Below are 144,179 nucleotides of genomic sequence, written 5' to 3'. Positions count from 1 at the left end.
CTAACAGAAACCTCGAGTAAGTAAAATAATAATAATAATGATAAACCTGCACTAAAATACACTTAACTTATTATAATGAGCGCTATGAAACTATAACTCAGCGGTTTCGCTTCGCTTCGAACTAATTGATAAAGAGCTCGCACTAACTAGAGATTTCGAACTGAGATTAATTTTCAAATAATGGGAATCGAGTTAAAACTTGCACTTTCCTAGCGCATATCTAAAATTAATACTGATTTTTCTAAAAATGTTGATGAAAACAATAGTATTAATAGGTGTAGGTTTATAAGCGACATAGTTCCTCCTACTGTTCAGTTCTGTTCTTAAAACGTCAGTTTCAATTACAAATTGATACTATTTTGCTCCTGTATACATATAGGGAATACAACCTATTACTACTAAGACCAGTTACTTTAGCTTAGTAGCTTGGAGATAAATAAGGCTACTGAAGCGAATTGGTTGACATTTGGAATGGAAATAGATTTCACTCTGGATTAACACATGGGCTACTTTTCATCCCGGAAAAATCCATTGTTCCTGTGGGATTTGTGAAAAACTGAATTCCACGTGGACGAAGTCGCGGGCGTGCGCTAGTATAAAATATAATACAAAACACTATTAAAAATTTATAAATAAAAAATCAACTATCCTGCTGTGCGACATTTAAGTGCTCAAGCAATACACGCCATCTTAAGAATCAGTGCCTTCTGTATCCGACCCTGGATCCAGCAGTTAAGCGAAAGCTTTTTAAGATGTTGGTCGAAGCTTTTCGCTATAAGACCATTGACTGAAACAATTATCGTAACAATAATAGTGTACTCAACATTCCACATGGCGGTAATCTCGTGTGCAAGGTAAAAGTATTTTGTTACTTTTGTTCATTATGAATACTTTTGGGAGAAGAATAAGAAGAACAGTGTTTAGGGTATCAAGAGGCATCCACATGTCGCCACAACTGCGATAATCAAGGCTGCCTTTCTAGTGGACAGATCCCATTGACACATCTCAGACGGAGAGAGGTCAGCGTGGAGTGCGTTGCCTCACAAGCTCACTCACCTCACACGTGCCTGAGGCAATGTGTAAGCGCTAACGAGACGCTACAGAAGCGAAAGGTGATTGTTTGTTAAGTAATTATTATTAGAAGCTGCGTAATGTTGTTACAAATTATTTTTCACAATTCCTTAATTGCATTAGAAAGCACCAACGTCAACGGGAATAAAATACTCGTATAACCTAAATACGAGTATTTTATTCCCGTATTCCCTCGTAAAGGAGAACTACGCGGGTGAAACCGTTGGACGTCTGCTACTTAAATATTAAAGTAATTTCCATCCGAGTGGAACACAAGATTATTATACGCCGACCCGGTGACCTATTGCCGGTGTATTTGTCCGCCGCGAGCAGACGCTTAGGGCGCGACCACACTGAGTTGAATTCAGTCGGCGGCTTTGAGATGAGTAGCGTTTAGGGTCAATTTTTAATAAGTCTGGGTAGATTCTTAGAAGTCAAATAAGGGTCTTAATCGTAAAGTTGGAAGGACAATACGGAGCTGTTCTCTATAGATAGACCTGTCTTAGAGAAACATTCTGGCGGAACCTATTGAGCATTTTATGTAAAATGTAAAATTTGCATGTTTTTCTACATATCTTTTAAAGTATATTATGCGTATCTTTAAAAAAAATTGTACCACCTGCCGGTAGGTGTTGAGTTCATCCACCTGAGGTGTATGTGGTTTTAATTACACTAGTATACATTCTTCACAATGCAATAGCGTATTAGGAGTTTTAACGTGAAGCTGCGTAACGTCGACTCACGCGGCCGAGTTACGTGTCGGTGCGTGTGGTCTAAGCCTTAATGTTACGAGTTATTTACGGGTTTGTAGCCATACGAGTCATTATGATAGAGAATAAATAGCCTCATAATCAATAGCCGTGGTTGGCTTATGCCAGTTTATATAATGAGATGAAAGATTCTAGAGCAGGTCAACAAAAAATATATGAAAGAAATTTAAAAAAAACAGTTGCAGCCTAAAAAAAGCAACTTTAAACTAAAACTAAACTAGTCGCCTAATTTATTTTATTTTATTTTATAGATTTATTTGTAATCAACAGCGTAACAGTAGGTACATAATTATTAGATTACATAGGCTTAAAACTAAGGCCAAGGCCACCGGCGTATTGCTCTGCCGTATAATCGGACCACGCGAGTGAGGGAATACAGATTGTACCTGTGTTTGTGCGTACACTTGTGCACTATAATATCTCTGTAACAAAATTCGGTCGCGAAATCATATATAATAGTCGCAAAGACATTTGCAATAGCATTTTATAATGAGTGTACGCGCTGTCAGAAACTGGAGCTGGTCCAAGCAGCCCCTGCTCACTCACCCCTATCGAAGGGGGAGCGCGACTTGATCACACCCACCCTTGATATCACTAACATACAAATTGTCAGAGATGTGACATATCTTAGATAAAAGTATCTGAAATACAGATACAAGATACAAAATACGTATTTACATCTTGTATTTGAAGTACTTTTTATTTTGTATGTTTGTTATTTAGATATGTTTCTATGGTATTTTGAAGATACTTTGTTCTCCAAGACACTTTTACTAAAATACTCGTAAGCTTCGCAGTTTTTCTTTCCGAACGCAACAAAACGCAGCGCGTCATATTAAAATTTAATCGATATTTAAAAAAAAATAGTCGGAAACCAAATTTTGACAACATCGACTTAAATTATTGGTTCATCAGACTTACGGCATCAACCCATATTCGGCTCACTGCTGAGCTCGAGTCTCCTCTCAGAATGAGAGGGGTTAGGCCAGTAGTCCACCACGCTGGCCCAATGCGGATTGGCAGACTTCACACACGCAGAGAGTTAAGATAATTCTCTGGTATGCAGGTTTCCTCACGATGTTTTCCTTCACCGATTGAGACACGTGATATTTAATTTCTTAAAATGCACACAACTGAAAAGTTGGAGGTGCATGCCCCGGACCGGATCATCAGACTTAAAAGGTGAATATTGTTTTCTTGAACAAATAAACTTAAGTTCTGTTGTTCTCACACCAAAGTATTTTATTTTTAAAAAGTATTTGAAAGATAGGTATTTTGTATCTAGTATTTCAGATACCTTTTTAGAAAGTTATTTGTATCTGGTATCTGAAATACTTTTTTTTTACTTTGTATAGGGTATCTTATACTTCACTGTAAATTGTAAGCAGAGAGGAAAACTTCAAATGCCCTACCCTACCCTAGCTGTATCACTGTATCGCCATCGATCTGCTAAGTGGCACACGGCCGCTATAAATGACTGCACATTAATATGTTTTATTATATTCGATACATTTGATATATTATTATCATCAACTCGGACACGCGTATAATCTGAGCACGTCTGTGATTATAATAAATGTGTATTTATCTCTCACGATACATCGATATTAATAATGATTAATTAATTAAGTTATTGAGAGCCTGTGATAGTTGACCTTCGTGTTTTTAAAAATTAAAGTATTGTAACTCATGCTATAGGTAAGTACGGTAGGTAATTACGGAGTTTGCACTGTGTTAGCTTTTAGACAGCCGTGATAGGCCAAAGGAATATGGCCTCTGCCTTCGATTTAGCGGGCGTAGGTTCGAATCCGGTCCGACTTTTTAATTACGTGCCATTTTAAGGAATTTAATATTATGTGTCTCAAACTGTGAAGGAAAAACATGGTGCGGGAACCTGCATACCTGAGATTTCTTTTATTTCTCTACATGTGTCAAATCTGCCAATCCGGAATCCAGATATTAGCCTAATCCCTCACATTATGAGAAGATTTTCGTGCTCAACAGTGAGCATTTATATGTTGTTAATGATGATGAATGATGTAACTTTGAAGATAGTAGGTACTCGTAACAAACGTGGCAAGAACTACAATATTTGATTGGACATTCATTGCAAACGATTTATCCCTATGCGAATTATAAAAGTGGTAGAATTGTACAAGAGCTTAGAATTGTTTTTTCTTTCAACAACAACATAAATATATGACAAGTTTGCCTTTGACTGCAATGACAACGCAGTTGATTCTACATCATCATATCGGAATGATAAACCGGTATCGCAGTACATTTTAGCCGGTCCCTACCGGCATACTTCTAACCGGGTTAGCCACGGCAAACCTACTATCAGACCGAACCTGACAATTTCGAAAGTTGTAACCAAAACAACAAAATGTTTTGTTGTTGTTGTAACCCAGGACCTCACTGTTATAAGCGAATTATCTTCAACTGTGACAAAGGTCACAGTAACTTCACATTTGAAAAATACCTGCATAGGTACTAAAGCAACTGGAAATAAACATTTTTTGATTTTTTATTTTGTGCCAGAGAAGTTGTCAAATATGATTTTATTCATAAAATGATGAGCACTTTTTCTGACATCAAAACTCTTTGCCAAGATTTAAAAAAGTATCGTTCGTTTTTAGGCGGATGATAAAGGTTTAATATATGATGGTTTTTGTCGAGAGATTACCAGAGCTAGAACTGCACACGGGTGTGTGGCGAGATAGATATAGAGAGAGAGAGAGCTCACCTGCGGAGAGACGCCGAGCATCTTGAGGCTGGGCGGCACGTTGGCGAGCGCGGCGCGCGGCAGCGGCACGTGCCCGAAGTTGACGGTGAACGCCTCGCACCACACCGCGAAGTGTCCGATGTCGAACACTGTCAGCTCCTGCACACAATCACAAACGAGTTCATTGACTTGACTCGGGTCCCGTGCCGCTGGACCTTTCCTCGGGCGGGCCTGCGGATGTGCGGCGACGGCTTGTCACAACTGTAGTGTGTGTGTGGCGACTCACCCCGGGCAGAGTGAGCACGACGGTCTTGCGGTCGTACTTGCGCAGCGGCGCCTCCTTGCCGTTCTCGTCGGGGATGCGGATTCCCTGCGGTGACGGTTTGTCCCCGCGTCCCACCCAGAACTTGGCGTCTGCGAACAGTTTACCGGTCATTCACACTTCTTACTATGTGTTAAAATATAAAAAAATATTAATTTGTAATTAGGTAAGATCCCAGGGGCAACACATGTCACTCATTCTTTATATAAGAGGTCACTCATCATGATACCGCTGGACAAAGTTGAAAATTGGCACGGATTTTGCGAGAGAACCGGATTAGGGACGTCTAATGGTGCATGAATGAACTCTGCTAGTTTTCTTATAAATATAATGTTTTAGATTATTTAGGCACTGTTAGCAGTGTTGACGGTACAGGCATAAATGACCTCGTATGTTTCAGGCTGACCTGAGTAGAGCATTGTATTGCAGCAGCCCAGCAAACTGTTACTTTGTTGTAGGCAATGGTTTTCTACTCAACTTTAATTGTACCATCTGCAAGTTACGTCAACTATTAGGAGCTACTACAACATACGCTATTACGGGTCATTAAAAGCTGTCGTTAAACAATAATAAGTACTTAGGTATCATTAACATTATGCAGCTTATATCATCGTTGCTCGTTAAAGATAAAAATCTCGTTCGCTCTTAGAAAGTAAGTCTTGAGAATGATGAAACGTTTCCTTTACGTCTTAAAACTAACTGCCAACTTTAAAAGATTTCACTTTGGGAAAAACTGGAGCGTGTTGTACGTCTGTGGGGCGCTGCTCGGAGCTACTCGGCGCCTGACAGGCGTATTGAAGATGATTTATGTACCCGCCGATGTTATGTTCCCTATTTCTGAGTTCACTGGCTCGGTGGTCGAAAGCCAGTTTGGAATGTGAACCTCAGATTTAATCTTTATCGTGCTACTTGGTACACCGCAGCAGGTATTTGCTTAAAAAAAATTTAATGAATATAGATTATTTGGGATTTGTATAAAACAGAATTCCACGATAACGGAGTCACGAGCGTCCGTTAGTAGATTGTATAACCAAGTAGTTCACAGAGTAAGAAGATCTGATAGGTTTACTTGACTTACACACAAGGCAGTACTTCCCCGGGCACACCTTTTAACAAAATACCCTTCTCAAATCAGCAGCAAATCTGGCATCGCACGCTGAATGACTTGGTGTTTATGCTCGAGCCCAGGTTTCACTGCTAATCCGTATGTCCATAACGGTCTCCGTATCTCATCAGATAAGCAGCGATCAGAGAGAGCGCTGACTGGGACGTGAATACAGATGTGTGTCTGTCTGTCCTACTGACCTGACGGTGCGGTGAGGGGCGCGCGCCGAATTACTAAGCCGAAAATATCACCGTGACATCTGTATTCTATACTAATATATCAAGCTCAAGAGTTTGTTTGATTGAACGCGCTAATCTCAGGAACTACTGGTCCGAATTGAAAAATTCTTTCAATGTTAGATAGCCCATTTATCGAGGAAAGCTATAGGCTATATATTATCTCCGTTTTCATACGGGTACGCTGGTAAAACCGCGCGGCGTCAGCTAGTTTTATATTCATACCTAAAGTGAAGGTGCTTGAAACTTTGTTTCTTACCTTACCATTCGTATAATTTGGCCCGAGTTTGTATGAGAGACTGGCTTTCTACTTTTAACCGTATAGGTACTGTCTACCCATGAAGTTGCGAAAAAGCAAACATATAAGTTTACGTTAAACTAAAAAGAAAACGTATTTTGTTGATTCATGGTATAACCTATCTTCGTTCGAAATTTCAGCTAAATCCATTGAGTAGTTTTTGCATGAAGGAGTAACAAACAGTCATACAAACCACATTTATAATGTTAGTAGAACTAAAGACCGCCACGACTGCGTTCGTAAAATTGTGTATTGGAGAAATTAATTTACCTAATTTCATTATTTTTAAGTAGGTTATTAAAAAATCTAGTAATATAACATAAGATATTGAAGGTCTAATGTGCTTGATTGTGATCGTAAAGCTCAGAGCTTAGTTATCGCGCCGGCGCCAAGGTTTTCTGCTTTTGCTAGATACATGGCACTGTGTATACAGGGTGATGCATTGTGAAACCAAAGTCGATTTTGTCTACCAGTAGTTTTGGAAAAACCACATCCAGACGTTTGTAATTAGAGAAATTTTCTGATTGTTTAAACATTATTGTATTTATTCATAGATCGTAGGTACTTCTTATCTAAATTATAAATGCTTAAGTGAGTTTGTTAGCTTTTTTAAGCAACACTTTCATACTTCAAGTAGGTACTCAATTATTATATTTTAAGGTATATTCTTATATTCTTGGAAAAAATCATACAGTTCCTTTCCCAGATAAAAGAACAACTGGCCTATTCACTATTTTTGTCTTTGTTATCAATTTATTAAAGTGGACAACAAAGTGTCTACATGTCTACATACTATATGATATCCACCGTAAGCACCGGATGACATATTTTGTAATTTTTATCATAGTATGTGGATGACATTTTGTCAATTGATTTGTTTTTTTTTTTTAATTTTGATAGGTTGGCGTATACAAGTTTCTAATATAAATAAACGCACAGCTTGCGTCTTTGCATTATGATTTTGTCAGAAAAGATGGCGCTGCTAAAACGGAGAATGTCTTGAGTTACGAAAAAAAAAAAATGAAATCTGTTCATCCAACACCCTGTACGTGTAAGTCGTGATATTATAAAATACCGCGACCCCGATACATAACACAAACACTGATAAGCATTTCTAATAGCTACGAATCTTTATATTACTATTATTTGTCTACCAGTTGCCAGTAACATTCAGCATCACGGACGTACCTCATAGACATGAGTGTCAATGCAACAGAATAATTTAAAAATATATATACACTTGTTTATTGGCCACTCGTAACTAAGGAACTCAGTCGCAACGCAAATTCCTATAGTTAGATGTAATCTATACTAATATTATAAAGAGGAAAACTTTGTTTGTATGTTTGTTTGTTTGTACCACCACCAGACGTTTAGTCGAATCTCTCGTGTAAATTAATTCAATAACTTGGAAAATCGCAACAAACACTGTTTTTGGGAAGCTACAATCACATCACCAACGTGAAACACAAGTACGAAACAAGAAAATACGCCTCAAAACGCACACTGTAACAAGATATCCAGCAGTGGGTGAAAACATTTTGGCGGATTTGAAGATATCAAAACTGAAAAGTCATCCAGCAACCGTACGTACATACATCCGAAACTGTAAACAAACACGAAGATAGCTGCGCAAGAGTTGTCACTCGAACGTGCTACCAACCTAACAAAGAAAGTTAAACGTTTCTTTTCACGTATTGGCGGCATGTAATAAACGTTTTGTTACTGCTTCAATAACATAAGATCAATCAATCAATTTAAGAAGAAATTTTTTTGGTTTTTATCAACATACATTTTCACGTTTTTATATTGGTTTGAAAATATGTCTACAAAAATGTCAGAAGAAATGTCGACTCTGTTTAATTTGATGAAACTCGAACTACAAAAACAAACAAGCATCATTACTGATGCAGTAAAAAGTAATATTATGGAAGCGTTAGACGACAGATTAAAAACAATAACGGAGGAAAATACTCAACTTAAAGCTAAAGTATCCTCGTTAGAACAGAAAATAAGTATAATAGAAAAAGAGAAAAGAAAATATAATCTCGTCTTTTTTGGGATAGAAGAAACGGGCAAGTCAGAAGCAGAGTTGGTGGACCATATTAAGGAAACGGTGATTGAAACAGGAACGCACCTCGAAAGCAACGAAATAAGTAACATATATAGAATTGGGAAGAACGACACCAATACAAATCGGCCTGTCGTAGTGACCATCACGTCCACATGGAAAAAACACTTCATACTAAAAAATAAAAGCAAATTCCCGGCAGGAATTTATGTTAAAGAAGACTTTCCCAAAGAAGTACTGGAAAAACGGAAGCAGTTACAGCTCCAAGTGGAAGAAGAAAGGAAGAAGGGGAATGTAGCTTTTTTGAAATATGATAGAATTATAATAAAGAAACCGACAAACACATCCAGAGATAAAAGGAAAAGGGAGGAATCAGATTCACCGAAATCTTCAACCCACAAGAAAGTAAACATAACAGCCAATACAAAACCTAATATACTAAACTATATGAATAAAAAAACACCAAACCCACTCTCTGAGAATCCAAAAAACTCTCAATGACCGCCGGCAACTGGAATCAAACCAACTCACAAACCACAACTTTATCAAACCCACTAAACTTGAAAAAATGCACCCCAAGCCGGTTGGTCACCGTGGGGGAAGAAGACCATTACCCTCTAGTAAAAAGAAACAATACCTTTAAGATTGCTACACTAAACGCACTAACCCTTAGAACAGAAGAAAGCCTGTATGAATTAGAAACAGCTCTAGAAGATATAAATTGGGATATCCTGGGTATAAGTGAGGTACGAAGACTCGGAGAAAAAATTCAGGAGCGCGAAAATTACATACTATTCCACAAAGGTGAAATTGCTGGCCAAAGAGGCGTAGGTTTCTTGATTAAACAAAAAATGAAACAACACATCAAAGAACTCTTGGGGATTTCAGATCGGTTAGCTGTGTTGAACATTAATATACCAGGATATCACAAACTATGGTCAATAATTCAAATATATGCCCCAACAGAACAAGATAAAAAAGGAGAAACCAAGTTCTTCTATGAAGAACTAACACAAACGTTAATAAAGTACTCACACAATCACATTATATTAATGGGTGACTTCAACGCTCAAGTTGGAGAAAGACAAAATAAGGAAGAATTTGTCCTGGGAAATTTTGGATATGGGAAAAGGAGCCCAAATGGTGTATTGCTTGTCGAACTACTTCTGGAGCATAACTTAATAGTTCTTAATAGTATCTTCAAGAAGAAAATAGCGAAAAAGTGGACTTGGGTATCGCCTGACGGCAGATATAAAAATGAGATCGACTTCATAACAACTAACTATCCGAAAGCCTTTACTGATACGTCAATACTATCCAAATTCAACTTCCATACAAACCATCGTATGGTAAGAAACTCCCTAAGATTAGAACCACTAAAAACATCTAGATCTAGAAAATACGTAGATATACATAAAATAGAACAGAACACCAACGAAATCTCAAACGAAATTATTAAGTCTCTAAGAGAAACAAAGATAGAACTAAAAAGGGAAGATAAAAACACTGATGTCCTTGCCAAATATGGAAAACTAGAAAAACAACTAACTCTCGTCAAAACTAGGAAGGTAAAGGATAACAAATACAAACTAACAGAAAAAACTATCCAACTTATAGAGAAAAGAAAGCACTTGCTTTCAAACTACCCGAAGAAAGAAAAGTTAGTACTCATCACCTCACTAAGTAAGGAAATCAGGAAAAATATTAGGAAGGAAAGGAAAAAAAAGAGGATGCAAACATTGGAAAAGCATATAGCAAGAACAGGAGGTGTAAAGAAGGCACTTAAGGAACTGAGAGAATTAAGTAAAGAATGGATACCAAAACTTAACAAAAAAGAGACTGTCTTTACTGTCAGAAAGAGTATAAACGAAATTGCCACGAAATTTTACCAGCACTTGTTCTCTAATCAAGACAACGATGTTGATAATATCCAAGAAAAACTCCAAACCTATACAAGTGAAGAACCTGAGCCAAAAGTACTCCCCAGCGAAATAGAAAAGGCTATTCAAAGCCAGAAGTTGGAGAAAGCTCCAGGCCCAGATAAAATTATGAATGAGCTCTTAAAAGGTACAATTGAAGAACTGCTACCCATACTGACTTCAATATTTAACGACATTATTGAATCCGGCAAAATTCCTGTTCAGTGGAAAACATCCCATATCATCCTTATTTACAAGAAAGGACTAAAAGAGGATATAGGAAACTATAGACCCATAAGCCTGCTCTCTAATATTTACAAGGTATTTTCAAAAGTCATTCTAGAAAGAATAAGCAAAAATCTTGATGATAACCAACCTCGAGAACAAGCTGGCTTTAGACAAAACTACTCGACCTTGGACCACATTTTTACTGTAAAACAAATAGTAGAGAAATACAATGAATACAACAAACACCTATATTTGGCATTCATTGATTACTCTAAAGCCTTTGACAGTGTCCTTCACACAGCTATATGGAAGAGCCTGGAACAACAGGGGGTACCCTCAAAATATATAAAAATCCTGAGAAACATTTACTCAAGTAGCGAAGCTAGGATTCGGCTAGAAACTCTAGGCAAAAAGTTCAAAATTTTGAGAGGACTAAGACAAGGAGACCCCTTATCACCGAAACTATTTTCAGCTGTTTTAGAGAGTATCTTCCGCAAGCTGAACTGGGATAGCTTCGGCATAAATATAAATGGTGTTAAATTAAATCATCTTAGATTTGCAGACGATATAATCTTGTTTGAAGAGGATCCCACACACCTTGAAAAAATGATAAAATCACTTAACAATGAAAGCACAAAAGTGGGCCTTTCAATGAACATGGATAAAACAAAATTGCTTACTAACTCGATTCAAATACCTATGCAAATAAATAACCACCCATTGGAATATGTGAAGGAATATATTTACCTAGGACAAGTTATCTCCCATGAAGAACAAACAACTAAAGAAGTTAACAGAAGAATAGCAAACGGCTGGAAGAAGTACTGGTCACTAAAAGAAATCATGAAATGTAACGAGCTAAGCATGACAATAAAAAGGAAAGCTTTTAACACCTGTATACTGCCGGTTATTACATACGGATGTGAAACATGGGCACTCACTAAACTCCACAGAGAAAAGCTAGAACGCTGCCAAAAAACCATGGAAAGAAGCATGTCAGGTATAAAAAAGCAGGATAAAATCAAAAGCAGTTATATCAGAGAGAAAACCCAAGTAGTCGATATCCTATCTCGAATCGACCAGTTAAAGTGGCGATGGACCGGTCACATGATTCGAGATAAGCAAGGCAAGTGGAGCACAACCGTGGCTGACTGGTACCCTAGAAACGGTAAACGGAGCAGGGGACGTCAGTCAACGAGATGGGTAGACGATATCAAATTAACTGCAGGTAACCACTGGAGGAGGGTAGCACAAAATAGAACGGAGTGGAAAAGACTGGAGGAGGCCTATGCCAACAGGCACTCCGAATTACTCGACATAATATAATTTAAATGTGTATTACTCAACTTGTATATTCGGAATAAAGGGCTTATTATTATTATTATTATATAATGAATAAACTCAAAAACTACTGGACCGAATTTAAAAATTCTTTCACCATTCGAAAGCTACATTATCCACAAGTAACATAGGCTAAATTTTATTTAGGAAAAAATAGGGTTCTGTAGGATATTTGGGTTTTTGGACACAAGGTGTAAAAAATTAACCAGAAAAGATGTATAAGATTAGGGTAGGGGTAGCGTAGGGGTAGGGTAGGATAGGGGTAGTTGAAAGTTTACATCGAGTTTCACGCGAACGAAGTCGCGGGCGTCTGCTAGTCTTCACTAAAGCTGAGCTGTCAGCGCCGACGGTCAGCGGCCGGTCAGCATGACTCTAAAACCAACCTTAGAAATAACAAAACTCACCGGGAGCCTCTCCATCATAGGAGAAGTTGGGCACCAGCAGTGTCTGCGCGTCCACCACCACGATGGGGTCCGAGGAGACCCCGTGCACCCCGCGCAGCGCCCCCACCTTGGCCGGCTTGGGGTACTCCAGATTGCGAGGGATCTCCACCGAGCCGAAGTTGATCTGTGGACAGACGCACGTTACAGTTTGGGTACTTTGATTTATTTAATCACTAATATGAGTATCCAATGAAAATCAAAATCTATTTATTTTGAACACAATATTTTTATAATTAATCGAGTGGTTCCCTAGTTTCCAAACTACCTATAACTGTATCTTGAAAGCCAGTGGATTCCCATTAATGTTACAAATGATTTAGTAACTAGAAGTTAATAATTAACTTTAATATATAAAGATACAGCATATAGAGCAGATGGCTCATTATCGTGATGTTTGGAAGTCCCTACAAAAGGCCTATGTCCTGCAGTGGACGTCCATCGGCTGATATGATGATGATCCTATAAAAATATATGGATTTTATTGTCTCGCCAATAACTGGCTTAATAATGTTTTTCTTTTGGTAACAATCACTATCAGATGTCAATGTCATAATATGACTCTCCGAGACACGAGGGTGTCACATAGTCAACTTCCAAACTCCGGGCTACGTATATTACTGAAAATTCCTTAGAAGAAAATAGCTGAGTATGTCAAAGCCCGACTCAGGATTCAAATTTTTTTGACGGCCACCGTGGCGCAGTGACATGACGTGTAGAAACTGAAAGGAGTGTGGATTTTAATCCTCCTTCTAACAAGTTAGCCCACTACCATCTTAGATTGCATCATCACTTACCATCAGGTGATTGTATTCAAAGGCTAACTCGTAAAGAATAACAAAAAAACTCAGGACATCCGAAATCACATTAGCTAACCACTGGATCAATGAGCTACTTAATGTCAAATATTTTAGACTGAGGCTGGCTGGCTGGCATACACTCGTTTTTCGAATCCATTTTCCGTGTTCGGACAACCGAATGCTTGAAATCAATATAACACTCACAAAACAATGTGAAGCAGCCCTTACACTAAGGGCTCGTCACACGGACGCTCCCGCGGTAGCGACAGGAAGCTATCTACGTCACAGCTTGAGGAACTTTTATTGAAGACATGAATATCTTTCGTAATAAAAGAGCTTGCAGTTAAATCGTAAAAGGACTGCAATGCTGTATGAAGCAGAAGTTATATTAGACTCATAAAAATCTTACCAGACTGCTACAGGGCTGACTGAATAGAGTATGATTTCCGAGATAAGTAATATGAAATACTAACATATTTATGACGTCACATATGTTACGTATAAATGTATATGAGACGTATGTATACCTCAACTAGCGGGTGCCCGCGACTTCGTCCGCGTGGAATTCAGTTTTCACAAATCCCACGGGAACCACGGATTTTTTTCGGAAAGAAAGTTATGTGTTAATTCAGGGAAAATCTAATTTCATTCCAAATTTCAGGCAAATCGTTTCAATAGTAGCGTCCCTAAAGAGTAACAAACATACAAATAAACATCTATACATACTTTGGCGTTTGTAACATTAGATAGAAGTAATATGTACAGAACTTTCTACTCGAGATCTTGACGGATTGATTTATCATTTAGATTCGTCTACTCTCGTCTGCTAGTTGTTAAATAACTGAACTGGTTTTACACCGAGAGTTCGCGGGTTCGACTCCAATCTGTTGAACATTAACACTTCTAACACGGTATTTACTACTTATTGGCAAAGAAAGTAATGTTTGCCAATTAGAAGTCAATTTATTTTCATTTAAATTAAAAAAACCTAGCGGATAATTGGTCATTTAAAAATAAATATTTAAGGGGATCCCATACCACAAGTATGGAAACTCCTTAAATATACATTATATTTTATTTACCTAATAGTTTATAATTATTATGGCGGCAACAGAAATAGATGATCTGTGGAAATGTCAACTGTCTGACTATCACGTTTCATGGGATACAGCTCAGTGGCAGACAGACGACCGGACGGACAGCGTAGAAAATGAAAATTGTTAATATTTCTAAAACTTTAAATCACATTGTCAATAGAATCTATCCACTGTTGTTCTACGTTATCTAACGGAGCAGCTCGCCAGCAGTGCACTCCCTCGGGGAACAAACACCGCGCACACTGTACACTGTCGACAACATCTCGCGGGACACGCTGTATAAGCCGCTTTAGCTAGTGTAAAGCCACACACAACACCCTACAAAATTATTTTACATATCATATTTAATTGTAATAATTTTCGATTTAAAATTCCTGAAAAATATGCATTCGAAACTAAATCCCTATCATAATTGTATCATTAGTAATATTAATTATTTGATATCATCATATGTTTTGAAAATCCTGTATATACAATCGTACTTTATTAAATACGGCCTACGGGAAGAATATATAATATATAACTTATACTTTTGAAGTATTCATATTCTACCTTGGTACTAAATACGTACCACTTAGCGATTTAGCGTTTAGCGGTCATTGAATATATTTTTCTTTAAACAATACCAATGACCACGTGCCTTCATACGGATTGTTTCGGCACACTCGTACGTTACTCAACACTTGACTGCATGTTGCACACTGGACCCTTGATACTACCGGTGGCGACCACGGCACAAGAAACTTATTGATAATGGATTTTAATGATATTTAAACCTTCATCATCATCACCGTATTTTCAGTTATAGGCTTTTCTTCTATAAAAGTGATCATGTAAAGTTTAAGTTGATAAGCACCGCAGCGCGCCCGTGCCGCCGCGCTCGTCGCGCAGTCGCAGCGCGCCTGTCGCGCTCGGAGTCTTGGACGTGCCCAGTAGAAGAAGTGGCTACTCACGGAGTACTCGTCGCACCAGACGGCGAACCACGCCACGTCGCGCAGCGTTTTGCCCTCTGGCAGCGACAGCGTCACCCCCTCGCCGCGGTACCGCCGCAGCGGGCCCGCGCCGCCGCGCTCGTCGCGCAGTCGCAGCGCGCCTGTCGCGCTCGGAGTCTTGGACGTGCCCACGTAGAAGTACGCCGCTGCAAACAAACACACACTTTAGAATACATTCGTCAATAACAACTTGTATAAATAGCCCACAGAGCTAGTAGGTACGCCTGACATGCGACCAATGACATCTCATGAAGAGAAATGGACAAATTTGAACCGCAATACGCCGCAACCGGTAATGCCGCTCTCTCTCTCTCGGGACGAATGAGATGGGTCTGGAACAACTCCGGCGCCATTGGTCAATATTTTAACTATTTCTCTCGACTTGGTCGCATGCCAAATATCGGTCCAGGTTTAAAATGTTTAGAGCAATAAGAAGGCATGAAAAAGTGTTGAAAGTTCTGTTGAAAAATATCTTAACATTGTAAATGTTGTATGTATTAATTGTATTAGTAAATTATTGTAATTTACTACTAAAGAAAATAAATAAATATAGTCGTAAACGGTGTTTTTCGAAGGCTTGTCGCGAAGCTGACTGAAAAATACCTACTTATACAACGAGACTGGACTTGAAACCTGCTATCTTCAAAAGCACAGTCCAAAGTACAACATAATAGGTAACCGTAGGCGCATGGACTGACAAACTCTCAGCTTTCAAAAGATATAGTCTAGAGATATATGTCTGTCTATCCTTTTCATTCCATAGATATTTCATCATTATCAACCCATATTCCGCTTACTGCTGAGCTCGAGTCTCTTCTCAGAATGAGAGGGGTTAGGCCAATAGTCCACCACGCTGGCCCGATGAGGGTTGGCAGACTTCCTCACGATGTTTTCCTTCACCGTTTGAGACACGTGATATTTAATTTCTTAAAAAAATAGATATTTATAACATGAATATTTTCTCATGATAGACTGTAATAAGCTCTACTTTAGTCACTCTACAGAATTTAATAAGTCGATTTGAATACCCAGTAACCTTCAGAGGTGCTCGTAGCCAAAATGAAACATTTCCAACGCAAACTCGGACAAAAGTATCGTCAGCTTTGAGATGAAAACGAGCCGAAACACGCGCACGGACGAACTGTACCTACCTACGGCGCCAAGCGATAAACATCTTACATTATAATGTTCTTTTAATATCAAAGGGATTCATAATATCACCTTCATCTCGCATCAAACGAATCTTTCTCGGAAACGAGTTTTTAAAATTATATATTTTTCATTACATCGTAGATTAAGAGTCTATCATGGTCAGACTTTTGTCATTTTCCGTAGCTCAAAAGGAAAAAACTTAAGATCACTTTTTTGTACATCTGTCCGTCCGTCAATACCCTTCATTTCGGAAATGCGTGGAGGTACTAAAATGAAACTTATACTTGGGTCTATGGTCCCACGTACGGAACCCTCGATGGGCGACTCCGACTCGCACTTGTCCAGTAGAGAACACGTATTGTACAGTACCTGGACAACTGAGGAACCCTTCTAGGAGTAAAATAGTACTCCTCAAAGACACTATGTACAAAACTCCAATGTTGCCTTCCTTACATATAAATTTTAAACAAGTCTTGGCCATTACATAGGATAAAGACAAACGAGCCTGATTTATGTTGCAACTTTGACAACCATTGAGTAAACCACAAAAAAAAACAGTATAAATTTTTAAAAAATATATCATATTAAATGTGAAATATATTAGGTGGCTTACAATATTTGACATCGACGAAATTACCTAATAGCCCTACTAATTCAATTAATTAGAAACGCATTGGAATAGTAATTTGTTACTGCAACGGCGACATAATATTATACGCCTACATGAATGTACTTCGGTGACTATTCCAGCTTCTTCTGCGATCAAATAACGTGACTCTAGCGTGTGAACGTATCAACAACAAAACATATCCTCCACATTCATTTATCACATTCTACGTTGAATGCGCGCCAGTAGCGATGTTATCACTAAAAGCTTTTATAAACGGTGAAAGTCTTCTCAATTAGGTAAGTAGTTCTTGCGTGATGCGTACAAACAAATAAACCAACAAAAATTAAACTAATAGATTATCACGGCACTTAAAATACAAATAGCGAGCGGTACAGCGTTCAGTACATAACCAATCTTATATAATCTTTGTCGGCGTTCACCTTAACTTCAAATGTCAAACGTTCGTTCACTTCAGCGAAATCCTACAATCGATGTTTATCTAAATATCAGTCACGACTATTACATATCTACAGATCAGTAATGTTTGTATTGACAATGTTGTAGTAGAAGGAGTATAGTAGGCCCTAATAGACTACCTCAGTGAACACCAGAAGTTTCCCTCTGCTCATTCCCTATAACTATTAGAACTTGTAAGCACAAACGTACTCACATCAACATTGTTATACTTATTAAACTTCATATTAGAACTTTATGAGAACACAAGAGCACAGTGAATCTCTGTAGCTTTCCTTTGTCGCGTCTTCTTAATTGAAATTAACTTGTGTTTCTAGAACACATTAACTTGAATAACAATCAGGTAGGTACTTTAGCAGTTTTTGTTTTACATAATTTGATTAAAATTAGTTAGTAAATGGAAAATATGACAATGATATGATACCTTATTTTTGGTTGTTTCATAGTATAATAATGAAACTTCTTAGAAAACACAATTACTTCATAGAAAAACTATAATTGACATCATTACTGTTTAGTGTTAAACTTAGTTTGATTCTTTGTTCAAAAGCTATCGGCTTCATTTGTATTTGGTTGTAAAATGTGTATTACATTTTTATATAATATGTACAACTACTTAATTATTCTCGAACCCTTTATATACTTTAAAATTTTCAATATAAATAAATTAAGGCTTACTTAAAAAAAAACAGACTATTACAAATTTACTCGACAAAACAAGAACTACTCGACCTATTTTCATAACTTTAGAACATTTACACTATTAGAAAGCTACATCATCACCGATTAACATACGTTATATTTATCTCCGTACTCCCACGGAAACGGAAACTACGCAAACGAAACCCTAATGATATATAATATTTGGAAAACTGATATAGATGTCACAACGGTTGTCGATTTATACTTTCTTTTTTAAAAGAATTTTTGCCATATATCTTTTTTTTAAATATTCCCATTTTCCTTCAACAAGTCGGGAAAGACTGTATTAGGAGTGGGTACGACAATAGACCAACGGGGCGGCGATCGAACCACCACCCCTCGGCGATGAGTCCGCCCGCTCAAACCGTTGAGCTATTGAGGTTTTCTCTCTTCAATCTAAAACTTCTATAAACATGTAACGTTTGTACCGACTTATATGCAATCGGTTCAAAAGTGAACCAGCTATCAATAAAATGAAAAAAGGAAAGCGTGGAGTGGAAAACGAATCAAAACAACACAGCGAGTTACATGCAACAACAAACATGCGCTTGTTGTTGTTGCATGCACTCGTACTGTGCAACTATCTGACTGTTGTTCACCGCTTTGTTGCAGTGCAACAACTGGCAACTATTTGCAATTAAGGCAGCGAGGGCAACGCGTTTCTGCGCACTTTTATTAAATAGCGTAACTTTTGTTTTATGATTTGAAATTCCTGCAGTATAATTGATAACGAATTGGTTTACTAGCTTCAATTTGGATAAATTCTTAATCAAAATAATAATAATAAGCCGTTTATTCCCAAATCACACGTACAAAATAGTATAATACAAATAATTAAAAGGATACACTAACTTAAATAATTTAAGTTATTAACAAAACTGAAATCTAAAATATTAAATAATTATTGTAGGTTGAAATAAATAACTAATTATTAGTTATTTTATTTGGGTGCCCATTTTCGGATAAAGGCCTCCTCCATCATACCCCAACGCGCTCTATCTACAGCGAGCATCGACCATGTATGCCCTGGGAACTCTTCGATATCGTCTCTCAAACGAGCTTAATAGTTATTCCAAAATGCTGGAATTGAACCCTAGATATCGCGGATTTAGAACTTCAACCGTGGAGCTATCGGCGCTTCAACCTTTCCTACCTAACGCATTAACAGATGTTAATTAACTTGTAAAATATGCAGATTTAATGTAAACAACGCATTAGTGATATGTACCTATTATATAACTAAATGCATCTTTTAAATATATATAACTCAAAGGTGACTGACTGACTGACATAGTGATCTATCAACGCACAGCTGAAACCACTGGACGAATCGGGCTGAAATTTGACATGTAGGTAGATGTTATAACGTAGACATCTGCTAAGAAAGGATTTTGATTAATTCTACCCCCAAAGGGATGAAATAGGGGATGAAAGTTTGTATGAAATTTTGTCAATTTGTAGCGATTTGGCTGAAATTCGGAAAAATCCATGGTCATTTGTGAAAAACTGAATTCCACGCGGACGAAGTCACTGGCGCTCGCTAGTGGTTCCATACGTCTTCGTGCAGTTTCGTACAAAAAAGTCCTGTGTTCGAGACCTGGGTCACACTGGGAAGTATCGAGCTTTTGTTTCTTACAGCAAATTCTCGGCAACAACCCGGAGTTGGAACGTCCCACCGACTGACACCGGCCCCCGTCCGGACAACTGCGGGTTGTTGCCGAAATGTTTACCCCCGTGCCTGAGCTAATTAGGTCGTCGGTCTCAGTCGTTATGTATCATTAATCTAATTATTTACTGTTTATTATTTACGGTTCGAATGGTGGTTGCGTCACCTATCTATTGGATACCTTTAATTTAGTATTGCGATGTTTGGCAAAACTTATAAAGAAAGATTTTTTCTTTCTTTATTAACATCTTAAGGTGTCATTAACCCATATTCAACTCACTGCTGAGCACGAGTCTCGCTGTCATGGCACACAACATGTTACGATTAAACCTATGTATGTTGTTCGAGGGTCGTTCTTGTAAGAGTCAAATTAGAGTGCGTGAGAGCGGTGACCAATCGCCGGAGAAAGTGCCGGAAGTCACATAACGTTGGTCCGGTACGAGAGGAAACGAGAACATTGACTAATTAGCGGTTATAAAGAGCAGCTCTTAAATATCACATCGATGATGGTGATTAGTACTATCGTACCTATCACCTACGTCTTTCCCGTTAACTCGCATTGGACGAAACCGCAGGTGCCATGAATTTTTTGAGATAAAAAGTAGCCCATGATAGTGACCTCCGCTCACTTCCAGTGAAAGTCCCATTAAAATCGGTGCAGCCGTTTCAGTGCCCGGTAAGTAGACAAACCGACAAAGTTTTAAAAAAGCTTTTTAGGCTTTTAGTGTGGTTTAACGAAGATTTTATTGTAAACACTTGAGAAAACACGGCTATTTTGAAATTACAGGCTCTCAATTTTATTTATTGATGATTATTACAATGATGTACTAGGCTCTGGCTGAACCTGGTGACTATTGTACAGTCATCAGCATCATCATCATCATCAAGTCAATAGACGTTCACTGCTGGACATAAGTCTCTTGCATGGACTTCCGAGCACTACGGTCTCGAGCCGCCACGTGGCTCCCTGCAACTCGCTTGATATCCACGATCTACCTAATGGGTAAGTATTTTATTTCACCGCAACTATTTGCCTCAACGGTGACAGGAGGGTTGGCCTTTAGCGCAAAGGATCAGCCTGGCTGTCCAGCGCGACAATGCAGCCAGTATTATTGCCACTATTCTACGTGGGCATGATTTGTACAGCTATTAGGATAAGCTGTTTTCTTTTTACAAATCAAATTACAAACAAATGAAGTCAACTATTTCATTTTCATCAACGACAAGTAATCGATTAATTAGAGTGAAAAACAAATACTTCACGGCTTACATAACAGCCGAGGCGACCGACGGCACTGTTGCGCCATCTGCTGCGGATCGTTTCTGTGACTGTTCATTGAGTTTGTTCATTTGTGCCAATGACCATAAAAACATGGGTTTGTTCACGCGTTACGTCGCTCCTACTGCAATCGATCAGATGCTATAGAACGCCAAAGAACGCACTATTTGTGTCACAACTGTTCGTGTAAGTACCAATTGGTGTCATCATTAGTCTTATTAGCCTTTTTGTAGCCTATCGCCTAAATATTTACTCTTATAGATCCCGTTTCTGTGGAAATATAGCCTTCTATTGCTAAAAGAGTTTTCAAAATCGATTCAGTATTCAAGCTCGTATTCACCCCTTATAATATTAGAAACTCTAGATGACTGCATCGTTTGTCCAATGGTAGATTCGAGTGTTAGGTCGGGCTATGCAATACTGTGCTTATCTTTCTTTTAAAAACAAAATCACTATATAGAGGCCCGCAGTGTTTAGTTGGTACATCGTTACACCACAACCACCGTGCCTCGGAGAGCACGTAAAGCCATCGATCTCGGGCATTATCTTTTAGCTTTTAACTTTATATACCATCTTGTATACTTTATAAATACTATAGTATATATATCTAATATATCTCTATTTCTAGGCCATGTGTGGCTCATTAAAAAAGGCAGATAATAATGACGATGCGACGTTGTAATCTCATTCATTGAAATCTCGAACGAATTAAATTTGATTCGAGCTAACGGCGTAACTTAACCTTCCTGTCATCGTGTATTATTTACACAAATATCTATTGTTATCGTATGATCATTGTGTCGGTCTGTGGTATTCTTTGTTATCTGTTGTGGCAGCAACAATGTGGTGACGGCGGGGATTGTTCGACGCGGTCGCTCGCTGCTGTAATCACTAATTAGTCAGTAATTAGCAAACGGGGGAGCAATGTAAGGTCAACAGCTAGTGCTGTACGCCTCAATAGCTCTACGGTTGAGAGGGCGGACTTAACACTAGGTAGTGGGTTCGATCCCCGTTGCATTAGACGTAACAGTTAGAAGACTAATTAGAGGTTGAAAGCTAATATAGTCGAAAATGTTGCATTCTTTCTGTGTTCAGTCTTGTTGTCCTGATCTTGCTCTTACACTTTCAGACCCAATGTATTACTGTCATAGGCGTATATAGAGGGGGGGGAGAGGGACATTGTTCTGTTGTTGCACAGAACATATCGTTTACTTTCCTACATTATTCGAAACTACACTAACACGTTGTGTCTAGCGGGATTGCTAGTCAAAAACAAAAGATTATAAAGGTAAACAATTTTTTTTTACATTATACTGTATTATGTATGACTAAGAAAGCTTACTTCGCTATATTTTATTATTTTTAAACCTCGAAATTAATTTTTAATATGAAAACTGATTCAATTATTGAGCTAAATACCTCCAGAGGTAAGAGATACCTTAAGTGAATTAGCTTGATCCTGGATCTTGGATAGTTCCGGGAAGCAATGCTGCGTATTTCCCTCCCTCCCCCGCCCGCCCCGCACCACCGCCCCGCGGGAAATCATCGCGACAGACTTTACGCTTTTAAAGATAATACATTTCAACTGATCGCTCGCTCGACTCGACTACATTTTTACAATTCTGTTGTTAAATTTATTTATTATTTATTTATCATTCGTGTGGGAATACGAGGATAAATATAGCTTGTGTTACTCGTTTATAATGCACCATTCTGTTGGTGAAAGAATTTTTAAAATTGATTTAATGGTTTAGGCTTGAAAACCAATATATTTTTAAATATATTGAGTAAAAAAGACGGATCAAACAAACGTCTCATCTGACGATGAAGTTGCCATTACCAGTAAGTCATACCCCGTAGAATACCTACATTAAATGTGGTGACAGTTTTAGAATTATTAGTATAGAAAATGATACCTAAAGGCCTTTAAATATAGTCCATTATTCAATAAAATCCCAAATTCAAAGCAAATTCAACCATAAGGATTGAGTTTAAGGTTGAATTTTCAAATGAGACTACTCGAATTGAGTGCTAAGAAGTTGTGTTTCGCACTTATTGAATGAGGACGTTTATTGGTCTCTGATTGTGCATCCACTTTTTAATAGGAGATCTATGCTGTCTTACCTACTAGCTACCTATACTACTCTACCCTACTCTCTACTGCAGCCTAAGAGCTTGGGCTAACAAATTTTCAGCTTTTATAATATGACAGTCTATGTTATTTATATAAACAAAGAACTTGTTAGAACAATTTCACGGTGTTGTCGCAGCGGCTCACGGTGAAACAAGTCTATGAGCGTTTGGTTTTGTTTGCACAAACAATACATAAAACGTGCGCTGCTGGTTTGTTTGGTTGTAAATTGCTTTTATTTGACAAAGATCAACTGCTGAGTATCTCATCGGTTCTTCTTGGTAGACAAATTATAGAGTAATCTCAAAATACTCATATACCTTTGGGTTCTAACACAGGTTTTACTACAGAATATTGAATAGACTCAATGTTTTTTCACTTGCCACCAGTGACGTGCATTACATAGATGCAAAAAAGCACTACCCTACCCTAAGGACTCAATACAGACCTATGTTGGATCACAGAATAAATAGTGACAAGGAATTTTACATTTTTTACTTATAGTGCATACTATAATTAAGCACCTTATGCACGCCGCTGCTTGCCACATCTATAAGCGTGCCTCAGACAGAGCTGGTACCTTGACCGTCTGTAACCGGCTTTAGGATTATAGCAAGATGTTAGTAAATCTTGTACGGAAACGTTTGTACAGTTTTGTTCTACGAGCGCGAGTTATCGCGGGGTCGAGGGCGCGGGGGAAGGGGGGGGAGGGCAATTATCTCTTGTGTTCTTTTAACAATTAAAATGGCTGACTTTTATTGAGCTTAATAAAGTCGTGCCTCGGGGGCGATGTGCTGCCTGCAGTGGCGTAAGATATACAGTTGCTTTAAAAAACGCATAATTAAATATTATAAAATAGACTATGATAAAACTGAAATAATATAATAGGCAGCGACCATGAGATGACAATGATGAAATTGTTGAAACTATAATAACTACTAATGTTTTGTATGATTTTTCAAATACACCTCGGTACTTAGCTCTTGATAATATTAAACGACTTACGACTCATCTCATCTCTTCATCGTTATCTTATAATGATTTAAAAATACGTTATAAATGTAGCTAAGTACAAACAGTTTAAGACGCATTGACGATTTTCATTGAATATATGGAATTTGACTTTGACGTTGAAACAGGTGACACGGACTCAAGCCATTGCTGACTATGATGATAATGATGAAGAATGTTGTGCTAATCATACGTCCAGGTTATTCACCCACCGCCTCGCGTCCTTGCTCAATATATACAACAAACAAACACTCTTGGTCCCAAAGGGCTACCTCGGTGTACCCCAAATACGAGTATGTGCATTTACACCATACAAGGTAATTTTAATCTTACACAATTAACAATAGAGTCTAGTTTAGTAAGGTAGTTTGCGTGTGAAACAACATGTGAACAAAGTGAATGATACGTCAGTTGGCGGCCGGTGCCGAGTGCGACAGTTAACGGCAAACACTTGCAGGGAACTGCTATTACACTACTGTCTATTTTGTTAATACATGCTGTATAACCGTGTTTCACTTACAATTATAATTACTAGCATTATTATAGCATAGGTTATTATCTAAGGCAATTAGCCTTAGATAATAACCTGCTGATAAAGAAGATCAAATGCTAGAGCCAATTTTGAAAATATGAAATTCTAAATTGAACCAGCCAGCGATAGATAGAAAAACTTAATTTTAGGAAGGCTGAAAATGTCGCCATACTACTACCATATACAAGTCAGGTGAAGTCAGTCAGCAACCAATTATGGAGTTTGGACTGTGGTGGCTTTGGAAGATAGCAGACCTTCAACCGCCAAGTTGAAAACTCAGTTTTTATGTATTTTCCACAGTACGAGTATAATATGAGAAATCATGCCACTTAGCTTTGCAGCAAGCTTCGTTAAAGAGGGTTTAAAGAGAACTTTCAAGGTATAGAGCGAGGAGTTACTACGAATAGTCTGGCCACTGAGATAAGAGAGACTGCTCATAAAATTCTGTATAAAATGTCAAAAATATACGTTTTATATTTCGACAATTTAAGATATGGAGCCTTGAAACCTTCTTAAACAAAATACTAGTAGGAGGACTGAAAAAACTTACAGCTTTCCTAAAATAGCTGGGTTCGATCCCCAACTGGGCTAATTGAGGTTTTCTTAATACTACCGACCTACCGACAAAGACGTACCGCCAAGCGATTTAGCGTTTCGGTACGATGTCGTGTAGAAACCGAAAGGGGTGTGGATTTTCATCCTCCTCCTAACAAGTTAGCCCGCTTCCATCTTAGATTGCATTTGATTGCATTTTCATTTAGATAAAAAAAAGCTATCAACGTCTTGTTCTAAACTGACGCGAGATGGGATTCGAACCCAGGATTTCATCTGTCATATTGAAATCAGAGCAGGACAAACTGCGTCAGAGAGGCAGTAGGTCGGGCACGATAACGAAACACAATGTGTACCTACGTACGTACGAATACGGGGATAAAATATTGACTATTGGCCTATGAGACTGGCCAATAACGTGACTTTCTAGTGGTAAAAGAATTTTAAAAATAGGTTTCGTAGATCCAGAGATTACCCTCCTACAACCTTACAAACTCTTACCTCTTATCTAATAATGTTAATTAGTATACTCGTAGATTGCTATAACTACACCGATGCGCTGAGTAGATTATGCATATTTACGTACAACTTCAACACACATTTGCAAATATATTGCGGAAATGTATGCAGTTTGAAGCTACAATTAAGTAAGAGGTTTTATCTTATGCAGTGACTGCCACAGCTAATATCGTGGAAAGCGATTGGAAAGTTCCCAGCAGAGCGTCCGTTCATCTCATGTGTTGCCGCTGCTCGGAGCGACTGCTAGTTGAATATTTTGAAATCGAGTTGAACCCGTGGCGCACGGAAATCCTTACAGGGGACGTATATAACAGTGCAGGTCCGTCGACTGAGTACTAATTATTTGTTTACTAGCGGACGCCCGCGACTTCGACCGTGTGGAATTTAGTTTTTCACAAATCCCTCGGGAACCTTGGATTTTTCCGGGATAAAAAGTATTTTAAAATTTCAGCTAATTTGGTTAGGAAGTCGAAGCGTGAAAGAGTAAAAAACATTCATATCATTAAAATCATCAGTTTTCGCCAATCTCGGGAAATCATGTGTTAATCCAGTGAAATCCATTTCCATTCCAAATTTTAGCCAAATCGCTTCAGTAGTAGCGGCGTTAAAGAGTAACAAACATCCAAATGTAAATCCATACAAACTTTCGCGTTTATAATATTAGTAGGAGTAGGATGTTTCACATACTAAGTACTACTAAATATTTACAATTATTCATTTATCAGCGAAATAGGAGAACGTTTCTACGGTAGACTTGCTCTGAATTTGTTTATAAATGTCAACAGATAAGTTAACACATGTTAGCGCGAGTCAGTCGGGCGGCAGCGCCATCTGTCGCGCGAGTCACTCACCGGGGCCCTCGCCGTCGTAGTGGAAGTGCTGCAGGAACAGCGTGCGCGAGTCCACGGCGAAGGCGCGCCCGCGCACGCCGTGGTGCAGCTCGGACAGCGCGCCCAGCTCCTTGCCCGCGTAGCCCGCCGCGCAGCCTGCGACACAAACGCTACCTTATCACATAGAACATGAGATTCACAGTTACAACCTCAAGGTGCAACGGTGCGATAATGTCAGCGCACTCTATTAGGAATCACTCTAAGCTGCCGACGTGAGCTATTGTACAGGTGGCGCCATCTAATTAATCACTTTAACAACATCGAATATCCAAGTTAAGAAAAGAATATGTAAGATTTAAGTTCAGTGACGGGAAATATTATTTTTAATTAGTAATATAAATAATAAGCCTTTTGACTTAATTTAGAACCATCAAACGATTTAGAACGTCACATGGAAATAACATCGTGAGGAAACCTGTATACCTAAGAATTTTCTCGATTCTCTTCGTGTGTGAAGTCTGTCAATCCGTATTGGACCGGCGTGGTGGAATATTAGCTTAACCCCTCATTCTGAGAGGAGACCCGTGCTTAACAATGAGCCAAATATGAGTTAATGATGATGATACGTGTCGGTACGTGTGACGTTTACGACAAAGTTTCAGTTTGTATTTATTTCGCAATTGGCCACGCATCTTTTCAGTATAGGAGAGAGGCTTAGGAACGTAGACCCGCCACGGTGCTCAGAGCAATGGGAGCTTTACCCACCACACTGCTCCAAGGCGCGTCAGCATGCTTAGTTTGTGTGACGCTGATCACTGACAAATGTTAATGGTTATGGTCGGGACCGCTCTCAGATTGATTACCTTTGGACTAATATCGTTCACTAAATTCACCAACAAATTTGTCTGTCGTCTTTTGAGAGGGAGCAGGTAAACTCACACATCGATAATATTTAAAACACTAAATAAATATAACTTGTGTCCTTACACTACACATATCTATAAATTTAAATTGTAATGCACACACGTGTAATTTACCACAGTGAATCATCGATTCTATAGATGCAATTTGTATGAATACGTTAGATCGTGATCATATACTTTTGACAGAGTGGTAACGTCTAGTGAGGCAGGTCCTATGGTAATTGTTCTGAGGAACCACTGCTTAACAAGTGTCTCCAGGCACGGGGCACCACTGACATATTCCAAGCTTCAGTAGCTCCGCAGTAAACTCCCCAAAAGGTGGTGGTTCGATCCCAAACCGCTGGAGTATTGTCGTACTTGTACTCCTAACACAGAATTTCCAAATAATGGGGAAGGGGAATATTCAAAAAAAAAATAAAAAAAATATCTTGAACCTAAGGCCTCGTTCATGATCCGTTGTCACAAACCACTGGACCAAAGAGACAGTGGAATGATTTATTCGCGATTATATCTGTTTTAGCGATCGTCGCACTCACTCGAGAAAGTGTTCTCAAGAAAGTGACATTTCCTTAAATGGTAACAGAAAAATGACATCACCTGTCTCCGGATATTGAACTTTATTACAAGAGGAAAGAGTTTGTTTATGCTCAGCAGGAAGCAATGCTCAGCGGTCCGTCCGTGCGGCAGGTCGCGGACTGGTTGCGAGGAGCGGTACTCTGTTTACTGTTAGTTGCTGTGTTGTGGTGGAGCTAGGGTTGCCAACTTTTGTATTTCAATAATGTAGTATTTTGCAGATTAAGCTATAAAAATATAGTGTTTTATATTGACGTCTATTTGTTGTTACATGACTAAAGACGGTAATGTTTTTCGAGCGCATGTGTGTATGTCACAATTGTGATAGTAACTATCACACTATAAACTTTCAAAATGGCGCCCGTCAATGGAAAATAATGGATTGTAATACTTGTTGTACTTCACTCAAAGTCATGCTCTGACATTCTAGGGTCTTATTTCGGTTACAGTTTGATTTGTTAATTAAGTTATCCTGACAAGTGTTGTGAATCATAACCTTTGTTCGATTTGTTTTATTTGACATTAGTTTTCTTATTCTTGTAATTGTTGTAACCTCTGAGTCTGCTAAAAACTAAGTAAAAAAATCAAACAAAGTAATTTAAATAATCCGACTATCCATGTAACATACGCCTTTATCCTTGCATTTTAAAATACGTAAAACTTGGCTACGTCATAATTATAAGGATGCGCTTATAGGACACATTTCAAGATCTGTTGACAAAAGAAATAATATTTACCTTGAAAATATTAATTTTAGAACACATAATGTGAACACAATCTTGAAAATTTCAAATTAATTTTCGGTAAAGAATATAACCCCAGAGTTAGGGAAGCACTCCCCAGCACCGTGTATAATTATTACAGTACGGTTGGCAACCCTAGTGTCAGCGATCAGTTAGCTCTGATTAGCCGCTGATTTGAATGTCTGCACGCAAGAGATTCGGTACATCTTGAACATTGTGTACGTCCTGCGGCTTCGCCCGCGTAACTCATGTTCCTGCAGGAATACGGGGGTAAAATCAGGTCTATCACACTCATTTATTGATGGCTCTTTACGAAAACCCGACAGGCTTCAACAGACTTACACCAATACGACAATTCCTACGGTTAGTGTGACGTCACTGTTACATCTCACACGCTGATGATGATTACTATTGTATGCATTAAGCCACTCCTACACAGCTGGCAGTGTGACTGTGCAATGAGCGGCCCGTGTTACGCAGTCAACGGCCAGTGCACAGCCGCTACACATATCTCACACTAAATGCATCACACTAACATTATAAATGCGAAAGTTTGTGTATAAGTGTGTAAACATTAAACAAAAAAAACATACGCGACCAATTGAGAACCTCCTCTTCTTTATTTATTTATATATTTTTTGTAGATATTACTGTCTACTGCCTGTGTCTGAAAAACTGAGATGTCTTTTTTGTATTAATTTCTGCAAATCAAATATTTTCTGTTTGTTGTTTTGACTTACTCTCTGGTTGACTTGAACTTTACAGGTTTATAATCTTTGTAAAAAGTTAACTGCTTTATAATATTAGTGAAATAACTTAAGATATGAAATAAAGAGAAGAAAGTTTGTAAAATGCAATCATAAATTCCGTGCTCTACATATATAAGCGAATTAATATTGTTCAAGATTATTGTCATTAGTTATTTAATGACATAAAGATCACGTAGGGTGAGGGGCAAGTAGAGATCATTTGGATCATCAAGGTATCTAGGTCACTTTCAATTTAGTAATAGCATTAATCGTAGAATGACTAAAAAGAAATCAACATTGCGTGTAAAAAATGCAAACGTTTTTCTACCTATAATACAAATATAAAATGATTTATTTGCATTTCATAGTCAACATTAAGTAACGAACATAGCAATTTTAAATACCTATGTACAATACATGTAATACAGACAGATTTGTCGTTGTATTCGTTGACATCCACCTTTATATTGTTGTTTTTTATAACACCTTGTTTGTGTCAGACATTTCGTTTTTTATCCGCCAAGTGGTTTACACCATGACTCTAGTAAACAAAGAATTATATATTATGTTTCTGTAATTAAATTGAATCGTTTATTTATAAACAAAAGTCTTTGTCAATTGTTTTTAACGATTTCGTGTTGTAGTGCAATTGTTTTCTGTCGTGTTTTAACATTTTGAGTATTTGGTAACTCGTTCAGTTGTTGCTGGAAACAAAACATGAGTAAAAACACATAGTTCTGTGTTTTTACTCATGTTTTGATGTCACTTTTACTCATGTCACGCTAACGCTTTTGTGAGTAAAAACGTGAGCCCTCGCGACCTGTTATTTTAGAACAAGGGCCTACGATGGCCAGATTTTCTTCATTTTCTGAAAGCCAAAAGTTTGTCAGTGTATGCTCCCACCAGTAGGTAAGTTCGGTAGCCAATGATGGAGTTTATGTCGTGGTAGCCTTGGAAGGTTTTAAGAGCCTCCTACGTATACTATGATTTTTTTTGGTACTTTCGATAAAGTCTTGAAGCAAATAGCTGCACAGATAAGGGACGGGACTCGACACCAAGAGGTCATAGATTCGATTCCCACCCGCTGGACCTTTGTAGTACAAACACCTAACGATAATTACAATCTCTTTGACTTAATTATTGTAAAAATTAAAAATAATCAGTTAGTATTTGTTAATTCATGACTGGAGAGTAAATGTTCAGTCTAAAAATGATTTGGGTTAAATTGAAATGGAAATAGGTTTTACTCTGGATTAAGACATAGGCTTTACTTTTTATCCCGGAAAAATCCATGGTTCCCGCAGGATTTGTGAAAAACTAAATACTACGCAGATGAAGCCGCGGGCGTACGCGAGTGACTACATAATTCCCAAATGAAGTTACTAAAAAAAGACACTAATTAATAACAGACCACAATAAAAAAACTCAAACGAATACAAACTAGAGAGCGATCAATACGCAACAAAATTTTTCAAATTTATATTTAAAAGGAAAACCTTTTAAAACTCGATTACGATTAATCACTTTTTGATTTTGAATGTATCTGTCGGCCGGTTTGAGCTTCACGGCTGGAAATCGCAATTAGGATAACAATATGTGCCAACACGAACTGGGAAATGACGTATGACGACGTTGAGCTAACTCTATTCTGAACTTTATCGTTATCAAAATTAGAGTTGGGTTTGTTTGTCATGTGGAGCCAATCGACCTGTAAGCGAGTGTAAAGTTATAGTGTGAATACTCGCTAACGAATGCATTCCGTCCATGACATAAGAGTGCTTAAGGGTTGTATAGGTTATTCTTTATTTTTTATTTAAAAAAATGATTATTATAAATCTATCAAATTATATGTTTTAGCAGACTCAGAAGTGGATTACTAAAATAAGAAAACCAATCTCGAACAAAGATTCACAATATTCGTCAAGAAAACTTAAATAACAAATCAAACTGTAACCAAAATAAGACCCTAGAATACCAGATAAATAGACCTTGAGTGGAGTCACGAACTTGTGACCGTTGTATGTAGGATTAAGGCATCCCTTGACAGTTGACTAACACTCCCATTTTCCACTCAAGTCACTCTCCCCGCCTATCCCAAGAAACCCATAAAGACTTACACAATAAGAAATGTGAATGGCTCGATCGCCATGAGCATACTGAAGCCGAACGTACGACGAGCACCTTATATCGCAAATCGTTCCCGTCAACCGATCGCTACCCCTCTCTAACTCCCTAATCTTATTTTGACGGCCTCCGTGGCGCAGTGGTATGCGCGGTGGATTTACAAGACGGAGGTCCTGGGTTCGATCCCCGGCTGGGCAGATTGAGATTTTCTTAATTTGTCCAGGTCTGGCTGGTGGGAGACTTCGGCCGTGGCTAGTTACCACCCTACCGGCAAAAGACGTACCGCCAAGCGATTTAGCGTTCCGGTACGATGCCGTGTAGAAACCGAAAGGGGTGTGGATTTTCATCCTCCTCCTTGACAAGTTAGCCCGCTTCCATCTTAGACTGCATCATCACTTACCATCAGGTGAGATTGTAGTCAAGGGCTAACTTGTAAAGAATAAAAAAAAAAAAAATCTTTACGGAAACAAGTCACGCCACCTAGCGTTGGCACGAGCCAACACGAGTCATATCCGTCTCTGACTACTATTTCCTACAAATGATTATTTCTTGTATTCATACATCAATTTGTAATGTCAATTCTTGTATACAAGTATGTTCATATATAGGTTAAATGACCGAAACGGTAAAAAATGTTATCATTTTTCTCTCGCGTCAGAACTTTGTCACTTGACAGCAATCTTAAATCCCACAGCAGGTTGCAAATGTAAGCGAATTTGATATTTAAATATGAGAAGCTTAGATTGATTTTGACGTGGCACGTGACAGCAGCTCACGTGTGGCCATCGACGGAATGTAGAAAGTGAGCGCGAGAAAGTGTCGCGTCTCGCTAGAGCACGACACTGTGCTGTGGGGATGACATCACTATTATCAATGTATGATGCCTAAGACGGCCTACGAGAGCCCACTACTGGGCCAAGCCTATGGGACTTTGAGCTTGACCCACCACAGCGCTCGAACGAGGGTTAGCGAGTTTGAGGTGCCATAGAACTCCTCCTTCTTGGAAGTCGGTTAACTATAATGACCCACCGAATGCCCTATTGTACTTAAGAAGAGTGCTAAAATCTAATAGATACTCGTATGTATTTTTTATTCCAAACAAGGAGGTCTATTCAGTACCAATGTTTTGTATAACTCGCAAGTTCAAGTTTCAATTTCACTTCTACCTCTCTCTGTCTAACACAGTATTATCACAGATTATAGACAAAGAACCCTCAATAGCTCAGTGGTAAAGGGGCCGGACTCAGCACCGAGAGGTGGTGGTTCGATCCCCGTCTGTGGGCCGCTATTGTCGTACCTACCCACTCCTAACACGGTCTTTTTCCGACTAATTGGAGGAGAAAAGGATCATTGATCGTATTTAAAAAAAAGATATGGCAAATATTTTTACAACAAAAAAAAATTTAATAAAAAAAATTCAACCGACTTCCAACTCAAAAATTAACCTAAACTAAAAAGCAAAAAATAACATCTTACCTATGTGCTACCTTCTGATCAGTTTGAAGGCGGTGCCAATAAAATAAAATAAAACACTCGAAGTTTGTTAATTTTTTAGATAAACAGGACGGCGCACACACACACACACATTGGAAGCACCTATTGAACAGCGCTTCATATTGAAGACATCAACGCGCGGCGAGGCGCGCTTGTCTCGATCAGAACTACTCGTACTACCAAGTGAGTACAGCAACTGTACGAATTATTTTATTTTATTTATATGGTTACTGGACGTAAGTTCCAGCCAACAACAAAAGCATACATGTTTGCTATTTGTTAACATACTAATTTACAGCAAGTAAAAATATCGTAGGGTGCATATTTGTTTAAAAAGCACAGTCTAGTAGCATGTTACTGTAAGCATACGCCTGCTACTACACAGAGCTACAGTTCGTTTCATGTAGGATGGTGCGTGTGACAGTTCGTTTCAATCTTGAAAGCTTGCCGCGATTCACGATAACAGTACGTATTATGAAAAACATTTTAACACGTGTAGTTATTCTCTATATATTCTCCCCTGCACGACGTAGTATTTTATTTACAGATACGTGCGATAAATAAGTCATCGTAACGTTTTTAGTAGGTTGGCATCTGCGGCCAGAGGCGAGTTTAGGTTGGTTTTTACGGGGTGGGGCGAATATTCGGGTATGTTTATCCACCTGGCTGCTGTCAAGTGGTTAGGGTTCATTTAGCAACAACTGCTATCGACGACAGCCGCTGACTACAGACGATTGCAGTCATCGGTAGCAGTTACAAGCAAATTATACAGCGTGTATAACAATTACATTCAAACTTCATTTAGCTCGACATACATTATCTCCGTGACAATACATTACGTCGCTAACCACTGAGCTGCAGCGACACTGTGCTGTAACACATAATGCGCCGTTCACACGGCGTTGCGTCACCGCACATTAGCGCCGTTCCCACCGCGCGGCGCGCTGCGGTTTGCGCAACGCTTTGTTGTGGTGCGCTCGCTGTGCGCTGTGCGCTGTGCGCTGTGCGCTGTGCGCTGTGCGCTGTGCGCTGTGCGCTGTGCGGGGCTGCGATCTAGTCTAGATGCGTCGCAATGCTTTTTACTGACATGTACACGATTGCACGACTCACTTATTATGGGACCAAAAAGTCTAGATTCTACTACCTACTTAGTTTAAATACCTATAATGCATGTAAGTATTTCTTATTAGCAGGTGCACCGCAGTTTCGCCCACGTAGTTTCCGTTCCCGTGGGAATACGAAGATAAAATACAGCCGATGGTACTCACAAACAACGTGGCTTTCTGTTGGTAAAATAATTTTCAAAATCGGTTCAGTAGATTACCCCATTACCTATTTAGTATAGACAACTCAAAGTCCGAAAAAATTTTATCAAGGTAATTTCTGTTCCAATTCCAGTACGGGAATAAGATGTAACCTATGTTCGCTCGCTGATAATGCAACTTGCCACTGATTAAATAATTTTATAATCTGTTTAGCGGTGTAGGCGTAAAGGCGTAATATACAAACAAAACATTCGCATTCATGATATTAGTTAGAACACCAACTACGATATTGTAAAGAATCCTCCGTTCCCAGACTATTTATTGAATGGTTCTGGTTCTGTATGTTCTGAACCTTAAAAAGGTAACTTTATCGGCCAATATTTGACTTACTATTGGTAGCGAGTTTCCTATGGTTGGCACACTTTGGGTGTTTGTGTTGTTTGGGTTCAGAAATAGAAAGAAAGAAAGAAAGAAGAAAGAAAAAATCTTTATTACAGCATTATGCCACACAACACAATATGCTCATAATATCATATAATGCTAACAAATAATATTGTCATATTAAATAATATGTCAGGACAATATCCTGCGATGTGTGGCATAACCCAATAAAGGGCCCCAACTCAGCATATGCTACATACTCTTTAAATAAAATTTCAGTTCAGTTCAGAATAAAGGTTCAGAATTCAGGGTTCAGAAATAATCACTAATTACACCACGACACACAGTTCAATGTGCGCTTCGAGGCACGAGGGAGCAACACCATGAATTTCCTAACTAGAACTTAGGACCGGACGATCCGTAGCCGTACTAACTAACCACTCGATCGAGGCAGTTAGATAAAGTTACAGTTACGTTTAACTAAATCCACGCGGACCGCCCGCACGATCGCGGTCAAGTACAGCGCTACATTCGCTCGCCTCCACTCGACCAGTTCATAAATAAATAAATAATCGACACTAAACTTATGAATAATCATTTTCTAATTTCAACAAACCATTCATCAAACAAAAAAACTATAAACACCTGTGGTTGCGACACCGTCACATAATGCCACGCTGACATTCAAAATGTAGCGTCCTCGGTCCAGTTAACTTGCGTGCTTTACTATCACGAGGTTCGGAGTTCGAGTTCTGTGTCGGACCATGAATAATGAGCTTTTCATTATAGCATAAAATTTTTACCTGTCATTTGTTTATTTATCCTTTTATTTTTCTATATAAAACACTATTAAAAATTTATAGTAAACACCTCCCGCTGCGGGACACTTGAGTGCCCAAGCCCCCGGCGATCAGGGCTCCAGAGTGAGGAGCCTCCTCACAATACGTTCGTAGCCAGTGCGCGCATTCCGCGCAGTAGGTCAGCAACGGGACCCGCACCGGTGCCGCCGGCGTGTTGATGACCTCGCACAGAGCTCCCGGGTTTGATTCCCAGCTCACAACCATTTAGGATGGTATTGTAAGCTAGCGGACGCCCGCGACTTCGTCGGCGTGAAACTCGATGCAAACTTTCAACCCCCCTTTCACCCCCTACTATTTATATTTTATATATGACAAATAGTGTGCTAATCATTTCACAAAAATATAACTCAAATCATTAACGATTTATATTGAAAAAACTTGAACCCCTTTTTTCCTGGATTAAGCGTGTTGAAGTTGAAAACATCCTATATAAATTAAGTCGCTGTCCTATTAATTCTAAGCATGCGAGCAATTTATGTTTGTTTTGTGAGAAATTTGTGGCCCCCAAATTTTAAAATAAGATCCCTCCAAAACTCACCACGTTACTGCTTCCGACCATGGGTGTAACACCACCAACCCAACTGCTGCTGAAAGTGACATACACCGCACCAGGATTTGAACTCAGGACAATGAAAGCCTCATCGACGCTAACCACTAATATCTGACCAATGAGACAGTTCGAACCAAAGAGGTTACACTATGTAACCCTCGAATGTAATCGTCGAGTGTTGGACTTTCCCCGCCTTCCCACGACGCCCGCAGAAAGCGATACCACGCATAATAGAATTAATATACATGGGTACTAATCATGGGTACCACACTCATTGTGTGATTGGAAAACCTAATTGCACAGAACAGACAATAACATAGTACGAAATCGTATGCAAAACCACAATAGGTACAAATGCAATGAAATCATGTAACTGACACAGCTCCACTTGTTCCAAAACTGAAGTAGCAATGGCGGGGCACGTAGTTCATAAAGCCGACGGACATTGGGATGTCCCAAGGCGCTGGAATAGCGAACCTGGTGACTACGAACTGATGACAGCAAGCAATCACAGGGATGTTAACGCCGGGAACCTCTCGGGGAAAACCGCGCAGCGTCAGCTAGTTAAACATATCTGGTTCTGCCTCGCTAGACGTTACAACTCTGTCAAAGATCAGTGATCTAGTTTACCAAAAGATGAAGTTACGTTTAATTTATGTAATTGCATACTTTGTGTATTGTCTAAGCGATGTGTTTGTTAGTCTGTGTAAAAATTGCACGTGTGTGTATTGCAAATCGAATTTATATAGTGTGTATAAAATTTATTTATTGATGTTAAATATTTTCGATATGTGAGTTTACCTCGTCCCCCTCAAAATTGTCAGTCAATTTTGTTTGTAAATTTACATATTCGGGTAATTTTGTTGGTGAATTCACATAATCGAGTTCTAGCCCATCATACGCAAAAACTTAAAAATATAACCTTTATCTACAAATTTAATTCGACATAAGTATACACTTGGACACGCTTTAAATTTTTGCAGTTAACAGTAATCTGACGGCCGAGTAACTCTCCGCTGAGATAATAATCCCTAATTCATTAACTAACGACTAAATCGTCCGAATTTTCCGCACAGAACAACTTTCGCGTGAAAATGTAAATTTAATTCGCTGCAGCGGAGCGACGCGAGGCGGCCCGTTAGCGCCACTACTCTACATTTTGCATTCACATACTTTATGAATATTACTCTGCTATAGATTACACTTTTTGTTTTATTATTGCATCGTAGAATAATAATAATGATAATAAAATAATGTTATTGTGATCAGAGATCAAATGAGATGGCGTTCGTCACTTAGAAGATTCTTATCAAATATAAATTACAATTTTAATGTTCAATGCAATTTTATAAAAAAAATTGCCATGACATATGAAACATACGTGAATTCCAATTTAACAACATAGTAAAACTTGGGCAATACATCGAATACAACGATTATTCACGTGTGTGATATTTTCAGAGCAGCGACGTAGGACCGAGAGCAGCGACGTGCACTTCATATATGCAAAAACGCAGTGCCTACTCTGAGCACTAGTTGTGCACTCCCAGTTATAAGCCTTGTGCACGCCACTGGATGCCATTGTTACCAACTCTCCAAAATATTTATCCCTAAAGTTTGTGTCAAATACCCCTAAAAACGCCTTAATTATTGATTTGTCCCCTAAAAATATAAATTCATAATAATTTAGAAATAAAATGCTGTAATATGTTTCAAAAGTCTATATTTAATATAGACAAAATATTACGTCTTTATCTGAAGATTCAGATTTTTTGAAATCATACATGTTGACAATGAATAAATTAAACAATTTTTTTTATTCGATGAAAATTGCCGTCTGTTGCCTCAAGAGTGGTTGTAGATTATCGTATTATATATCGTTATAAGTTGCTAGGTCAAGAAAGAGATATTAAAATTATCATCAATTTAAAAATATTCAAGATTAAAAAAATCCCTGAAAATACCCCTAAAAACTTCAGATCCCTAAAAATATCCCATTTCACTTATTTGCCCCCTAAATCTGGGGGGGAAAACCCCTAAGTTGGAAACCCTGCAGTGGATGCAAGTGTTGGAGGAAACGTTCGAATGTGGTAACCAGCGGAGTGAAGGTCAGCCTCTCGCATGTGCAGTGAGCCAACTGTCGCGGAAACTACTCGAATGTAATGTGAAAGTGTATAAAGATGTACCTCCTCGTACCTACTGGTGAGGGATGACGTCACTCGGCACAGCGACCACAGCAATACTGTGTTTAGTGTTTCTCTCGATGTCTATTGTATTCGCCTGTAGTAGATATCTAAATATACAAAAGCAAAAGGTCACTAATCACAATTTATCGAAAACCGCCTCACGTATAAAGATACGCCCATCTGCCAATACAACGTCGGCAAGAGGGAACCCAGGTATACCCCACATAAAAGTATATGGGGATATAATATGATGTATAAATAAGGATCTGGTTAAGCAATTGGTTTAACAAAAGTATGTTTCTTGAAGAAAAAAATGGTTTATTATAACTATTTCTGCTCAAAAATCTCGCTGTGTTCCAAAACGGCGAAGTCACATTTGAAGTTGTGCTGTACAAGCGAACAAACAAATCAACCATTTCTAAAGACATACATATAGATGAACGCAGAACCTCCTCCGTTTTGGAAGGCGATTAAAAATGACTTTAAACTCAGTCTGTATGGTCAACGATCTTTGCCTAAGTCCCTAAGACGTTGTAGCAAACTTTTTTTGATAAACTATTTTTTCATTATTAAAGTAGAATTATAATATAAGTAGATTGGCGGGAGGTTAGGGTCGGCCATGGCCGAGGATGGGCAGGGCCTTTTGACAGGAGGTACATAATTTATAGTTAGTAGACGTTCGCTAAGAAGGGCTTTCGTGAGAGGTCGAGGTAGCGGGAGTTTACTAGTGTGTTATAACTCTTGTAGGGGTAGAGCTTTATACACATAAAAAGTATATTGAAAGTAGTGTTAAAAAAAATAAAAAATATGTTTACGTTGAGCTGGAATGGAACCACTGGTCCAGTTGAGTCGATATGATAACGTCGTAATGTGTTAACTTGATGCATGGCTTGGGTGTTAGGTTTATTGTCGTTACGGAATTTCTTGATTCGGTCGCCGCGCTCAAAGCCGCAATAAATGCTGTGCAATAGCTTAATAATCGTAGGTATATCTTTAATAGGTGTATACCTATCTATCGGCATAAACACAACTATTTATAACTACATGCTATACGAGTATGCGTGTAATTAATGTATATGTATCAGGGTCGCAGAAAGCTTATAATTATAGTGTTCTAAGAGCCTGTCGTGACCACACCTGCGACATCTTGTACCGCTGTGTGTTAGCTCGTGCTGCTGTGCAAGTATGGGATGCGACTATGATTATTATTTCATAGTGGGTTTGGAAGGTAACAGGTTTTAAGGGTCTAGACTCCAGATATTCAATTTTAGAACTATATTTCTTTTTGTAATTGTAATTATTTTTTATATTTTCACGGGATATTATAAAAAAGCATTCGCTAGACACATAATTTAGTGACAGTCGAAGCCCCTGTTTTCACTGCACGAATCAGGTAACTGGCGATTGGGATCACGACTTCTCACATTATGCCTGGAAAATATAAAAAACCAGCTGACTGATCGGGCTTTTTCATAGTTTCGTTTGTAATATTGTCCTTAATGTAATAATAAATATTGTAACGAACGATGATTATAAAACAACAACTGTTGAGTTTATTGCCGGCTCATCTCAGCAGCACCTGCCGAACCGATGGTAAATCACAAATAGTCTTTACAAATAGTTCAATTTGATGTTTCAAAAGTGCTTGTAAACTAAGCCTACTTGAAATAAACGATTTTTCTTCTTAATTCAACTTAATTTTCAGTTTCTTAGGCTTTGATGTATGTAAGTTTGAGGAGTCGATAATAAATAGACAAATGATAGAAGCAAGTGTACGAGTTGTTATTTTGCCGACCTCACCTATATACCCCGTGGCATAAAGACAAGAATATGATGATGATGATAAGGCATTGACGTACGAATAAGGATCTATTTTGGCCGGACTTATAATCGCTCGAAATCTCCGCCTGACTTCTGAAAGTTATGAACGAGGTTTTGACCTCTCAGGCGCAGTTGGTAATGTTATTCTAAACATAGAGGTCCTGGGTTCGATTTTGGGAATCGGATCTGTTTATCTTCAGTTTTAGACAATTTGATGTATTTTGTAGTTTTTTCTTGCTTGACAGTTTTTAAAAGCCATATATTCTGTGAGTGAGTTTAAGCAGTGGCTTTCTCAAACTATCAATTTCGGCAATAGGTGGGTATTTGCCAGTTAAAGTTTAAATTTGCCGATTTTAGTCAGTTTTGTTAGTCAGATCCGCGAATAACGAAATATTTAGCCGCGAATATAGGAATTGGGTCGCATTTTTTTAATCCGCGAATAGTGAAAACGTAAATAAAGGAAACGTGAATAAGAAGCTTTTACTATATAACGTTTTTCTAATTTTAGGTTTTTTATAACTTATAATGATATACCATTTTGTAATCCTCTTGATGAGACTTTGATACCCATATCGCATATTCTTTTTTCTTCACCTTGAGTCTCACAGTCGTGTTGGCTTTTTTTTAATTTCATCTAAGAACACTTGGGTTATTAAGACAACACCAACGATATCTTAGTAAATCCGTTCAGTGGTTAAGAAGATAATGAGGTAATAAAGAACATTACACACATACAAGATACGCGCGAAAAACAACTCTTCTTGCAGTCGGGTACAAGAAGGCAGCATTGCTGTGAGCACTCACCTCGGGCGAGCAGCGCGCACGCCGCTAACAGCATCAGCATGGCGAGTCACAGTCACAGTACAGCAGCACAAGATCAGCGCGCGCTCGCGGCTGCGCCTCGCGGTACACTGAGCACTGGCGCTGCTCGCTGCTCGCTGCTCGCTGATGCTGCGAGAGAGAGGCGCCCGCGACGATTCGCGCCTGCGAGACCCTGATCTACCCACAACACTTCACTAGGGAAGCGCGCGACGCGACGCGATGCGAAGTGTGATCGGACGAGCAGAACGGAGTAAGTCTAATGCCAGCACGGCTATCCTCTAACGATGTTTTGTATAACTCGTTGCTTGTGATTTATAAAAGTATTGATACAGAATGCTGGTCCAAGAGATACGTAAAAATATTTTTCACTACTCTTGCTCAAAAACATTGTCATATTACCACTCCACGGCGGGGTTAAACAAGCATATTAGCCTCTAGGGGCTAAATTAATTTTGTTTTTTTAATTATTGTCTGTTACGAGTACTAGCCTACTTTATAACGAAGGAGGTTTTATTCGTAAATAGAATCATCCGATAAGTAAACAATTATCTAAACATGTTTACCCCTCATTCTCATTATTCAATTTCACTGTAGTCGGAAATTAAGTTACCGGGTTAAAGCATCTCCCCTAACATCCAAAGTTGTAGCATTTTGTACCTACATTTTAATTTTCAAATAAAATAAAAAATTGAATACTGCACCGAGTTATTTTATTTTCTCGCAATCGTAGTGAAAAGTATTGTGTAACACGTAAGGCTTAACCCATTATAAACTCGGTTTCTATTTAGGCGGCACTCGCCTTACGGCTCGTGCCCTAAAAATACCTCGTTTATAATGGGTTTTTTTAGCCCCTTGTATAACAATCTACTATTGCTTTTACAACAACTGGGTAAGTAAGTCTCCAATGCCAGGCTCCTGACCTACCCTCTTGAATAATAAATAAATACTTACTAGTGTACCGATAAGTATAGAGGACCCAATATATTTATTTCTATTTTATCTGTATATTTCTTACTAATTACTGTACTTTTTTTTTAAAGATAATATGACCAATATGCCCATTCCCCTCCAACTAGTCGGGAAAGACTGAGTTAGGCAGATTAGACATAAATGATCTGTGATTGCGTGTTCATACCCGAAAATGAGAGACTGCGTATAATTAAATTTTTTGCAATTATACCTTTTTAAAACACTTAGATACCATATATCGCTGAGTTGCAGCTAGTACTTCTAAAGCGTTATTTTGTCAGTCACGCCACTATTCCGTTATTAGTAAGGATAACATTTATCTATACATAATTACCTCATTTTTTATTCTTTACAAGTTAGCCCTTGACTACAAACTCACCTGATGCTAACCGATTAAGCAATTTCAGATAGAAGCTCGCTAACTTGTTAGAAGAAGGATGAAAATCCACACCCCTTTCGGTTTCTACACGGCATCGTGTCGGAACGCCAAATTGCTTGGCGGTGCGTCTTTGCCGGTAGGGTGGTAACTAGCCACGGCCGAAGCCTCCCACCAGCTAAACCAGGACCAATTAAGAAACCTCAATCGCCCAAATTGTGGATCGAACCTAGAACCTCCGACTTGAAAATCCACCGCGCAAGCTTCACAGCTGACAGGCCGGTCTATTTTTAAAGTTCATTCCGGCCCTTAGATGGGAAGTAATTTGTACGAGTTATTCCCTCCCTATGGAGGGAAACAGCATTTTCTACCCAATACTCAGATCAAAACAACACTACTTTCCGAGTATGAGAAATAAAAAATATACACCTTTCCCGTAGCTAGGTGGATAGGTACACGTTTCCAGGTACATAGGAAATTTCGTGTAAAATGTTGCAACTTCAGCGCTGGTATTACAAAAAGTACAATCTGACAGCCTTTTCCTTTGAGTAGTATTTGACATTATTAGTCGCCTGATAAAAATTCCGAGACTTACGATTTTGTTCGATTTGCCACTACAAAATAATAACTCCGATTTCAATGCTGACATTTTAGTATAATTTAATGCGTTTTCCTATACGCTTGCAATATAAAACGAAAATAATTGGCGACCTTTTAACATGTCTTAAAGTGTTTTAGTGCTTACATTTTACATAGTTGTAAAATGTTGCCATTTGCAATATATTAACTGTTTCCAGCGCTGGCATCACTAAAAGTACAACCTTATGCGTTTTCCTTTACGCTCACAATGAAAAGTGAAAGTATCTGTCCCGCCATTGGTCGACGCCGGCCTCGCCCGCGCTGCGTCTCAGCACGGCACGACGCGCGACATGCCAGTCGCTACACAACCGGAAACTATCGTCGAGTGTTTTTAAAGTTCCACCCAAATGTGAAGTTAAATAATACGTGAATCGCAAAGTTTGTACGATGTTCCCGTACGTCTTACTGCTGGCCGTCCTGGCGCGAGGTGAGGATGCCGCAGAGAATACTGGACTACTAAACTTTCTCTTTCCGTTCTCAACGAGTTATTTTTGTTATAAATTCCAGGCTGTTCCAGTCAGGACGACACGGGGCCGTACCGAGGCAAGTACATCGGCAAACTGAACTCCTACCATCATCAGGTTAGTGTTCATCATATACCTACCTAGTAATAGATATGATAAACTTTCACTGGTCTGTGCCTGTGTTTGACCGTGGCATACCTTGACTCACCCGACAGCTCTGAACTGTATCGAATCGACTGTCGAAATACTTGTAGGTACGGATTACTAATACTTGCACTCATTTATATAATGTACTTACTATTTAACCTTTGATAATTAAGAAACTGGTTTATTTGGTGACTGATCCTTCACTAATTCACAATGAGTATTAATTATTTATTATGTTTTGGTGTTTTTTGAATATTTTAGAGTTATACTTATGAATAGATTAGAGATTAGAGTTATACTTGAGTTTAGAACTTTAGAAGGTAAGTATGGTAGAGTATGTGCGGTGTGGTAGTATTGTCAGCACGGAATTAATTTAATAGCTTTAGCCGCTTCGGCGTTTTCTATGATCTGTGTCCACTTGTCCAGTCAGAGTCACAGACAGGAAGTAGTATCATCACAATAATATACTGTACTCTATATTGTTTATTTACTTCCAAATAGCGCCATCTATCAAAACAAAATAAATACACTACAGGATTTTGATTTATAAAATGTTTCATATCTTTATTGATTTTCTATCAATTGAACATTGAAGTGTCTGTGTGTATTTTCTAATGTTTTCTCAAGTGCTTAAAGCTATTTATGACACATTTGCTCGTAAAGTCTCTTAATTCACCAATTTCAATATTGTAATGTATCTCATTACGCACATTTGCCGTAATGTAAAGTACACAAACGTCAATTGTAATGTTTGCTGTAATGTAATATAAAACTTTTATCATTGTCATCAACGAACTGAGATAAAATATAACGAAAAAAAACATTTTATTCTTTCATTTTAATAATTTTAACAATAAATGACAACCATTTATTTGTAACAGAAACACAAAAATATTATTTTACTTTATTAGTAGAGTCTGGCTAATGAACGTAGACTGAAATCGCCCGCCTTTAAAAAATCATTTAAACAAATTAAAAAAACATGCGTTTCCATAATTTGTTTAAATTATTATTTGTTTGTGAATACATTACTACCTATACTTTAAGTATTAAACTCAGTTATTCCAATATTTGCACTATAATTTTAGAATTTACCCCGTATTTTTTTAAATTTGGTGTGTGATTTCAGTCTCTACTTTCATTAGTCAAACTCTAATGCTGGCTATTTTTGGTGCATTTCCCTAAAAACTAAAAAAACGAACGCACTGCGCTGTGTGTGCAAAAATGACAAGCGTATCAAAATGTCATCATACGGAAAACAGGCAAAGATGCAAATTCATTTTCAGAAAGTGTGTCAAAGTGTGTTTCCTCGCAAATGTGTAATAAAACGTCGTATGTCATACGTACACTTTGATAGTTACAGCCTCTGCTTCCTTACTACAACATCGCCTCGGCTGTAATTTTCAACTTACCGCACTTATATTATAAAGTACTTACTAACAAATGATACTAAAACACAAATCTTTTTTTATTTTTATCTAATGGGATTTTTAATAAAATATAAAACAGGTTATTTTAAATTTCAATATAGTTAAGCATCGTAAAGGTTCTTTTTATCCCGAAATAAATCCATGGTTTCCGCGGTAATGGTAAAAATTTTGAAACTGAATTTGATTTAGACAAAGTCGCGGGCGTCCGGTAGTATTTCAATAGAGACAACAATTTTAAATAGCTTGTTAATGATTTGGTAACTATTGACAGATATACAGACATCTCAATTCTCGATCTTATTTACTGACGACTATTGTAAGAATATATAGCACTAGTGTCGCGGTCGGCAGGTGTCGGGCGAGGTGTACGCGGTGGACGAGTGGACGCTGCTGCTGGTGGACTTCAACTACGACGGCACCGGCGACGACACGTACTTCTGGGCCGGCGACTCGGGCCGGCCGGGCCCGCTGGGCTTCATCGTGCCCGACCAGCGCGGCACCACCAACGTGCTGGAGCGGTACAACAACGAGGAGGTGAGCTCCAGCGGGCACATATGTACACCCGTGGGCGGCGCCTGGCGCGGCCGGTGCGCTGGGCCACGTCGTGCCCGACCAGCGCGGCACCACCAAGCGCAATACAAGAAGTATCTAAAGCCAAACTGGATTGAAATCAACAAACAAATTAAAAATTTATGTGGAAAACGCATATCATTTCTACTGCGGTAGATTGATATACAAAACTTTTCATCCAAGAACCAGTTCAGTGAAGTCGTCTTATTCTGAGATCCTCTACTGTAATTTTTAATTTTAATTAATTTTAATATGTATTTGTTGTTGGGTGAATAAAGACACACTTTGGTTCGTAATAAAATAAAATAACACCTACACCAAATGAAATTTTCAACCGACGAATAACTGAGAGAAGGTCATCAATTCGACGTGTATAAAGATTTTTTTTTTTATTCCTTACAAGTTAGCCCTTGACTACAATCTCACCTGATGGTAAGTGATGATGCAGTCTAAGATGGAAGCGGGCTAACTTGTTAGGAGGAGGATGAAAATCCACACCCCTTTCGGTTTCTACACGGCATCGTGCCGGAACGCTAAATCGCTTGGCGGTACGTCTTTGTCGGTAGGGTGGTAACTAGCCACGGCCAAAGCCTCCCACCAGCCAGACCTGGACTAATTAAGAAAATCTTAATCTGCCCAGCCGAGGGTCGAACCCAGGACCTCCGTTTTGTAAATCCACCGCGCATACCACTGCGCCACGGAGGCCGTCAGAACGTGTTTATATATGAACACGCGTAACTCGTTGTCGACGTCGCTAATGTGTGTGTCGGTCGGTCGGTCGGTCGGCAGGTGCGGCTGCGGCTGCCCGACGGCAAGCGCGTGGCGCGCGTGGCGTGGCTGGCCGTGTACGACCTGGCGGCGCAGAGCGCGTTCGGCGACGTGTACGTGCCCGACGAGTTCGAGGCGCCCGCGGAGCGCACGCTCACGCCGCTGGTGGCGGCGCCCGGCGCGCGCCTGGCCAGCGGGCCCGTGCGCTTCGTGGACGCCGCCACGCTCGTCATCCCGGACTTCCGGTACGACGGCGCCGGCGACGAGGTGTACTTCTGGACGGGCGTGGGGCCGCAGCCTTCGTCGCGCGGCCTTAAGGTCACATTGTTCTTATTTTTTTATTATCAAACTGTTTAGCATTTAAGTGGAAAGGACCACATTTTGTTACCGCATCAAAAGACTTGTCTCGGTAAGAGACATAAAATTTGAAGGCGTGCAAATCACATCACACTAATATTATAAAGGCGATAGTTTGTGTGTAAGTGTGCAAGTGTGTAAGTATGTTTGTTCCTCTTTTACGCTGCGGCTACAGAAGCGATTTGGCTGAAATTTGGAATGGAAATAGATTTTACTCTGTATTAACACATAGGCTACTTTTCATCCCGGAAAAATCCAAGGTTCCAGCGGAATTTGTGAAAAACTGAATTCTACCGCTAGTTCATAATAAATTACCTACGAATGTGAAGAATGCCAAATCGTTAAATACATTTCTGTAGGTAGAAGGAAAAAAATTGTTTGTTTCGAGCTGATTGTAAAATAGTTTATTAACATCTATTTATAGTTGTTTCTCTGTAAGTGAATGTAAAATTTTCAAGGGAAATAAAGATTATTTGACCACATTTAAGGACAACGGGCACCAAAATACAAAACTATACCCAGGCCGTATCTTTACAATAGAGTGGAATAGATACAATAAGAACTCCATTGTTTAGTTTAACAGATCACTACCTCTCGGTCACCAAATGATAATTTCCGTATTCGTAATTCAATGAAGTAATTACACTAAACCAGTTGCTACGATATCTGCTGTCGTTCAATAAACAAACGAACAACGAACAGGTGCCCGACGAGGACGGCTACCTGGAGCCGCTGCGCGCGTACTCCGGCGAGGACGTGCGCCTCACGCTGCCCGGCGGGCGCACGGCGTTCGAGGTGGACTGGCTGGCCGTGTACGACGTGCGCGCGCGCGCCAGCCTGGCCGCCGTGCTCGTGCCCGACGCGCTCAACGTGCCGCCGGCGCCCGTGCGCGCGCGCGCCCGCCGCGCCACGCTGCCGCGCTGCCGACAGCTGCACCGCGACTTCCAGGTAGGGTTGCCAACCGTTCTGTCATATATATATATATATAGCATTGTATTGTAGGTACCTACAAAGAAATTTTTCATTTCTCATACTCGGAAAGTAGTGTTGTTTTGATCTAGGTATTGGGTGGAAAAAATAAAAAAAAATTAAAATTATTTATTGATCACAAGATCATCAGTAACAAATTTGTAATACAATAATAGAGTAGATCCCTGGTCCCAAACTAGCTGTAACTGTATCTTGGGAGCCAGTGGATTCCCATTAGTGTTACTTATTAAAATTAAGATAATCTGTAGTAGGCAAAAACAAGAAAGGTGTATTCGTAGAACAATATCAAACACAAATAAATTAATTTTTGTGCGTGTGTATGTGTATATTTGTGTGTAGGGTAAAATAATCAATTCCTACTCGTACTAAAGCCGCCCTCGCTACGCTCGTGCTCGTTTAAATACCTCAGGAATTGATTCTTTCCACCATCGGTTAACAATCTACTATTTTCTTGTGCGCTTTTTAGGCTTCAGTAGCTTAAGCATAATTTTTATTCATTTGACACTATTATTTTTGTAAAAATACAAGAAGTGCAAATAATGTAGTTTTTAGAAATAAATAAGAAACGAAAATAATTGTATTTTCTCATAATTAAGAAAATAGATACGTATTGTATTTTCCTTAGTGTATTATATTTTAGCTTAAATCTTAAAAATAGTATATTATTGTGAAAAAATGTGGGCAACCCTACTTGCAGGTGTCGTGGGAGGTGTTCGGCGGGCAGGTGACGCTGCAGCTGGCGGCGCGCCTGGGCGACGACGAGTACATGGCGTTCGGCGTGTCGGGCTCGTCGACGAGCTCGCAGATGCTGGGCGCGGACGTGGCGGTGGCGTGGTTCGACGCGCGGCTGCAGCGCGGGCTGGCCACCGACTACAACGTGACGGCTGTGGCGCCGTGCGTGCAGGTACTGCGCTGTGTCTGTTTGTTTGTTTGTTGAGTAAGTCGGTGGAGCAGACTAAATTCTCAGAGCAGGTTCTAAGCTTTACGTGTCAACTGTCAAGGATGGCAGATACACAAAGTAACACTTTCAATCGCTACCGGAACGACCACTTGACTTGCTAATACAGTTCTACCCTCTAACTATAATACTGATCAAGTATAGCGCTGATACTATCATACGTAGGTAAACCAAGATTATCTGTCACAGGGCAGGTAGTCAAGCACGAGCAGGATCACGGACTGGCAACCGCTAGTAGCAGGATTAAAGACGTCTTTTACAGCTAGCCAATACCCTTCCCCGCTCGTGTTTCCTCCCAGCCATGTAACCAACAATGCAATGGCCTGACCATACGGATAACTCACCCACTGAACTTATGAACTATTTCACTTTCACTATTTAACAAATGGAAGAAGACTATCCATTCCGAGATCGCGATAACAACTTCATATATAATCATATTGAATTTTTGTTCCAGGTGTTGGGGCGCTGGCAGGGCGTGTGTCGCGACGAGCGCGTCGGCGGGCTCGACTCCAACCAGGTGTTCAGCGCCAGCCGCGAGGACGGGCTCACGGTCGTCAGCTACCGGCGCAGCCTGCAGCCCGCGGAGGACGCGGACCGCGAGTGGCCGCTGGACCGCGCCGTGTTCGTGGTCTGGGCCGTGGGCGCGCTCGACCACGCGCGCGAGCCCGCCTTCCACCGCCTGTGGCCGCGCGCCGACGTGCAGCTCGTGCTGGGCGGCGCCGCGGCGGACGACGACTGCGTGGACTTCGCGCCGGCGCCGCGCCGCGCGCCCGCCGCCTGGGAGCGCGCGCAGCTGTTCGACCCCGCGCTGCGCGTGTTCCGCGCCGCGCTGGGGCCGGCCGGCGGCGCGCGCGGGATGGCGGCGCGCGGCCCGGCGCCGGCGCGCGCCTGGTACGTCAACGGGCAGCTGGCGCCCGACCTGCAGCTGCGGCGCGGGCTGGGCTACACGTTCCTGGTGGCGGGCGGCGCCGACCCGCACTCGGCCGCGCTGTACCACCCGCTGGTGCTCACGGCCGAGCCGCACGGCGGGCTGGAGCGGCTGGCGGACGCGGAGCAGCGCGCCGTGCGCGTGCTGGCGGGCGCGCGCGCCACGCGCCGCGGCCGGCTCAGCCCCACGGCGGCGGGCGCGCTGTGCGCCGCGGAGCTCGCGCCGGGCCACGACCCGCGCCGCGACAGCTTCGACACGTTCCGCGCCTTCAACCGCAGCCTGGTGTGGCGCTGCGCCGGCGCGCCCGCCACGCTCACCGTGACGCCCAACTCCTCGTGGCCCGACCGCGTGTACTACCACTCCTTCACGCACGCAGGTACAGCTCTCTCTGTGCCACACGTGACGTCACCGTTGACGTGACGTCTCACACACACACACACACACACACACACCTGCACCGTAGGTGATGCTCACGAACTCACCTCCACTAATAGCTAATCTGTATTGTCATTCATCATCAATATCAACTCATATTCGGCTCATTGCTGAGCTCGAGTCTCCTCTCACAATGACAGCACCACGCTCGCCCAATGCGGATTGGCAGACATCACACACGCAGAGAATTAAGAAAATTCTCTGGTATGCAGGTTTCCTCATGATGTTTTCCTTCCCTACCGTTTGAGACACGTGATATTAAATTTCTTAAAATGCAAACTGAAAAGTTGAAAGTGCATGCTCTGGACCGGATTCGAACCCACACCCTCCGGAACCGGAGAATGTCGGTTCGAATCCTAAATGGGCTTAGTGGTCAACACTAACGAGGAGCGGAATCTTTTCATTTTTAATAAAAATCGTAAGATGTATCCGTTTCTCGGCTCCGCTGCCTCTCTCCGCTGCGCGCACTGGCAACCTGAGGCGGCAACAAATTTTTAAATTAACTACAATTTTGATTAATTAGAACAGTTAAATAATGTAGTTGATATATTTTTTATAAAAAAATTAGTAATAGTTATTAGAACATTATGATATAAGTGCGGTAAGTTGAAAATTACAGCCGAGGCGATATTGTAGTAAGGAAGCAGAGGCTGTAATTATCAAAGCGCACGTATGTCATACGACGTTTTATAACGCATTTTCAGAAAACACACTTTGAACACACTTTCTGAAAGTAAATGTGCATCTTTGCCTGTTTTCCTTATGACGACATTTTGATATGCTTGTCAAGTGCGCACACCAGCGTTTGTTTTTTTAGACAAATGCACTAAAAACAGCTAGTATTACTAATAAAGTAAATTAATATTTTTGTGTTTTTGATAAGTACATGGTTCACATTGATTGTCAAAATTATTAAAATAATAAAAATATATTTTTATTATACATTATTATTATCTCACAAAGTTAATTTTATTCATAAAGCAAAATCATTTTGTTGAGCACTTTTCTGACATAAAAACTCTTTGCCAATATTTAAAAAAGTACCGTTCCTTATTAGACGGATGATAAAGATTTTATATTACATTACGGCACATGTGCATTTCACTTTACATTACGGACAAGTGCGTATTGAGATACATTACGATATTGAAGTTGGTGAAATTGTCGATACTTTACGAGCAAATGTAATAAATAAATTAAAATAAATAAGGTATAAAATGGCATGCGTTTTCTACATTCGATTTAATTTGTTTGTTGATAAAAAATCCACAATGAGTCTGGCTTCAGTCTCAGACCAATTATAGAAGGACCTGTATAGCACTCATAGTCACGAACAAAATTGTCTGTCATTTTCTGAGGAAAACGAGCTTAGATTTGGTATATATCTTATACTAAACTAAAAGTTTTTGTCCGTTTTTTACACAATTCAATTACACAAAAAGGTATTTTTACGGAGCTCTTTAACCGACCAACACGATTACAACTATTTAACATCGATTTTATAGAGACAGTTTTTATAATCGCATTTGATCGTTGATCATATACTTTGACAGAAAAGTAAAGTCTAGTGAGGCAGGTCCTATACAATAATTGGTCTGAGGCTTCAGTATACCTACGTAACGCACGTGTTCACTCGGCTGTTGCAGACATGGGCGGCCGCATCTTTGTGGTGGACCGCCATCGACGCAACGTCGCCCGCAGCGCGGCGCCGCCGCCCGCAGCCGTCTCGCTCGCGCCGCTGCTGCTGCTCGCAGCCGTCTCGCTCGCGCTGCGCCGCTGACGTCACGCGACAGACCACGCCGCACACGACTAACTGTGTCAGATTGTGACACTAAACTAGTGAGCAAGTGTTTTGTGACAATAAACTGGAATTCAGTGAGTGTGACGTGACTCCTTGCTCCAAGCGTGCTCAGAGTGTATTTATTGAAACAATTGTGGTGAGGTAAAGAGACGGAGGGAAGACTGTACTGAGTGTTGAAGCGAGACGGAGCGATAGACTGGGTAGAGTAGGAGTTGTAATAGGTAATAGGTGACGTCTCGGAAATAAGCTGCGAGGTTGCACATAAAGTATGCTGCCCTGCCCTACTACGCTACCGCTGATGCCTAAAACTCTCGATGTTCTTTAGCGTCATAAAGTTATCACCGTACTGTAACAATTTGGCTGCACCGGGAGAACGGCACGAGCTAGGAATAGACAATATATATATGTCACAAACGAGCTCCAACCGACAACTGGTTTTGACAGCTTCCGTGGCGCAGTGATGTGCGCGGTGGATTTACAAAACGGAGGTCCTGGGTTCGATCCCCGGCTGGACCAATTGAGATTTTCTTAATTGGTCCAGGTCCGTCTGGACCGTGGCTAGTTACCACCCTACCGACAAAGACGTACCGCCAAGCGTTGTAGCGATGCCGCGTAGAAACCGAAAGGGGTGTGGATTTTCATCCGCCTCCTAACAAGTTAGCCCGCTTCCATCTTAGACTGCATCATCACTTACCATCAGGTGAGAAGGTAGTCAAGGGCTCACTTGTAAAGAATAAAAAAAAGGTCAGTTCCGCTCTGCTGTGAATCCGTGGAATGTCTCTATAACGAACATGTCTCTGTAACGAACAGTCTTTGTACATAAGTATATTATATTGTATGTATAATTAGTCAAGTATATTTTGAGATCTCAGAAACTGATCAGAAAATTGGGACCAAATATTGTATTTTTGATTCCGTTTAGCTTTTTTAAATCTATCTAACGTATTTTTCTTCATAAAAGATTTTAACGCCATCTCGTACATCATTGATGTACTATCTCGTAAGGTTAGGCAGCAGTGTTGCCAGTTTGCGCTAAATTGTGTATAATTATTTTATTTCTAAATTGTAAGGATAATATGCCAAAAGCTCTGGAATAATATTCATTTTGAACTTTAATTTTTCCCTTTATTTTATTTTCTTCAGGGAATTTCGCTTTCATTTGCGGTAAAATAAGAAAAAGGGTATTGGCAACGCTGCTAGCAAGTAATACCTACAAATTATTGAGATACAACTTACAGCCAAATGTATTGCAATTAAAAATATTTATGTCTTAATTTGTATAAAAACATTACGTGTAAATAAAAGACTTGTATAACAATTATTATGCTTTATTTTATTTATCATTTAGGTATACATAATATACATATATCTAATACAATTACACACATCTTCGTAATTCTTACCTTACCTTACCTCTAAAATACCTATTCTTGAAAACGATTTTTTTTGTATATTACATTTAATATCCTTATTAGCAAAAATTCTAATAAATAAAATAAAATTTAGTTCTTAAATGTGGTTTTCTTTTGGTAGGTAATTTAAGTCACATACTAAAATATTTATTTTTGTAGCCGTATATTTGATTTAGGTTTAACGTGAAACGAAGGCTTACGGTTATACACGTAGCTAGGTGTAGCAGCATCTGACTATATATATATTTATTTTATACTATAGATATGTTACGTGACTACAAAATCACCGATAAGTGATCCGAATTAGGCTACAACACTGAGTGCATACATACACAATTTTGTGTTTAAAACCAATATATTTATGTAGCTACAGGGTGCTCGGGAGTATTTCCCATAACTCTAGGGTTACATTCTTTAAGGAAAATTAATTAAATACTAGACGTATTTAATTAATTTTCTTTAAATGGAACGAAAACATGTGTTTTATAAAAATTTTAATAAAAAAAATTCAACCGACTTCCAACTCAAAAATTAACCTAAACTAAAAAGCAAAAAATAACATCTTACCTATGTGCTACCTTCTGATCAGTTTGAAGGCGGTGCCAAGCCAGTGATGTTTTAATTCAAGTAGTTTAAATTACACAATTTCTGTGGTTCTTTCAGAAACGGCTTTAATTAAAACATGACACTGGATTGGCACCGCCTTCAAACTGATCAGAAGGTAGCACATAGGTAAGATGTTATTTTTTGCTTTTTAGTTTAGGTTAATTTTTGAGTTGGAAGTCGGTTGAATTTTTTTTATTAAAATTTTTATTTTTTAATTTTTAGTGTTAGCACACCTACTGATTGTGAACTGACTGTCCTCCGTCTTCATCACCAGACCCCATATGCAGTCACAATCCATATGGGTGGAAAGTTCTCATCAATATAAAATTTATCAAGTCCAAACACAAGGTAGCTACTGTGAACCGTCGAGGAGTTCCCTTAACTCTCCTTCATCTTCATCACCAGACCTCTAATACAGTCACAATCTATCCAGGTGGAAAGTTCTCATCAATACAAAATTATCAAGTCAAAACACAAGGTAGCTACTGTGAACCGTCGAGGAGTTCCCTTAACTATCCTTCGTCTTCATCACCAGACCCCTAATATAGTCAAAACCCATCTAGGTGGAAAGTTCTCATCAATACAAATTTATCAAGTCCAAACACAAGGTAGCTACTGTGAACCGTCGACGAGTTCTCTTCACTGTCCTTCGTCTTCATCATCAGACCCTTAATACACTCACAACCCATCTAGGTGGAAAGTTCTCATCAATACAAATAAATTAAGCCCAAACAAAAGGTACCTGCTGTAAATCGTTGACGAGTTCTATCGTCTGTGTATCGGCTCCATCATCAGACCAACTCCAGACCTTCATAAAATTGTAGTGGTTTAAAATACCTTATGGAAACACTAACAAACGCACTAGCCGTCTCTACGATTTTCGAAAGTTCCCCTCGATTTCTCCAGGATGCCATCATCAGATCCTGACATGAAAAAAATGGGACCACCCTGGAATCAAACCCTCCAAAACAAAAAAAAGAATTTTCAAAATCGGTCCACAAATGACGGAATTATCGCTGGACATGCTGGTAATTATTGAAGTGTGGAGTGCAAGTTGCAACTATCGTCGATATCGACAAAGTCAGATACAGCCTGCATCCATACCTTGGAAATATCAGAAAGTGCAAGTGCTAATATCCGACATGTCCTGAAGTAATCCAGTAAATCCCTGCACATGACAGAGTCGTCGCCACATGTGGTCCAGTACTGTCAGCATCATCTGAACTTGTCATGAATTAAAAAAAAGGCGTGTGTCACATGAAGTCGGAGTTATTTGAATTACTTTGTATGAAAACAAAGTTTATGCAGTTCGGTTCTTTAAAGTGGACCCGTCAACATCTTGTAGTTACGGGAATACTCCCGAGCACCCTGTGTAGTGTTTACACTTCCTGAACACACAACTCGACGTTGTGTAGTGTTTACACTTCCTGAACACACAACTCGACGTCGAAGACAATATTAAGGTGTTATTTTTTTAAATTACTTTCGCAGTTTACAATGTACTCTTAATGATGCTTTACATCTTTGTGATAACAACTGACGAACGTGCCGCAGTCGGCTGACAACGGTTTTCCTTCAAGGTGTCAATTGTCTATTATCTAACGTGGTCACGGCTCACGCGCGGTGCAGGTCGAGGAAGGCGCGCAGCGTGGCGGGCAGCGCGCCGGGCGGCAGCGGCACGCCGGCCGCCAGCACGGCGCGCGCCGCCAGGCACGCCAGCGACACGTGCCGCAGCGGGCACACGCGGCTGGCGCGGTTGAGCGGCACCAGCTCGGCCGCCGAGTCGCCGAAGGCGTTGGGCTGGTCCAGGTGCGCGCCGCCCGCCAGCAGCAGCTCCACCAGCTCCGTGGAGAAGTTGCGCGGCACGGCCGCCACGTGCAGCGGCGTGCAGCGCGCGGCGTTGGTGGCGCGCGCCGACGCGCCCGCGCGCAGCAGCTCGCGCGCCAGCCGCGGCGACGGGAACTCGTCCGCCGTGAGCCGCGACGCCGCCAGGTGCAGCAGCGAGTCGCCGGCCGCGCTGCGCACGTCGGCCGCCACCAGCCGCGCCGCGCGCCGGCCCACGCGCGCGCGCGCCGCCGCGTCGGGCGCCGTGCGCAGCAGCAGGTGCAGCAGCAGCGCGGCGCAGCGCAACGCGCGGTCGGCGGCGGCGCGGCGCGCGGGCGCCGGGCGGCGGGCCAGCTGCGCGCGCGCGCCGGGCAGGCGGCCGGCCAGCAGCGCGAAGGCGCGCAGCACGTCGCGGTGGCGCGGCGCGGGCGCGGCCAGCAGCAGGCGCGTGAGCGCGCAGGCGGCGGCGCCGGTGTCGGCGTGCAGCAGCGAGTCGCGGCGCACGCGCAGGCGCAGCGCCCAGCCCCACAGCGCGGCGCACTCGTGCTGGCGCGCCGCCTGCGCCAGCGCCGCGCCGCGCCGCACGAGCCGCGCCACCTGCGCGCGGACCGGACGCTCACTTGGCGTGACAACGACTGCTAGCCTCCATACATTGCTTTCAATTATACGCAATATATAACGCGACGCGCGATTTCAGCAAAGCATTCGACTCACTGGAACATGAAACAATATGGCATGCACTGAAAAACCAGAGCGTTGAAAACAAATGTATCATCATCATCATCATCATATCAGCCGATGGACGTCCACTGCAGGACATAGGCCTTTTGTAGGGACTTCCAAACATCACGACACTGAGCCACCTGCATCCAGCGAATCCCAGCGACTCGCTTGATGTCGTCAGTCCACCTGGTGGGGGGTCGGCCAACACTGCGCTTACTAGTGCGGGGTAGCCATTCCAGCACTTTGGGACCCCAACGTCCATCCAACGTCCAACTTCCAACTTAAAGACGTCTTCCAATGCGGCGGTAAATAGCTTCGGAGAGATCACATCTCCCTGACGCACTCCTCGCTGCAACTGGATTGGCCTCGTAGTCTGATCCTGAATACGGACTGACATAGTGGCGTTTTCGTACGAGCACTTCAACGCTTGGATATACCTGTAATTCGGCATCTCTGCAATGACCTTAGCACAGCCCAGGTTTCCACCGAATCGAAGGCTTTCTCATAGTCCACAAACGCTAAGCAAAGTGTCTGGTTATACTCGTGAGTCTTCTGTATAACCTGCCGCAGCGTATGGATGTGGTCTATGGTACTAAAGCCTTTTCGGAAACCGGCTTGTTCGGGAGGCTGGAAGTCGTCAAACCTATTAGCGAGACGATTCGTAATGACTCTCGAGAACAATTTGTAAACATGGCTTAGCAGCGAGATGGGTCTGTAATTCTTCAGCAAGGTGTTGTCACCTTTTTTGAAGAACAGAACCACCACGATCCTATGCCACGCCTCAGGCGTCGTGCCCTCGTGAATGACGGAATTGAACAATCGCTGAAGGACTTTAAGTATCGGTTTTCCACCCGCTTTCAGGAGTTCTGCTGTGATTCCGTCCTCACCTCCACACTAATCTCGTATAGGCTGACGTCCGGGATATCTTCGGTTCGGAAAACAAATGTATAAGGATACTAAAGAACGTTTATGCTAACAGTAAAGCAAAAATAAACCTAGAAACGGAGGGAAATCAAAATAGGAAGATTCGTACGTCAGGGTGACCCCGTATCTCCTAAGCTTTTTATATGCTAAAGCTGAATGAACTGGATAGTAAAAGTCCGAAAGTAGGATTGAGTATGAATTTACAAAAAACTAAAACTATGACAAACGGAATAAAAGAAAATATATCCAATAGATACGCGATTGATGAATATGTGTATCTAGGGCAAACAATGGCAATGAAACACTCAACAGAAAAATAAATTGTCAGAAGAATAGGAGATGCATGGAACCATTTTTAGGCTAGTACTTGGCTAGTACTTGGCTAGTACTCGTAACAGACAAGAATTAAAAAAACAAAATTACTTTAGCCCCTAGAGGCTAAAATGCTTGTTTAGCCCCGCTGTGGAGTGGTAATATGGCAGTGTTTTTGAGCAAGAGTAGTGAAAAATAGTTTTATAGTACATTGGAAATTTAATCTGCAGAGCTAGCACGGGCAAGGGAGAACTTTATCCACGGGGAGAGGATAAAACGTTTATCCCCCCACACTCGTTTTATCCACTCTCCGAGCATGGGCACGCCGGTGGATATATTATCCCCGGCGGGATTATAAACGGAGGGAAAGACTTGTCCACCCATTTGTAGATATCTTATAGATTGGCTACATACTACAAATCAATAGTCCGAAATAAACGTAAATTTGATAATATTTGGTTATTTTGTGCATATTATTTATCTGTTTTGTGTTGACATTGTATTGTTTGGTGATTGTTTTTTGCGGTGGTTTGTAGTAGGTATCTATAGTAATCCACCGATTACTTTACGATTTTAAGACTAATATTAGTAGAAAAAAAGAATTTCAAAAAATTTTAATAAAAAAAATTCAACCGACTTCAAAAATACTGACTAAACTAAAAAGCGAAAAATAACATCATACTAAGTTCTATATATCATATATATCATATTATGTTCTAATTGATGATCAGTTTGAAGGCGGTGCTAGCCCGATGATGTATGTTTTTTTTTATTAAAATTTTTTATTTTTCCATTTTTAGTGAAATCATGCTAGATATTGATCTAGCGCCAAAGGTATGTAGCTACTAGTCGTTATAAAACAGCCCAATCACAAGGTAGCTACTGTTAACCGTTGAGGAGTTCCAGTACATGTCCTTCCTTCCTTCCTTCATGTGGGAAGATCTCATTAATAGGAATCGATCAAGCCCAATCACAAGGTAGCTACTGTAAATCGTTCGGGAGATCCAGTACCTGTCCTTCGTCTTCATCATCAGACCTCATAACCCATGTAGGTGGGAAGATCTCATCAATAGGAATCGATCAAGCCCAATCACAAGGTAGCTACAGTAAATCGTTCGGGAGATCCAGTACCTGTCCTTCGTCTTCATCATCAGACCTCATAACCCATGTAGGTGGGAAGATCTCATCAATAGAAATCGATCAAGCCCAATCACAAGGTAGCTACTGTAAATCGTTTAGGAGTTCCCTCGTGTGTGTTTCGGCTCCATCATCAGATCGACTCCAGACCTTCATCCAGTTGTAGTACTTTAAAGTGGTTAATGGAAAAAATATAAAACGCTATAGTTGCCTAGTTGTATAAAAATAAAACTCATACAGAGTGTGAACTGGAACCCTATGTTTTTCTAAAATTATTAACATTTTGGGATGCCTAAAATAGATATTTTTGCTATAAGATCGCATTCTAAATGAGATAAATATATTTTTTGGAAAGCTGATTCTTATGCCTTCACATTGATACTTTCACAACTGATTGGTCATTTTTTCTTTTATGCTTTCCCTCTTTTTGTTATATTATTAAAAACTTTGAATAAAATTATTACAGACAAAGCTATGGGTCGTAACACAAACTTCAAAAAAGCCTTATCCTGGCGGCTGCGACCTTATAAGGCAAACTTTATTAAGAATCTTCTTAATTACACATATACACATCAGTGTTCCGCCCCCCTCAGCAGTGTAAAACAGTATGATTGCTATTTTAAATTGGAGTATAAATTTTGCAACATCCAAAATATTTATTACAGGCATCTAGTCCAAATGTTTTGTATTTTTTTACAAAGCGTTTTAATATAGGTTATCAATATGGTAGCCTTAACTGTTGTAAATCAGCTTTATATTTCGTCTTGGGAAACAATTTATAGACGACGATAGAATAGCGAGGAGATGAATGGTGTATTAAAATCCCGTCCTCCTAAACCTAAATACGATTTCCTTTGGATTGTAGATATTTTATACAAACAATGTATTTTAATTAAATTTTTAGTTTGTCATTTAAAATGATACGTTTATTAGCTGTAGTGACAGCTCAAACGTTTTCAAAAAATCAATTGAAAAATATTATATTTCAATCTGATTACATAACCATTAAAATTTCAGATTAAATTAAAACATCAAGGCCTAATACCTTTAAAATCCATTGTTAAAATTACCATTTTTTAATGAAAACCCTGAAATATGTCCTGCGTGTACTTTATGTTCTTATAAAGATAAGACTGTTTCTCTTAGGAAACCTGGAAGTGATAATCTTTTTCTTAGTTACAGGAATCCTATACAAATGTTACTAGTTAAACCTTAAGTCACTGGATAAAAGACGTGGTCTACAAGAGTGGTGTAGACACTAGCGTGTTAAGCTCACACACGCCATGCTTCCAAAGCGAAAGATGCGAGTTAACGTAGACTTAATGCCTAAAACCGCTGGGCGGAGCACGACTTCAACAGTCTTTGCGAGTTGTATTAAACTCGTAGTAGAGAAATTGTCTCAAATTATAATGATCCTTTTGGTTGTTCAGTTCTTCATACTTAATAAGTTACTGATTTATCTTGTTAGATCTTTATTATATTAAATATCTCGTTTATAGATATACTTCTAGTATATCAATTGTAATAGGTACTACATACATTGCTAGATACATCTTAGTTTGTATTCGAGATTGTATCTGTTATTAATCATTAGTAAAATAATCCTTAACTTATCCTTATACTTATTAACCCTGATAGAGCACAGTTTTTGCACTCTAGCTTTAAACATCTACAAGTAAATATTAATCGCGAGAATTGAGCAGCGAGGCATAATTAATGATAAAACGAACTTACCTGTACGTGAAGTTCTATCATAATTATGCGAGCTGCTCAATTCGAAGCGATTAATACTATCGCCCGCCCTAGATCCCACCCACTGTGCAAAAATACCTGTGCTCTACATTATATTTTTCAGGATACCTAGCTTTGAACTTCATGAAGGTTTTGACGTAAAGACAACACCAGCTAAGCACCGCCTTCATACTGATCAGCAGGTAGAACATATTATGATGTTATTTTTCGCTTTTTAGTTTAGTGGGTACGTTTTTAGGTTTTGAAGTCGGTTGTATTTTTTTTACTAAAATTTTTATTATTTTTCCATTTTTAGTGTAAAATTTCATCTCAAACGAATACATCAGACCCCTAATGACAGTCACAACCCATCTTGGTACAAAATTCTCAGCAATACAAATTAATCAAGCCCAAGCACAAGGTAGCTACCGTAAACCGTAAGGAGTTCCCTTAATTGACTTTGGTCTTCATCATCAGACCCCTAATAACAGACACAACTCATATAGGTAGAAAGTTCTCAGCAATACGAATTAATCAAGGCCAAACACAAAGTAGTTACTGTAAGCTGTTAAGGGGTTCCCTTAATTGTCCTTGGTCTTCATCACCAAACCCCTAAGTTACAGTCACAAATCTATGTGGAAAGCCCATACTCAAGGTAACTGCTGTAAATCGCCGAGGAGTTCCCTCGTCTGTTTTATGGCTCCATCATCAAATCGACTTTAAACCTTCATGAAATTGTAGTGCTTAAAAGTACTAAATGGAAAAGTTTACGAACACACTAGATACTCATAAAATTTTCGAAAGTTCCCCTCAATTTCTCCAGGATTCCATCATCAGATCTTGACATGATGGCAATGGGACCAAATGGGGACTACTTCAAACAAAAAAATAATTTTTGAAATCGGTCCAAAAAAAAATAATACCGACCGAATTGAGAACCTCCTCCTTTTTGAAGTCGGTTAAAAACTAATTCAAGATAGAAAAATTCGAAAAATCTGAAAAAAAAAAAAATAATTTGGTCACCCTAGGAATTATTGGTGGTGTATTTACTATTGGCATTGCAGACACCCTGTACACGGGTACACGGGGTACACGACCTGCACTCACCGTGTCCGGGTGGCGGTCGCCCAGCACGCGGGCCACCACCAGCAGCGCCTGCGTGTGCAGCGCGTCCTCGTCCGCCGCCAGCGCCTCCAGCGCCTCCGCGCCCGCCCACTCGCGCGCGCCGCCCAGCGCCGCCGCCGCCAGCGCGCGCGCCGCCGCCGCGTGCCCCGCCTTCGCCGCGCCGTGCTCCGCGCGCAGCGCCGTGGCGCGCCGCCAGCTGCGCAGCGCCGCCGCCGCGTCGCGCGCCTCGCCCAGCTGCGTGGCGCCCAGCAGCTCCAGCGCGTCGGCGCGCGCGCCCGGCGCCGGCTCGCGCGCCAGCAGCAGCTCCAGCGCGGGCCCGGCGCCGCGCAGCGCGGCCGCGCGCAGTGCGTCGTCGCCGTCGCGCGAGCGCAGCGCGGGGTCGGCGCCGTGCGCCAGCAGCAGGCGCACAGTGTCGGCGCGCTGCTCCTGCGCCGCGTAGTGCAGCGCCGTCTTGAGCCGCTGGTCCTGCGCGTCCACGCGCGCGCCGTGCGCCAGCAGCAGCGCGCACAGCGGCGCCGAGTGCACGGCGTTGATGAGGCACGTGCCGCCGCCGCGGTCGGGCGCGTGCGCGTCGGCGCCGCGCGCCAGCAGCTCGCGCACCACGGCCGCGTGCGCCAGGAAGCAGGCGGAGCGCGCGGGCGTGGAGCCGGAGTCGGAGCGCGCGTCCAGCGCCGCGCCCGCGTCGGCCAGCGCGCGCAACGCCGGCAGCTGGCCGGCCACGGCGGCGGCCCACAGCGGCGTGGCGCGGTGCTGGCTGCCGTCGTGCGCCAGCGTGAACACGCCGCGCTGCTCCAGCTCGGCGGCGCACACGTGCACCAGGTAGTCCACCAGCTCCACGTTGCCGCGGCGCGCCGCCACGAACAGCGGCGCGCAGCCGTCGCGCGTGCGCGCCGCCACGCCGCGCCGCACGCCCGGCGGCAGCCTGCACACACGGCAGATCAGAGATCAGAGTAACTTAGTATGACACTTGTGAGGCAATAGGAACTTCACTCGCATTGTCATGATAAAGTACTTCAAATTATACATGAAGCTATAAGCTTTTCAGTAGCTAGAGCTCATAAAGGATTAACTAAAAATAAAAGACAAATTAACTTCGTTCAAAAAACGTTCAATAACAAAATCATCTAATAAGCCCCACTCAATCCTAGGTTGTGCACCTGATTGGAATTTATTAATGGATATGTATGAGAAACATTATAAAATCCCAACTAATGTCGCTATTACAAGATCTATACTGTAGCCGTAACCAATGAGTCCCGATGTAAACAAACCATAAATCATGATGAATAGGGTTGGCACTTATTAAATTATCAAAATATCGTGTTTTTAACACCATCTCACATTTAAACAATTCAGTTTTACTTCAACTCTATAGTCTATAATATAACTTAACTGTCAATGATGTAAAACAAAGCAAATTATGCTTAAAAAAAAAGTTATAATCCGTTTTATTAATATTAAATATCTGACAGCCCTATAAGTTAGTTCAAATTTCAGGATCTAAACATTTGGATTATTTTTAATCAATCGACTAATTGAAGAAGGATTGAGGAGAAAAATTAGATAAAACAATACAACACCCTTGACGTTGCTGCTTTTTGTATTTAGCCGTATTACATATATTGGTACCTACTGTAAACTTACTAAATTAAAAAGTTTTATTCAACGCTGGTGTCTTGGAACGACATGTAGCTGTACCTACCCTATATGTATCTTCTTAACAGTGAACGAATTTTTCAAATCGTTTCAGTAGTTTCGGAGCCTATGCATTACATACAAGCAATACAACTGATGCAGGGGCTAAACTTTTAAAACATATTTATGAAGCATGGGAAGATTCTAAGAATGCTATTGGTGTGTTCTGTGATCTGTCCAAGGCGTTCGTGTTGCACTCGATCTCATTGCCTCTTATCTCAGTGATAGAACACAAAAGGTATGCATAAATGATATAAAGTCGCACGGTTCCACTACCATAATGGGCGTCCCACAGGGTTCAATTCTGGGTCTTTTTCTATTTTTAGTGTACATAAACGATTTACCATACCATGTCAGCGGCATATGTGAGATTGTACTGTTTGCTGATGATACATCCTTAATTTTTAAGTCCGACAGAAATAAAGATAACTCTGACGACGTAAACCGTGCCATATCGCATGTGTCGCATTGGTTCACTGCAAATAATCTACTTTTGAATGCCACGAAAACTAAATGTATTGAGTTTTCATTTTAGGGGCTTTCTGATACAGGTCTAGTACTTAATAGAAGGTCCCAGCCCAATCAGCTATGTAAACTTGATAAAACAATAAATTTTCATTTCATTTCATTTCATTTTCATTTCATTTTCATTTCCATTTCATTTCATTTCATTTCATTTCATTTCATTTCATTTCATTTCATTTCATTTCATTTCATTTCATTTCATTTCATTTCATTTCATTTCATTTCATTTCATTTCATTTCATTTCATTTCATTTCATTTCATTTCATTTCATTTCATTTCATTTCATTTCATTTCATTTCATTTCATTTCATTTCATTTCATTTCATTTCATTTCATTTCATTTCATTTCATTTCATTTCATTTCATTTCATTTCATTTCATTTCATTTCATTTCATTTCATTTCATTTCATTTCATTTCATTTCATTTCATTTCATTTCATTTCATTTCATTTCATTTCATTTCATTTCATTTCATTTCATTTCATTTCATTTCATTTCATTTCATTTCATTTCATTTCATTTCATTTCATTTCATTTCATTTCATTTCATTTCATTTCATTTCATTTCATTTCATTTCATTTCATTTCATTTCATTTCATTTCATTTCATTTCATTTCATTTCATTTCATTTCATTTCATTTCATTTCATTTCATTTCATTTCATTTCATTTCATTTCATTTCATTTCATTTCATTTCATTTCATTTCATTTCATTTCATTTCATTTCATTTCATTTCATTTCATTTCATTTCATTTCATTTCATTTCATTTCATTTCATTTCATTTCATTTCATTTCATTTCATTTCATTTCATTTCATTTCATTTCATTTCATTTCATTTCATTTCATTTCATTTCATTTCATTTCATTTCATTTCATTTCATTTCATTTCATTTCATTTCATTTCATTTCATTTCATTTCATTTCATTTCATTTCATTTCATTTCATTTCATTTCATTTCATTTCATTTCATTTCATTTCATTTCATTTCATTTCATTTCATTTCATTTCATTTCATTTCATTTCATTTCATTTCATTTCATTTCATTTCATTTCATTTCATTTCATTTCATTTCATTTCATTTCATTTCATTTCATTTCATTTCATTTCATTTCATTTCATTTCATTTCATTTCATTTCATTTCATTTCATTTCATTTCATTTCATTTCATTTCATTTCATTTCATTTCATTTCATTTCATTTCATTTCATTTCATTTCATTTCATTTCATTTCATTTCATTTCATTTCATTTCATTTCATTTCATTTCATTGCCAAACGTTATAAAATTAGATAAGTCTATAATGATCGATGGTGAAACACTGGAAATGGAGAGTTCCACAGTTTTCCTGGGAGTGACCTTGGATTGTAAACTTCAGTGGGGTGCTCATATAGAAAAACTGTCTGGTAAACTTAGCTCAGCGGCATTTGCCGTGAGAAAAAGAAGACAGTTTACTGATGTTGATACAGCTAGGCTTGTTTATTTTGCGTACTTTCACAGCGTAATGTCTTACGGTATTTCATTGTGGGGCAAGGCTGCCGATATACAATCTATATTTGTACTTCAAAAAAGAGCAATTCAAGCAATATGTCAATTAAAATCACGCGAGTCCCTTCGTCAAAAGTTTAAACAAATAGGTATACTAACAGTAGCCTGTCAATATATATATAACAGTATAGTATATGTAAGACAAAATATTAATTTGTACAAACGAAAAGGAGATTTAAACCCACGTCTTACTAGACACGGGCATAAGTTAGTTTTTATTTACAGTCGTAAGAAGCTCAGTGACATATGCTTCTATAGTCTGGTGGCCAAAAGTGCTCCAAACAACAACACAACAGGAACTTCAAAAATTCCAAAGACAAGCACTGCTATCCATAACGGGCAGTATGTGCACAACACCTACGGCTGCAATGGAAGTAATACTAGGAATCCCACCATTACACCTCCACATAAAAGAGGAAGCAACGCTTACAGCCCTTAGACTAAAAACATGCGGGTTGTGGAAACAAACAAACACAGCCCACACTAACATCTTAAAAGAGGGAATACAAATGAACCCAAGTATGGAGTGGATATGCGATAAAACACAGAAACAATTTGTGATGGACAAACCCTACAAAATCAACACTGAGGAGGCCGGTGACTACTACACAAACCCTGATGCCCTAGATGTGTACACGGATGGGTCGAAGACTGACACAGGTACTGGAGCAGGAGTCTACTGCCAAGACCTCAACATACGGATTGCACAAGCGCTTGGTAAGCACAACTCAGTCTTCCAGGCAGAATGCGTCGGCATCACAACTGCGGCTGTTGCCGTGACCAACAGACAGGTAACAAATTTTAACATTAATATACTTAGCGACAGTGAAGCAGTACTAAAAGCACTGGCAAAACACTCGACTACGTCAAAACTACTGCTAGACTGTCACAAGGCCCTAACAAAACTTGCAACAAATAACTTAGTTACATTAAGATGGATAAAGGGACACAGCGGAATCTTAGGTAATGAAGCGGCTGATGAACTGGCGCGTCGCCACGACACTGAAGGTAGTAGGGCCCGAACCAATAGTATCCATAATAATAATAATAATTCGCCGTGTGGCACCGGCAGAGGAGAATGTTGCCACCCCTACCTATCCCGAGGGTGTCGTAAGAGGCGACTAAGGGTCATCGGAGAACCAACTAACATCTTCTGGTTCTCCGCAGAGCTAGCTGGCTCGTAAAATACTAGCCTCCTCGGGGACATGAGTGGACCCCGAGTGATGTAATCACCACTCACCCCTCCCCCTAAATACTTATGATGATGGATAATAATGATGCGCGTATAGGGCCGCTACCTGGGGGTCGCCAGGGCGCGTCTGGGGCTGGCGCTGGACGTGGCAGCATGCGAGCCGCCAGCCAAACTCGTCGACCGGCACTATCACCTGTCCGGTCGGCACATCCATCATCTCCACCAGAGGGCTTGGCTCTGACAGGATCCATTAGGGCCCAATCTTCAGAGCCCGCCGCTGGTGGCGTACGGCGCATGAAATGGACATGCGACATGAACAAAAATGTCATGCGCGCGTACTACAGGGCTACAGGGGGAGAAACCGGACGGACTGGCTACCGAGCAGCAATGTACCGCGAGTTCTTGCTGCTTGAGCCGCACTTAACTGTCACGGAACAGAACCTAGCAGATCGAGCTCGGTTTATTCAGCGTTCTAACATCTTCAACGCGACCGAGCTCGAACGATTACGACGTGAGGCTGTTCCCGAAGTGCCAACCTCTTCTGCAGAGCAAATCGTCTCACCGGCGGCGCCTGTCCGCGAAGAGACTGAACCTATGTCCCAAGATTTGCATGCAGAGGAGGAGGACACTGAGGGAACCGTCTCCCTTGATTTAGAGCGGATGAGAAGGATCCTAGAAGAGACGATTGCCGAAATCCGTAATGCTCCTCTAGAGAATCGTCCGCGGCTCTCCCGTATTGCGCTAAATATAGCGACGCGGGATGTCATTGAGGCTGTCAACAAAATGCTGCCCCAACATCTGGCGGGCAGCACTGGTCTGGATGATACGGCTTCTATCCTTTTCGGGGCAGCCCTAGCCGTCCACCGTTTCATTGGTATCAAAACCAAGGAACCTGGACGCCCGGGGCGTTCTGTTAATAACATCAGAGCAGAACCAGCCTGGAAGAGAAGGATAGAACGCCGTATCACCCTTGCCAGAGGCCTCATTGGCAGACTGCTATGCTTCAGGTCGGGCAATAGAAGGCCAAGGATTGTGCGCTCCGTCAGAATAGCCTTTAACGGGCTCGGGGTTAGGCTGGATCAGCCGGACATAACCCTAAAACTGACGGAGCGCATCGACGACCTGAAGCAGAAAATCGCTGCATGGGGGAACCGCATACGACGATACTCGGAAAGAGTTGAGCGATTTCAGCAAAATCGTCTTTTCTCGAGTGATCAGAAAAGGTTCTACAACAGATTGGAGTGTCCTGCAGTCTGTTCTACCTCTCCACAGCCGAATCCGGCTGACCTTATCGCTTTTTGGCGAAACATATGGTCAAGAGAGGTAGAGCACGATGAGGGTCCTTGGATTTCGGCGATAGAGGAGACATGTGCCGCAATCAGGCCGATGAACCCAGTCGCCATCTCTACGGAGGATGTAGTTGGTGCAGTAAGGCGGGCCGCGAACTGGAAAAGTCCGGGGTCCGACGGACTGCATCACTACTGGCTGAAGGCGTTCTCGACTTGCCATGTCACCTTGGCTCGCCAATTCCAAGAGGCTCTCGAGCAAGGGACACTCCCGAACCTTTTCACCACCGGGATCACTCATTTAGCTCCAAAGACCACCGACACCGTAGATCCCTCAAAATACCGCCCCATCACGTGTCTTACTACCATCTATAAGACACTGACATCCGTTCTGAGCTCTAAGATAACTCGTCACGTAGACGATAATAACATCATGTCTGGGGCTCAGAAAGGATGTCGGGGTGGTAGTCGTGGTACCAAGGAGCTCCTTCTCATCGACTCCGTCGCGGGCCAATTGGTCAAGCGCAACCGCCGGAATTTTGCCGCAGCCTGGATTGACTATAAAAAGGCATTCGACTCGGTGCCTCATTCGTGGCTCTTGAGGGTCCTTGAGCTGTACAAAATCGATTGTACAGTTCAAGACTTCCTCCGGTCATGTATGGGGCAATGGAGCACGATCCTTTGTCTCCATGGCGAGCGGTTGGCGACTGCCGATGACCGGATCAGGATACGCCGGGGTATCTTCCAGGGTGACTGTCTGAGTCCACTATGGTTTTGCTTGGCCTTGAATCCTCTCAGTACATTACTAGAGGGTTCGGGGACAGGCTTTCAGTTTCGGAGAGGAGGGACAAAAGTGCCTCACCTTCTCTACAAGGACGACCTCAAACTGCTAGCGCCCAATGCTACCCGACTGCAGGAATTACTGAATCTCACCACGGGATTCAGTAATTCCATCAGAATGGAGCTGGGACTAGACAAGTGTGCGGTCTTGCATGTGGAGAGGGGTCAGGTCACTCACACGGTCGGGATCAATCCTGACCTGCTTAACATCAAGACCCTTTCTGAAACTGAATCTTACCGGTATCTGGGCATGTCACAATCTATAGGGGTGCAAGAGGCGGACATGAAACAGTCAGTTTGCGAGGGTTTTTATCGACGTCTGACAAAGATCTGTAAAAGTTATTTGTCGGGCGCCAATAAGATTCGAGCTTATAACGGCTGGGTCATGCCTGTTCTCATGTACACCTTTGGCGTGCTCAGATGGACTCAGACCGAATTAGACATCCTGGATAGAAGGGTCCGCACGACTATGACTCTCTATCGTATGCATCATCCAAAATCGTCTGTCATGAGATTGTATGTCCCCCGAAAGTGTGGTGGTCGAGGCCTACTTAGCGCCAAGACCATGCACAATCGGGAGATATGCAGCCTCAGGACCTACTTCGAGACGAAAATGGAGTCCCCGATGCATACAGAAGTCATAGCATGTGATAAAGGACTCACCCCGCTATCCTTGGCCAACAGCGAATGGCAAAAACCAGTGGTACAGAGCATCTCTGACCGGGAGACCGTATGGAAGGGGAAGGAGCTGCACGGACGCTTTTTTAAGGCTCTTCATGAGCCCCATGTCAGTAAAAAAGCGTCTGTGCAGTGGCTGCGCTTCGGTGACCTCTTTGGGGAAACCGGAGGGTTTGTTTTTGCGATACAAGATCAGGTGGTAAAGACGCGGAACTACCGAAAGTACATTCTGAAGGATGGCACTCACGACATCTGTCGAGCCTGTCGCCATCCCGGCGAGTCACTCAGACATGTCCTTTCGGGTTGTTCAGCTCTTGCCAACACTGAGTATCTGCACAGACACAACCAAGCAGCCAAAATCCTTCACCAAGAGCTTGCTCTGACGTACGGTCTCCTGGACCAGAGGTTGCCTTATTACAAGTACACACCGGTGCCAGTGCTTGAACGCGACGGAGTCCGGCTCTATTGGGACCGGTCCATTATCACGGACAGGACTATTCTTGCGAATAAGCCTGACATCGTGGTGTTGGACCGGGCACAGTCGAGGGTGTTTTTAGTGGACATCACAATTCCATATGACGAGAACCTTGTGAGAGCTGAGACAGAGAAAAAACGTAAATATCTAGATCTGGCTCACGAGGTTACCGCCATGTGGCATGTGGAGTCCACTGAAATCATCCCCATCGTTATATCTGCCAACGGTTTGATCCCAGTCAGCCTCGCTCACCATCTGAGGCGGCTGGGGTTCCGTGGCAGTTCGCTCGCAGGCAAGATGCAAAAAGCGGTCTTGCTGGACTCGGCTAGGATAGTCCGCCGGTTTCTCCACCTGTCGCCCTGACCCCCGGCCGTTTGGTCTCCCTGCCGGGGTGAATCCTCCGCCCGGTGCATATATGTATTTATGTAATATATATTTAAGTTTATTTATTTTGTGTATTTAAGTAAGTTTATTTATTTTCCCTTTGGCTTTTATATATATTTATTTTGTACTGGGCGTGAGAGTTTAATTCATTTGGATAATAATAATAATAAGCCCTTTATTCTGTGTTAAGAAATTACAATTATATATACAATACATTTTGTTTTCATTTTTTTAAAGAATATCTCTTAACATAGTGTGCCTTTCGGCATAGGCCTCCTCCATCGACTTCCACTGCTCTCTCTCTAATGCGACCCTTCTCCACTTTGGACCTGCTGTGAGCTTTAAGTCATCCTCCCATCTAATGAACTGTTTACCCCGATTCCTTCTGCCATCTCTAGGGTACCATTCCGTCACCAGTCTGCTCCACTTCCCCGTAGTGTCCCTTAGCATGTGGCCTGTCCATCGCCACTTTTGCTGGTCGACACGAGTTAAAACATCGGTGACCCCAGTTTTAGTTCGAAGGTCAGTGTTTCTTACCCTATCCTTTTTCTTGTGGCCAGTCATGCTCCTCTCCATGGATCGTTGGCACCTGGCCAGTTTAGCCCTTTGAGCCATGGTGAGCGCCCAGGTTTCACAGCCGTATGTTAGGCATGGCAAGATACACGTGTTGAAGGCCTTCCTCTTAATTACCATGCTCAGTTCCTTGGATTTCATTATCTCCTTCAGGGACCAATATCTTTTCCAGCCAACGGCAATTCTCGTGCTGATTTCTTTAGTCATTTGGTCCCTGAAGGTAACAACTTGTCCAAGGTATGTGTATTCTTGCACATACAATAATGGGTTGTTATCAATGCCGATGTTGACCTCAGTACTGTTCGTCATTAGTTTGGTCTTCTTTGTGTTCATTTTGAGTCCGATTTTAATGCTCTCTTCATGTAGATTCGAAATCATGCACCCGAGTTTGATTGGATCTTCTTCAAATAGTACGAGGTCATCTGCGAATCTGAGATGGTTAAGTTTTTTACCATTAACATTGATTCCGAAGTCTTCCCATTCTAAGTTGCGGAATACGCTTTCCAACACGGCTGAAAACAGTTTTGGGGATAAAGGGTCCCCTTGTCTGACACCCCTTTCAATTTTAAACTCGTTTCCTAAGCTTTCTAGTTGGATTTTAGCTTTATTGTTGTTATAAATCATATTTATGATGTCAATGTATGCTGCGGGTACTCCTTGCTGATCTAAACTGTCTAAGAGGGATTCATGGCTTATACTGTCGAAGGCTTTGGCGTAGTCGATAAACGCTATGTATATTTTTTTGTTATGCTCCGTGTATTTTTCGAGTATTTGTTTGACAGTGTGGATGTGGTCGATTGTAGAAAATCCTTTTCTGAAGCCCGCTTGTTCCACTGGCTGTTGTTCGTCCAGAGTTTTAGTGATTCTGTCAAGTATTATCTTCGCAAATACTTTGTACACATTAGACATCAGACTGATTGGCCTGTAGTTTTCCAAGTCGTTTTTATCACCCTTTTTATGCAGTAGAATAATGTGGGATTTGGTCCATTTTATTATGATTTCGTTGAATAGTTTTGTAAGGATAGGAACCAGTTCTTCCATTGTACCCTTTAGCAACTCGTTTGCTATTCTATCCGGCCCTGGAGATCTTTCTGCTTTTTGGCTTTTTATTGACTTCTCAACCTCGCATTGTAATATTTCAGGTATTGGTTCCTCAGGGTTTACCCGCGTCGGCTCCAAAAGTGTGCCACTCTGTTTGGTCTTTGCATTGTGACTTTGTGTTTGTGTGGCATAGAGCTGGCTGTAGAAGAGCGTGGCTAGGTCCTTGATATCCTTTCTTTTCGAAGTAGTTGTTGTTTTCCTTTTAAGCCTAGGTATCCATTCCTTCCCTGATTCTCTTAGTTCTTTCAGCGCCTTTTTCACTCCTCCCGTCCTCGTTATGTGGCGTTCTAAAGTCTTAAGTCTTATTCTTTTCCTATCCTTTCGTATATTTTCCCTTATTTTTTTACTTAGATCTGTTATCTTTTTAATTGATTCCTTTCGCTGTTTGCTTGATATTAGATCTTTTCGGTCCTTCAATAGATGTAGGGTGTAATCGCTTAGTTGGTATTTATTATTTTGTTGATTTCTGTAAATGTTGATTGTTTTAAGTCTATTTTCTAGAAGTTCATATTTTTTTAGTGGGTCTAGTACTTCGTTTGTAATTTGCTTTTTGATTTCTTCAAAGTGGTTTTCATCTACAAGGGTCGGAAGCACTTTCTGTTCATATCTATGATTTTTCATGTGATGTCTCGGTGTTTTGATCTGTTCCGTTCTTAATGAGCAGCGCACCATTCTATGGTTTGTGTTGAAATTTAGCTTGTTTATGACCTTTGTGACAGTGAATGCTTTAGGGTGATTGCTTATAATATAATCAATTTCATTTTTATAGGAACCATCGGGTGAGATCCAAGTCCATTTATTTCGTGTGTTTTTCTTGAAAGTTGAGTTAAGAACTGTGAGATTATGTTCCATGAGAAATTCAACTAGTTTTTGGCCATTGCGACTTCTTTTTCCGTGTCCGAACTTTCCAAGCACATATTCTTCGTTATTTTGTCGGGCCCCAACTTGGGCATTGAAGTCACCCATAAGTAGGATGTGCTTATCTGCGTTGGTCCTTATTGCTCGTGACATCTCATCATAGAAAGACTCTAATACTGCCACATCAGATTTTTCGTTTGGCGCGTATGCTTGCATGATCGACCATTGCTTTTTGTATCCTGGTATTTCTATGTTGAGTATCGCTAGTCTGTCGGAAATTCCAATCAATTCTCGTATGTGTTTCTTCAGAGACTGTTTTATTAGGATCAAATAGTATCCATACCATTCAGTGAATACAAAACATGGTTGCACAAACAAACCATCAGAACCCACGGCGAACTATGGGACAGCATAACCACATGTAGACATACAAAAGAGGCACTCCCAGGCCTCGACCCTAGGATAACAAAGAAACTTATGAACCTCACACGAGACAAGCTGAGAACAGTAGTTGGCCTAATAACAGGTCACTGCCCGCTAAACAAACACCTTTCAATTCTAGGTTTGACCGACAGTCCTCTGTGCAGAGCCTGCATGGAGGAGGACGAGACACCGCTACACATTATGCTCAGTTGCAGAGGCGTAACGGAACAACGAGCAACCTACATTGGCTCCTCAGCGACACTCCATGAGGCTATCGGCGACCTGGGCGGCCTGCTAAGCTTCTGGAACGAGCTCGGCTGGATGGAATAAATCCAGCGGGAACCTACACCAAGGGACCCACGCACAACGGCCAAACACTTGGCTAAGTGCGGAAACGGCCCAGAAGAAAGAAGAAGAAGAAGAAGAAGAAGAAGTTAGTTATTTCTGCATATTGTCTCCAAAGAGTAAAAAAATCTTTCGTAGGTTTGGGTGTACTCTTCTATAATAAGATCCCCAAGACTGTGATGGACCTGCCAATGGATAGCTTTAAGCAATGTGTTAAAAAACATTTACTTAGTCGAGGGCACTACAACATTGATGAGTTCCTTAATGATAAAGATGCTTGGAGGCCTTTGGATCAGCTTCCACCTTCACACAGAAAGTAAAACCATAAGAAATGTAAACAGTAATTGTTATCAATTGTAAATTATAATACTGTATGACTTTTTCAAAAGAGCAACTGTTGAGTTTCTTGCCAGTATCTTCTCAGCAGAACCTGCCTTCCGAACCGGTGGTAGAATCTTTACAAATAGTCAACTGACGTGTCAAAAGTGCTTGTAAACTGAGCCTACTTGAAATAAATGATTTTTGATTTGATTTGATTTGATTTCAAGCAATCAAATCTTAGTATTATAAATATTAGTATAGATGTATACAAATATATAATTAAAAACCCTCACATTATTTTATTAATTTAAAGTATTTTGAAGTAATTTCCAGGAGGTACTTTAATTATGATAATATTTTAACAGAGACCAATAGGTAGTCAACACCTGCCTGTCATTGGTTGCTAAGCAACGGTTTGTTAGTAAATGGTATTCGCTGGATTCAGCAATAGTATAGACCAGATATATTCCTTTTGTACAACCAAACTAGTTTGCCATAGAAGTAGGTGATTACTATCTATAACTAACTCGAAAAATAAATCTGTCTACAACTTGTTCAAAGACCTTGACCTCTCTAGAAGTGCAGCAAGTCCTATATAAGAACAGGTATCCAAAGCTGCTCTAATAGGGTTTTACCAAATTTGGCGGCAGGAAGAACAACATGAGCAAAGGAAGGGAGTGATAATCAATTGTCAAGGAATTCCTTGACCCTACATCTATGGGTCATGAGTCTTTGCTCTGGACTTTGCTGTGCGTTTTTCTCTCTGCCACACAATGGACCCAGCACCCGCACGGTAAATCCATGGATTGCTCGTCTCTCTCTACTCAACTACTACATACTTTAAGTCATGTTGCAACCATACACATAACATAAAAGACTCCTGATCTGAATGATTGAATTATTAAGACTGTCACCATGCATTATAAGAAATGATCGAAAGGCACAGGTCTAACCCATACCTGTTGTTGGCAATTGTTAAAAGCACAAATGCAGTGTGCAAACTGCAATAAATACAGTGCCACAGGCGTGTACCGAAGATAGTAGGTATGTAGACAGTTAACAACTGAATTTCTGAAAGTAGATCAGTTCATTACCTTCATTGTGTTAAGTCTGCCAATCCGCATTGGGTAAGCATGGTGCACTATTGGCCTGACCCCACTCAATCTGAGAGGTGACTTGTGTTCAACAATGAGCTAAATAATTAAGGGTTGTTAATAAAGCGATTCCTTAAATTAAATAGACGCGGCCATAGACTCAGTGTATAGTTTTCATACTTTGATGCTGATTGTTCTTTGGCACATCAATTGAGGTCATAGTCTGGTGCGAGGGCTACTTTTCATCCTGATGTGCCCACACGAACGGACCGTACGCGGGTGCGACGGGCTGAACTAGAAGACAATCAATAACAGCCAACCTGGGCGCGACTACGACATCGACATCTACGACATCTACGCACGTCTCGCGAGGAGTGGTGTCGTTAGGTGCGGGCGGGTGTAGGTGTAGGTGTCGGGTGTCAAGGAGATGCCTGCCTCTCGAGCGCGGCGCGCAGGCGGGCCGACAGGCGCGCGCCGGGCGCTCCGTGCGTCACTTCGTGCATCAGGTCGCTGAACAAGGCGTCCAGGTAGGCCTCCTCGGCCGGCGCGCGAGTTTTGCCGCACGCGCCCAGCCGCGGGCCTTCTTTTTGCTCCAACATCGCGCACTCGCCCACGATACTCAGTTCACAATAAATATTAATTAAATTATGAATTGAAATTTTTATTTCTATTCTAAAATTCAAACTTCAAATTCAAACACAGACGACAAACAGCATAGCATGCATGTGCATAACATCACTACGTTTATTAAGAATTCAATCTCAGAAGCATTACAAATGGACCTGTTTACCCATTAGCTCACGTAAAGTGGCGTGGAGATCGTTACTGCGTATAAACCACGGCGCGCCCGTGATTTGGCGCAGAAAACGAGCAAGGTTTGAAGCGCTTTGGGACAATGGGAAAAGACTAGACTAGCGTAGGTTAAGATCGGACGGATTGTGGTTTTGTAAAGCGTTAGGGGTGGGACAATTTACTTTTTACGTTAATCATAGCGTAGAGGCGCTGAATTACATATGCAGCCTTTTTTAGCGCTTTCCTAATGTGCAAGGAGACTCATGCAGTTATCGAAGGTTACTCCTAAGTATTTGCCAGTACGTTGCCAGGGGATGGGAGCTCCGTAGAGTGAGACTTCTTTGAGTCGGGGTTTGTTCCGGGGTACCACTTTGCCAGTGAAGAGCACGGCTGCGCTTTTCTCTGGGTTGACTTCTATCTGCCAAAAGCGGAAACAAGTCCCTATCGTGTTAACAGCCTCCTGCAGGCGGGCTCTGATGAAGCGCGGGTCTACAGCCGTCGCGTACAGTGCGGTGTCGTCCGCGAACGTGCACGCCCGGGTGAACGACTCCAACGCGAATCCGTCTGGAGGATGAGAGAGTACCGTTTATACGGTACCTGAAAGTGCGGTCGTACAGAAAGCTGTGCAGCAATCGGATCATTTTGTTTGGTACGCCGGAACGATCACTACGCCGATCGCCGTAGCTAACGATCGACGGGCTACGTCAAAGAAGAGCGCCCCGGTGACGATGGGTTTATAAAAAATATTAAAACCGGTTAGGATGTGCTCCGTGAGGCGGTGCACTTGATGGACACACGATACATCAAAATTCAAACTGTTGTTTGATGAGAAGTTGCTTCTCATTGCAAATGGCTTTGAGACGATTCAAAATTATTATCTCATACACCTTGCCAATGATGTTGATAAGACTAATTAGGCGGTAGCTTGTCGGGAGGTCGCGGGGTTTACCTGGCTTGTGAATGCCAATGACCGTGTGAATGTCTTTCCATGCGTCTGGGAAGGCGCAGTGGGCTAGGAGAACATTGAAGATGTTCACCAGGAGGTTGAATATCTGGATCGGGAGAAGCTTTAGAGCTTTGTTACTAATCGTATCCGGCCCCGGGGCCTTCTTTTTGCGCAAGCCCTTGATAACCGCCGAGACTTCCTCGCATGACGTGGGGGTAATTGCGACTCATGGGGCTGGGGTGGTGGTGGCTTCGACGACTGAGGTGGCCGCGAGACGGTTGGCTTTGAGATATCTCGCTACGTCATAGAAGGCTACGTGCGATGGCCCGAGTTCTATCAGTCGGTCGTCCCATTGTCTGTCATAACGCCAGCGCAAGCGTCACTTGCACCGTCTCCCGAAAGTCCAAAGTAGACTCGCGTTTTGTCTTGTCGGTTCAGATTCATAACGTCTTTGCTGGGCGTTTCTATCCGTTAGTAGGGCCCGTAGGTCTGACGTCAAGAGGGCCTTGCTGAAGGCAGGGACCTCCTTGGTGCAATCATTTATTGCTTCGCGAATGTGACCGTTTAATTTCGAAGAAGCTGCGAGCGCTTCGCCTAACGTCCCTATCTCGTCAGGAATTTGGTCTAGGTGCTGTGAAGCCAAGGACTTCAGACGCTCACGTAGTTAATTATAGTTTTGGTCGGAGGCTTCGTGGAGGGCGGGGGGGCCAAGCTGGAGTATGACGGGTCTGTCTGTGGTCCGAGTCTGAGACTAGATCCGAATACACCTAAAAAGGACTCACTTCAAAAGTGATGGAGTTTCTATGTATAAGTGCCAGATCCAGTACGCTCGGAGTTTGGTTTCGTGTGTCGGTCAGTCTCGGGTAACGGGGTGAGCAAAAATTTGAAATTGGCACCGTCGCGGTCAGTCAGTCTTCTAACTCTAAGACTATTGCCTCTACAGTTATTATAAGCGTTAAACCAGCTTGTGTGTCTAGCATTGAAGCTTAGACCATTGATTGGTCTAAGATAGAGTAGAATGGTATTGTGGATTATAGATTAACGATTTTCAATACAAGGAATTCAGTCCATAGAATAGATTAAAGAATAGAAATTATCTTTTTAGCCGTTTGTGATAGAAATACTTCAGTCCATTGTTACCAACTCTCCAAAATATTTATCCCTTAAGTTTGTGTCAAAAACCCCTAAAAACGCCTTAATTATTGATTTGTCCCCTAAAAAATATAAATTCATAATAATTTAGAAATAAAATGCTGTAATATGTTTCAAAAGTCTATATTTAATATAGACAAAATATTACGTCTTTATCTGAAGATTCAGATTTTTTGAAATCATACATGTTGACAATGAATAAATTAAACAATTTTTTTTATTCGATGGAAATTGCCGTCTGTTGCCTCAAGAGTGGTTGTAGATTATCGTATTATATATCATTATAAGTTGCTAGGTCAAGAAAGAAATATTAAAATTATCATCAATTTAAAAATATTAAACAGTCAAAAAATCCCTGAAAATACCCCTAAAAACTTCAGATCCCTAAAAATATCCCATTTCACTTATTTGCCCCCTAAATCTGGGGGGAAAACTTCTAAGTTGGGAACCCTGCTTCAGTCAGCACAGCACAAGCACACGCAGGAGTATTAATGTTCTGTGACCCGCAGTCAGCTTCATCTCTGACGTTTGTGAATTGACGTGCATGTCATGTACTTGAATTGTAAAAGCAGTTTGTTTTGTTTTGTTGTTACTTGTTGTGTTTGAACTTTGAGTTTGTGTTGTTGTCAGTTGAGGTTGTACACCATTTGCAAAGAGTAAATTAAATTAAATAATATATCTGTGAGCCACTTAATTATATATATAATATAACCATTTGTAAAGTGCAACCTCCCTTGTTCTCGTAGAGATTAATATATTCCTTGGTAGTAAACAATCAAATCATAATCAATTAATCAACAATCACAAAACAAATTATACAATCTTGAACTGCATAGAATTGTGAAGGGAGTATCCTTTTAGATACCTAGAAATTTTAAATTAATTTAGATATTAAATTTTAAATGAGTTTCCGAGGGACGGAGTCAGGACGGGTCTTACGGAGTTTTGTTTGTCATTTGTCTGCGCTAGCCGCTACGATTTAGGCGATTAACGTTCAACACCAAGAATATAATCATAAACATACTTACAATTAATTCTTTGTGTGTCCGTGGTGTCTCCATGACTTAACGCACCAGTATCAGTAGTTCTGCATCAGCTGTGTATGGTAAAATTTAAAACACAGTCATGTCGGACGATGAGACTACCTGCAAGTTGGCTGCGGAAACCATGTTAGAGGCCAATGGCGCTGATGATGATTGGGTAAGCTTTTCCATAAATATAAGCTTAAGTTTTTTTACCTTACCCTAATAATATGGGTATCAAATGAAAGGTCGTAAAATACAATTTCATAAATATATATGTAAAAAGAAAACCTCTTTAATATTATTTCTTTTTGGTAATTTACTTTTTTTTTCATGACATTGTCACATTTTAAATATTCGATACATTATTATTGACTTAACAGCAAAACATTAAAATTTTTATTAAAATATAAAGTAGATGTAAATAATAGCTTTGAATGTTGTTTTTATATTTTATTTATAGGTAAGTTTTAGTTTAGTATTTAATTTAATTATTTAATGTAAAACTTAATATTGTAAATAACAATTATATTTTATTTATAGAAACACAAACAAGCTTTTATTACTACTATCACATTCATGTGAAATAATTATCATTATAAAACAACATTTATGCAACTATTTTACGAAAAATGGAGAAACTGAGGTTTGATTTTGAAGTAAAACCAACAAGTGATGGAAAATCAAACGCAATATGTGTAACTTCGATTGCCACACCTGATGGTAAAACTTTCAGTATACCAGAGGCATATCAGCCGGTAAATCTCCACCAAACAATTTATAATACTCCAAACTTTATTAAGGTAAAAAAATCCTTGAATAAAAGATACCAAATGAGAAAAGTCTGGATAACCTTAACTAAGGAAATAAAAGATAAGATTTGGATGCGGAGCAAAATGTACAATTTTATGATTTTTATCTTGAAGAAATTCTAAACTATTCTGAAATTATACCTAGTAGTTCACATGGAGTACTAGAAAAATTGTTAGAAAAAATGCTTGAAGAAAGACAAAACAAACCTGAAAATCAAAATTTAGGGAATATTGCAAAAGATTTCATGATTGAAAAATTCAATGGTAGAAACTCAAATGCTTATCAATGGCTAAAGGATTTTAATAAAGAATGTGAACGTTTTGACATAAAGGAAGATATAAAGAAAATTAAAGTTTTAAAAAATTTTATGGAGCAATCTAGTGTCGATTGGTATACTTGTATGATAATGAAACATACAATAGAATCAGAATGGGACAAATGAGAAAAAAGTTTTTGTGAAACATTTGCAAACAAAGGATGGTTACCCATTAGATATGCTCTGTCCTTTAAATATCAAACAGGTTCATTACTTGAATATGGTTTAAAAAAAGAAAAACTTTTACTGGAAGTAAGGAAATCAATCGATACTGAAACACTTATTGACCTTATAGCGGTCGGATTACCGAATTATGTGGGGGATCAGATTGATCGAGCAGCTTTGAAAAGTACTGAGGATCTTTATTATGAAATTGGAAAATTAGAACACCTTGTAAGAAAGAACAAATATGACAATAAAAACAGTATTTGCTCTGACATTAAATTAAATAAAAAGGAACAAACAAAACCATGCCCCATATGTGTGAAAGAACAAAAGGGGAAACGTTACCATTTAATGGAAAAATGTTGGTTTAAGGATAAAGATAAAACAGGAGTTGTTAAAACTGTAAATAGCTCTGAATTGGAAGTTGAACTGAATGAAGAGAGTCCAAAAAACTAGATGTGCCACCATTAATAAAAGTAAAGTTACTATTGAATGATACGTTAGATATTTCTGGAATTTATGATTCAGGTTTGAATGTATCATTGATTAATGCAAAATTATTAAAAATACAGAAAAATGATAATTCAAACAATACCCAAATAGTAAGCTTGAAAACTATTAATGGTGAGAAGAAAACAAAAGGTATAATAAAACTTAAAATAAAAATATACAATATTGAAAGCTTCGTAATAGATAATGAACATTTTAATTATGACTTTGATTGGACTAGATTGTATTAAAAACTTTAAGTTGATGCAAAATGAACAACTAAAAATCGTACAATTTAATGATCCAAAAGAAAATGAAGACATAAATAAATACGAAGTGAATTTCAATGAACATATTGACACGGCAAATTTTGAAATATTGGTTAATCATCTTGATTTATCCCAACAATCAGAAATCGATAAGTTGGTAGAAAAATATAAACAAGTGTTTGCTAATGATAAATATGATATCGGCACTGTACGGGATTATGAAGCACATATTGATTTAAGTGTAGATAAATATTGTTGCAAACGTCCTTACAGATGTACAGCTGAAGACAGAATTGAAATAGAAAGCCAGATATCAAAACTATTAAAAAATAATTTAATTGAGGAATCTTATAGCCCATTTGCTGCCCCAGTTACTTTAGCATATAAAAAAGAAGACGGTAAGAGAACAAGGCTATGTATAGATTTTAGAGAATTGAACAAAATTGTTATTCCCCAATCACAACCATTTCCGTTGATTGAAGATTTAATGATCAAAGCTGTGAATTGCGAATATTTTTCTACTTTTGACATAAATTCAGCCTTTTGGTCAATTCCTTTGAAAATAGAAGACAGATACAAAACTGGCTTTGTTACACAAGAAGGACATTTTCAATGGACGTGTCTTCCGTTTGGATTAAAGACTGCGTCAGCCATTTTTCAAAGAATATTGGGAAATATAAGAAAATACGAACTTTCTGGTTTTGCAGTAAACTTTATAGATGACATTTTAATTTTTTCTAAAACTTTTGGAGAACATTTATTACATATATCTAAGTTACTTGAGGCAATACTAAAGGAAGGCTTAAAACTGAAATTTTCAAAATGTACTTTTGCGGAAAAATACGCAAAATATTTGGGTCACATAATAGAAAATAATTCAGTAAGGCCTTTGAAAGATTATTTGTCTGCTGTAAAAAACTTTCCACTTCCAAAAACAAAAAAAAATATACGCCAATTCTTAGGAAAAGTTAATTTTCATCATAAATTCATACCACACAGTGCAATTATTTTAGATCCATTACACAATTTATTAAGAAAAGATGTGAAATTCATATGGACTGCAGAATGTCAAGAAGCATTTGATAAAATAAAAACATTATTATGTTCAAAACCAGTTCTAAATATTTTTGACCTAGAACTACCAATATACATTTATACAGACGCTAGTATAAAGGGTGTAGGAGCGGTTTTGAAACAAAAAGATAAAAATGAGGATATAAGACCAGTTGCTTATTTCTCAAAAAAGTTAACTGAAACTCAAAAAAAGAAGAAAGCTATATATCTAGAGTGCCTAGCAATAAAAGAATCTATAAAATATTGGCAACACTGGCTTATGGGAAAAGAATTTATTGTATATTCAGATCATAAACCATTAGAAAACATGAACATTAAATCAAGGACTGATGAGGAACTAGGAGATTTGATGTATTATTTATCTCAATATAATTTCAAGATAAAATATAACCCAGGAAAATCCAACCAGGAAGCCGACTGCTTAAGCAGAAACCCAGTTTTAGAACCTCACGAAAACAGAGATGATTGTTTAAAAGTTGTAAATTTAATAAGTCTACAAGATATAAAGAATGACCAATATAGAAATCAAGACCTACAAAAACAAAAACTTATTAACAAAAATGGAATTTACTACAAAAAGAATAAAAGACGGGAAAAGATTATATTATCAGAACAGATGAGCATAAATCTTATAAAAGATGTTCACGTTAGTTACTGTCACATTGGGAGGACCCAGATGATAAATAAATTAACACCATTTTATGCAGCAAAAAATTTCATCAAAAACATTAAAGAAATGTGTGATGAATGTGAAACTTGTATTAAAAACAAATCAAGGAAGAAATCAAAATAAGGTTTAATGTCTCATTTAGGTCCAGCAACACAACCTTTTCACATTGTATCAATTGATACCATTGGCGGTTTTGGAGGATCACGATCAACAAAAAAATACTTACATCTTTTAGTTGATCATTTCACAAGATATGCTTATATTTCTACATCAAAGACACAAAGCTCCACAGATTTTATTAAACTAATGAAAAATGTTACAGAAACTTACAAAGTAGATATGGTATTAACAGACCAGTACCCTGGTATCAATTCCAAGGAATTCAAAGAATTTCTGAACCAGGAAAATATAAAAATGATTTTCACTGCTGTGGATACACCTTTTTCAAATGGACTTAATGAAAGGCTAAATCAAACATTAGTCAATAAAATAAGGTGTAAGATTAATGAAAATCAGAATAAAACAGCATGGACTACAATTGCGCAAAAATGTGTAGAAAAATATAATGAAACAGAACACACTGTTACGAAATTTGCTCCAAAATACCTTTTAGAAGGAGAAAATGTGAATATTTTGCCAAATGAACTGAAATCAAGATACACTAAAGACGATCTAGAAAGAGACAGAAAACTAGCTCTGGAAAACACACTAAAATCGCACAATTATAATAAAAAAATATTCGACCAGAATAGGCAAGAATATAGATTGAAAATAGGAGATAGAGTATATGTAGAAAACGGAAATCGTTTAAATAGAAAGAAAACCGATGAATTAAGAATTGGACCGTTCAAAATTGTACAAAGGATTTCCAATTCAATCTATGAAGTTGATACCGGCCACAAAAAAGCGGAATCAAACTTTTATCATATCACAAAACTGTATCCTGTTCTTAATGAGAGAACAATTATAAATTAGAGAACATTATTTAGATAAAGTTCTTTTTAAGGGGGGGAGATGTAAAAAGAAAACCTCTTTAATATTATTTCTTTTTGGTAATTTACTTTTTTTTTCATGACATTGTCACATTTTAAATATTCGATACATTATTATTGACTTAACAGCAAAACATTAAAATTTTTATTAAAATATAAAGTAGATGTAAATAATAGCTTTGAATGTTGTTTTTATATTTTATTTATAGGTAAGTTTTAGTTTAGTATTTAATTTAATTATTTAATGTAAAACTTAATATTGTAAATAACAATTATATTTTATTTATAGAAACACAAACAAGCTTTTATTACTACTATCACATTTATGTGAAATAATTATCATTATATATATTATATTATGTTTATATAACTGTTTTAACACAAATTATCAGAAGAGGCATATCAATTATATCGGGGCCATCAAAGTAAAATTTACTTATTAGAAAGGTCCACTTGGTAAAAGAAAAGTAGGAAGGCCTATAGGAAGAAGGGCAGTGTGTAGTATCATTACAGTGGCTGGCCGAAGTTGGATGGAACTGACAAAAGAAAGGGACAAATGGAAAAAGATGCAGGCTTATACCCGAAGGGACCCATTATTAACTAGCGCATAATATAATTAGTTATTTAATATATGAGATGAATATGTTAGCATTCCATGGAACCACTGTGCAGGTGCCAGAGCGAGAAAAACTCCGAGCAGAGTCCTGAACCGGGTCAGCCGGGTGTGCTAGTCCAAACCAAAACTTCAATGTCTTTATGACGTTTGCATCCAAATGGTGTACGTCCTTTGTAATCTTTCTACCAAGAAATTTAAAAGGCACTGCTTCAGCAATGAATAATGTTACTAGGTATGCCAAATCACTTGAAATGTTGTCTCAGTAAAGCCTGTATGTATACAAACACACTAGTTTTTGTTCTAGTCAAAAATACCTAATAGTTTGGATTTTATAGACATTCAAAGTTTGAAAAATATCGAGTCCCGCTATGAGCTGCATGACCGCTTGTGACGTCATGTTACAACGGGGTTCCCAACTTAGGGGTTTTCCCCCCAGATTTAGGGGGTAAATTACCGGGGGATTACCTCCCTGCCAAATTTCATCTTTGTACGTCAAGCGGTTTTCGAGATTTCGTGAGAATGACCTTTCGCATTTATTATATTAAGAAGACTAGCCGACAACCGAACATTATTTTCCCCCGTTTTGGCCACATTTTTCATTGGTGCTTTGCTCCTATTGGTCGTAGCATGATGTTATAGCCTTCCTCGTTAAACAGGCTTTTCAACATTTTTCAATTCTAACCATTAGTTCGTCAGTAGGTAAGGCAGAAGTCCGAAATTGCTTATAACGGGCGAGCAAGTGTTGTATGATGACGGCACTGAGATAAACGCGAGCTGATCATTGCTCACTTTAAAATTCTATATCTCGGGAATTAATTAACGTATCAAAATAATTCTTTCATGAGTATTTTTTGTTTTCAACGGAGAATACAGAAAGCTAACATTTAACTTTTTGGCCACTAATAGAGAGTCCCGGATCATAGGAAGTATAAATTGGTATTTCATCTCCCCAGACATAGGCAGCATTTACTTGGCTTTGTCCTCAGTCCCTCAGTCCACGAACAAAACTCATCCACTTCATTTAATAGTTCCTGACAATGTTTCAGGTTATGCATCACTATAGCAAAATCGTCTGCAAAGGCTAAGATGGACTCAGTGTACTTATTGTTAAATTTAAACCGATAGCCCATTTCTTTTAGTGACTGATTAATTTATTTTTTAGATTTGACTAGCGGATGCCCGCGACTTTATCCGTGTGAAACTCGATGTAAATTTCAACTACCTCTACCATACCCCTACCTTTTCCTGAATTTTCTTTGCTATAAACCTCACAGAGCCCGAGACCTTTCCAATGAATGCAAAACTGTGGAAATTGGTTTATGCGTTCTGGAATTATAGCATCAGGAAGGAAAACCCGACTTATTTTTATGCCCCGGACCGGATTCAAACCCACACCCTCTGGAATCGGAGGCAGAGGTCATATCCACTGGCCTGTCATGGCTTGCTTTGTATTATTGTGTCAAAACATTTTTTTTTTTTATACTTTGGCAGTCATTAATTTTTAAAAAAGTCTAGGTTATCAAAAGATTCTTTTTTGGATTGTGATATTTCGGTTGTTTATTTATTTAAGAAATAAACTAATTGACATCAATAGTTTTTGACCTTTTGTTTAAAAAAAGGTATAAATATTGTTTTAGCTTAAATAATTTTGCTATTATAATGATTTAAGTATTAAAAAAATTGTCAAAATATTTTTTATTCATCATCTCCTTTATCTCATCCCACTTAAGGGGGAGTGGGGTCGGCAGTCGCCTCTACTCGTCGACTCATCACGTCGTCGTTGACGTCATCTCAGACTACTTCCGCAGGACGTGGAGACGAGCATCGAGGCGCTCCACCGCCTGCGCCACGCGGCGGCGCCGGCAGCGCGCGCGGCCGAGCTGCCGGTGGTGCGCTACCACCTGCTGGACCTGCTGCGCCTGATCATCCCAGAGCTGCCCGCGCACGACACCGCCTTCCTGCACGACTACTGCGCCGTGCTGCAGCGAGGGGACGAGCGCGCCATACACACTGTCACTTGTAGGGTGAGCCTCCACTGTGATACCATTGTGATAGCTTTACTAGTGTGTCGTCGATAGAAACTTTGTTTACCCAGCGTTGTGTATTCCAACAGGAAGTCTGGGGAACTGAAATAGGCCAACTTGTGAATTATGATATTCATCCATATTCATTCATATTCATCCACATATTCTATGTCTTGTTTGCTTACCTCTATGTTTTGTTTTTGTCTATTTGTCATGACCTTAGTTTTGGTAGTGTTCATAGTGAGACCTGCTTTTTGGCTTTATGTTGCTAGTTCTTTTAGCATATCTTGTAGAGTCTCTGGATCCTCGGCGAACAGCACCAAGTCGTCCGCAAATCTTAGAAGAGACAACCTGTATCCATTTATATTAATTCCAAACTCTTCCCAGTATAAGTTTCTGAATATTTCTTCTAAAACAGCTAAGAAGAGTTTCAGAGACAAAGGATCTCCTTGCCATACTCCTTTATTGATTGTGAATTCTTCTTCAATTCTTTCTAGTTTCACTTTTGCTGTGCTGTTGACATATATATTTCTAATTATTCTTATATACTTATTTTCTATTCCTTGATTGGCAAGGGCTTTATAAATATAGTTGTGAGAAAGTAAGTCGAATGCCTTATTGTAGTCTACAAATGCGATATAGTATGGTTTCTCATACTCATTATATTTTTCTACAACTTGTTTCACTACATGTATGTGGTCTACTGTCGAGAAATCAGCTCTGAAACCCGCCTGTTCTCTTGGTTGTTCTTCGTCTAATCTTTTGGAGACTTAAACCGACTTAAGCCGACTTAAGATGATTTTTGAAAAAGTTTTATAAATCGTTGACATTAAGCTTATGGGTCTTTAGTTGTCAATTTTGTCTTAATCCCCTATTTTGTGGATTAGTACTATGGTTGACCTTGTCCATTGTTCTGGCACAACTTCTTTGTCCAAAATGTTGTTAAATAGATTTGTCAGCGGTTTAAGTACAATGTCTATTGCTCCTTTCAGCAATTCGCTAGTCACTCCGTCCTCTCCGGGAGCTTTATAGTTTTTAAGAGATTGAATGGCTTTTCTTGTTTCGTCTATTAAAATAGGTGGGACCTCTTCCATGTTTGGCCCCTCAATCTCTACTAATAACTCTAATGAGCTATAAAGTTCCCTGTAGAAGTTGGTAGCAATTTTGCTGATCAATGTTCTATTTGATTTTTCTATTTCTTTACTTTCTTTTGTTTTGCCCTTCATTTTCGGTATCCAAGAAGAATGGTTCTTAAGTTTGCTCAAAGCTCTTTTAATTCCTCCTGTTTTTGCGATTTCAAGTTGAATTCTGTTGAGACGTGTTTCTTTCTTATGGTTTCTTATACTAGATGTGATCTTTTTACTTATCTCTTCTATATTTCTGATGTTCTTTTTTCTATCAGTGAACAATTTTGCTCTTTCATTTATTAATATTCTTGCGTTTTGCCCTATCCTATCTTTGTTTGTCTTATTCAAGTTGTGTTTTAGTTTAGTTTTTAATTTGGTTAGTACTTTTCCTATTTGATTGTAATTTACTTGAACTGGATCGTTAGTTCTAAAGTTGTCTAGCTGCCCTTTGAATTTATTTTGGATATATTCTGGTATTGGAAAAGGTATTTGATCTACTACGCTTTTAATATGTTTTCTTGTTCTTCGTTTGTCAGTAATTTCTAGAGTGGCTCTCACCATTCTATGATTTGTGTTAAGTTGATTTATTACGTCAACATCATTAAAGAAACTAGGGCTATTAGATGATATAAAATCTATTTCATTTTTATACTTACACTAAGTAACTTACTAACTTTTAAAGAATTAAAAAAAATATTTATTTTATTTACTAATTTTATGATACAAGTGTAAGTGTGATTCTATGCTATACAATTGGACAGAAGCCCAACGTACGGTTCATCGCGCAGGTCGTGCAGAGCATAGAGGACGCGCTGCGAGCGACGGCGGCCGGCGCGCCCGACGCGCTGGGCGGCCAGCGCGCCGTTTTGGGCGCCTGGCTGAGCGCCGCCGCGCTGGCCGAGACGCCGCGCGCGCCCCGCGTGCGCCCCGCGCTGCGCCAGCTGCTGGCGCGCAGCGCGCCGGTCGAGCGCGAGGCGCTGGCGGCGGGCTGGCGGCGCGCGCTGCCCGCGGGCGCGCTGCTGGCGCTGTCGGACTGCGTGCGCGCGCCGCGCCCCGCCGGCGCCGCCGACGCGCCGTCGCTGGCCGAGCTGCTGCTGCGCGCCGCGCTGTGCCGCCTGCAGCCGGCCGGCGCGCCGGACCGCTCGCGCGGGGGCGCGCCGCGGCTGGACGACCTGGACGCCGTGCTGACGACGTGGGAGCTCCGGCGCCGCGCCGCGCCCGCCGACGCCGAGCGCGTGGCGCTGTTCGGGCGCGTGCTGGCGGTGGCGCCGGCCGGCGAGCGCGCGCGCCCGCTGCGCCGGCTGGCGGCCGCCAAGCGCGCGCCGCGCGACGACGCGCCGGCGGCGGCGCGCGCGGACCGCAGGGCGGGCGTGGGCAAGCTGCAGGTGCTGTTCGGCGACGAGGACAAGATCCTGACGCCCGGCAAGAAGCGCAAGAGACTCGGCGCCGACGCGCGGCAGCGAAAGTGACGGCACTCGCGCCGCGGAGCGTGGACCCGACGACGTCGTCGGTCACGCCAGCGGCAGGTCGGCGCCGAGGCGCAGCAGCGGCAGCGTGAGCGCGGCGCCCAGCAGCGGGCGCTCGTAGACGCCGCGGCACTCCCAGCCGGCGGCCGCCAGCGCCGCGCGCGCCGCGGGCTGCAGCGCGCCGGCGCACGCGTCCAGCGCCTCCAGGCCGCGCCGGGCGGCCGCCGCGCGCGCCGCCGCCGCCAGCGCGCGCCCCACGCCGCGCCCGCGCCACTCGCGCCGCACGGCCAGCGCGTGCAGCCAGCCGCGCCGCAGCGGGCCGCGGTGCTGCGACACGCTGACGGTGCCCACCACGCGCGAGGCGTGCGCCGCGCCCGGCTCGTCGCGCAGCTCGTGGCGCACCCGCAGCGCGCCCGCCGGCGGCCCGCGCGCCTCCGCCACCAGCCCCAGCAGCTCCCCGCTCACGCTCTGCGACACAACTCGGAATCAGTGGATGCGTTCCTCCAAGTACTGTCTGTCCAAGAAGCTACCGACGGACAGTGAAATGGCTTTCGTCGTGTGACTACCGCACGATGGCATTCCCAGAGAACTTTGAAACAAATTATTTTTACACTTCAAGAACACGTCGAGATGCAGTTGTGCCGAACGCTCCGAGATGGCGCTCAGTCATTTATTTTTGCAAGAAGTTTTACTTTAGTGGTGTGGTATAAAGAGTGATCGTTTTTATTTTATGGTCAACAAACCATTTTAGAAAAGCGACAATGAGGTTTTCGATGCGGCGTGATGGAAATGTCTACTGACTGTTTGTGTGGACTGTCGTTGTATCCACAGCTGACTATCTTTTTCTGACTAGTTGAAGGGAAATGAGAATATTGTCATATATAAAATATAATATTGCAAATATTGTTAATAAATAATAAGCTTGAAGTGGCGTCACCTGCGCGTGCCTGTGCGCGTGGGCCTGGTGCGTCGCCAGCACCAGCAGCAACACGGCGGCGGCGGCGGCGGGCGGCAGCAGCAGCAGCGCGGGCGCCGACACGCCGCAGAAGATGAACAGCACCGCCCCCGCCAGCACGCACAGCTCCAGTGTCAGCTGCACACACATAACAGCTCCGGTGTACCTTAGCGCTGATAGCTTTGTGTGAAAAGGGCGCCAGCGCTGTATGCTTCGTCATGTATCAGAATGCTCAGCTGGTACCTTATTCAAGGTTGTGCTGAACACCAAGTGATGGTTGTTGTGTCCATCAATTGGGTTATACTCTTGATGGTCAGGTGGTTGAGGCATCAGACACTACAATTCATATAAGACATAGTGATGTGTGGCACAACTTTTAAATAAAAATGTCACCTTTCTTTCTTTTTCTTTCAATGGCAAGGTAGCCCTTGTCTGCAATCTCACCTAATGTTAAGTACTTAAGATACTTAGAAGACATACAAGTTTGTATGTAATATCTTTGACAGTTTCTATGTGACACAATACCAGGCTAGATTTTATCCCAAAATACCCATGACATTTATGATTAACTAAATTTCATGTGGACTAAGTTGGGAGCATATCCTGGTAATAAATATATTTGGACAACACAAGCATGATGCTACTATGCTATCTAGTAATAAATATATTTTGACAACACAAGCATGATGCTACTATGCTATCAAGTAATAAATATATTTGGAAAACAAGCATAACACAACACTATAAAGTAATAAATATATTTGGAAAACAAGCATGAAACAACACTATCAAGTAATAAATATATTTGGACAACACAAGCATGACACAACACTATCTAGTAATAAATATATTTGGAATACAAGCATGATACAACACTATCAAGTAATAAATATATTTGGACAACACAAGCATGATGCTACTATGCTATCTAGTAATAAATATATTTGGAAAACAAGCATGACACAACACTATCAAGTAATAAATATATTTGGAAAACAAGCATGACACAACACTATCAAGTAATAAATATATTAGGAAGACAAGCATGATACAACACTATCAAGTAATAAATATATTTGGACAACACAAGCATGATGCTACTATGCTATCTAGTAATAACTATATTTGGAAAACAAGCATGACACAACACTATCAAGTATTAAATATATTTGGACAACACAAGCATGATGCTACTATGCTATCTAGTAATAAATATATTTGGACAACACAAGCATGATGCTACTATGCTATCAAGTAATAAATATATTTGGAAAACAAGCATAACACAACACTATAAAGTAATAAATATATTTGGAAAACAAGCATGAAACAACACTATCAAGTAATAAATATATTTGGACAACACAAACATGACACAACACTATCTAGTAATAAATATATTTGGAAGACAAGCATGATACAACACTATCAAGTAATAAATATATTTGGACAACACAAGCATGATGCTACTATGCTATCTAGTAATAACTATATTTGGAAAACAAGCATGACACAACACTATCAAGTATTAAATATATTTGGACAACACAAGCATGATGCTACTATGCTATCTAGTAATAAATATATTTGGAAAACAAGCATGACACAACACTATCAAGTAATAAATATATTTGGAAAACAAGCATGACACAACACTATCAAGTAATAAATATATTTGGAAAACAAGCATGACACAACACTATCAAGTAATAAATATATTTGGAAAACAAGCATGACACAACACTATCAAAAAATTCAAAATAATCATAATGCGGTCAAATAATCTCCACTCATGTAGGCTATAGATATTAAAACCAAACTATAGAAATGCTTATTAAAGTAGTATTGGAAACCTTTGGCACAATTGGTAGTGTTTTTAAGGTTGCTTTAAGATTTAATATTTTAAAATTATATTTCACTACCAATGGGCCCAATGCACAGACTAAAATAATCTCCCCCAACATGGAACCGCCTGGCATTACTTTGTCATTCTATTGTTTTGCTCCAAATTGTTGATTTTATAAATTGACTCTGGGTTTAGTGCTAGGCATTGGTCCCTACCCTAACAGCCAAGACATACTACTAAGACATTTACTTGGCGCCAACCAGTAGGGGAAATCTATTCAGTGGCAGTAAATCGGAAGCCATCAAAGTGATACAGGGACCTTAATACCTGCAGAACATGCATCAAGAAGAAAATTGTAGCTCTTTCAGGTAAGCCTGCTTCCATTTTAGGACTGCATCGTCACTTAATATGAAGTGAGGTCGCAGTCAAGGGGTTACTTGTCATTGATTATAAAAAGTAGTGTAGTGTTTAGGGACATAGCTTTTCCTGCACTCTCAGGTGGCTCCTCGATTTCCTTCCTTCTCTTTGACCAACTTGAGCTAACTTGATAACAAAGTATAACAGCGCCGAACCTCTTGGAAGAAGAAGAACAGGAAGGCGTCCCACAGGTACGAGGAGAACCCGCAGCGGACCAACTCCGCGCGCCGCGCCAGCTCCGAGCCTCGCGCGCGACGGATCACCACCTCACTCATCTTGCTCAATTATTTGCTCCACGATTAAGTATGCCACTCGCGGCAGCGTTGACGCCCTATGCCTCATACGTATTCCATTTTCCTTGAAGTTGAAATTGGAATTTAGAAATCAAATCAAACCAAACCAAAACAACAGCCACAGATTTTCATTTTTGTTTATTTATTACTTTACTTGATTATAGCCATAGAGTAGAATGCATAGAATACAATTACTTGGTAGAATGAATGCTTTATTTACGGTTTCGAGTTCTAGGACTTATGGCCCTAATAAAAATACCTATAGTTTTAAATATTATTCTATGAATACTAGACATGTCCCAAAATGGGCCTTTAATATTTATAATTTATACGCAAATCGATAGTATTTTTTTCGGATAGAAGATACAAATTGCTGTTGAGAAAAAAAATCAGAATTTTGGAACCCGCAATATTCTAATTAATATAATTTTTTTTGTTTCGCTCCCTTGCACAGATTAAACGTCTTGGAAACATGTCAACGTGCTGTCATTGGAAACTTGACATTAAATGTCAATCTCATTCTCAAATTTCTCTTCATTCTCTACCGACTACCTCTAATCATAGTCTACGGTCAATCTCAATATAGTATAGGTATCCCTTAGATAATATAGGTGTCAATAGTGATCTGTGTGTCAAAGGTATATCCATTGTCCATCCATGAGCATGACCATAGAGTACATTGAATATAGGGTATAGAGTCCTCAGATGCCATCTCCGCTTAGCGCCATCATGTGAGCAGATAGAGAACTACACCAATTATAATATATACCCATAAGTGTAAAATGAGCGTCGAATTACGTATATATACCTATATCCATAGAGACATAAACATAATGTTTACCTACTAGTATTAACTGTTCTTTAATTCTATTATTTTATTTAAGGAATTCGGATACAAATAATAAAAACACAAATGGGATACATATAATTATTTATTGTTTCTCCTTTTGTGAACATAAACAACTCCGTCTCTTTGAATAGAGTCATCTTCGTCAAAACCTCTAGTAGTACCGCTTAACAATATATTTGTTGATTTACACCAATTAAATGTAAAAAATCTGCACGAAAAAATAAAAAAAGAACTCTACTAAATCTCAATACAAGACATATATAACAGAGTTCTCGGAATCCAAAGTAAAGCACAGGTCAAAACGATTTATAACAGTCACCAAAATCCATAAAAAAAAAGCCAGGTCGTCGGGAAAGATCAAGGCAAAAAAACACCATGAAGAAAGCAGAAGAAATAAAACCGTTTCGTCTACAAAATTAAACAAAATGTCACAAGCCGCACAAGGTTATATTTTTTTTTAATACCTAGCTTAAGATTACCTCAAAATCCTGCTGGTCAAAGTGCCTTAAAGCGCCATCTATTGAGCAAACAGGGAATTAAGGAGGCATATGCAATTTGTACTGAGGTCGTAATGTACAGACTGATTACACCCTGAGCATGACTTATACTACTCTATGTCCATGACCATTGACCAAACAAAACAAATGTTCTATTATAGTTCTACTCAGTACTCTTTATTTCAATTTTCAATATATTTATTATTTATCAAATAAGTATAATACTCTCCACTCTAGGTTCTACCAGTTCTACTAATGCTAAAATAAAATATAGTATCACAATCACAGATTGTTATTTTAACGGAATTCTTTGGGATAAACATTATACAATTTTGGTAAGTGATACATTTTATATTATGTGGGTATATTATAGATTCATCAAGTACCTTCCTACCTTGTCAGTTATCACTTTAGGCCAATTGCTAATATAATCTTATCTTGAATACCTAATACTGATGAAAGCTTATCGGTATAAAAACGTCGGTTTCTACAGAAGTCAGGATCAGAACTAAACTAAATATAAATAAATAATGAAATAGCCGGCGATTTCGAGTTCCGACTACTAACCTCAATTAGGTACTTACTAGGTATACAAATTGCAAGTCATGCCGATTGCCGATGCGCATATAAATAGACACCTACATGCCTACTGGATAGTGGGTAATTTTGTGCTGAGTTCATCATTCTGCGAATTGTTTTATCAGCTGGAGTTGTTTATGGTTTACAAACACTTGTCCATTGTCTTGTTGATGTTAATTGAGTCACAGTTATACAATCAATCGGTAGGTAGGGTAAGTTCGTCTGTTCGTGTCCATCGCCCAATTCGCGTCCATTTTACGGATCTCCCTTTGAAAACTCTCGAAATTAAGAATACTAACATAATACCTCAATAAATAAGAGACACGCACAGATAGACCATAGCTCCGTGCGCCCAACCAATCCTGTGTAAAAAAACATTTAGTGACGGCTGTTCAACAAGAGAGCGGGATTGTGAGACAAAAAATAAAAATTTTAATAAAAAAAATACAACCGACTTCAAAACCTAAAAACGTACACACTAAACTAAAAAGTGAAAAATAACATCATAATATGTTTTACCTGCTGATCAGTATGAAGGCGGTGCTAAGCCGGTGATGTATTAATTCAAGCCATGTGAGAATATCTTATAGATTTAGATTTTGCAGACAGTGTTGTTTCATGTGGTCCTGTCAGAAATGGCTTAAATTAAGACAACACCGGCTAAGCACCGCCTTCATACTGATCAGCAGGTAGAACATATTATGATGTTATTTTTTACTTTTTAGTTTAGTGGGTACGTTTTTAGGTTTTGAAGTCGGTTGTATTTTTTTATTAAAATTTTTATTATTTATCCATTTTTAGTGTAAAATTTCATCTCAAACGAATACATCAGACCCCTAATGACAGTCACAACCCATCTTGGTACAGCAATACAAATAAAATATAAAATCCTCAGCAATACAAATTAATCAAGCCCAAACACAAGGTAGCTACCGTAAACCGTTAAGGGGTTCCCTTAATTGACCTTGGTCTTCAGATCTTAACATGATGGCAATGGGACCAAATGGGGACTATACCGTTTCAAACAAAAAAATAATTTTTGAAATCGGTCCAGACGTCTTTGAGTAATCGGTGTACATACATTAAAAAAAAAATACCGACCGAATTGAGAACCTCCTCTTTTTTGAAGTCGGTTAAAAATAGTGAGCAGCGGTGCGTTTGAAGGAAAGTCTTTTACTGTTTTATGTGTATTTTGGATATATTAGCTATTTCTAGACGTTAATTATGATAAAAGGTTTTATATTAATTATGAATTTGGTTACATTTTTTACAGTTAACTGTTAAAATAAGGTGGACGCGAATAACTACACCGAATTCATAAAACTTACACTTTGCGTCCGCAATGGACGCAAACTATACCACAGGGAATAATAACAAAAGAAAATCGCGTCCATTTTCCATTTCCATCTATTCATCTATTGTAGATACATTTTTTATTATGTAGGTATACAACTTTAATACGTTTTCTACTTTGAACGAAATGTAATTTCTTTAATTTCAATTTTATTTCGTTAAACATGAGTTCTTCGGAGAAGAGACAGTAGAAGGAAAAAAGAACAGTCACAGAAGGATATTTAAGGAAAGTGTTGAATAAAATTCGTGAGAAGAACAAATATGCTAAGAATTCCTCTACTTCTCTCTTCTATTCGCAAGACCACAGTATTGGACTAAATCAGTGGGCGCAGACCAGATGGAGTTAAAAACACCAGGGCGCAGAACCTGCGCTACAAGTAGATGGTGAAATAAAGTAGTTGAATGGCTTCTAAATGTTTCCCATTGTGGATTCCCAGTGAATTATTAGATACTGTTTAGAAAAAAAAATACAAGACGGGGGGGCTTTAAAATAGATAAAGTTTATAGTCCAGGTTCAAAGTAGATTACAAAAATTTTGCCCAGAAATAAAGAAATCTCGCTTAAAAATTCTGAGGGCATTTGTAAAGCTAGTGGCCAAGTCAAGAAGAGTCTATTAGATCGTGTTTTATGGTAATCAGTTATTCGATGAATATACAGCAAAAATGTATTTTTAGTGATCCAAAAAGAATTTTCAATGGGGGCGAAAGTGGTTTTGCTCTTTGTCCAAAGACAGGAAATGTTTTAGGTGATTTATTAATGTTAATATGTTGGTTTTTAAATAACTATAATTCTATAATCAATAAATTATTAAAATCCAATTTCTTTTTACAGTATTATAAAAATATCATCCCTTTATTCCTTGTCTATGCTGGTGGACGCAAATTGGATTTTATGGACGCAAACTGGGTAAATGGCCCATTTCCGATGTTTGTCTTTTTAAACAAAAAACTACAAGATGTTTCGAACAAAACTAAACGTTATCTTAAAATAGACTATTATAATGAATAGGTACATTAAATAAAGTTTTCATTAAAATTAGTGCTAGGACATTTTTATTTTCTCCTTCAAACTTTCCAACTGCACTAGAGTGCAGTGCTGCAGTGGACGCGAACAGGCGAAATGACCCTATGTTCCGATTTTCAGAGTAGGTACCTATTATATTTATTAAGTTTACATCTTGTTATATGACCAATTATTTATGTTTTATGTAAGCGAACACCAAGCAGTTTTACATAGGTAGGTACGTAGTTTCTGTTCCTGTGACAATACTTATATGGATAAAAATATAATCTGTGTTACTCGTTGATAATGGTACATTATAAATGAGCCGTGATAGCCCAGTGGATATGACGTCTGCCTCCGATTCCGGAGGGCGTAGGTTCGAATAAAATTCCGGTCCGGGGCATGCACCTCGAGCTTTTCAGTTGTGTGCATTGTAAGAAATTAAATACGACGTGTCTCAAACGGTGAAGAAAACATCGTATTGGCCTAACCCCTCTAATTCTGAGAGGAAACTCGAGCTCAGTAGTGAGCCGAATATGGGTTGATAATGATAACTTTACTAGGCAAAATAAATAAGATTATAAAATTTCAAAATCTATTCAAAATCTTTTTTCGTAAATAGATGAAAGTTCATACAGTTTTAGCTTCCTTACATTAAATGTGACATTTTTTATTATAGGAACTATAAACTTAAACGCACAAATAACAAAGATGTTAGTAATTTTGTTTGAACGCCCATACAAATCTAACGATCATTTTGGACCTACGACGTCATTTAATTCGTACCATTATGTATGGGGCGTTTTTCAGGGATCCGCGGCAGCGCCGCAAATCTGACCTTTTAAAATCCTGTAGCTCCGAAAGTAATGATAGCAGATACCCTGTTACTTTTACAAAATTGCTTTACTAATAGTATAGCATACTCTTAATTTATACACCGCGCTACGTTATTCGTCTTAAACCAAAATCCCACATAATGTACCCAATGTCTATTATCCATCAGTGTTATTAAAAAAAAAACAAAGTACAATTCAAGGAGTTACAATTGTAATAAACTTTCAAAAATCGATTATTTTAACACATCCTGTATTTTCAAACATCTACCTACCTCCTCGCCGCAGTCACGTCGGCAGCCAGTCGGTCCCTTTGAGCTTTGAGGTCATTCACTTTAACCTATTTCTTTAAATTAAATTCTATTTTATTTACGGGTGTTAACCCGTACTAGACATGTGATACCCGATCAGTACTTGTGCGTGAGCGAGTGACGCGGCCGTCAGCGCCTCAAATAATCTGCGAACGATTTTTGTTCACCACACTGAATTGGACTTGTAACAATTATCTGGATCGAATACTCGTCGGTCAGTCGTACAACATCACTTTACAGAATAGCAACCTAAAATCCGATCAGTTCGGAATTTATCGGCCTTCGTGGCGCAGTGGTGTGCGCGGTGGATTTACAAGACGGAGATCCTGGGTTTGAACCTCGGTTGGGCCGATTGGGGTTTTGGTCCTGGCTGGTGGGAGACTTCGATCGTGGCTCGTTACCACCCTACCGACAAAGACGTACCGCCAAGCCGTGGATTCAAATACTCCCCCTAATAAGTTAGTCCGTTTCCATTTCAGATTGCATAATCACTTACAGACGGTAGTGTAGTACTACCGTCAGGTGAAATTGTAGTCGATGGCTAACTTGTAACGAATACAAAAAGGGTTCCGATTCATGTCCTACGGATGTTCAGTTTAAGACTCAAGTAACTACATACTTTAAGTCGAGTCGTAACGATACACAAAACACGAAAGACCCGTGACCCGAATGATCGAATTATTAAGACCCAACCAATCACCTTGCGTTATAAGAAACGATCGAAAGATACATTTCTTACCTGTACCTATTTTTGGACATTGCCGACAATAGTTACGGGTTAGGCGGCGAGCGGCGTTATCAAAAAGGAAACCGCAAAAGACTAGGGCTTGCTATTTTTTAAAATATCGGATTCTCGATATATCGATAATTTCAAAATAAATTTTTCGGCTAAATGAAAACTTTTAACAATTAAGTATTTATTAAACTTCACTATTTTTTATGTAACTAAATTGACAAGTAAATTAATACGATTAAACATGTTTAAAGTTTTGTCTGAGGGTAAAGTAGTGTATACTATCTGAATACATTACGTTTTACTTATTTCAGTGACATTTTCGATAAAATGCAATTAAATAAACTAAAATATGAAAAACGTAATAAAGTATAAATAAAGTACAGTAGATTATGTTTGATAATGTTTTAGTTTAAATAATTTGCGAGGGATATAAAAAATTAAAACTTGTTAAAAATATCTAGTATCGATATCTACGTTTTAATATCGAACTATCGATATATCGTCCATAAAAATATTAGTAATTAATACTTATCGCTATTAAGTGATAATCGATATTTTGATATATCGATATTTTATTAACAACCCTAGTAAAGACACTGCCGCCGACTAGGTGTATCAAAAATAGTAGGTATGTAGGTATTAAACAACAAAATTTCTGAAACTAGGTTAAAGTTCATTAACCTCTTCTTTCCAAACAGAATGAAACAGGATGTTCTGAAGTTTTTTCATCAATTTTAATTTTTTTTTTCGATAGCGTGTGAATGTGCTTCAGCTTTTTTTTAATATTACTATAGAGTTTCTCGTAATGTATACATACATGTCGCGGCGGATTATAGACGCGGCCGGTAGCACGGTGTATACAATTTAAAAAAACTGTTATCATCCCTATTAAATATGTTTAAGTGCAGACAAAGTCGCGGGCGTCCGCTAGTAATTTACACAAGCGATTCAAGTTCATTTGGCCGTGTGGCGCAGTGGGTAGTGACCCTGCTTTCTGCATCCACGGCCGTGGGTTCGATTCCCACAACTGGAAAATATTTGTGTGATGAACATGGGTTTTTTCCAGTGTCTGTGTGTATTTATACATTATATAAGTATTTATATGTAGTATATAAATGTATATGAATATTATAATATCAACTATCTTAGTACCCATAACAGAAGCTGCTCTGTATGCTTACTTTGGGGCTAGATAGTGTGTATTGTTTAAGTATATTTATTATTTATTATTATTTATCGACATGCTTAATTTTATCAATAGATAATAATGAAGCCAACCTGTAGGTATGCAGATTTATCGTAAGCCAGCATTAAGTAGAAATTGATACGCATAAGTGATAAGCATCTTCTTGGAAACTCGCGAATGTGCCCATGTGCTGGTGCAGTGCGCACACGGCGGAGCGCAGCCAAGTCCGTCTTCACTCGCAGAACCTATTGACCTGAATCACACTAACATTTTAAAGGCGAAAGCTTGTGTTTGTTCCTCCTTTACGCTGTGACTACTGAAGCGATTTGGCTGAAATTTTAAACGGAAATAGACTTTCCTCTGGATTAGCACAAAGACTACTTTTCATCTCGTCATGGTTTCCGCAGAATTTGTGAAAATCTGAATTCCACGCGGACGAAGTCACGGGCGTCCGCTAGTGTCTCATATAAATCAATATATTCAAAGTTTCAAACCTAGTCATCATCCCCATTGGCTAATATTGTACGATAAGCATTAGTCATAGGATCTTCCTGGATGACTTGCGTAAATGAACACGCACGGCAGAGCGCAGCCAGGCGCGGCCGAGATAACTTGTACGCACCCAAACATTGTATACTACCTAATATGTCACTAGTCGTCGAAACTGAGGCGCATAAAAGTGGCCAACTGCTGTCCACTACTACCAAAATATTGTCTACAATGTTGTGTTATGTGTTTAAGAAGTGTATAAACTGCATATACTTACATAAATATATAATTGTGACACACAAAATTGTGCATGTGTGTGGATTAGCTAAATTCGGAACACTTTGCGGTGATTTTGTAGTCACGTCACATATCTAAAGTATAAAATCTTTGGTTGTACCTACTGTACTGTAGCGCCCGAAATTAATAATCAATCCTAATCCGTTTTTTCCCATCTAATATTGATATATCAATCCATTTCTTATACAGTGTGTTATAGGAAATACCGTCCGGCCCTTAAGGGTGTACTTAGGTTTAGGTATCTTGTATACATTATTTTTATGCAGTCCTTATTTTTAAAGAAATACATTTTTTTCCCTGCACGAAATTAACATAAAAAAATGCTAAATTATAAAAACTTACATGGCAACACAAAAGTTGAGTTAGGTTAATTATTAGTAGGCATTACTACAAAATAAAAACGCCGCCATCTATGTTTTGTGCTGCGTTTACACGTTTCTATTCAAAGCGGTATTGAATGGGCAAGTAAACACACAAGTACACACAACAAGGTGATGGGTTTGTCAAGGTGCTTTATCATATTGTGCTATGTACATGCATGCATGCGTGCTTGCATAACTGGCGTGTTGTGATGTGTGTAAACACGAAAAGTTAATTTACGCAGATGGACGATGGCAGATGAATTAATGGTTAGTGGATCATTTTCCACATTTTCCACTCCTTGAACATACATTACACCAGAAACTATCCCTTTTACTCTGGAACACAGTAATAGCTCTGTCGCAAATAGATCTACTACTACTAATTTAAGTCTGCATTTTGGGCGAGTGGCGCAAGCAAACTAAACACAGCATTACAGACATTGCACGTGTCGGCGGCGGCGCGGTGTTTCAAAGACAGTGGGCGCCGAAAACGATGGTACCTACTACCTACCCTTTACGATATGCGGCGCGGTATTGTCAAAAGGCTTTCTATTTTGCCGACTTTTGTGCCACAGGTGTGTAGGTAGGAGGTAATAATCTAGATATGCGTACCATAATTAATAGTACAGTGTTGTCACTTTTTCAATTTTCCAAGTTTTTGGACAATTTATGTTTAAAATTAGAAACTTTATTATCACGATAAAAATGCTTAATTATTGAATAATATTTTTTTAAATATATTTTTTGTTTATAATATTATAATGCTTACACGCACATTTTGGATCGGACGGTATTTTTAAAACACACTGTATACGAAAAATCGATTCTTAAGGAGTAAACTCCAAAAATCCCAATCGTCGATCGATCGATGTGTCGAGCTTGGCTGCTCGTTTACATTTTGGGAATCAGTGGGAGTACAAAACTAGAGCCGACAGCGTCACTGCGTCATCAGTCACCAGTCAGTGGTTCAGTTCAGTACTACAGTCGTCCAGTGACCACTGACCAGTGCGCGTGCAGTGACAGTGCGTGCGGACTCCACACTACACGTGGATGCAGTGAGAAACTACTCAATGTATTTAAGTGCAATAAGCAAATCAAGAATACTGTAATGCCGAGGTAAATCAACATTTCCATGAATACTGTACATCAATCATATGACTACTATTGAATGTCTGTCTGTGGTTTCACAAGTGCATATAGTTGTTTACATTATAGTAAAACACGAACTTTTTGTTTTTGCCTGTCGGTTCGGGATGTCTGGGTTAATTTCTGAAACGGCTGAACCATTTGTAATGGGACCTTTTCAGTTGTTTAAGCTTAAAAAAAATATGAATATAGTATATAAACATCCGTACATCTACACAAACATTTGCATACGCATCTTAATAAATATCTAGATCTGTTTAGGCGTTTTTAGGGTTCCGAACGTACATACGTACAAAAACCGGCCAAGTGCGTGTCGTGCTACGCGCTGTGTAGGGTTCCGTAGATTATTTTTATTAATATTAATTAGCACTTTGAACCGTAATTTAATGTACAAACATGCCGATAACGATACCCCACACCATGGGATAGACGATAAAAAAATCAACCTCACTTTGCATGTATGTACCTAGAAGGGAAGGAACCCCAAAATTTTTTTTCCTATTTTTTTACCACTTTAAACGGACAACGAAATAAAGTTTGAATATGTACAATTGTATAAGTATAATTATAATAACAATATAACTCTCATCAGACTTGTTCGTAATTCCAGTTCAATCACATGAAGGTATTAGTAATTGTAGCTGTTTAATATAACTATAAGACAACAACTATTTGCAAAGTAACTTCATTATTAATAATCAATTTCCTTTAGTAGGTAAACATGTTCGTCATTGACCGTGCGCTTCACCTAAGGAAATTATGAGACTAATTAAGTTGGTCGTAACATTATCAGTAGCCGTGCTACCATGTTAAAAATATTTTATGAAAATGCATTTATATTATGCTGAACATTTTCACCGCTTCCAGGAAACCCTCAGTTTTTTATTTTTTCTCGAAGGTAGAAAGCTCAAGTGTAATTTTTTCATGATGTTAAGAGTGCAATATATTTTTAATTTCAATATAAAATAATATATGTATATTATACATCTTACCTACAATAAAACAATAGATTATAATACGGCCATTTAAGCACTAGTGCATTTTATAAAACGAACGAAGTGAGTTCTATAATAGAGACATCAGAGCTTTAATGGCAAGTTATGCACATTTTATACTCTACTTTATCTAATCTCATGTAAATTATTTTCAATGTAAGGATCCGAATAATATCGACCCACCGACCTGTGAATGAATACCCACTGCATGAAAAGTACTCAATATGTTATTAATAAATTTCCAATGTTTTGCCAAAAAATTACAGTCCAGGATATGAATAGTCATAGACCTGATGATATGCGGGGTCCTGGACTGATTTTTCGCTGATAACTATACCATCGTGTTCGTAATGAAATTTAATACTTAACTAGGCCAGTGCTGTGTGCTTGATTTACCTGTTTATATCTGCCTACCCAAGAGATAGTCAACCTAACGTTTGCATATTTTATAGGCTTCATACTTTCGCTCGCTCGTTTGTAATTGGAGTTTTTCTATTACCAAACTAGTAAAAGTAATGAAATTGATAATTAATACTCGTAATATTGTCGACTGAATTTTTAGGCAACCCTTTGTCAATAAATTTATTGATATTTTTAACTTGATATAAAAAAGTTTTCATCTAGTAGACAGGTCGGTGAAGGTCGTCTTATATAAGGGATTTTAGATCCAATATATCAGGTGGAGTTTATTATATATTAGAGCTGGAGATATTACTACACTAACACTGGAACTATTTATAAATCAGTAATTAAATTAATTATGGTATTAAATACAAATCAGTATTATAATTATGTTTCCAGCATCACAATTGATTTTGATGTTTTAACTGTATTCTTTCCCGCAGGGAAAAGGCAAAGGAATTACACCGTAAACCATATCTTCAGTACTTTCATCACAATTAAATTACTGCGCAAATTGTTCCATAGATTAATAGAGCAGGAATATGTACCAAAAAACGAGTAACAACACGAAATCTCTGAAAAACTTCGTGTGAGTTACATTTATAATCAACTATCTTCTTTCTGTTCCATACCTAACCAAGGCAGTTTTAGAAATAGAAGTTTCAGTATTAAACAAATTATAAAACTAATTTTTTAATTTGATGATATGTTATTGTGTGCATGTATTAAATAAATTTTTTTTTTTGCTTATTTACTAACAAATTATGTCATTACAATATTTAAAGTGTTAATCTCGTACTTTAAATATCGTATAAATGGACGATACGAGTATCGAACAAAATGTTTCAGGATCATATTTACACCTCCTAGACGACCTTTTTACCTTCTTTGAGACATTTACAAAACTAGCCTCTAATTGTTAATAATGGTTGCCTCAATCAAATTCGGCATAAGTCTTTTTACCGACAGTCGAGTACCGTTGCAAAGTCGCGGTGGATTCAAATTACGCAATATCATAATAACTGTACCAACTTTGAGTTGCAAGTCATGTGGTGGAAATCCTGGTAACTCCAGAGAGTTCAAAAACTCCGTTGGATAATTTACTACATCATCGGGATTTGTTATGGAATCAACGGATTTGTATGTCACCAAATCGCTAGCAATTTTTGATTGAATGATGAAATTTAGTGCGTGTACATCATTATTCTTTGCGGCAAGAATTGCTCGTTGACGCAACCAAGCATAATTCTGATAATTCTCACTAATGTTTGGGAAAACATTTTCAATAAGAACTAATTGAGAGTCTACAAATCGGCAAAAGTCGTTGGTAATTAATCCAGATGTCGCATCAACTGGGACTTTCCCATTTCCTAAAGCTAACAATTGTTTGGAAAATTGTTCCGCACTTTGATAATTTTGAAGTTGAACTCTCATATTAGTGGTTAGCGATAATGTTTTTACGGTATTCCATAAAGGTGATGCCTTCAGGCAAGCATTCAATTCATCTGCAGGCGTTCCACGGGGAATTGCTGGCAACGTCTGCCTGAAATCGCCTGCCAACAATACTATCAAGCCGCCAAAGATGTTGTTATTTCGCCGAAGATCCTTCAGTGTGAAGTTAAGTGCTTCAAGTGACTTCTTATGTGCCATTGTGCACTCATCCCAAACAATGAGCTTGCATTGCATCAACAACTTTCCCATTGCACTGGATCGGGAAATATTGCATGTTGGAGTATCAATTGTGTTTAAATTGAGTGGCAAATTAAGCGCAGAATGTGCAGTACGACCGCCATCAACAAGAGTCGCCGCAATTCCAGATGATGCTAACGCCAAAGCTATGTCACATCTTGATCGAGTAGTGGCCAAAATCAATGATATCACAAATGTTTTCCCTGTTCCTCCAGGTGCGTCCAGGAAGAATAAACCACCAGTATTATTGTCCACCGCTTGCATTAATGTTTTGTATACTTGTTTTTGCTGTTCATTCAGCAACGGCACATTATTTCGAACGAATTCCTGCAATGTATCAACATTGTATTGCAGCTCTCGATTTAATTCTTGGTTGAATGCATCATGCATCGATCGATTTGGCGCAATCATTCCTACTTCAATCAGTAGCTTGTTTGCAATAGTCAAGCATTGATCCTCAATCAGAATCAATCCTTCATTGTAGATTTGATCAGTTATTTGGATGTCAGGATTATTCGTTTGGATGCGCAAGCGATGCAAGATATCTTCACATATGTCGTCTTTGTATTTGTTCCATAACTGAATTGGTTGCGAAGGAAAACATGTGGTGATGATAATTGCTCGTATTTGGTACGCATTTGATGAAACAACTGAATCCGCAAGTGTTAAATCCCAATGAGAATCGTTTTCCAGCAAACCCAATAGTTGACATGCTTCTCGATATGTTTGGCATTGGTGGCCATTCACAGTTTTCAAATGCGCAAATGATTTTGGTCCTCGTACATTTACCAGCAGCAGTCGCAAATAAAAACATTCATCATTTCTAGGATGAACAGTATACATGCGACCTAGTGCATCAGTGGAAAACACATGTGGCCAATCTGGAACTGGGGTTCCTTGTTTGCGACGTTGGAATTTCTTTGTTGATTGATTCCAAGTGTAATACTTGGGCATTTCAATGTACATCAGCGTCGCTGCGAAGGGATCTGCTTCACACATTGCGAAGAAGCTAGTCAATGTTGTCGATGGTGGTCTCTCAGCTCGTTGTGCCGCATTATCCTCAGTGAAGCAAACTCTTTGGCCATTTTCCAAATGCACTGCTAAATGTACAACTGTGGGATATCTTTCATGAATTTGAAATGACAATAATCGCCACAGTGCTTCATTAGTACTGACGTATCTGCCCATTTGGAAGTTGCTGATTTCGTCATTCGCATTTTCCGACGCAATACCAAACACAGCCATGTCGCTGCCTTTTGTGACGTACTTGCACAAATATTTGATTGATTTGGCCGAATGACAACTCTCAACGTTTACATGTGTTTTGAAAATACGTGATAGCAGTGGGCAATATGGTACAATGAATTCATTTCCGATCTCAATCTCTTGATTTTGAACTTTAACTTTGATAGTTCGACCATTATCTTCTTTTGAACGCCGACGATAAACTGGATATCCATCGTTCCCTGTGACTGTTTCGGCGACCAACGGTCGCGGATATCGTTTTGTGCACTTTCCATCAGCCATGCAAGGCGATATTGGATTTAATGCACCGCACGGTCCATGAACCATCTGTGTCGTCACAATGTCGTGTAGATGGGGATCAGTGACTGGATCAGGAATTTCAGCTGATATGATGTCATCTACTTCATTTGAATGTAATTTGTTCAGCAACCAAATTAGGATATGAGCATGCGGTAGTCCACGCTTCTGCCATTCCACCGAGTACATATAACAACGTGTGTCACCAAAAACTTGATACTTAGTAAGCACATCCATTGAGTTTGAGTTTATATTTTGTCTTTCTTCGCTTAAGTTCTGTGAATACACTTGTTGCTGACTTGCATGTCTTGTGCGACGGCCGATGTTTGCACGTCGTCCTCTAGGCATTTTGGACTATGGACAGAGTAGTGAATTTAACCTCAAATGCACGATCCACAAATTTTTCACAGTTCAACTTACCACCTTAAAGACAAATGCCTGCTGTTAAAATTGAATAAAAATACACGTTATTGACTTGATGGTTTCCAATTGAAATATTAGGAAACGAATAACTTTTTTTTTTAGTTTTTTTTCACAATTTCACAGTGAACAGTGATTTTCCATCTACTGATTACTTTGAAGCCGGTGCCAATGGTACAATTAATGGGTAGGCACTCAATCGTACCCGCTTTTTCCACCTTTAAGATTGGAATTGCTTTCCCAAATCTATATGGGACCTACTTCGAAAAAAATATCTTTACAAAAAATAAAGAATTATCAAAATCGGTCCACTCGGTAAAAATTTTCGCATAGTTTTACATTTCAATTAATGGGAAAACAATCATTCATCTTCTATTTTCCTACTCTTAGGGTTAAAATTGCTTTTCCAAATTTATATGGGAATATTTTAGGAATATACCCTTTCTATTAAAAATATATTAGAGCCGTGATAGCCCAGTGGATAAGACCTCTGCCTCCGATTCCGGAGGGTGTGGATTCGGTCCGTGGCATGCACCTCCAACTTTTCAGTTGTGTGCCTTTTAAGAAATTAAATATCACGTGTCTCAAATGGTGAAGGAAAACATCGTGAGGAAACCTGCATACCAGAGAATTTTCTTAATTCTCTGCGTGTGTGAAGTCTGCCAATCCGCATTGGGCCAGCGTGGTGGACTATTGGCCTAACCCCTCTCATTATAAGAGGAGACTCGAGCTCAGCAGTGAACCGAATATGGGTTGATAATGATGATGATTAAAAAAAGAATTATCAAAATCGAACCACATTGTAATAAGTTACGCATAGTTTTACAATACAATTAATTATTAAAATAATCAGTCATCTTCTGATTTTCTACCCTGAGGGTTGAAATTGTTTCTTATAAATAAAATTGATATGGGACCATTGTCAGAATTATACCCTTTCCATTTCAAACTGAGTTATTAAAATCGGACTACTTAATAAAAAGTTATGCTTGGTTTAACACTAAAATTAATGGGTAAACAATCAATCATATCTTGTATTCTTTGAGTGAAACTCTTTGAGTTGAAATTGATTTTTTTAAATGTATATAGGACCATGTACGGAATGTACCATAATAATAGCAGCGTTTTACCTGAAATAAAACGCATATTAAAATACTTACCTCACTGGAAGCTTTATATTGAGAGTAGTATTTCCGTTTCCGTCGATTTCATACCAGTTTTCGTACTTTTATTGACGTCACGTCTGGCTATGTGGCGCCACCTGGCGGTGTCGGGCTCGGGAAGTTTCGTAAATCGCTGAGCGCGACTTTAGCTCATTGGCTCAATATATCACCAGGCAGGAATTACTTAAAGCTTCCAGTGAGGTAAGTATTTTAATATGCGTTTTATTTCAGGTAAAACGCTGCTATTAAAATATTGACCGTAACTGGAAGCTTTATATTGAGAGCCTGTTTGTTTTCGCCTGGTGACGCCACATTATGGTATTATTTCGCCAATGTGATTATTAAAATAAAACTTTTTATAACAATATTATCTCTAATTCGATTAGGCTTTATTTAGAGAACAAGCTAGTAATGAAGTTGACTTACTGTGTCTGTGCATAATACAATATTCCATTTTGTTGGAATGTAGCAAAAATACATGTCTACGGTACAATGGTAGCCAGTAATAATTATCTATTGTCTGTGGATATTATTTATTCAAACTGTCAACTCTTTGACATTCAAGTGTCATAATATGTCATCAGCCATTTACTATATTTTACAAATATTAATAAATAAAACAGTTAGCAGTGCTTAACGTGTTTTCGTTCATCTCGCGACTCCAACTCTCAGCACATTCAAAAATAATCAATGAACTAAAAACATACCATACATTTTTTGGATTGGAGTTCAATACTTTTAATTTTAGGGATTTCATCATATAATTGATATTTCACACTAAATTATTTAGGAAAAACACTGCTGACCGATATAGTTGTTATGAAGATTTCTTACGTGACGTCTTTACTCATTCTGCTATAACCATATGCGAGGCGGTTTTTTAAAAAATTTATTACTAATATTAATTCTTGCTGCATTTAGTCGTAGTGGATAGTTATTTTATTTAATAATGAAATAGACTTATTATTTACTAAAGAAAAATTATGATAGTGATTATTTTATTTACAAATAATTTCCAGCCAGGTTTTTGAGCCAAATTGCGGCCAAAATTAAATAAAATCATCAGATTTTATACTATGTTATCCCTATAATAAGTAATGTTAGGTCATATACACGCCTTTCAGAGTGTACCTACAAAGATATAACTATTGAAAAAATAACTTATTAAGAAGTTACTAACATTCCAAACTGGTGGCATGGAATTTTTAGGCTTTCTTAACAATTTGGCATGAATTTAAGGATATGCTTTACAAAGTTATTGATCTTTTAAGTAGGTTACTTGAAGATTCAAGAAACTTAAACTGAGTCAGTTCTTAGACATTAGGTCATATAATGTACTAAAACTTTTACTTTTAGACAAACACTACACAAGCCGATTTTTAAGTTTTGACAGGAAATTAAAAATAATTTCAGGTTTTCCCATATTTCTTGAAGACTACCTCTAACAGTTTTGTAACTGCTAAGTCCGTTGTCGTGATTATAATAAATTTGTCTTCATTCTATAGAATTATCGGTACTGCTAGCACTCGGAATCTGAGATCCAAATGACATAAGACTTACTCTTATCAAGGCTATTAAATATATTCCTGTCAACCGATTCTGATGATTCTCTGAGAATCAGTGTAAGTGGTGGCGATACCATAAAGCAAGTGGGAAATTCCCTATACACACTGTACACATCGTATAAAACAACTTGAGCGTAAGTTACATCTCGGGATACGTACAAGTAATCATGGACTACGTGTACCTTATTTAATGAGTCAGATCAGAATAGATCAGTCACCGACATACCCTATTTCACAATCACTTTTTCTATGCTACAGTAATGAAAGCGCCAAGTATGGAAGATGGCGATGTTGTATAACAAGTGATTTGCATGCTTGTTGTTCCTGCCGCGTATACTATTGTGTATTGTTGTGAACTTAGTGATAGTCTAATTAAAGTTATTAGACATAAAGATCTTGCAATTTTAACTGTTATATTCTATATTTAAACTCATCTCTCTTTTCCTCCGTAATATGTAACGGCAGTCATTTTGTCCTATTGAATGTTGCTTAGGAGGTGAGTTTGACTCTAGGGGCATATACGAGTAGTATGACATACATTTCCTTTTCATTGGAATGCAGTACCTATTCCTCTCGTGACCATGAATACCTCAGAGGGTGAATGTTTAGTAACGCTGCCCAAGCGTGGTCAAAGGCATCTGCTACTAACAAAAACACTGGCTGAGGGTGTCAGTTTTCGATATAGTCTACATCTACGCTTCGTATTATTTTCTTAGTAAATGATAAAATTGTCGATTCTTAATTCTACATATCTCTTACAAAATATGCTGCGAATTCGATAGCATTGAGAAAGTATTTGAGAAAGAGACATGCATAGTTCAAATGACAACGGGCAAGTTTTCGATATAGTCTACATCTACGCTTCGTATTATTTTCTTAGTAAATGATAAAATTGACGATTCTTAATTCTACATATCTCTTACAAAATATGCTGCGAATTCGATAGCATTGAGAAAGTATTTGAGAAAGAGACATGCATAGTTCAAATGACAAGGAAGTGATGTCCAACAATTCCCTGTATATAAAACGTAGGAAGCACCTTTGGGATTTTATTACATACACATGCAAGTAGGCTTGTGTCTATTCTTCAAACTGAGTTTTTGATGCTGTGCGTATTTAGCAAGTGGAAATGAGGTTAAATATTGGTTCGGCTTCAGTATTAACAACAAAGCATGGTGCTTTTATGATCCTTTGTATTTCATTAAGTAGACAATTGTTGATATTTCTTCCAAAACAGGAGTGTGGAACGATGTTCCATATAGATTAAGAAAAACACGAGGTTATTCGAGAGAACGGTAGGAGGTAACCTCAGATTAACCTCTGTACGTTTCTGGTGCCACCATTTTCTCCCACTGAAAAAGGTGGTGAAAAAGGTGGCTAAAAAGACCGCTTGAAATGAAGTCTATCTCAAAATACTTTAGGTTTTCTGGATGCATTAAACTTTAAAGCATACATAATACCCTTGATGGGCCTCGAGCCCCTGAAAAAGGATTCATTTAGAATCCTTTGTTTTAATAGAATTTTTTATGTTACCGCTTATGCGTTTTTCTACATTTGCTAGGTGACGGAGGGTATCATAATATGTTTTACCTTTTCGTTTGTTTCTAAGTTTTATGAAACCTGGAGTATGGTTATAAATTTTGCAAATAATAAACTGTATACATCCAGTAATACCTTTAGAAAACTTTGATGTATTCGGAAAAATAAGTTTCCTGCCTTTAACCTCTATACCAAAATGTACATGATGTTTTAATCTGACGCTTTCGTTTATCAGATTTTTACGCCATTGTTACAAAGTAATTAATTCACCCATTGGTTACAAATCTAGTTGGCCTATTCACTATTTGGGTCTTTATTATCAACCTATATCAATTGGAAAAATGTCATTTACTTACTGTGGGATATTCACGAGTAAGCAATAAATGACATTTTTACATAGAAACTCAATTTTGTATATGTCAACTAGCAAACGTAAAAGATAGTGAGTCAGCCTGCAAGGGCGGACATTAGTCTCTAGTACATTGCTGATAAACACCCCGCGAGAGTGGATTATAATGATCATACAGGCAAGGCTGCGCAAGCGTTCCAAGCGATGGAACCTTAACATTTTTCATGCATTACCCTCGCGAGGGGTGGCGATCACACACACGACATCGACACGGGTATTTGAATAATTTATATAGATAGATAAGATATTCGTATCCATACATCGTTGATAAACACCCTGCGAGGGTGGATTGTATTGATCATGCAAGCAAGGCTGTGCATGAACGTGTGCGCATTACAGATATGTATATTCCGTGTTGTATGTTCCACGCGATGGAACATTACTCTTCATGCATACGCCCGCGACGGTGGCGATCAAGGACACCGGTATTTGAATAATTTATATAAAGAGATAAACACCCCGCGAGGGTGGGTTGCAATTATCATGCAAGCATGGCTGTGCATGAGCGTTTGCGCATTGTATGTATATTCCGTGTTGTGTATTCTACGTGATGAAATTTCAACACTTTTCGTGCCTTGCCCTTGCGAGGGGCGGCGATCCTCATTGACTGGAAATACGTCTAGGAATGTTAACACTTTCTATAACCTCGTCCCCATGAGGGGCGGTAATCTATTAGTCGGGTATTTGACTGTGCAAATACGTCTAGGAATATTTAAACTTTCTATACCTTACTCAGTAAGTTGGTTTTGCAAATACGTCCAGGAACGTTAAAAAACTGTGTATACCTTGCCCCCGCGAGGGGCGGTAATCTATTAGACCTATATTTGACTGCAAATGTGTCCAGCGACGTTAACAGTGTCTACGCCTTGCCCCTGCGTGGGGTGGCGATTTATAAGGCCAGTAATTTACATCCAATCAAAATTCCTGTGCTAAATTCTGGCGGGATTTGTGAACCTTTTTTCAATGCCGGTTTGAATTGAAGTAACAATAAGTTTGAGTAACTTCCAAATACTCTTTGTCTAACTTGTCTTCGAGCATTCGTAATTTACGTACTCCTTTGAAACGAAAGCCACTGGCCACGCGTTCGTTTTGTAGTATATATGTTAGACAACAGTCTATTGCTAGAACGTTCACTTTGGTTTCTGAGTTCACATTTTTAGGAAGCCCGCTGGGCCCCGCCACTTTTAATACTATTTTAACTGTTGAAAAATCACTACAAAGAAAATATTATTATATACATGCAAGTACGAAAACATTTGCAAAAAAGCAAGACTTTCAAACACATGAAGTAGTGATCCGAACGGAAAAACCGTTAAAATAATGATCACGTACTATTTTCAAATGAAATTTGAAATTTTACATTTACATTTTACATAATTTTACGTTAATTACATTAACGTTGTATGTAACAACGTAATAATTACAACGTAATAAAATATAAAGTACTCACAGCGAAGTCACTTCACTTATTACACTTTATCTTGCAATGTCGGGTACCAACTGATTGCAAGATGTTGCTTCGACGGTAAACAAAACGCCAATGAGCTAAAGTCGCGCTCAGCGATTTACGAAACTTCCCGAGCCCGACACCGCCAGGTGGCGCCACATAGCCAGACGTGACGTCAATAAAAGTACGAAAACTGGTATGAAATCGACGGAAACGGAAATGCTACTCTCAATATAAAGCTTCCAGTTACGGTCAATATTTTAATAAAAAAAATATATCAAAATCGGACAACTCAATAAAAAGTTATGCTTAGTTTTACATTTACATTACGAAAACAGGGAAAGTTTGATTGTTTACCCATTAATGTTAGTGTAAAACCAAGTATAACTTTTTATTGAGTAGTCCGATTTTGATAATTCTTTTTTTTTATAAAGGGTATGTTCCGAAGATAATTTCATATAGATATGAAAAAACAATTGGAAACCTAAAGCTAGGAAAACGGTAGATGACTGATTGTCGACCCATTAATTAGACCATTGGCACCGCCTTGAAAGGGATCAATAGATAGAAATATTATAATATTTTCTTTCGCTTGTTAGTTTTCTGCATACGTTCGTATTTTTGAATTGGGTAGTATTTTTAAATTATTTTTTATATAAATAGCATAGATATTTTTTTCCAATATAAATAATTTCGTCCCCGCACCAAAACATTTCTGATTTTAAATAACATAAAAATCAAAATGTATTTACTGCGAATTCAGGTTACAGTCAGATCTTATTGAAATAAACACTAAATTCCGCCTTACAGCTTGCAATATCATTATAAAAAACATTGTAATTTACAATAATCAATTCACACACTTATTACACACAAAAAACATGACTTTAAAAAAAATCATCAAAATCGGAGCTGTTTCTGAGGACTTCCTGCATTTGCTTGTTCTATGTATTATTTGACTCCACTAATTCCGGTCAACCTAGACCAAAAAATTAGAGTGAAGGTACATAAAATACCAACAAGCTTAGGCTTAATTAGTAAAATTGTTCAAAACATAAACAATGTTTAAAACTTTTCTATCATTCCCGTTATGAAGAAAAAAATATATAAGGTCAAAGGTCAATAAAATGAGTTTTTCGCGATTTTAAGCAAAACGGTAAGTTTTATCATAAAAAAACGTGAGATAAAAATTTAAGAACATAAAATTATCTATAATAAATGTATTAATACTTTTTTTCTTACGAGCCACGGACTCTGAGATATAACGATTCAAAAAGTTCTAGAAGTTGTTATCGTCACAATTGAATCGTAAAATCGACGACACTTGACTATAACAAAATTTAGCTCTTAAAGTTTAAATAAATTACAAACGGACCTTTAAAAATAGTAGATTGTTATACAACTAAAAACGTCTCGGGCCTAAAAATACCTCGTATATAATGGGTCTTTTTAGCCCCTTGTATAACAATCTACTATATCACTACATAAAACAAAGCCAGACAAAGCTTTCTCTGTCCCTATCTATGCTTAAATCTTTAAAACTACGCAACGGATTTTGATGCGGTTTTTAGGGTTCCGAACGTACGTAGTACAAAAACGGAACCCTTATAATATCAACTGACGTGTCAAAAGTGCTTGTAAACTGAGCCTACTTGAAATAAATGAATTTTGAATTTTTTGAATCACTCGCGCACACTTTTAAATACGAAGATCACTTTTGGGGGCAAGATGGAAAATACAAAAAAAATCCTACCTGCATAATGTGACACATCAAATGAAAGAGCTTGTTGAGAGGATCTCTAATATATTTCTTTTTATAATTCTAAAATAAATAGTTTCCAAGTAATGTAAATAAAACGACAACATTGACCATGATTGACCATGTATGACCATGATTGACCATGTATGACCATGATTGACTAAAATGCATCTTTTTTGCACAAAAACAATTAAAACTGCATTGTGTGACATACCTATCAAATTAAATAGCTAGTTAACATGATCTCACATATATTATAATTAAATATGCACTTATAGGTACAGGAAAACTTGTGCATTTATAAAACCTATTCATCAAAACATGTTAAGTTTTGTTAAATACTACATATTGTTATAATAATTGTAGGTTTAGATAAATATTATACGAAACAACTACCATCAACTACCTCTACCCTACCCCTACCCTACCCTACCCTACCCCTACCCTACCCCTACAAAAAAAAAGTCCTATCCTATGTCCTTCTTCTGGCGGATGATGGAGCCGAAACACAGTCGATGGAACTCGTCAACGATTTACAGCAGTTACCTTTTGTTTGGGCTTAATTAATTTGTATTGATGAGAACTTTCCACCTTTAAGAGTTGTGACTGTATTAAGGGTCTGGTGATGGAGACGAAGGACAGTGAAGAGAACTCCTCGACGGTTCACAGTAGCTACCTTGTGTTTGGACTTGATTAATTTGTATTCCAGAACTTTCCACCTAGATGGATTGTGACTGTATTAGGGGTCTGGTGATGAAGACGGAAGACATTTAAGGCAATTGGTTATATTCATTCATAAGTGTGGATAAAGGGGGAGTGAAATTTTTATACGAGTTAAGGAGTATTTACAAAATTGGGATTGTAGGACTTAGGTACCTATCATAAGAAAATAAAGTTTTAGCCAATTGCTTGCGTTTTGTTCACACGCAGTAGGTATGCTAACACTAAAAATAAAAAAATTAAAATTTTAATAAAAAATTCAACCGACTTCCAACTCAAAAATTAACTTTAACTAAAAAGCAAAAAATAACATCTTGCCTATGTACTACCTTCTGATCAGTTTGAAGGCGGTGCCAAGCCAGTGATGTTACACATATGAACCTTCCTCTTCAATCACTCTATCTATTAAATAAAAATTTTAATAAAAAAATTCAATAGTGGAGATAAGTGTAAGCGAAGTGAAGTGCACATAAGTGTAAGCGAAGCTTGACCGGGTCCGTTAGTTTAAAATATAAAAGATTTTCAATATTGATATTATGGTATTGGACTGATTATAGTAACCGACTTGGTATTACATGGATTTCACAACTTTTTACGGTAGGACAACTGAGTTGCGAGAATTGTTATATTTTAAATTGTTGTTTTTGATAACGTATGTATCAACCAGGAAGTTGAGCAAAATATCCAAAAAAATGTACGGATCACTCGTTGGGCGACTCCGACTCGCACTTGTCTGATTTTTATAACCATTATAGGTTTGTATCACTGTGTTGGCACCGTCTTCGAAGTGATCAGAAGGTAGCACATACGATGTTATATTTCGCTTTTTCGTTTATTTTTGTGATTTTGAAGAATTTTTTGGTAAACAGATTTTATTTTTCTATTTTTAGTGTGTCCTAGCATTTAATTTTCATAAAAGTTGGTTTAGTAATTTTATGATATAACGAAATTGCCTGTAATAATGAAACGCCACAGTACGGGCCATTTCGTTATTTTCATTTTAAAACAAAATTACTGAACCGATTATCATGAAAAAATAAAATAGTTTAAGAAATAGCGAAGTTATATATATATCGGGGCATCGACTATATTCCAATTCTGATATCGGCGGAACGGACTAAATACTACTTCTGATAACGGAGAAGCCGTAGCCTCAGGGCAGGCTCTAAGCTTTACGTGTCAAGGATGGCAGATACACAAAGTAACACTATCAATCATCACTGGAACGATCACTTAACTTACAACTACAGGTCTACCCTCTATATTTATCAATACAGCGCTGATACCATCACATATAAATCAGGGTTATCTATAATAGAGCAAGGAGTCAGCCACCAGCTGATGTCAGACTTGTAACTGATCCAGTTGGGTTAAAGACGTCTTTTACAGTATTCTCAGTTGGTGTTTGGCTTCTAGCTAATTAATTATTAATGCCTTACTTCTATTAAGTCACCCACTGAAGTTCGGAAACACTATCACTATTTTAACACTGCACCATTACTATTAAACAAATGGAAGACGAGTATCCATTCCAAGAACTTGATTACACTGAACTACTCAACCAGCTGGCTACAGAGTGGCAGGGTGCCCCACTCTGTTAAGCGTACCGGTCACCCGCCATGTTGGACGCAATGTTATTGGACAAGTCACGTGATCAATCTTTCACAGTGTTATTTATTTAAACAGTAAATAATTAAGTCCCAATTCCATGAAAACCTGATTCTAATATTAACACAATAATTAACGTAGATTTTGCTAACTGTTCAAAGAACTCACTCGGTGACATATATATATTATAGTTTGAAAGAGTATACTTTCAGATTAGTCCCATTTAATTTTCATGATGAACGATACGATAAAAAAAACGCGTAGAATTGAGTTTTCCTCATTTTTATTGTAGTCGGTTAAAAAGTGGTCTAAAATGGACGAAACAAGAAAATATTTCTGACAGAAATTGGGGAATACTAAAGTACTAATGATCTAGAGCTATGGTCGCATTCACTTTATACCTTTTTTTTTAAATCTTTACAATTAGCACGGAACGGACGGAAATGCCTTTAAATTATTTCTCTTTTCCTTTTTTCTTCTTTTTCCCTTCTCATCATTATATTTCGGAGCATTCGTCCGTATAGCTGCCATTCGCCTCCGCTGGACAGCATACGTGACTTTGACGCGTCTGTCTTTAAGGTAGCTACTTACTAAGTTTAGTATGTAGCCAGGGAAATTTCTCTCTCTCATCTCCGTTCTCTAATCTCTCTCCAGGAGGCAGAGTTAAATGCATTTTTGACATCTCGACATATGAGGGCATACGGTTTTCGGGTTTTTGGTGTACCACTCTTCGCCTTCATAGCAGTTCGTACTATTTCCTGTATCGCCATCAGGGTTGGACGAGCTTTCCTGAAACCGTACTGGTTATTAGAAAGTCCGCCATGTGTTGGACATTGGTGAGAAAAAGGTAAGGGGACTCATGAATGGACCACTCGAGATCCTTCATCTCCGGTAGATATTCCGTCTTCGGTTTCCGTATCAGTCCCAGTTCGCGTTTGGGTCATCGTTTTTGGTGGCATGCGTTGTACTAGGCCAGACCTGGCAAATGGTTTTTCACAGTTAAGCAAAACGTTGCCCCCCCCTCCCCCCCAGAATACGAGGGGCAGCCCCTATCATCAGCCGGAGCCTCCAGAGGGCGGGATTTTCCGACGCGAGAAGTGCTCAGCGCCGGTACCCGCCTGGGGTATATGTTTTTTTGTTGTGCTTCCATGTTCAAAAATTTGCTCTCTTCTTTACGTCTTTCGGTAAAACAGCCGCCCAATGTGGAACAGACGCTGACCAGACAGCCGCTCGCTCCGAGTACAGACGCTGTCTGGATTACTTTCTCCCAGCTTCAGGTTGCAATTTACGCTTTGCAACTAAGCGTGCCTCATCCGCCTTAATGTTGCCGTTCTGATTAACTAAATCTCCGCCAACACCGCCGTTAAGGTCTTCACCTGTAACCCTAGGCGGGGGACCGCGATATTCCCCGCAGCACTCCCGCAGGGACCCCCTCTGAACTTCGCCATCACGTGAGCCGGCTCACTGACTCCCGTGACACCCACCTCCGCGACGTGAACGCGCCAGAGAAGATTTGTCCAAGTGAAACACAGAGAAGATGTCTCTGTCCTTCCTTGGACCGGGCTAACGGTCTCGTATAACCCCGAGACCGAGGGCTTTTATAACTACCGTGTACCCGCACAATCAGAGTAGGTATACAGTATGTGCGAGCACAGCCTTATCATGGTATTCGTTCCAGGGCCCGATGAGTTCCGAGGCGGCCGCGGCGGAGTTGTTCACTGCCGTCGAGCAGAACGACGTACAGCGAGTGCGGGCGCTGCTGGCGGCGGCGCCCGGCGCCGTGCGCGCGCGCCTGCCGCCCGCGGGCCGCACCGCGCTGCACCTGGCCGCGCTGGCCGGCCGCTGCGAGCTGGCGCGCGCGCTGCTGGAGCGAGGCGCCGACGTCGACGCCGCGGACGCGCACGGCCTGCTGCCGCTGCAGCTGGCGGCCGAGCGCTACCACATGCCCGTGGTGAAGCTGCTGCTGGCCGGCGGCTCCGCGGGCCGCGAGCACGCCGCGCGCTTCCTCAACAGCGACGAGGTGGAGGAGTGGTTCGGCGCGGCGGCGGCCGGCGACGCGGCGCGCGCGCGCTGCCTGCTGGACGCGGGCGTGCCCGTCGACTGCGAGGACCGGTCCGCCCACCGCCGCACGGCGCTGGCGGTGGCCGCCGAGCGAGGACACCGCGAGCTGGCGCGCCTGCTGCTGGCGCGCGGCGCGGACCCGGCGCACGTGGACGGCTGCGACGAGACGCCCTACCACATCGCCGTCAACAACGACCACGACGACATCGCCGCCATGCTGCTGGAGAGCGGCCACCCCGACGACCGCGCCGACCGCGACGACTGACCGGACTTCAGCTCGAGCTATCTTCTGAATCCAATTTACCGTTGAATTTCATCGGTATTACCGACAATAATCTAGCGCACGAGAATTTAGGCACCATGGGTTCACAGTTATCCACGAAGGCACTCACTCTAGAGTTAGACACCTTGAAGGCGCTGCACGCCGAGCTGAAGGGCGGCGAGGGCGCGCCGTGGTCGGCGGCAGTGTTCGCCGCGCTGCAGAGCACCGCCACGCTCAGCCCCTACGACGAGAGCGACGGCGACTGGCTGCAGAGAGTGAGCTTCGCTTTGCGCTGTCTGACTCTGGCACCGATCGATGTGAGCGATGGCTTTTACCAAAGTTTCTTGGACTCGTTCGCCGACCTGCTGGAGTGCTCGGCGCCGACGCTGTTCGCGAGCGCCGCGTACGCGCGCCTGGCCGCGCACGTGGCGGCGCCGGGCGGCGGCAGGGACCGGCTGGCGCTGCTGAACAGTCTCGTCATCTGTTTGGCGGAAAGCGAAATCGATTTCGAAATCTTCAGTCGCTTCGAGCCCGACGAGTGGCGAGAGGAGCTGCTGACGTATTCGCTGTTCACCAACTACGAGCCCGACGCGGCAGTGCTGCGACGAGTCTTGGACAGGATCAGTGACGCGTCTGAACATATTGATAGCAGACTTTTCCTGAAAGATGTCTTAGATGTTTTTGTGTGCAACAGCAAAAATACTAACTTTAATATATATTTTTTGAACGACTTTTTATTTTTAGTGAACACTCAGCCCAATACGCTGCTGCTGGCGCAGGAAATGCTAATGGGAAACGTTTCGTGGGTTCAGAATGAGATAAGTCAAATTAAATTGCAAATGCTGTACGACCATTACAGTTCTTGCGCCGCCTTCGACAGCTCCGAGCTCATACACTTGTCAAAATACCCTTTCGATGTATTGCTCATTTTGTTGACCAAAATGCCAAATGATTTCAACCAATTAATATATTTTAAGCAATTGTTAGAGTTTAGTAAAATTAATCTAGAAAATGAAATCAAACTACTTCTAAAGCTAAATCCTAAAAACTCCTTTTATGAATGGCAACGAAAAATCGAATTTGAGATTGCGAGATATATTGTTTCTTCTCTATTTTCAGCTTACGAAGAACATTCACGACAAAAATGTATAACACAGACAGAAAACGTGCCTTTTGCGTCACTGACTACTGTTACATGCACTTGCTTTAGCTCCAGTTGTAGCTTCCATCACACAACTGAATGTTGTGACTTATTGCATGCGTTAAACTATTCATTGATAAAAATATTCAAATGTAGTGAGCGTCCCGACCTAGCGATCGAGTTCATGTGGTCGACAGTCGCGGCATTGTCCAAAGCAGAACAAATCAACCAATTGACTAACGCTCTTGACATACTTGGGGACTATGAAATTAAATTATCAAATTCAGAGCTGCAACAACTTACGTCCCTAGTAGACTTTGACAATTTTGAACGTGAAGTTCACAATAAAGTTGTACAAAAGTCATTTCTAGGTTCTTACGAAAAAACAATTGACCAACTAGTATTAGAGATAGAAGCGCTCTCCCCTGGAACTACGACCTCTGTTGTCGACATGGTCAATGATGTGGAGCGTTGTTACAGACATGCGTCTGTGTTGTTGCCGGATGAGAAACCCATAAGCAATTGGAGTAAAACGCAAATTGAGACGTGGGCACAAGTTATAAGATGTGCTAAAAATATTGACGCCGTCCTTAAAGCTCCTGATGCCGAAATGTTGGCGGTCATCAAAAGAGTAGCGGAGGTGACTCTAAAACTTCAACTTCGCAACGTACAGCTAATTTCTGTGATTCTTATGATACAATCTAATTCAGGGAAAGGAAGATTGTGCCAAATCAACACTGGGGAAGGTAAAACTCTCATCATTGCAGTACTAGCCGCTTATCATGCCCTCAAAGGCCATGCGGTTGATATTTACACTAGTTCCCCTTTATTAGCTATTCCTCAGTCAAGAGAATACGAAATTTTCTACACTGTATTGAATGTGACCGTCACAAACAATATTGCATATAATTCAAATTATAAATGTAATGTTATTTATGGAACTAACCATACCTTTCAACGTGATGTACTTCTTGATGAATTTAGAAAAAACGGCGTAAGAAAAAGCCGTACTTTTGATATTGCTATAGTAGATGAAGTAGATAACATGCTTATAGATGGTAACAACTGGATTCTTAAGCTCGCGACTGATATGCCTGCAATGGACTATTTGGAAGTTCTTCTGGCAGCTATTTATATCCAAGTTAATGACGCTGCTGGGTCCTTGGTTGAAAGAGGAGGGCGAACATACTATTTGTTACCAGAGTCTTCAATAGACAATGACGGTAACATTAAACCGGAAACCTCCGTCCAAGAAGTTGAGATTGAAGAATCAAAAAGGGATTTTATATTTAATTGCACTGAAACGCATGTACGTAAACTTATTCGAGATACTGACTACTGCAATGACATAGAAGAAGGTTACCCTGAAATTAAAATACCCAATCATTTAAGGAAACTCATTTGTAAAGTTCAGTTGAAAAAATGGATACAAAACGCGATGAAAGCTATATTCACATATGTTAAAGACGAAGACTACGTTCTTAAAGACGGTAAAATTATTATTGTGGACGCAGATAATACAGGTGCCCTGAAGCTGAACTCTCACTGGTCCGCTGGCTTACATCAGTTCCTAGAGTTAAAACACGGTGCTAGTATTCAACCGGAGAGTTTCACTACTAACTTTATGTCTAATGTTGGAATGTTTACTAGATACGTCTCAAAATTGTACGGCCTTACAGGTACATTGGGAAGTGCAGAGACCAGGTCATTCTTACAAACTACATATGATGTAGACTCTATAGTGATTCCGCCTTTTAAACTGAAACAGCATAAATCTTTGAAACCCATTTTGATAAATAATACTGAAAATAAATATGAAGAAATAGCTAAGAGCTGTATCAGAAAACTAAAACATGGCCAAGCTGTCTTAATTATAATGAAATATATAAGAGAAACGGAAAAACAGGCGGAGGTATTTACTAAGCAATTCAATTACGATACTTCAAAACTCAAAGTTGTTAAAACAGACGATGATACAGAAATTTTAGAAAAATTTTTGAGACCAGGTGAAGTTATTATTACCACTAATATAGCTGGAAGAGGTACGGATGTAAAATTGACTAAAGACGTTGAAGAAAATGGGGGCTTACACATTTGTCTTACGTTTTTACCGTCAAATTCCAGAGTTGAACATCAAAATATCGGGAGGACCTCTAGAAACGGTAATAGAGGTACTAGCCAGTTAGTAATATGTGATCCTCAAGGTTGCTCTGATATAGAGACTCTTAAAAATTCACGTAATATACAGGAGGTGAAAACGATGGTTCAAGCTTCTGAGACTGTTAAAAAAGTAAAGAATAAGGATAGGATTTTCCGTCAATTTTGCCAGCTTCTTGATGGAATTACTGGAGGTGATAGTGACACAAAGAACGCAAAACAAACTGCCGCTGAAGAACGTTTTGCTATTTGGTTGGAAATTAACGAACATAAACTTGATGGTAAAATTGAAGATATTGACAAAAGTTTTGAAGAGTTTAAAAAAGAATTATTGAATGATGATTGCTGTAATAATTTAATTAAAAACCCTTGCACACGTATCAAGCTAGGCAATAGCTACTTGCTGAAGAAGCAATACGACAAAGCTATTAGTGAATATGATACTGCTATCATTTTAGATCATAATTTTTCCGAATATGCATACTATAATCGTGCTCGGGCTTATTTATCTCAATATGGCCATGATATGGAGAAACATGAACACTTTATTAATGAGGCAGTAAGAGATTTAAATAAAGCGAGAAAACTTATAGAAGAAAAAGAATATGGCTTACATTTGTTACAAACTGCATCTAGAGGCGAAGTGTTATCTGAACAAGTTAACCGCAAGTTGAATATATACAACGTTATAAAAAATACCATAGAATTGGCAATTGGTCCAGATATTGATGCAGTCAACGAACAGATAAAGAAAATAGAAAACGACCAATGTAATGAAGATTTATCAGCTGAAGTCAAAAATAAGATGAATGAAATGTTGAAGAACTTAAAAGAATACAGAAACGAAAAGGGTACGATTAGAACAGCAAAATGTAAAAATAGAAATATTGAAGTGTCTATGCTTGAAGATTTCATGCCAAAATCTGATCTTAAAACCCATGAAACAGAACTGCAAGAATTTAAACTGAACGGTTGGCTTGAAGGATTTAAGGTCACTGAAATCCAGCCCATTAATTGGCTTTCTGTAATAGGTCTTCTTGCATTGGGATTAGGACAGTTGCTTATTGGTGCAGCGTTGACTGTGTTTACACTTGGCGCAGGCGCAACCATAGGTATGGGATTAATTAGTGAGGGAGTCAGTGACATTATTACTGCAGTTAAAGATGGTATAATAAATAGAAATTTCGATTGGTCATCGTGGGCACTAATGAAAGTTATTAGTATAGCTGTATCTGTGGTGTGTGCTGGATTTAAAGCGATTAAAGATGCAGTGAAAACTGCTTACGCAGGAGTTAAGACTGGTGTCGCAGCTATAACGCAGACTACAAAAGAGGGTTGGAAACTTGTAGCAAAAAGAATTGGTCTGGATATGGCTAAAGGTGTGGCAAGCGAAATTATTACAGATTTAGCAGCATACGGTATCGATAAAACGATTTTACCTATGATAGAAGAAATAATTGTAGAAAAAGTCAGAGAACCAATAGAACATGCTTTATGTCATAATAAAAAAGTTGCAACGATGTTAAAACTTGATCTTGAAAAAGGTAATTGCAATCATGAAAACAAAATAAAAGACATGGCTAGAAATATACTAACACCTGAGGAATATTCCAAACTCAAAACGATTGCGATTGCGATCGCTACTCGAGTTGCGGATAAAAAAGGTTTTGCTCTTACTAGACAAGTCATTACTGGTTTAGTGGGTGCTTACGAACTGACGACATTCACTACCAGTTTCATTAACAAACTAATGGGCGAAATCGACGATTTCAAAGTCGAAACACCCACCGATAAGGGCCACGTTGAACAATCATCGGAGACAGGGCCCACTGAGATTGTAAGCGATGCGCAGTGTGATGATGCTCATGAAAATATTAACGGTGACATCGACCTCTCAAAAGCTCGGCAAACGGAGGAGCAAATAAAATTGCACAAAAATCCTCGGACCGCAGATGAATTATCAAGTGAAATTGCTGGAATGGTATCTAAAAATATGATTGAAATTCTTAAAGGCAAAATAGTAATGCCTATCGTTCAAACGGGTGTAAATTACACAATAGACAAATTATCTTCTAAAGTCACCGGGAGTTTAGACACACAAATGGAAAACTATAGGTCTAAGAAAAACATTATACATCAGCAAAATAAAGCTTACGCTAAGAAAACCGATAAAAAGGTTTCTAAAGAGACTCACAGTGTCGATGAAATGAATAAGGTCGATCGAATAGTGAACGACCTCAAGGCGGGCGGGCCGGCGGGGCTGGAGCACCTGGGCGCCATCAGCGCCGTCGCCGAGCGCCCCGTCGAAGTGTACGACGAGCTCGGCCGGCTCAAGTACACCGTCGGCGACCGGCAGCCGGCCCGGCCGGTGCGCGTGCAGTACCACGAGCCCGACGCCGGCCACGTCGGGCACTTCACGCTGACGGGCGGCCGCGAGCCGCCGCGCCGCAGCCGCTCCGCCAACATGTGCGTCTTCGACGTCGTCGCCGAGCAGACCGGCCACCACCCGCACGAGCTGAAGAACAAAACTCTGACTGTCATGGAGAACAATAGGAGCGCTCTCGCGAAACAAGTGAAGCACATCGTTCGCTTGGAGATGTACGACAGATCCAGCTTGATAAGAGGAGGCGCCTGGTACAACGGCAAGAATTCCAAGCACGCTTACAAATTTCTGAAAAACTCCATGCGCTATTTGGCGTTCCGCAACAAGTTCCGCGCGCACCCCGACGTGCACGTGCCGTACCGCGGGAGCACGCTCGACGTGCTGCGCGCCGTGGCGGCGGAGACCGGCCGTCAGGTGGAGCTGTACGACGCGCACGGCAGGCTGCTGCGCACCGTGGGCGAGCCCGTCGGCGGGGCGCCGATCCAGCTGACGCACCACCGGCCCGGCGACGACTACTCCGAGTGGTTCACCGCCGTGGGCGGCGGCGAGCGGTACCGCTTCCGCGACCCCGACGACGAGAACTTCTTCCGCGTGGTGGGCGAGCAGGCCGGCCGCGACCCCGCCGCGCTGCGGGCGGCCACCGCGCGCCGGATGCGCGACGCGCCCGTGCCGCCGGGCGAGCACTGCATCGAGAACGAGTCCGCGGCGCGCGACGCCCGCTCCGGCGACTCCAGGCCGCCGATGACGGGCTTCGTGTCTCTGGACGAGCAGGCCTACGTGCTGGACCACGCCCTGCGCTCGCCGAGCGCGCAGCGCGCCATGGACGAGCTCAACCGGTACCGGCCGGGCGCGGCGACGGCGCAGCGGCGCCAGGAGGTGCGCGTGCCGGCCGGCGAGCTGCGGCTGCCGCGGCCGGCGCGCGGCGGCTCGTGGCGGCGCGGCGAGCTGCGCGAGACGTGGCTCGTGGGCGACGTGTTCCTGCTGCTGCAGCACTACCGCGGCCCCAAGCAGAGCCCCGACGCCCACGCGCGGAACCCCCGCGCGCGCGTGCACGTGCAGACGGTCTACCCCTACCCGCCGCCGACGGACCCCCCGCCCGCGCCGCCCGCGCCGCCCAGCTAACATGTATAGTGTATAGTGAATAGTACTAATTATTAGTACTATTCACTATAAATAATAAATATATGTCGCTGAGTGAGTTATTTGATCGGTTAGCAAAATCTACGTACTAATAATTAGTACTATTCACTATTATTATTAACTAGCGGACGCCCGCGACTTCTTCCGCGTGAAAGTCGTTGTAAACTTTCAACTACCCCTATTTTACCACTACCCTACCCCTACCCTACCCTACCCCTGCCCTACCCCTACCCTACCCCTACCCTACCCCTACCCTACCCCTACCCTACCCTACCCCTACCCTACTCATTAACGCTGCACTTCTTTATTTATTCCCCCCCCCCGCGAGTCGCGTCGAGCGCGGCAACCTTTACACAAAAATAATCCATATAGCATGAATTAGTATTCACGCGCGATGGTTTAGCGTATTTCTTGTATAACTTTGGTGTTTCTTTACCGATTTTTATAATTCTTTTTTTATTGAATAGGTAATAATGTTAACTTTTTTAGTTAGAGATGAGTGATGAGTGTTATAAACATAAGAGTAGACAAATATAATTAGAAAGCTCCGAATTGCTAAGTTATCGGGAGTTACACGTGTTATTGTGAGTCAGCCATAAAAGATAGACATATATATGCTATTGTGTTTTTATAGATCATTGTAAGGAGAACATTTCCGTCATACATGATTTCTATGTAACTTTAACCATTAAGGCTGTACACGCGACGGAAGCTTAAAAAATTGAGTAACTTCTCCTGTTTTCTCAACATTTCTCTTCACTGCTCTGCTCCTATTGATTGTAGCGTAATGAAAAGTATACTATAACCTGCCCAGGAGTATGTAGAATAATTGTACCAAGTTTCGTTAAAATCCGCCCAGTAGTTTTTGTTTCTATAAAGAACATGAACTTTTGCCTGTAAAATTGATGTGTTTGTAATTTCTTTTTTGTGCAATAAAGTTATTATAAATAAAATAAATAAATAATATAGTGCCATTAAATTGCAATTATTTACATTAGAAAAAAATAATTATTATAGTTAGAAACGATGGCTGCGTATCGTACCCGCTCCCTAACGTATTTCATATGATATATTTTACTATAATTGACTCAAATACTTATCTAAACGGTCCGCAGGTGAGGCGATTCCATTACATCGCTACTATATATATCGCTACATTACTTGTAATAATAGGTTTTGACCATTAGGCTGTAATTTTTTTAATTATAAGTAATAGTTAGTAATAGTTTAATGTTTATTTTTTTAACTTTTTTAAGCAGTTGTTACTATTCCTTCCTTTAATGTTGTGACCATAGAATTATAATCGAATCGTAAATCTATGGTTGTGACAGTACAAGGGAGAGGGTCGTGACGTCATGTTTTGTATTTTTATTTTACAATAAATAATAATATTAAGTATGGTTTGGTGTTTTTATTTGCCGAAAGAAAATTTTCCTTTTGCAATTAAATGCTAAGCAATGAAAATTTTGATTTTTGAACAACTTCGACTTAGTAGGTACCAAAATAATTTCGAACTCACTTCAAGCGGAAACAGTCTTTGAATATGGTGTAGAATTGAAAGTTACGCACAACTCTCTAATCATAACTCGCTCTCAGAAAACGCTAGTTTGAATTTCATAATTTCTGACTTTTGGGGTATTTCGACTTAGTATCGAAAAAATGTCGAACTCACCTGAAGCGAAAAGAGTCTTTGGATATGGTTAAGCATTGAAAATTACGTATAATCGCGCTCTCAGAACACGCTAGTTTGAATTTCATAATTTTCGACTTTTGAGCTTCTTCGACTTAGTATCGAAAAAATATCGAACTCACCTGAAGCGAAAAGAGTCTTTGAATATGGTTAAGCATTGAAAGTTACGTATAATCGCGCTCTCAGAACACGCTAGTTTGAATTTCATAATTTTCGACTTTTGAGCTACTTCGACTTAGTATCGGAAAAATTTCGAACTCACCTCAAGCGAAAAGAGTCTTTGAACATGGTTAGGCGTTGAAAGTTACGTATAAGCGCGCTCTCAGAACACGCTAGTTTGAATTTCATAATTTTCGACATTTTCAGAAACTTCGACTTAGTACCGGAAAAATTTCGAACTCACCTCAAGCGAAAAGAGTCTTTGAATATGGTTAAGCATTGAAAGTTACGTATAAGCGCGCTCTCAGAACACGCTAGTTTGAATTTCATAATATTCGACATTTTCAGAAACTTCGACTTAGTACCGGAAAAATTTCGAACTCACCTCAAGCGAAAAGAGTCTTTGAATATGGTTAGGCATTGAAAGTTACGTATAAGCGCGCTCTCAGAACACGCTAGTTTGAATTTCATAATTTCCGACTTTTTGGGTACTTCGACTTAGTATCGAAAAAATATCGAACTCAGCTGAAGCGAAAAGAGTCTTTGAATATGGTTAAGCATTGAAAGATACGTATAATCGCGCTCTCAGAACACGCTAGTTTGAATTTCATAATTTTCGACTTTTGAGCTGCTTCGACCAAGTACCGGAAAAATTTCGAACTCACCTCAAGCGAAAAGAGTCTTTGAATATGGTTAGGCATTGAAAGTTACGTTTAAGCGCGCTCTCAGAACACGCTAGTTTGAATTTCATAATTTTCGACTTTTGAGCTACTTCGACTTAGTATCGGAAAAATTTCGAACTCACCTCAAGCGAATAGAGTCTTTGAACATGGTTAGGCGTTGAAAGTTACGTATAAGCGCGCTCTCAGAACACGCTAGTTTGAATTTCATAATTATCGACTTTTGAGCTGCTTCGACCAAGTACCGGAAAAATTTCGAACTCACCTCAAGCGAAAAGAGTCTTTGAATATGGTTAGGCATTGAAAGTTACGTATAAGCGCGCTCTCAGAACACGCTAGTTTGAATTTCATAATTTTCGACTTTTGAGCTACTTCGACTTAGTATCGGAAAAATTTCGAACTCACCTCAAGCGAAAAGAGTCTTTGAACATGGTTAGGCGTTGAAAGTTACGTATAAGCGCGCTCTCAGAACACGCTAGTTTGAATTTCATAATTTTCGACATTTTCAGAAACTTCGACTTAGTACCGGAAAAATTTCGAACTCACCTCAAGCGAAAAGAGTCTGAATATGGTTAGGCATTGAAAGTTACGTATAAGCGCGCTCTCAGAACACGCTAGTTTGAATTTCATAATATTCGACATTTTCAGAAACTTCGACTTAGTACCGGAAAAATTTCGAACTCACCTCAAGCGAAAAGAGTCTTTGAATATGGTTAGGCATTGAAAGTTACGTATAAGCGCGCTCTCAGAACACGCTAGTTTGAATTTCATAATTTTCGACTTTTGAGCTGCTTCGACTTAGTACCGGAAAAACTCCGAACTCACCTCAAGCAAAAAGAGTCTTTGAATATGGTTAGGCATTAAAAGTTACGTTTAAGCGCGCTCTCAGAACACACTAGTTTGAATTTCATAATTTTCGACTTTTGAGCTACTTCGACTTAGTATCGGAAAAATTTCGAACTCACCTCAAGCGAAAAGAGTCTTTGAACATGGTTAGGCGTTGAAAGTTACGTATAAGCGCGCTCTTAGAACACGCTAGTTTGAATTTCATAATTATCGACTTTTGAGCTGCTTCGACCAAGTACCGGAAAAATTTCGAACTCACCTCAAGCGAAAAGAGTCTTTGAATATGGTTAGGCATTGAAAGTTACGTATAATCGCGCTCTCAGAACACGCTAGTTTGAATTTCATAATTTCCGACTTTTGGGGTACTTCGACTTTGTATCGAAAAAATATCGAACTCACCTCAAGCGAAAAGAGTCTTTGAATATGGTTAGGCATTGAAAGTTACGTTTAAGCGCGCTCTCAGAACACGCCAGTTTGAATTTCATAATTTTCGACTTTTGAGCTTCTTCGACTTAGTATCGAAAAAATATCGAACTCACCTGAAGCGAAAAGAGTCTTTGAATATGGTTAAGCATTGAAAGTTACGTATAATCGCGCTCTCAGAACACGCCAGTTTGAATTTCATAATTTTCGACTTTTGAGCTTCTTCGACTTAGTATCGAAAAAATATCGAACTCACCTGAAGCGAAAAGAGTCTTTGAATATGGTTAAGCATTGAAAGTTACGTATAATCGCGCTCTCAGAACACGCTAGTTTGAATTTCATAATTTTCGACATTTTCAGAAACTTCGACTTAGTACCGGAAAAATTTCGAACTCACCTCAAGCGAAAAGAGTCTTTGAATATGGTTAGGCATTGAAAGTTACGTATAAGCGCGCTCTCAGAACACGCTAGTTTGAATTTCATAATTTCCGACTTTTGAGCTACTTCGACTTAGTATCGGAAAAATTTCGAACTCACCTCAAGCGAAAAGAGTCTTTGAACATGGTTAGGCGTTGAAAGTTACGTATAAGCGCGCTCTCAGAACACGCTAGTTTGAATTTCATAATTTTCGACATTTTCAGAAACTTCGACTTAGTACCGGAAAAATTTCGAACTCACCTCAAGCGAAAAGAGTCTTTGAATATGGTTAGGCATTGAAAGTTACGTATAAGCGCGCTCTCAGAACACGCTAGTTTGAATTTCATAATTTCCGACTTTTTGGGTACTTCGACTTAGTATCGAAAAAATATCGAACTCAGCTGAAGCGAAAAGAGTCTTTGAATATGGTTAAGCATTGAAAGATACGTATAATCGCGCTCTCAGAACACGCTAGTTTGAATTTCATAATTTTCGACTTTTGAGCTGCTTCGACCAAGTACCGGAAAAATTTCGAACTCACCTCAAGCGAAAAGAGTCTTTGAATATGGTTAGGCATTGAAAGTTACGTTTAAGCGCGCTCTCAGAACACGCTAGTTTGAATTTCATAATTTTCGACTTTTGAGCTACTTCGACTTAGTATCGGAAAAATTTCGAACTCACCTCAAGCGAATAGAGTCTTTGAACATGGTTAGGCGTTGAAAGTTACGTATAAGCGCGCTCTCAGAACACGCTAGTTTGAATTTCATAATTATCGACTTTTGAGCTGCTTCGACCAAGTACCGGAAAAATTTCGAACTCACCTCAAGCGAAAAGAGTCTTTGAATATGGTTAGGCATTGAAAGTTACGTATAAGCGCGCTCTCAGAACACGCTAGTTTGAATTTCATAATTTTCGACTTTTGAGCTACTTCGACTTAGTATCGGAAAAATTTCGAACTCACCTCAAGCGAAAAGAGTCTTTGAACATGGTTAGGCGTTGAAAGTTACGTATAAGCGCGCTCTCAGAACACGCTAGTTTGAATTTCATAATTTTCGACATTTTCAGAAACTTCGACTTAGTACCGGAAAAATTTCGAACTCACCTCAAGCGAAAAGAGTCTGAATATGGTTAGGCATTGAAAGTTACGTATAAGCGCGCTCTCAGAACACGCTAGTTTGAATTTCATAATATTCGACATTTTCAGAAACTTCGACTTAGTACCGGAAAAATTTCGAACTCACCTCAAGCGAAAAGAGTCTTTGAATATGGTTAGGCATTGAAAGTTACGTATAAGCGCGCTCTCAGAACACGCTAGTTTGAATTTCATAATTTTCGACTTTTGAGCTGCTTCGACTTAGTACCGGAAAAACTCCGAACTCACCTCAAGCAAAAAGAGTCTTTGAATATGGTTAGGCATTAAAAGTTACGTTTAAGCGCGCTCTCAGAACACACTAGTTTGAATTTCATAATTTTCGACTTTTGAGCTACTTCGACTTAGTATCGGAAAAATTTCGAACTCACCTCAAGCGAAAAGAGTCTTTGAACATGGTTAGGCGTTGAAAGTTACGTATAAGCGCGCTCTTAGAACACGCTAGTTTGAATTTCATAATTATCGACTTTTGAGCTGCTTTGACCAAGTACCGGAAAAATTTCGAACTCACCTCAAGCGAAAAGAGTCTTTGAATATGGTTAGGCATTGAAAGTTACGTATAATCGCGCTCTCAGAACACGCTAGTTTGAATTTCATAATTTCCGACTTTTGGGGTACTTCGACTTTGTATCGAAAAAATATCGAACTCACCTCAAGCGAAAAGAGTCTTTGAATATGGTTAGGCATTGAAAGTTACGTTTAAGCGCGCTCTCAGAACACGCCAGTTTGAATTTCATAATTTTCGACTTTTGAGCTTCTTCGACTTAGTATCGAAAAAATATCGAACTCACCTGAAGCGAAAAGAGTCTTTGAATATGGTTAAGCATTGAAAGTTACGTATAATCGCGCTCTCAGAACACGCCAGTTTGAATTTCATAATTTTCGACTTTTGAGCTTCTTCGACTTAGTATCGAAAAAATATCGAACTCACCTGAAGCGAAAAGAGTCTTTGAATATGGTTAAGCATTGAAAGATACGTATAATCGCGCTCTCAGAACACGCTAGTTTGAATTTCATAATTTACGACTTTTGAGCTACTTCGACCAAGTACCGGAAAAATTTCGAACTCACCTCAAGCGAAAAGAGTCTTTGAATATGGTTAGGCATTGAAAGTTACGTATAAGCGCGCTCTCAGAACACGCTAGTTTGAATTTCATAATTATCGACTTTTGAGCTGCTTCGACCAAGTACCGGAAAAATTTCGAACTCACCTCAAGCGAAAAGAGTCTTTGAATATGGTTAGGTTAGGTTAGGTTAGGTTTTTTCTTTTTTTTTTTTTATTTTAATCCGGTGTCCCCTGACATGGTCAGAGATCTTGTTATGCCTCTCTCTTTTTTATCTTTTATATTTTAACTATTTATCTTTATTTATTATTTTTATACTTTGATTACATTTTACTACTTTTATTTCGCGATTGTTACATATTTATTACACATTTTACAAAAAACAATTAAGCAAATAAAACAAATAAAGACAATTATACATTTAAAATCAAATATACTTATTCAGGTGTGGCCATTAAATCTTTCTCGGTCCAGAAGCTCAGGGTAAAGGTTGGTAGCAAAGGGTTCAATTTTGGCTTTTGCGAGGGACAGAGCAGTGTGATTTTTACGAAAGTTAATTGCTATATTCAATAATATACCAAAAACTATACGTCTGTATCCACTGCTCTGTTCCTGGCAATAGCAACCCGTGCTACTCTGCTAGCGAACTTGAGCAACGCCTCTCGACCAGAGGCCCCGCCCAGAATGGAGGGCAAGGAGCCCCTGCACAGCTTCACGCGCAACTCCTGTTGCAGGTCCTCGCGGGTCGCGTCGTGCTGAGGGCAGTCCATCAGAAGATGCAGAATCGATTCTGATAGGCCGCCATCACACACGCACCCCGGATCCTCTTTGCGCTTGAACCTATGCAGGTACTCCGCGAAACCTCCATGACCAGTCAGCACCTGGGTGAGCACCGCATTTAGGTCGATGGTTTTGACCACTTTGTGGGCAAAGCGTACATCCGGCAGAAAAACTTTTGTTGTGCCCGCGGTTTCTTCGGACTTATATCTCCGGTCCCATTCGTCCAGCGACTCCTCACGGAGTAGTCGCTTGACGAATGACACCGGGCATCGGTCATAGTCCGGTTTCTTCTTCAACCCCAGAGCCGCCTCTCTCGCGAGCTCATCAGCTCTTTCGTTTCCTTCCAGCCCCGCGTGAGCTTTCACCCAGAACAGGGAAAGTTTCTTGTTCTGGGTGTGACAAACTCTCAAGTTGTCGCGGATGTTACTCACGAGGGGATGGAAGGAATTACGCCCGACCACCGACTCGAGCGAAGATCTCGAGTCGGTGTATATGCCGATGGAGGCTTCCGGGCGTTTCGTCGCGAGAGATACAGCTCTGTCCAGGGCAAGAAGCTCAGCCTGATAGACCGAGCAGTGCGCACTCAACTTTAGCTTGACGGCTTTGGTTTCGGCCTCGCGATTCCATATGGAGATCGAGGCCCCAACCTTGCCGTCAATTTTACTGCCATCAGTGAAGATGCGCACTCCTTGAGCGTTATTACGCTCAAGGTCGTCTCGGTCAACCAGGCTGGTAAACCGCAGGCAGAGCCTTCCGGCCGGATACGGCATTCTCCCATCCATCTCTCTGTCGCCAAGCAATCGCTCCGACACTCCCCTTTTGGCCTCGTACAAGGACGCGGCCTCACGTATTCGGAGATCCAAGGGGAGTATCCCAGCGAGTGCCATGGCGGCGTTCAGAGAGACGGTACGGTACGACTTGGTCATTTTCTGGGCGAAGCCTCTCTGAAGCGTACTCAAGCGCTTTTGCACCCCAAGCTTCCTGGCAGCGGGCGCCCAGGCACTAGCGGCGTACAGGACTATTGGCTCCACTACTGCGGTATAAATAGTCTTTATGACTGGGGTGGTGTCCCCAGCTCACCCTGGCGGCCCTCGACAGCTGCTTATACAGATCTTCAACTCTCTTGCAAGTGTTTTTCACATGAGAGTTGAAGGTCAGGTTGCTGTCTATCGTGAGCCCCAGGATTTTTATTTCGCCGGACAGGTCAACGCTGGTCCCGCCCATATTCAGGCGCGGGGAGTCGTACTTCAGTTTTTATACTATATTTTCACTATAGCATTGTGGTCCGAACTCGTCACGCTGTCATACACCCTCCAATCCGACACTAACAAGAGTGCGTCCGGTGAGCACGCCGTAATGTCGACACGGCTAGAGTACCTTTTATTTCCTCTAATCAAGTAATAAAATGTCGAGTAGGGGTGCTACCCTGATTGAGTATCTGCAGGTCGAGCTCCTCTAGAACCCCAAACAAGGTCTCCCCTCTGCTGTCGGTCTTTTTGCTGCCCTACCAGGTGTTCCAGGCATTTGCGTCGCCTCCAACCACCACATATCGAGAGTCCATGCTCGAGACTACTGCGGCTAGTTGGCCCAAGTATGGCTCTATCGGCTGGTCGGGTTCGAAGTAGAACGAGATGACACCCATCTCCCAGGCACCGGTTTTTATTCGCACCACCGCGATGTTGTTGGTGGTGAACTTGGTATCAAGGGTCACGGCCAAGTCGCAGTCGTACACGACAACTGCGGCTTTGACGCGGTCACCCTGTCTACCGGCACCGGTTGGGTTGGGTTGGGTTGGGTTGGGTTGGGTTGGGTTGGGTTGGGTTGGGTTGGGTTGGGTTGGGTTGGGTTGGGTTGGGTTGGGTTGGGTTGGGTTGGGTTGGGTTGGGTTGGGTTGGGTTGGGTTGGGTTGGGTTGGGTTGGGTTGGGTTGGGTTGGGTTGGGTTGGGTTGGGTTGGGTTGGGTTGGGTTGGGTTGGGTTGGGTTGGGTTGGGTTGGGTTGGGTTGGGTTGGGTTGGGTTGGGTTGGGTTGGGTTGGGTTGGGTTGGGTTGGGTTGGGTTGGGTTGGGTTGGGTTGGGTTGGGTTGGGTTGGGTTGGGTTGGGTTGGGTTGGGTTGGGTTGGGTTGGGTTGGGTTGGGTTGGGTTGGGTTGGGTTGGGTTGGGTTGGGTTGGGTTGGGTTGGGTTGGGTTGGGTTGGGTTGGGTTGGGTTGGGTTGGGTTGGGTTGGGTTGGGTTGGGTTGGGTTGGGTTGGGTTGGGTTGGGTTGGGTTGGGTTGGGTTGGGTTGGGTTGGGTTGGGTTGGGTTGGGTTGGGTTGGGTTGGGTTGGGTTGGGTTGGGTTGGGTTGGGTTGGGTTGGGTTGGGTTGGGTTGGGTTGGGTTGGGTTGGGTTGGGTTGGGTTGGGTTGGGTTGGGTTGGGTTGGGTTGGGTTGGGTTGGGTTGGGTTGGGTTGGGTTGGGTTGGGTTGGGTTGGGTTGGGTTGGGTTGGGTTGGGTTGGGTTGGGTTGGGTTGGGTTGGGTTGGGTTGGGTTGGGTTGGGTTGGGTTGGGTTGGGTTGGGTTGGGTTGGGTTGGGTTGGGTTGGGTTGGGTTGGGTTGGGTTGGGTTGGGTTGGGTTGGGTTGGGTTGGGTTGGGTTGGGTTGGGTTGGGTTGGGTTGGGTTGGGTTGGGTTGGGTTGGGTTGGGTTGGGTTGGGTTGGGTTGGGTTGGGTTGGGTTGGGTTGGGTTGGGTTGGGTTGGGTTGGGTTGGGTTGGGTTGGGTTGGGTTGGGTTGGGTTGGGTTGGGTTGGGTTGGGTTGGGTTGGGTTGGGTTGGGTTGGGTTGGGTTGGGTTGGGTTGGGTTGGGTTGGGTTGGGTTGGGTTGGGTTGGGTTGGGTTGGGTTGGGTTGGGTTGGGTTGGGTTGGGTTGGGTTGGGTTGGGTTGGGTTGGGTTGGGTTGGGTTGGGTTGGGTTGGGTTGGGTTGGGTTGGGTTGGGTTGGGTTGGGTTGGGTTGGGTTGGGTTGGGTTGGGTTGGGTTGGGTTGGGTTGGGTTGGGTTGGGTTGGGTTGGGTTGGGTTGGGTTGGGTTGGGTTGGGTTGGGTTGGGTTGGGTTGGGTTGGGTTGGGTTGGGTTGGGTTGGGTTGGGTTGGGTTGGGTTGGGTTGGGTTGGGTTGGGTTGGGTTGGGTTGGGTTGGGTTGGGTTGGGTTGGGTTGGGTTGGGTTGGGTTGGGTTGGGTTGGGTTGGGTTGGGTTGGGTTGGGTTGGGTTGGGTTGGGTTGGGTTGGGTTGGGTTGGGTTGGGTTGGGTTGGGTTGGGTTGGGTTGGGTTGGGTTGGGTTGGGTTGGGTTGGGTTGGGTTGGGTTGGGTTGGGTTGGGTTGGGTTGGGTTGGGTTGGGTTGGGTTGGGTTGGGTTGGGTTGGGTTGGGTTGGGTTGGGTTGGGTTGGGTTGGGTTGGGTTGGGTTGGGTTGGGTTGGGTTGGGTTGGGTTGGGTTGGGTTGGGTTGGGTTGGGTTGGGTTGGGTTGGGTTGGGTTGGGTTGGGTTGGGTTGGGTTGGGTTGGGTTGGGTTGGGTTGGGTTGGGTTGGGTTGGGTTGGGTTGGGTTGGGTTGGGTTGGGTTGGGTTGGGTTGGGTTGGGTTGGGTTGGGTTGGGTTGGGTTGGGTTGGGTTGGGTTGGGTTGGGTTGGGTTGGGTTGGGTTGGGTTGGGTTGGGTTGGGTTGGGTTGGGTTGGGTTGGGTTGGGTTGGGTTGGGTTGGGTTGGGTTGGGTTGGGTTGGGTTGGGTTGGGTTGGGTTGGGTTGGGTTGGGTTGGGTTGGGTTGGGTTGGGTTGGGTTGGGTTGGGTTGGGTTGGGTTGGGTTGGGTTGGGTTGGGTTGGGTTGGGTTGGGTTGGGTTGGGTTGGGTTGGGTTGGGTTGGGTTGGGTTGGGTTGGGTTGGGTTGGGTTGGGTTGGGTTGGGTTGGGTTGGGTTGGGTTGGGTTGGGTTGGGTTGGGTTGGGTTGGGTTGGGTTGGGTTGGGTTGGGTTGGGTTGGGTTGGGTTGGGTTGGGTTGGGTTGGGTTGGGTTGGGTTGGGTTGGGTTGGGTTGGGTTGGGTTGGGTTGGGTTGGGTTGGGTTGGGTTGGGTTGGGTTGGGTTGGGTTGGGTTGGGTTGGGTTGGGTTGGGTTGGGTTGGGTTGGGTTGGGTTGGGTTGGGTTGGGTTGGGTTGGGTTGGGTTAGGTTAGGTTAGGTTAGGTTTTTTTTTTTTTTTTTTTTTTTTTTTAACGAGTATCCCCTAACATGATTAGGGTCCTTATTGAGCTGTTTTAAATTTTGCTTGCGTATGGTCTATTATTTCTGTGTGTGTATTGTTTTTGAACTAGAACGTAACAAAGCGAAGTAATTTATATGCTAGTAAGGCTTTATATTCAATAATACAAGAAATACTATGCATCTGTATTATTCGCTTTGTTACGTTTTATTGCAATTTTGGTTATTTTTGTACAAAATTCTAAAAATGCGTCTCTACTGGAGGTTTCGCTCAAAATTTGTGGGACAGAGTCCCTGCACAAGTTCATCGATATTTGCTGTTGGAGGGCCTCGCGGGCTGCGCCATGCTGAGGGCAGTCGATTAGAAGATGTACTATCGTCTCACCAACATTCCCATCGCATACGCAGCCCCCGTTGTCCTTGCACTTAAACCTGTGCAGGTACTCTGCGAAACCACCATGTCCTGTCAGCGCTTGTGTCAGCAGTTGTGTAGTTTCCACCTTCTTCATCACCTTATGTGCAAACCGCACATCCGGCAGAAATAGTTTTGTGGTGCCTGCAGTTTTCTCTGTTTGGTATCTCCGGTTCCATTCGTCAACCGACCGCTCACGGAGTTGCCGTTTGGCAAATGAGACCGGACACCGATCGTAGTCAGGCTTCTTTTTCAAAGATAAGGCCGCTTCCTTCGCGAGCACATCGGCCCTCTCGTTGCCCTCTAATCCAGCATGTGCTTTAACCCAGAATAAAGATACTTCTTTGTTCTGGGTTTCACACACCTTTAGGTTGTCTTTTATATTTTGAACCAATGGATTGAGGGAGTTCTGTCCAACTACTGACTCAAGAGCCGACCTTGAGTCAGAGTAAATACCGAAAGTGGTCTCTTTTCTCTGTGTCGCGATGGAAGCAGCCCTATCCAGAGCTAGAAGCTCAGCCTGGAAGACTGTGCAGTGTGATCCCAGCTTAAGTTTGAGGGCTTTGGTTTCAGCCTCGTTATTCCATAAGGATAACGCGGCCCCAACCTTGCCCTCAATCTTACTGCCGTCAGTAAAGATTCGGACTGCTTGGCTATTATGGGCATCCACATCTGCCTGGTCCACAAGGCTTAAAAACTGCAGGTCTACTTGTTTCGCCGGATGGGGTAAGGTATTATAGGGTGCTCTCACTTCTATTTCTCTATCTCCTAATACTTCCTGGAATACTCCTCTTTTTGCTTCATATAGAGATGCTGTCTCTTGGATCTTTAGATCCAGTGGGAGCATTCCAGCAAGTATTAGGGCTGAGTTTAAGGAGACAGTTCTGTAGGACTTGGCGACTTTTTGAGCGAAACCTCTTTGCAGAGCATTAAGACGCTTTTTAACCCCAAGTTTGTGTACAGCACTGGCCCATGCACCACTGGCATACATGGCGACTGGTTCCACCACAGCTGTATAAATTGTTTTTATAACCTGGGGGTGGAGACCCCAGCTCACTCTAGCGGCCCTAGAAAGCTGTTTATAAATATTCTGCACTTTTAAGCAGGTGGCCGTTAAATGTGCGTTAAAAGTGAGCTTGTCGTCTATGGTGAGTCCGAGTATTTTAATTTCAGGTGACAGCTCTATGTCGATCCCTCCCATATTCAGGAGCGGGGAATCGTATTTTAGTCTATTAGTTATGACCATCGCCTTGGTTTTTTGCGGGGCAAACCTTAGTTTATTTCTGATTCCCCACTCCTGAACATAGGCGAGAGCGGCATTAGCTCGTCTGGAAACTTCTAGTCCCGTATCACCATCGACAATGAGGACGACATCGTCAGCAAAAGCCTGACAATAGTCATTCCTCTGTTCCAGTCCTTGCAGTAAAGGGTCCAGCAGGAGGTTCCACAAGGTTGGACCTCCTATTGAACCCTGTACGCAGCCTTTATTTGTACTTTTTGGGTACTCCACCCCTGCGTACCTCACTCCTACCTTGCGATCCTGGAGATAGCTATCCATTACCCTGCGAATGTTTACCGGACATTTTTCCTCCGCCAGTCTGATTCTAATGGCTGGCCACCAGGCGCTATCGAAGGCGCCCTCTATGTCTAATGATATCATTGCCACAATTTTCTTTTCATTTAATTTGGTTCGAATATGTTTCATTAAGACATAGAGAGCGTCCTCGGTGCTCCTTTGAGGCATAAATCCAAACTGGCGTGTACTGAGCCGGGGAAGTATGTACCATTTGATCCGCCCAATGAGTAGCTTCTCCAGGATTTTGCCCAGTACGGATAATAGACCAATAGGTCTGTAGGCCTTCGGATTTGTATAGTCCTCTCTTGCGGGTTTTCGGAGAACTATTACCGTCGCCGCCTTCCATATGGTTGGAAAATGGCCTAATTGCAGGCATTTATTGGCAAGAGCGAGATACACGTCATTGTCCTGTGCTATGACGCGCTGACATATGTCAGCCGTGAGACCGTCCGACCCAGGGGCTTTTTTGGGATTGAAGCTTTGAGCTACGCTCTTTAATTCTGCAGAGGTAAACGGTGGATCCAAAATTTCATTTTGGGTCCAGCCGTTTACTTGCTGAGCTTTTTGTCTCATAAGCTGATGTTCCGCATTATCCTCTTCTTCCCGGTCTTCTGGATAGAAGATCTCAGCCAATAGCTGTGCCGACTGGTCGGGATTATACGTCTTACCATCCTTAACCAGTGGGAGATCCTCTTGTCTCTTAGCTGTCCTCCCTATAACGCGATAGATCCCTTCCCAGAGTCCCTCTTTATCTTGTCTTTCACAAAACTTCTTCCAACTGGATATCTGCGCCTCCCTAGCTTCGCATTCATAATTTTCTTTGGCTTTCAGGTACTCATCTACGACTTTTCTTCTACGGACTTCAGCAGCGCATCGGATCCGGCGCTTTTTCGTGGTGACTTCGTGCTTCAGCGTGGCGAGCTCATCACTCCACCAGGGTAAGTTGAACTTTTCTATATTTTTCTTAATTGGTATAGCTTGTTTGCATGCTTCAGTTATTGTATTTATGTATTTATTTATTATATTATCTGTTTCTACTATGTTGCTTATTTTTTCTATTTCTATTTTATTTATATTGTATTGTGCCAATAATTGAGTGAATTTCTCATTAAATTCATTTCAATTTGCTTTTTTGGTGTTGTATATTCTTGTTGTTCTATTTATTATAATACCCTTCGCTTCTTGTAAGTTGATTTTAAATTTAATCACGTTGTGGTCTGCGCTCGTTACTCCGTCATCCACTTCCCAATCATCTACAAAAGCCAAGGCGTGGGTTGAGCATGCTGTGAGGTCTACCCGGCTGGACAAAACTTTGTTTCCTCTGACCGTATAAAAAGTCGGGGTGTTACCTTGATTTAGTATTTGTAGGTCCAACTCTGTCAGGGTTCCGAACATCGTTTCTCCTCTCTTATCGGTCGTTTTACTACCCCACCAAGTGTCCTTTGCGTTCGCATCACCACCCACTACAATGAATCGAGTGCCAAGGCCCGTAATGGCTTCTTTTAGTTGTTCCAAGTATGGCTCAATTGGAGTCTTTGGTTCGAAATAAAAGGATATCAGGCCAATCTCCCAGGCGACGGTTTTGATTTTTACAGCAACGATGTTCTTAGTCGTAAGCTCAGGTTCCATTACCACCGTGAGGTCTTTGTCAAACATTACGATTGCTGCCTTTACTACGTCGTCGCCCTTTGTGCATTGAAAAATGCGAGCTCCTGTGTGGTCCTTCATCCTTGCAACTCCTCCCACGTAAGGCTCCTGGATCAATGCAAATGCTACCTTTCTTTTATGGGCCTCGATCATGAGCTCCTGGGTGGCAAGCCTCATGTGTTGTAGGTTAGCTTGAAAGACGCGGTAAGCTTTTATTTCTCCCTGGTTCGCTGCTGTTGTGGTTCTACCCGGGGCAACTTTAGCAGTACGCTATGGTTGCTCTAGCTAGGGTCTCCCACTTCTTTCTGACAGTACACTCCGTGGCAAATGCGTTGTGGCTTGCTGCATCTATCCCAGCTCGCGTGCAGTTGCAGCAGGCAGGGGCAGACCCAGCTAGCCATTTGGGACAGTCGACTTTTAGATGGTCCTCTCCACAGTGGCTACATTTTTCCTGGGAATCCTTACAAAATTTTCGGGAATGCCCGTAGCCCAGGCACATAGAGCACTGGATGAGAGGAGATTGATCCTCAACTCTAACTTTTTGGAGGTCGATATGCACTGCGCCAGCCTTCGTCATAATAGTCCAGACTTTAGGGGATACTCTCAGTACTATGTGGCAAGTATGAGGATTCCTTGTTTTCTTTCTAAACCTTATTTCCATTCGGTTGTCCTCATCTTGCAAATCTTTAAACATACCTTTATTCTGGCTGTTTAGGGCTTTGAGAACGTCCTCGTTGCTGTTGTATTGGAGGACATTCTTCAATACCACCAGGGGGTCCTTATTCTGTATTTCCTCTATTGTAAGGTGCTCTCCTGCTTTTCTTAGTCTACTGATAACTTTTTCTCTCTCTTCTTTCGTTTCACACCCTACAATCACTTTTCTGTCTTTTGCCTTCCTGACCCTGTCTACTTTAACTTCTCCATCCTTTGCGTTAATAGCCTCTCTGATTTTATTTAATACCTCCTCACCCGATTCTTCCTTATCTTTTGAAGTAACCACAACTGAATGCAAGGCGGCCTGCTCCATCGGCCGAGATCTAGCCACGCCTGCAGCCACACTTGCATAAGTTGTTGTTATTTCCTGCATGTTCTGATACTTTTCTAATTGAACCTTTAGATCCATCACTTTTTCAGTGTTTTCTTTCATGAGTTTACTATGTTCGTCCAGTTTCTTCGCTAACTCTTGATCTATACCGTTCTCTTTTCTTTCTAATGCCTCTTTTCCTATTTCCAAGCTTCTTTGTGATTCGCTTTTTTCGGCTAAATCAGCACCCGCTGTCGGAGATGGTTGGGGCCTTGCCGTCTCGGCCTCTTTCACCAGCTGGTAGAGCCTTTCGACTGCCTGTGTCACTTCTAGCTTTATTTCAGTCTTCAAATTCCTGGAGTTGTTTATTTGAAGCTTAGCCTTAACAAGACAGGCTTTAGCCTCCATCGTTCGCGGTGAAAGCCGCTGCGAACTTGTAGTGCATGAAGTATTCGCAACTGAGGCTGGCTTCACTTTTTGTGAGGCTAATTTATCCCTGGTGGAGCTTTTGGCTTTTTGTTGGGAAGAGCCGCACGATGTTGTTTTTCCTGGTGAGACAGGAGAGCAAGGTCCCGAAGCAGAAAGCCTCTTTTCCCACTCTCCAACACTTCTTCCGACTGCGAACTGTCCATTCGCATCAGCCTGAGAAGCAAGGGAGAGGTCGTCACTTACAGTGACTATCTCGGGTGTCTTCATATCTTGCACAGGCTTCTCAGCTTCAGTCGAACTGGGCTTTGCAGGAGTTCTGTATCCAACTCCAAACATCTTACTTCTTCTCCCAATAAATATGTCAGGAAGACGACAAGTCAAATTAACCTAACCTATTCTAAAATGAATGGGAGGTGTATAATCTCTCCCAGTCAGGTAAAAATCAGTTCAATAATTAAATAACAATAAACCTATAATAACTAATAACTAAACTATGTGGGAGGTGTAAAAAGCCCCCACAGTCAACAATACAATAATAATTAGAAATAGGTTTTCTTAACCTTACCTAGTAATATTAGGAGGTGTAAATTGCCTCCTAATCGTCCAGTTTTAGTTAAAACTAAGTGTCAATATAATAAGTAATAAGGAGGTGTGTAATGTCTCCCAAGTCAATTTTCTTTTAGACTAGCGTGTAAAAAGCTCTAATCTGTCAAAAAACTTTTTCTTCGATTTATGGCCTAGTTTTCGTGTCACCCACCCCTTAAAGTGTACGTTTCGGATCCTCACAAGATGGAGAACCCGAAACGACAATAAAAATTTTTTCCCCAAAATCGACCCT

At 40.5% G+C, this 144,179-nt stretch overlaps 6 protein-coding genes and 1 pseudogene across 10 annotated transcripts in view; 3 read left to right on the top strand and 4 right to left on the bottom strand.

Moving 5' to 3' along the window:
- The window catches only part of LOC112050138 (protein Skeletor, isoforms B/C), a 67,999-nt gene extending 26,504 nt beyond the window's left edge, over positions 1-41,495 (bottom strand). For all 3 annotated transcript variants that reach the window (XM_024088310.2, XM_024088309.2, XM_024088312.2), the window contains exons 1-6: positions 41,347-41,495; positions 26,895-27,029; positions 15,377-15,561; positions 12,491-12,653; positions 4,853-4,980; positions 4,588-4,725 (exon numbers count right to left, since the gene is read on the bottom strand). In XM_024088310.2, the coding sequence (XP_023944078.2) occupies positions 4,588-4,725; positions 4,853-4,980; positions 12,491-12,653; positions 15,377-15,561; positions 26,895-27,029; positions 41,347-41,386 (789 nt within the window). In that variant the 5' untranslated portion in view covers positions 41,387-41,495. The remainder of the gene's footprint in view (positions 1-4,587; positions 4,726-4,852; positions 4,981-12,490; positions 12,654-15,376; positions 15,562-26,894; positions 27,030-41,346) is intronic.
- A 2,093-nt stretch (positions 41,496-43,588) lies between these two features.
- Positions 43,589-53,520, top strand: LOC112050158 (protein Skeletor, isoforms B/C). The gene is made up of 8 exons (XM_024088342.2): positions 43,589-43,775; positions 43,856-43,929; positions 45,741-45,923; positions 46,749-47,045; positions 47,787-48,032; positions 48,772-48,978; positions 49,490-50,339; positions 52,045-53,520. The coding sequence occupies exons 1-8, from the start codon at positions 43,736-43,738 to the stop codon at positions 52,176-52,178; spliced, it is 2,031 nt and encodes a 676-aa protein (XP_023944110.2). The 5' UTR covers positions 43,589-43,735; the 3' UTR covers positions 52,179-53,520.
- LOC112050149 (protein fem-1 homolog CG6966) lies at positions 53,507-76,881 on the bottom strand. The gene is made up of 3 exons (XM_052889147.1): positions 75,773-76,881; positions 61,976-62,915; positions 53,507-56,638 (listed from the first exon to the last, which is right to left on the bottom strand). The coding sequence occupies exons 1-3, from the start codon at positions 75,934-75,936 to the stop codon at positions 55,832-55,834; spliced, it is 1,911 nt and encodes a 636-aa protein (XP_052745107.1). The 5' UTR covers positions 75,937-76,881; the 3' UTR covers positions 53,507-55,831.
- A 1,697-nt stretch (positions 76,882-78,578) lies between these two features.
- On the top strand, positions 78,579-89,273 carry LOC128199469 (uncharacterized). 2 transcript variants are annotated; one of them, XM_052889149.1, is made up of 3 exons: positions 78,579-79,427; positions 86,449-86,677; positions 88,593-89,273. In XM_052889149.1, the coding sequence occupies exons 1-3, from the start codon at positions 79,408-79,410 to the stop codon at positions 89,271-89,273; spliced, it is 930 nt and encodes a 309-aa protein (XP_052745109.1). In that variant the 5' UTR covers positions 78,579-79,407. The 2 variants fall into 2 exon arrangements, with proteins under 2 accessions (XP_052745109.1, XP_052745108.1); XM_052889148.1 differs by having other exon boundaries at positions 78,594-79,427; positions 86,462-86,677.
- A 42-nt stretch (positions 89,274-89,315) lies between these two features.
- Positions 89,316-93,213, bottom strand: LOC112050150 (uncharacterized). Of its 2 annotated transcripts, none has more exons than XM_052889152.1 (4): positions 92,936-93,213; positions 92,644-92,845; positions 90,208-90,363; positions 89,316-89,738 (listed from the first exon to the last, which is right to left on the bottom strand). In XM_052889152.1, exons 2-4 carry the CDS (start codon positions 92,761-92,763, stop codon positions 89,316-89,318), a joined length of 699 nt encoding a protein of 232 aa, XP_052745112.1. In that variant the 5' UTR covers positions 92,764-92,845; positions 92,936-93,213. The 2 variants fall into 2 exon arrangements, with proteins under 2 accessions (XP_052745112.1, XP_052745110.1); XM_052889150.1 differs by having other exon boundaries at positions 92,977-93,213.
- Positions 93,214-94,258: 1,045 nt separating this feature from the next.
- Positions 94,259-128,224, top strand: LOC112057031 (uncharacterized; annotated as a pseudogene).
- A 5,613-nt stretch (positions 128,225-133,837) lies between these two features.
- LOC112045076 (uncharacterized) lies at positions 133,838-134,959 on the bottom strand. The gene has a single exon (XM_024081142.2). It carries the CDS (start codon positions 134,957-134,959, stop codon positions 133,838-133,840), a length of 1,122 nt encoding a protein of 373 aa, XP_023936910.2.
- Between the last annotated feature and the right edge of the window lie 9,220 nt (positions 134,960-144,179).

The sequence above is a fragment of the Bicyclus anynana genome, chromosome 24 (genome assembly GCF_947172395.1).
Source record: "Bicyclus anynana chromosome 24, ilBicAnyn1.1, whole genome shotgun sequence".
Lineage (NCBI taxonomy): Eukaryota > Metazoa > Arthropoda > Insecta > Lepidoptera > Nymphalidae > Bicyclus > Bicyclus anynana.
This window is presented reverse-complemented; position numbering and strand designations above follow the sequence as displayed.

What these genes read in the sequence shown, in the direction of transcription:
- LOC128199469 (XM_052889148.1), top strand. Translation starts at nt 79,353, where the DNA reads ATGTCGGACGATGAGACTACCTGCAAGTTGGCTGCGGAAACCATGTTA. An exon ending in ATGGCGCTGATGATGATTGG is followed by an intron (nt 79,428 to 86,461) that starts GTAAGCTTTTCC and finishes CTACTTCCGCAG; the next exon opens with GACGTGGAGACGAGCATCGA. An exon ending in TACACACTGTCACTTGTAGG is followed by an intron (nt 86,678 to 88,592) that starts GTGAGCCTCCAC and finishes TTCATCGCGCAG; the next exon opens with GTCGTGCAGAGCATAGAGGA.
- LOC112050149 (XM_052889147.1), bottom strand. Translation starts at nt 75,936, where the DNA reads ATGTTGGAGCAAAAAGAAGGCCCGCGGCTGGGCGCGTGCGGCAAAACT. An exon ending in CTGCGCGCCGCGCTCGAGAG is followed by an intron (nt 62,916 to 75,772) that starts GCAGGCATCTCC and finishes CCGTGTGTGCAG; the next exon opens with GCTGCCGCCGGGCGTGCGGC. An exon ending in GCGACCGCCACCCGGACACG is followed by an intron (nt 56,639 to 61,975) that starts GTGAGTGCAGGT and finishes GTCCGCGCGCAG; the next exon opens with GTGGCGCGGCTCGTGCGGCG.
- LOC112045076 (XM_024081142.2), bottom strand. Translation starts at nt 134,959, where the DNA reads ATGACCAAGTCGTACCGTACCGTCTCTCTGAACGCCGCCATGGCACTC.
- LOC112050150 (XM_052889152.1), bottom strand. Translation starts at nt 92,763, where the DNA reads ATGAGTGAGGTGGTGATCCGTCGCGCGCGAGGCTCGGAGCTGGCGCGG. An exon ending in TGTTCTTCTTCTTCCAAGAG is followed by an intron (nt 90,364 to 92,643) that starts GTTCGGCGCTGT and finishes ATGTGTGTGCAG; the next exon opens with CTGACACTGGAGCTGTGCGT. An exon ending in ACGCGCACAGGCACGCGCAG is followed by an intron (nt 89,739 to 90,207) that starts GTGACGCCACTT and finishes GTTGTGTCGCAG; the next exon opens with AGCGTGAGCGGGGAGCTGCT.
- LOC112050158 (XM_024088342.2), top strand. Translation starts at nt 43,736, where the DNA reads ATGTTCCCGTACGTCTTACTGCTGGCCGTCCTGGCGCGAG. An exon ending in CTTCGTCGCGCGGCCTTAAG is followed by an intron (nt 47,046 to 47,786) that starts GTCACATTGTTC and finishes AACAACGAACAG; the next exon opens with GTGCCCGACGAGGACGGCTA. An exon ending in AGCTGCACCGCGACTTCCAG is followed by an intron (nt 48,033 to 48,771) that starts GTAGGGTTGCCA and finishes CCCTACTTGCAG; the next exon opens with GTGTCGTGGGAGGTGTTCGG.